The following is a 144,179-nucleotide window of genomic DNA, read 5'->3' as shown; positions in this document are numbered from 1 at the left end:
GTCAAGCTGTAATTATATAGAAGAGCTGCTGGGCATTAGTTCTGTCTTGTTGATGTAACTACCCAACCGACAAGAGGAGCTGTACCAATGCAGTAGAGGCAAGAGTAGGCAAGCATGACCTCGTATCTTTCTCAGTATAAGAGGCTCCAGCTCGGAAAGTAGCGTTCCAGCGGGAGTAGCAACAGTATCAAAAGAGAGATGGAAGAACCACTAACAACTTCGGTGATACCCAGAATTCTGAATGAGGTTATGTGTGGGGACTGCAGGACGCCTTCATTGCTGAGTCCACTGGTGTGTTTAACTTTTTCCTCTCTCGTATTTAGGGCACATATCGACCAGACCAATACTGGCTCAGTGAAGGATTCGGGTTGATACAGAACTTGTTGTGGTTAATATGTGCAGAGGATCTTGGGACACCGGTGAATTTTTCTCCAGTGGGCTTTAGTAGGAATCTTCAGTGGTACTGCCAAATGCAAGGCCCCACTACATGGATGCAGCTAGAGTATATGTTTTAGGAACGATAGTAGATACGCGGTTCACTATGGCGGCGATGTACGTTTGTTGAGACATGATTTCGTACAGTCAGTAAGTCCTTCATAAGCACTGACCGTTCTGTCGGTTCTTGGTAGAACATTTTGTACATTAAGAACATTATGAGCCTATGGATAATTCCAAACAATATTTAGATCTAATCATAAATATCAGTGATCACACCCAGTTATCAAGATGGAAACCTACAACTAGAGATATTGCAACCCTGAAAAGCCAGTGACAAATGAACATTCATTCTTTTTCCTCAACAATACATCGAATAATATCTATGCCCATGAGCGATGACCATTTCCAAAACGAATTCAACGCATTCAAGCAAATATCATCAAACAGTGGCTACTCTCCTGCCTTGGTGAACTTCACAATGCATAAAGGAAGAGAAAAGCCTCATCTCTTCTTTTCCCTGTTCTCAACTCACTACCTCAAGACAATATCATGATTGACATCTATAAAAGGTGAATGATTCTATATTTCGGAAAAGACTCTCTGAACGGGGCTAGACAGCTTAAATCCTTGACCTTTAAGACATAATTTCATGTTTACAACTCTATGGGTCTTCTTTTGAAAAATAGTAAAGGCAAACTCCCAGATTTTGAAAAGAGTGGAATGTACGAAATTACTTGCAAAAGTGACAAATTATTTATGCCTCAATCTGACAGGGCAATTCGCACCTGATTGAAGGAAGGCCATAGAAGTTGGAAACTTATGAAAGAAGACTACTTTCGTAGACTTTCTGCTTTATGGTTAAAGGTACAAGGGGCAACATCAAGTCCTACATCACATTCATAAAGGGAGGAAGACAGACTGCTTTGAAATAGTGAAAATTAATAATAGTCATATGTCACTTTTCTCAATCTTAGTACTAAAACATCAGATGCAGTTCCCTCTCTCGCCTTTTGTAACTGTAGACACTAATCATAACCCCTTACCGGCTATGTTGTAAATTATCCCTCTCATTCTCATGTCCAAGTTTTTCCTTTATACCATTTACTATAGTTTCAATGGTCTGATAAAAATCTTTGGCCTTGTATAATGTCAGTTGTTTCACTTATGTGCTTCATCTCACTTTCATATCTTCCCTCCTTGTAACACTGGACCTATTAAAGATAATATTATATTGTTCAGGCGCACGCTTGGGACATATCCCACAGGTTTATTTTCTTCTCAAAACTATTGTAATTTATTATATAGTTCTAATTTAACGAATTACCTATTATGTTGAAGTTCAATAATTTTTCATAAAATTTTCAGAAAACAGTTACTCCATTTTTAGACCGAAACTAAAGGTCTAGAATTATCGCTTTAGGAAACAAACTGAAATACTTCTTCATGCATTAGTTTAAAGTCATTGATCCTACAAAATTTGAAAGCCACACCTACTGCAGTTATTGCTGCACCTGATGATGGCATAACAGCCGAAAACCGATTTGTAAAATAATAAATATTGTAGAATAATGCACTAGCGTTGAGTGTGTTTCGGGGATAATAATTTGTATAATTTTATTACGTTTAATGCAAATTTCGTAGCTGATTTCCTTTATTTGTTCAAGAAGTGTGGTGAGAACGCCACCTACCCGACACTTTTTAGACTATCCAATGGTGCTTAACTTCTTATAACCTAAAGAAAGCAACTGTCTGCAGATCGGTGACTCCAGATCACAGTTAATTTTTTTTACTAATAACAGATGAAAGTAAAATAGGTACGGACGTGCTTTGGAGCTGTACGAGAGATGGGTGGCAGAGGACCCTTTCTCCTGGTGGTATGAGGTGTCATCAGAACAGCAATCGTTACTGATCCGATCAGATGCTGCTGCCAGCTGAGCTCATTCTTAGGTTGCAGCTGACTGTGCTGGCGTAGCGGAGACCCTCGTTCAGTAGCAAGAACATACATCAGACGAATTAGCAGCCTTATCATCATTGTCAGACTTTATCCTCTGAGATAAACAAAGTTTTACTCCTCTGTGGAATACCAGTGGTATCATGTAGTCGTTTAGGTGACAGGCGATAGCGTGAACCAATGCAAAATGGTGTTTGGTTGTCTTAACGCGAACTGGCAGGTCAGAGGCACTCTACTGGCATTATTCTGTAAACATTAAGAAAAAGAGTAAGACCCGCTACTGAGTAGCTTCTCGTTGTGTTTTTGTTAATTTCTGGATAATACGGATAGAGTATCCAGGTTTCCTCGATTGTGTCTATAATCGTTGTCAAGATAAAAGCTAACTGTTGCCATGACGAATACGGATAGGATAGCAAGGTTTCTTAGGTTTTTTATATCATAGTTTTCAGAGACTTAAGTCTACAAGCTTTATGCCAAGAGGACAGAACTTGTTTGACTGGATTACGCCATAATAACTTTACAGAGATGATGTTTACGCCTTAGACAGTCTAGCGTCACTTTCTGCACCACCACCCATAAACTTTTTGAATTCTTCCTCCGTGGCCTAACCTTGTATGGCACGGTACTGCATTCATTGTAAAGTGTATAGACGATGCCTACTGAAGCTGCTGCTACTTACGTAACCTTGCTAAATCACATCTACACTCTGAAATCCACCTTACGGTGCCTGGTGGAGGGTACTACTGGTACCACTTCCATATGCACCCATACCATCTGCTAATTGTTCATGGGAAAAATGACTGTCGTTATACCTCCAGACGAGCTCTAATTTCTCTGATTTACTCCTAGTAGTCATATGTCGAGAAGTGTGTGTTGAGGATCTCCGTAACGCTCTCACAGCGACGAAACGATTCACTAAAGAGGAGCACCGCCATCTCTATCGTCATCTAGCGTCTTCTGTATCTCTTCTATTAACTCACATCGTAAGGGTCACCGTCAAACAGTTACAGTAGTTCAATGTACGAGACAGGGTTTTCGTCTGCTAAGACGTAATCTTTTCTATATTTTATGTTTAAAAATTATACTTAATGTTTAAAAATTTTTGTTAAGTGAAGTTGGTGTCCATGACAATAGTCAGCAATAGTCAATAGCATGCCGAGATTATCATTTACAGATGGCTCTGAGCACTATGGGACTTAACATCTTAGGTCATCAGTCCCCTAGAACTTAGAACTACTTAAACCTAACTAACCTAAGGACATCACACAACACCCAGCCATCACGAGGCAGAGAAAACCCCTGAACCCGCCGGGAATCGAACCAGGGAACCCGGGCGTGGGTAGCGAGAACGCTACCGCATGACCACGAGATGCGGGCTATCATTTACAGATCTCAGTGTTTCTCTTATTCTTCTGAGTTGTTTGTAGACTGGTCCAGATCCTTGTGTAAGACTGTACTTGTCTTGCCCGTTGCTGTAACGCAGTATAGCAGTATAGAGGTATGAAACTTTACCATAATTTGACACGGTTAGTTAATAGATAAGACTTATCACAGATCATCGCCTTGATGGACTTCATAACTGTATTTGTCATCTTCTGTTTCAACATTCCAGTCTCTTTGCCTCACCCTCTGATGATGGATGGAACAGAGCAGCTGTAACGTCAATGATGCCGTAGCATGAACAGACACATTTTTAATAACGTCATGAAAAGGAATCTAGAAAAAGGCTGACAAGTCAACTGGAGTTGATTGTTTGTTAATACGGTATTTTATCTTGGAAGGCTACAGCAATAATTGTGATGTGTTTTACTGTTTAAGAAGTTTAATCTCGCGTTTTTGTAATATGAAACGCCCCTTAGAAAAATTATACACGACTGTGCTTAAACTGACACACAATATTTTTAGCGCAACGCAATCTGACTTTCAATAATCCCTACAAAAGAATGGCCCTGACTAACATTAACCTATATCTTTCACAAATCACTTACCTCACAAAAAATCTTCGTTACTCGAACTACTGCAATACAGCGAGCACCACTACTGCCAGCTAAATAAAAGATTCAAACTACGGAAGGCACTAACTACTGATAGGTATAGTTAGCAAATGAAAGATTTTAATAGAGAACAAACAGTGTATTTACCTTAATAGTCAAAATATATATGATAGTTCATGACATCCAGTCTTACAAATTACAAAACTCCGCCATCTCTCTCCCCACGTCCACCACTGCTGGCGGCTCACCTCCAACTGCGCAACGCTATGCGCTGTTAGCATCCGGCTGCCGCTGCCCGACACCACAATGGCAGACAACAATGCAAACTAGCCACAGACTGCACACAGCACAGCCAGTGATTTTTCATACAGAGCGCTATGTGGCGTTACCAATAAGAAAACCTAAACAGCCTACTTACAGTAAGTGTAAGAACATCCAGTCTGCAGCGCAGTAGCTGCTCACTGAACAGCCAGCTACAAAGCTCATTAATACATCAGCGTCTATTGGTGAATCGTCAGTAAGGTAGTAAGTTGCATACCTAGGATTTTGTCTGTTTTTATAGTCTACCTCTTCGGTTAGTCTTGCTAGGGTGGTTAGGATGTGTGCATGCTGTGTGCCGATGCAGGGATATTTAGACACTGTTCGCGAACAGCAGAATGGGCTTTTGGCTATGGTCTATCACCTTCAGGCTACTGTCTCGGGGTATAACGGTGGCAGAGAATCTGGTAATGCGTTCGCGTCGTTCGAGGCAGAAAGCCGATGTAGAGATTGGCCACCTGGCCCCGCCCATTCGCTCTTCACTCTGTGAGTTGACAGGTGGGCGATCATTCAGCAGGCTCCAACATCAGAAGCGTTATGGACCCCCGTGGGCAGGTAGCGCTCAGTGAGGGCTGGAAAGAATGCCAGAGTACTCAGTATGTCTGCCAGGGGAGCTTATCCGAGATGTGGAGGCAACCTTGCCTGCGGCTATCGAGCTCTCATGTGCAGTTTTCAGCAAGTTGTGGCTCACGTTGGCACCAATGAAGTGTGGTCTATCGCAGGGGTTCTGAGTTAATACAGTTAATACAGATGGTTTACGGCGGGGTGAAGACTGCTAGCCTCGCGGATGGAGTACGATCAGAGCACGCAGTCAGCAGAATTATTCCCAGAACTGATTGAGGCCCTTTGGTTTGGAGCCGTGCGAAGAGTCAAGCAAAGGCTTCGTCGACCCTGTGACTGTCATAGCTGCAGATTTCTAGAACTGTGTTATTCTGTGGAGATTGCAGGGCCCTCCTTCGTAGGTCAGGGGTGCTGTACAGAAAGGAAGCAGTTACCTGGGTGACTGAGTACTTGTACAGCGCACATGAGGGTCTTTTAGGCTAGGAGCTAGTTAGTTATACTCTGATGAGCACTCGCCAGACGATATTGAGGACGGAAGTCAGACGGCGTTCAGAGTCAAGACACTTCGACTGTCAAAATTTTATCAGTAACCCGTCGAAGCAGTCATAATAAAGTTCCCGAATCTACTGCCCTCCTGGAAATTTCTCACTCTCAAATTATTCTTGGCATTGAGATCAGGCTGAAACCCGAGGTGGAAATGTTTGAGATATTTAGAGAGTCATGGAAAGTGTATCGGAAACACAGATTAAAGATCATAGGAGGAGGAGCGTTCATTGCAGTTGACAATTTTCTCTATTGAGCTCGAAGTTGAGTGAATAACAGGTGTAGGTGAAACGAAGTTTATTATTGGATTATTGGATGCTTTTACCGGCCACCGATCCTACTGTGACAGTTCTACAGTTATTCAAAGAAAGTATACAGAGAGTAGCGCATAAGATCATGCAATAGTAGTTGGGAGGCGATTTTGACCTGCCGAATATGGACGGAGGTGTCTATGAATTAAGTGCTGGGGGGAGGGGGGGTTGGAATGGGAAGGTACAGACAGACAGACATGCCGAATACTTTTGAAAACGGTTCCTGAAATCTGTCTCGAGCACATAGCTACATAGCTGGGCAGCCCGTAGGCAACCGAGTATCTTAGACCTTGTAACTACAAATAGGCCAGACCGCATCGACAATGTCTGTATAAAAACGCGATTAGCGATCATGATGTCATTATAGCAACTATGGTTATGAAAGTTAATGAATCAGTCACGACAGTTAGGAGAGTGTTTCTACTACATACAGCAGATACGCAGTTTTTAGTATCTCAGTTAGACAATGAACTGACAACACCTAGTTCCAGTAACATGAATGCAGAGAATTATGGCCAAAGTTGAAGCAGATTGTAAATCGAGGTCTGGAGTGTGTAGTAGTAAGTGGATGAAGGATGGAAAATATCCACTCTGCTTTAATAAAGGAATTCCGAAGATGCTGAGGAAGGACAGGCTGTTACACTCTCGGTTCAAAAGAGAAAGCACAAATGTCGACAAGCGATCTATGCGGAGCATACAACTACCGCCGTCACACCTTTAAAGAGATCTGGCAGAGAATCCGAGAAAATTCTAATCCTAAGAAACATCGCTAAGCGGTTCTAAGGCGTCCATTCAGTTCACAGTCCTTTGTTGACCAGTCTGCGGGACAGTTGACGGTAGCAAAACGAAATAAAACGAAAGCTGAAATTTTAAATTTCACGTTCATGAAATCGTTCACCAAATGGCTTTGAGCGCTATGGGACTTAACGTCTGAGATCATCAGTCCCCTAGAACTTAGAACTACTTAAATGTAACTAACCTAAGGACATCACACACATCCATGCCCGAGGCAGGATTCGAACATGCGACAGTAGCGGTCGCGCGGTTCCAGACTGAAGCGCCTAGAACCGCTTGGCCACACCGGCCGGTAAATCGTTCACACAGGAGACTGTTGCAGACATACTGTCATTTGACCATCGGACAGGCCCCCATGTGGATGACATAGTAATAAAAACCCTGGCATAGAAAGACAAAAGATTTGAAAGGAAATAAACCACCAGGTCCGGATGGGATGTCAGTTCGGTTTTACAGGGAGTACTGTACGGGATTTGCCCCTTACTCAGCTTTTATTTTTCGTGAATCCCACGCCCAGCACAAAGCCCCAAGTGGACGGATAAAAGCGCAGGTAACTCCCGTATATAACAAGGATAAAAAACGGAACTGCAAAAACAATAGAAATGTAGACCTAATTTCAGTTTTTAGAACTCTAGGACATATTCTCAGTTCGAATATATTAAACTTTCTTAACAATGATAAGCGCCGGCCGCGGTGGTCTCGCGGTTAAGGCGCTCAGTCCGGAACCGTGTGACTGCTACGGTCGCAGGTTTGAATCCTGCCTCGGGCATGGATGTGTGTGATGTCCTTAGGTTAGTTAGGTTTAAGTAGTTCTAAATTCTAGGGGACTGATGACGACAGATGTTAAGTCCCATAGTGCTCAGAACCATTTTTTTTTTGATAAGCCTACGTCAACGATGCAGCATGGTTTTAGAAAGCATCACTCGTGCGAACCTCAGGTTGTCCTTTCCTCACAAGATATACTGCGAACTCAGGATGAAGGGCAACACGCAGAGTCTATGTTTCTAGAATTGCGGAAAGCATTTGACACGGTGCTCCGATGCAAGCTGTTAACGAAGGTATGAGCTTGTGGAATAATTTCATAGATATGTGAGTGTCTCGAAGACTTCTTAAGTAATAGGACTTTATTTTCTATTTGTTCTTAGAGTTCTTTTTCTTTATTCTCGGCGTCGAGTGTTTATCAGAGGAAAGGGTATCATCAGGAGTGTTCCAGGGAAGAGTGACAGGACCTATCTTGCCCTCTATATTTATATAAATGAAATGTGGGACAGGATGGATGACAATCTGCGGTTGTTTGCTGAAGATGCTGTGTGCGGCAAGGTGTCGAAGTCGAGTGACTGTAGGAAGGTACAAGACGACTTAGGAAAGTTTGTAGTTTGTGTGATGAATGGTAGCTAGCTCTAAACGTTGAAAAATGTACGTTAATGCGGATGAGTAGGAAGAACAAACCAGTAATGTTCGGATACTGTATTACTAGTTTCCTATTTGACACAGTTTGGGCGTAACGTTGAAATTGAACAAGCATGTGTGAACTTCGGTAGGGAAGGCAATTGGTCGAGTTCGGTTTGTTGGGAGAATTTTAGGAAATAATTTTTCACCAGCAAAGGAGGACGCACGTAGGACGCTGGTGCGACCTACTCCTGGGCACTGTTCGAGTGTTAGGGATTCGTGACAGGTCTGTTTGAAGGACGACGTAGAAGCAGTTCTGAGGCGGACTGCTAAATTTGTTAACCGTAATTTGGAAAAGCATGTAAATGTTATGGATTTGCTTTTGGAACTCAAATGGGAATCCCTGGAGGGAAAGCCACGTTCTTTTCCCGAAACACTGTTGAGAAAATTTAGAGAACCGGCATTTTAAGCTAGTGGTCACATGATTCTACTGCTACCAACATACAATGAGCGTGAGAACCACGTAGATAGGGTAAGAGAAAAGAAGGCTGATAAGGAGCATAGCATCGTACTTACCTGCCGATACCGGGCATGGGACTTTCAAACACAGCGCCTGATCTTATGGGAATACACATAATGGATGTGGGAGTACAGATGGTATGCTTTTGGTTGACGACATATGGAAGTTGGCGTCTGACCGTGAGGACTGCACAAATAGTCAAACGGTAAGGCAACCGCTCGCGGTAAGTGGGAAATCCGGATTCGACTCCCGGTCCGGAATGAACTTTCATTGCCGTCATTCCATTCTACGGCTGTTGGTAGTCATTATTCGCAATTGCGAATTCATCTGATGTGTTTGGTAACGGTTGTGGTCGCCGCAATGCATCGTCATCAGAATAACCCCTGCAATGCAATATCGTATATAGACAGGCGTTTTTCCCTCGCTGTATTTGCGAGTGGAACAGGTAAGGAAACGACTCGTAGTAGTACGGGGTACCCTCCACCACGCACCGTACGGTGGCTTGCGGATTATGTATGCAGATGTGTGCATTGGTATTAGTTAATTAGCATAAAATGGCGTTGTTTTCTAAAATAGCTCCCGTGTCGTGACGTGGTATAATGGCTCTTTACGACTTTGTGATGCAGTGTGTGTTAGAAGAAGATCTATGATGCGTCGAAAACTGACACATTCCCGGAAAACATAATTTTCATTTGAAAATAACTTTTTAAATTTTACTAATTTTGTTATGTGTTTTACAATGCAGACAGCTGTATTCTTGTGTTTTGTCTGAAGATACTTATAACAATAATATGCAAATATTCCATTGTGTCCAAATCATACTGATGAATGTGGAAAAGAAATCTATCCTTCTCCAAGGGCAAAGACCACTCATGTTTTCCCCAGGTCACAGACGTGTCACTATCTTCTTCCGCGTACCTTTAAGTAATTAGTGCACTGTAAATGTAGACAGCTCAACAATCGATTACTAAGTTCTGAGATGTAGCAACTCTTTTCAATTACGTGATTCGGTATTAATGCGTAGAGACACAAAATGTCGCTTCGCAATTGGTGAATTTTACTTAGGGATTTTTACTGGAAGTCGTCGGTGTACTGAAAGAGAGTGTTTTCATACTAACTAGGAAGACATTCTCTCTGCGGGATGTTGTCTCAAAAAAGTGGCTTAGCATTAACCTCTCTGCGAGACACTTCTCATTCAGCTATTTAACGACACATAGATACAAGTATCTATTTCAGTTTTCAGTGCCATTAACTCTCTAAGAATTCGTGAATACTATCCTTTATTTTTTTACTAGGATTGTAGCAAACTTCTTATGACGTAGTACTTCTGTTAGCCAGTCATTGTTATGGGTTTTGAGCAGTCCAAAGTCGTTATTTAAAAGAGGACTGTAGCATCGGCGTAGAATTCCTTCAGAAATTCAGCAACAACTGGTGGAATTGCGTAAACAGTTATTCAGGGATTTTATGTAACTGGAAATATATCATCGGACTTTCCAGGAAAAAGTAATCTACACAACTTCAAAGATTGCGATGGTAGTTGAACAAGAGAGCAGTAACACAATTAGCTTATCAGAACCTGCATTCAAGTTACTCACAATACGCAGGAGAATGGGAAAAAAGTGGAAAACCTGCCAGTTAGAATTAGGTTTGAAAAAAAATAACACTCTGTTATAGTATTTGTAGAGCTACAACAAGATTTTGAGCACGAGAGAGATATAAAACATTCGTAACTGTCAGAGAAATAGATCTGAGCTGTAGAGAAATACGTGTCATATGAAATAAGTACAAGAACTAAGCAAGAATAATAAGAAAGGACAAGGACTTAATTGCTTGGACTAAGAATGGCGTAAGGCAGAAATACAAGACTTCTCCTCTGTTGTTGAACCTTTACTTCGAATGAGCAATGGCGAAAAAAAGCTAAGATTCAGGAGAAGGATTAAAGTACAGGATGAAAAGACAGCAATGATGAGATTCATTGACGACCTTTCTGTGGTCAGTGAATTTGAGGAGGAAGTACAAGACCTGTTAGGTGTCAGGTATAATTTTGGTATCTGAATTTTTGGTAACTGAATCGATTGTGAGCGAACAGTAATGTTGTAAGCTGTATCGCGGAAGTTTAGTGAGTATGCTTGAGCTGCGCGACATCTCAGTGGAACAAACGATGTTTAGCTCTGATAGAGGGTGCTGTTGAAGTTCTGCTGTGTTAGAGATAAGCAAGTGAGGAAGCTATGGTAATATTATGATTCAAATTTTATGTCTCAATTTATCATTTTGTTCAATCGACGTGATTATGAAAGTGGAATGTCAGGTAAATACAATAGTGATATTACTTTTTTTTCACTATTGCTGCGGCATCGAGATGACTTTGCTATTGTACTGAAAGTTGATAGATTTGAGAGATAGGAAAATGTATTGTTTATATGTTGAGGAATTCATTAAATTTAAAATCTGCCTTGATCATTTTTTTCTCAATTTAAAAAAAAACAGAGCATTGTCATTTACGCGCATATCTCCTTTTCTTACCAATCTATCTGTTGCTGGTCTTCTGAATGAATCACCCAACCAAGTATGTTCGATAAACAGTTCGATTTGCAATTAACAGAGAACTCATTGCACCTCTCGAGGGTCTTTATGTAGATACGGTAATTTAGAGCTTTAGCATAGCGGCGCGCATGGCAGAACAGTACTGCAACTCGTTATCCAGATTTGTGCAGAACAGAGGTATAGGGAACTATTATTATTTTTTCTATTTATCTATTTATTCAATCAGGGCCAACGTATGTTATTCAGAGACAATTTCTGTTGTCAATTATTGCAAATCCAATTACTGTAGGTCTCACGTCCAGGTTAATTATTCAGGCAGTTTATGTTGTTCAAAATTCTTGCAGATTGCTATCTTTTACAGTATGAAATACTTCCCTTTTAATTACGACAATTAATTCCTTTTACAGTGGAGCTTTTTTTCAGTTACGACACTACAAATTTCATTACAACAGTTCACTTATTATCTCAGTCCACGCTTACAGTTAGAAACAGAGTACTTTAGTCAATAATTTTTATTTATTTTGAAATCTTTCATTTATTTCTGTTTCTTTAGATAACTTTCAGACCTGTTGTTGATCAGTTGTTACTTTCGTACAGTTTTTTTTCAATATCCTGTGGCTTGTATTTGTGGTAAATAGTAGTAATGTCGAAATTTGCAGCTGATTTAAAAATAAAATACATTTTCCCACGGACAGCTAGGCTATGTAGGCCATTTACAAAACTGAATTTCCTTAAAATCTTAATGTATAACAAAATTTGATAAACGTAACCCTACAACTTAGGTGCTATGTGCCCATTCATCTGTGAGGTAGAAGACGTTGTTAAAAAGAAATTATTTAATTTCTTTTTAAAAATTTTATTATGTGTCACCACTTGTAACTCACTGAGGAAGAGATAAAATTTGTTTTTGGTTGTGTAATTTGCTCTTTCCCATTCTACAGTATGGTTGCCGTTAGAGGGAATTATTTAGGTTCCTAGTGTTATATTTATGAAGGTTAATATTATTCTAAAATAACACTTGACTTTTAACATCAAACGTCATTGAAGAGAAAATGTACTTTTAGGGCGTTGCTATCGTGCACAACTTTTATACAGTTTTATAAATGAAGTTTAAGGATTGGTACCAGATATTATTCTGTCAGCACGTTTATCTCAAATTAATAATACGTTTCTGTTCGTGGTATTACCTCAGAAAAGTACCCAATGTCACATCAAATGATGAAAATTAAGAAATTAAGCTATTTTTAATGTTTTCATGCACAAAAGTCTCTAACAGAGTAAATGTTGCAGAAGTTGAGTGTCTCAGAAGATCTGTAACGTATGATTATTCATGCAAGATCTGATTTAAATATACCACTATGAACTTTGAACAGTCACGGGTGTATACTGCACCTTACCGTGTACAGAATTTATTTAACTGCGATTTGCAAACGAAGAGAAAACTTATATCATTTATTTATAACCAGTTAAAAATAATTCTATTCTAATTTAAGCTTCCTGGCAGATTAAAACTTTCTGTCGAACCTGGACTGAGACCTGTCAATTATACCTCCTGCAGGTTATGCTCTATCGACTGGTCTAAGCACGATTTCACGCCCACCAGTACTCCGCCTCTATTAACCAAACTTAACTCTGGATTCCTCTTACTGCTCGTCTTGGTGTTGCAGTTCTGTAGAGCTTGATTAAGGTGCTTACGTCATCAGTTACGAGAACAATTTCTGATTTATCTGAGTAAAATGAAAGATCATTTACATGCAGTACGAAGAAGATTGGTCCTGGAGTTAAATCCTATGGAACTCAAGTAGTAAATTGTCCCTATTCGCCGTCTGCTGTGGTCGAGCGGTTCTAGGTGCTTCATCCCGAAACCGCGCTGTTGATACCGTCACAGATTCGAAACCTGCCTCGGGCATGGATATCTGTGATGTCTTTATGTTAGGTAGGTTTAAGTAGTTCTACTTCTAGAGGACTGATGGCCTCAGATGTTAATTCCCATAGCACTTAGCGCCATTTGACCCATTTTTGTCCCTATTTAGATGAAGAACATTTTGAGAACTGCATGAGGTAACATGACTTTCTGCTTCTTATTAAATACTCATTACATTTTAAAAGCCGCAAACATTCAGTTTCACCGTTAGAATGTAGTGATTTTCGTAGTCAAATGTCTTAAAAAAATTACAAAAGTTCGTATAGGTGAAATTGAGTTATTTAGTGACTTTAAATCCGGAACAGTAAAATCGTAGTGGATAGCGTCACAGTCGACAGTGTAAGAGACCTAGAATCGTCTATTTGCAGACATACCTCACCATTTTAAAATATTACCACTCACAAAAATTTTAGAACGAAAGAATGCAACAATGATGGATTCAGTTCGTCTGGAAAGAAAACTTACAAACCAAATGCATTAAATACATATATAGCTGAAAATAAGAACTACATGAGATGAACACGCTCTCAGTATTTTGCTTGAAACATTATCAGACGCTGAGAATGTTTTATTTTAAGATAGTTAGTTACTTTGGTGATTTTAATGGAAGAAAGAGTGATATCGAACACAGTGAAGGTTTGTAGTGCTGATTTACGCATATGTTGCGATACTTTTTTCTTGTGAACTGACTGCACCGAGGTTTGCAGTTACATTTCGAAAACGACTGACATAAAAGTTTACCATGTTATCTGCCATAGGTTAACTCGTTGCCACTTTTAATTACAAGATTATCGTATTCCCTAACGTGTTTTCCGTTTCCCTGCAAGTTTTAATTTTAGTTTCAGAATTATTAATACTTGATATAATTCCAAGCTATTTTATTTTCTTATATCTATACTGATTAATGTCAATATCTTCTATCTTGGAAACGCTGCTATTCGATCAAGTAGCTCCTTAGTTGTCCTCATGAGGGTGAGTGCATCTACCAGTCCTCCCACCAGGGGAAAATCCGTGCCAGTGCCGGGAATCGAATCCCAGTCCGCCTCGTTGCAGACAGTTCCGCTGACCACTCAGATATAGAGGCAGACTTCCAATATTTCGAGCAAATTTTACAATAATCTCTGTCTGTTTCCATAGAGAGTTTAACTTCAGAAAGGAGTTCCTCTAACACCAGTAAATAACAGGAATACTGTAATGCGCGTTTGAGGCCCCATATATTCTCTCTGCCAACAGATCTGTTATCGCATCGTTCCCCTTGCTGTCACGGTGTAAGCTGTGCATCGTTTGTTCTCGTCTCGCGATACCATCATCAGGGAGACCTCCAGTGTGAGCTCGTGTGAGCTCTCCATGAAGTCCGGAGCAGGCCTCTCTGTCAGTAGTCAACCCTTAACTTACCAAGTCGGGGTCTCTAGCGAACCCGGAGCGTGACATTTAGTGATACTGCTGCAGCTGAAAGGATCAGTTTATTTTTTATTCTCTTAAATGCGAAAAAAAGAGAAGCAAGTTGAGGTCCTTGCGGGAGCACGCTTTCTGTACCACGTTACAAACAGTCACGTTCAGAAAATTGCAGAACACCTGGAACGACTAGATATAGGACGTTCTTAGTGGTTGGGTTGGGTTGTTTGGGGGAGGAGACCAGACAGCGAGGTCATTGGTCTCATCGGATTAGGGAAGGAAGTCGGCCATGCCCTTTCAAAGGAACCATTCCGGCATTTGCCTGGAGCGATTTAGGGAAATCGCGGAAAACCTAAATAAGGATGGCCGGACGCGGGATTGAACCGACGTCCTCCCGAATGAGAGTCCAGTGTTCTAGCCACTGCGCCCCCTCGCTCGGTGGACGTTCTTATTCACAGGGCTTGTACATTAGTATGTTCTGCAGAAAAGATTAGCATTTGAACCTTGTCGGCCCGCGATTTCAAGGTCAACATCGCTATCGTGGAGCAACACCACCTACCCTTGAGTATGAACGACCTGTCTCTAAGTCTTTTTTTCTGAACGTGAATGTGTTTTGGTAAGTTTTTCCGCCGCTTTTTTCATGATATGAGAGCCCACAAGCAAATCTTATATGGTGACATTTTTCGGATGCTCAGTGGGCATAAAAATGCCTTGAGCGAACGTGATCAAGACTTCATTCCAGAACAAGATATTCGTCAATCGGAAGGTAATCATGAGGTGATTTCAGAAGAAAGTAACATTACCAGCCAAATTTTGTGATGGAGGTGGCGGTGAAGGAGATGAGTCTATTGCTAATCAGGACGAAAAACGACATGTTCTCCCAGTGATATGCCGCTGTCACTAAAACATTATCGAAAGGTCTCCCGGGCAAAAGAGCGCAACTGATCTTGCACCCTTCAGTACGAAGTTTACAACGTGTTCTTTGATGTCCCAACTGTAGATTCTATAGACACCTTCTCCAGTGCTGAAGCGTCACATGTCGTTCAGTATCACATTGCAAATGCTGCTCTCAACGAATGAGAATTTGAACATGTGAAGAGTCAGTCAAAGTATTTCTTGCGTGCTACTGACACTGGACTTCGTCGCTGCCGAAAGGAATAATTCATTTCTAAAGTATGAACAAGAGAAGTAAACATTCATCATGAAGTTTTTGGTGCTGCTATGGCATGCAATCTTCAGTGAATCTGGTTTGACGTTAAGACAACACATCAACATTAAGTATTTCATTTAAGTGTAGTTTTAGACATCCAAGTAACCAAAACTGAGGTACCTTCTTCACAACTATATTGAGACATTAAGAAAACAAAATGGTGCTCCGAGAGGACCACAGCTTGGCTAACATCGTCGGCGATTTAGGATTGGTATGTTCAGGGTTAACTCGCAGTACGTCTTTGTTAAGCCAGTGCTGATAATGTATCAAAAACCACTAGACGACTCGCAGAGATCATGCTTCTAATGTACCCAGGACAGTTAAGATGCTCTTCTATCCGTACCTGCCCTGGATGTTACCTGCACCCGTACATCGGGTACCTCACTTTCAAATCCCCAGTTAACACCTTGATGTCCCCTTCACCCGGCATAGTAAGAACTGTTTAATATGCCTCAGAGCATCGAGTGAGTGTAAGTCCAAGATAGACGAACATAATGAGCGGTAGAAGAAATGAATTAGCTATCAATAACAAAATTAGGGACTACACAGTAGAGGACTTTGGAAGCAGAGTAACTCATTGGATGCAGCAAAACAGACAAGCACACACAAGAGAGTGAATTCCTCGTTAACTGAAGTATATTAGTTTCAAACATGGGCCTAAATTTGAGGAAATATTTTATACGACTTTCACATTTTTGTGTGGATGTGGAGCAGCGGCTTTATGAAAAATGGGAAAACAAGAAACTCGTTGCGTTCCAGATAAAGAGTTGCAGAATTATAAGGGACATTAAATGAATTGATCAAAGAATGAGGAACATCTTCAAATGGTTCAATTGGCTCTGAGCATTATGGGACTCAACTTCTGAGGTCATCAGTCCCCTAGAACTTAGAACTACTTAAACCTAACTAACCTAAGAACATAACACACATCCATGCCCGAGGCAGGATTCGAACCTCAGACCGTTGCGGTCGGGCGGTTCCCGATGGTAGCGCCTAGAACAGCTCGGCCACTCCGGCCGGCGGAAGATCTTCGCTCAATTGGAGAGTGAAGTGGTATGTAAGACACAGTTAGTGGATGAAGAAGGCACTGAATGCTAAAACTAGCAGTAATTCATCAGGGAATTATTTCCTTGATACTAGAGGGAGCTGTAGAGGAGAAATACTGTTGGGGTAGACGAAGATTGACTGGAATATATCGGAGAAATAATTGTGGCAGTGGTGCGTAATAGGTAATGTTGTATGGTGGTAGTTTTGATGGGCCGCATTAAACCAGTCAGAAGACTGATGATGAAATTGGTTTTTTTTTTTCTAAGGAACTGGAAGGGATCAGCTGCTGCACACTAGTTTACACAGTCTAAGTGCTTTCCCAGTAAAATTGTTAACGTTCTCATCCAATTCGTGAAGCGAATTACCAGAGTGCAAAAATACTACCGCCTTTCAGTTCGGCGGGCAGACATATCTGCAAGGCAGCAAATAACTGCCAGTTGAGCGATTGGCTGTGCAGTACCTGGGATTATCTCGAGGTGAGGGACCTTTCAAAGCGTGCGTGTGTGTAGGACGCATACTTCACACGCCCACCACCGCGGTCCCCCCTCCAGTGCGCTGCCACAGCCTTTGGTTTTGCAGCTGGCCCCTGCCGCGCGCCCTTAAGCTGGTTACCTATACGTGCACCCGAACGCTGCCGCAGGGGTCCTTTTGCAGAGGGACTTTTCAGGCGGTAATCGGACGTTTTGTCGATACTTGCTCGTGGCGGGACGTGACGTCCGATGCTTTTACTCGTTAACGGCTGTCGATACGTGCGGCCGTGGCTGGCAACAGCGGTCTGTTCGTGACTTATAGTCTAGGCGTGCATTATGGAGATTATCTGACTGGATATCGCAACACACGCATTTCATCCATCCATTTTTATTTTTGATTTTCTTTTAATGGAAAGCATATATTCTAGTGCATAGTTTTATTAGAATTACGATGTCATACGGTAATTCCTTTGAGGCTGCGTCATCTTTACTTTCATATTTACTTTCAGTTAGTTAATCGTTATTACTGCTTATGTTTTCGTTTCTTGTAAACAACTTCTTCTATAATATATGATGAAAGAAACCGTTTAAATTGATAGTTAAGACTGTCGTAGTGAAGAAACCATCCGAAAAGGGCAAAATAAGTGTCACATGTAAATAACTATGAACGTGTATCTAAAGGCTGGAAATATCGAAGTCATAAAATGCCCGTTTTAGACCAATTGAGGAAGAAAATTTTGTTCATGCATCGTCAGGGAGGAGATGTGTTTAGTCGGACAGCGAATTCGGATTGAAGAAGATTAGGACAGGAAACCACATCTGATATTTTGTAAGGAATCATACCAGCACTGGCTAAAAAGTTAATCCGAACGGGCTGGAGCTCGTCATGCAAATATGCTGTCATCTTCGTACCTAAGGCACTTTCTGTCGGCTGAACAGTCGGTAACTGCGTGAAAAGCCGAAGCTAGTTGCAGAACTAAGAAACAGTTAAATTACTACAGCACAAGTGGAAAAATGTCCCCTTCATTTAATACATGTATGTCTGTGCTTCCCACCGCGAAGACTTCTTTGACTTTATGTTGTCTTACTATTATACCTACTGGATAATTTCCTCCAAAGGTACTGTTATTGTGTGTGTGTGTATTTTATTTTATACTAAGAGCACATCTGCAGGAGATACTTCGCAGGCCACTGAATAAGATCCTCAGTTAGTTGAATAATAAATTAATCAGTCATAAACAGTAATGTTTTTAAGTGCATTTTTTAATTTACTTTCACTGCTGGGCTAGCATTGTGCTTCCATTCTCTGTTTATATCATGTATGCGTATGTGTGCGTGTGTATGTGTGTGTGTGTGTGTGTGTGTGTGTGTGTGTGTGTGTACATATATGTTACGGTCTGCAGTATGAAGAATTATTTGAACCAGCTCACCCCATGTCTGTCTTAATGTATTAGCCTATTTATCTCTGCTTCACTACTGCAGGCTACATCCATTTTAACAAGCTTTCTGTGGGCTTATTGTGATTCAAGCATTGGTGGTGTGGGCATATTTTTGACCATTGCCAATGTCACTGCCTGTAATGGTGAGATATAAGACAATGTAACGCTGCGATGACATGATTTCTGTTGTGCTAGCGCGATCTTAGTTTATAGTGACACTCATTAACGTCAAATTTCTGTCCAAAAGTGGTCTCAATTTACTGTAACATTTGTTAACGACCGATCCGTAGCTTAAGAAGAAGTTTGTCGACAACGGCGGAGCAACGTAGACGTGTGCCTAGCGTCCCACCATTCGAGTGTTGTGTGCGGGCTTGTTTACTTCCCTCGGGGGAGAGTCGCTTCCTACTAGCTCATTGATGGAACATGGTACAGTCCTGTAGGAATAACACTGTGGAGTTGAATATACACAACTCTAAACATGTAAAGTGGAAATCTTGTTGCGTGAACTGCATCCAGGTCCACGAGGAATCATAGGTATTCACACTTCGATGATGGCCAGTGTCATTAATGTTGAGATGAACAGCGAATGAGCCGGAAGGCACCGCCGGCAAATTCCAGTTCAGGCACTCAGATGGACATATCGGTGATGATACAGTTGAACATATAGACTTACGCATTATGACCCTCCAGGCTGCCGAGCTACTTTTTGAGTTACCCACCAATTCCGTTATCTCCGCTCTTAAGCTGTACAGCCACTAGCCGTGTTCCTGAGAAGTGGCAGACTATTGCAACACATTCCATACTCAGTGAAGTAGGACAAGTCGAACTGGAACTCACGAAACATGTTCCTTCCTACACAAAAATCGTCGGCTGTTGTGAATTTATCATGTGCAACACACAACTGCGCACATGCTCAGGATGTGGAAAGGAGGGTCATGTTCGCTCCAATTGTTTGCAGCAACGGGTCTCCCAGAATGTATCAAGCGAAGCAATACACAATACTCCTCCTTCGATTCTATCACGAGTGCTTCGTCTGACGAGAGGATAGCAATAATCTACCACTGAAGAGTGATGGAGACGTTTTTGATGAGGCAAATGTCGCCATCTAGCTGCAGAGAGTCGCCAGCAGGCACTAGCAGCAGATGCCGCAATAGGAACATAACGAATGGGTGGATGTTGAGCCACGAGTAGGAACAACGCGGGATTTCCTGTCAAAAGGGCAGACAAGTGGGACCTACAAACTCATTCTGACAAAGAGATGCAGCTTATGCTGCGCAAACAGAGAAAACACCGAATGATGCCGTCTGACGACTGCCTCTTGCCAAAAGGTACACACGATGGTAGTGTAAGTGACCTGTTTATGTGTTTGTATGTTGGCAGCACTATGTAGCGCGATAGTCTGCATTAATATCACAGCGCTGTGCGCCCTTGCTAATAGACTCTATGGCTGGACGGACCCGCTGTTAGATGTTAATAGTTAGCAGTGATGGAGGTTAAAAGCAGTATAAGCGTGAGTGGGCGGTCTGGACGTGAGTCTGTCATGGAGATTTAATATTGGTTGGACATGGATTGTAAACTTTGGGTTATGGAATTATTGACGACATTTTGGAACTGGATGTCACGGACGATCATAAAATTTTCGAAACTGGATGTCACATGGTTAAGGTAAAATTTGCTAAATACATTGTTTGCTCAGCAACAAAATTTGATAAATCCATTATTTCCTCAGCAACAAAATCTTTCCTTTGCTAACCACATGCCTGTTAGTATTTAGAGGATACAGTAGCTAGAATCTTTTGATTTAGGTGACTGTATACTTGGTGTATTTACTGTAGTTCATACAACAGAAATTTTCTGTGAGGCGAATTACGAATCATATGAGTTATTTTTAGGATTTCTTCTAATTCAGGACCATTCTTTTGAGTTAATTAAAAGTAACAATGCGTTATTTTTGTATATTGTGTGTCATTAATGAGTAGAATAAGTTTGAGCTGTATTAGCGGGCCACTGTGGCCGAAAGATTCTAGCCGATTCAGTCCGGAGCCACGCTGCTGCTACCGTCGCATGTTCGAATCCTGCTTCGGGCATGGATGTGTGTGATGTCCTTCGGTTAGTTATAAATCAACGGGACTGATGACCTTAGATATTAAGTCCCATATTGCTTAGAGCCATTAAAAAACAAAAAAAAACAAAGAAAGTAGTAATTGTCCGGGAAAATTCTGTAGTTCAGTGTTGAAATGATAAAGATTAGCAAAGTGACAGTACGTTAAGTTACTCTCAGCACTTTCAGAAGGTTCAGCTGCATTAAGCAAATTTAAGTAAAAACGTAGAAGTTTCACCTTCTCAGTTATTTCATTTGAAGTAAGAAGATAATTATATTAAGAAGTTTCAGTACTGATCTGCTACGGAGACTTCGACCGACAGTGCTGCCTCTTTGGGAACTGAGATTCTACTTCACTTGGAAATCCGCTCGGACGTGGATGGTGCAATGCAATACCGCCGCAGCCACGAGAAAACATTGCAAGGACCTCCTCGCTAGCAGGCGTAACGCACCGGCAGCCTCTCCCGTGCCTCGTGGGTGGACGACGTAGAGGATGGCTATTTGCCAGGCACAGAATTTTCCGAAGGGGGAAAGTTACAACATGCCCCGCTGCCAGCATTTCCCGCGGGCGGCCTGATAATAAACGGATGACAGGATGGGGGTGACATACCTCGACGCCACAATTCACAATGTCAACTGCCACTGCCTTGGAAGGCGAACGACAGTCATATCAATTCACGACTATCACAAAGAATGCCATCCGGTTGCGCTCGAAGCTGTCACTGTTACGCGATGCACTTTACGTGGCCGACACTGACGCGGCCGTATTACAAGCCATATGCGTTCTTGGTGTCTTACACATATGTGTACACGACAAGTATATTTCAGGCAGTGGCATCACAGTTCTTCGCAAAGAAAGTTCAGTAGCCACTGATGTACATTACCTACCGAATGCTAGTGGCATACCGCTTACTTTCCAGTGAATAGCCCACACCTCATCAATGTTTAACCACCGTCACGTACAGGCGAGAACTGACAAGTTCGCTGTCATTAGCCGAGAAATTGATGGTATCGGGGACGATTTTGATGTACGCAGTCACCCAAGGGCCAAATTTCCCACCACTCACCACGCCGAGCTGTCATTCGCGATCTCGGCTTGGTGTACACTTGGGACGTCGTCTGCGCTGATAGACCGGGTTTCACGCAGGTCACGGAACACTCGACTAGCACAATAGACGGGATGTATTCCGCACCTCCCGCTCTCTCAGGGATGCCGTCTAGGCAGCCGAGTTGCGGCCGGCAGTGTTTAGCGATTACATTTGTACCCTCATGCTTGGACGCTAACGGATGTGGCGGAGCCCCAGCTCTTGGAAACTTAACATCTTCAACATGGCCGCATTGGGATGTTAGGTGACACGTGGAGACGGTAACATCAGCTCTAATGGCTGCACTGTGGAAAACCGAGCCTCTGACGTACTCGTTTAGAAGGAAAACTTAATTACACAGCTCCACTACAACATCTTCGGGGAGTGTTCCGTTTTGCTTCCATCACCTTACTGCCAGATCATTGTCAACGGAGCGAAAGTGAAGACTGTGACGTTAATGCATCACAGTGTGGAAGGGACAATCATACATACATATCAAACAGTCAGAATCGGGAGGCCCTTCGTGTGACATTTAGCCATGGAGCGAAGGTGCTGGCACTTGACTGTGTTCCATGACATTATAAATGAGGATGGCGTATGCCACGTCACACAAAGAGACATAATCAGTGTATACTTTACCCACTATTTTCATTTGTATGTGGAGAAATGATCCGATTGCTGCTGTCGCTATTTGACACATGCGACGGTTCCGCCGCAGCTCCAAAAGGAACTGGTAGAACCAGTGACTGAAGAAGAAGTATTGAGCGTTGTAGGAAAAGGGTCAACGCATGAAATACTCGGACCGTGTGTGTCACCCCTGGAATTTTATAGGACTATTGGTACGCTACTCTACGACTATATGTCGAGAGCTCATTCCCTTGTGGACAGGGTCATCATCCTGATGCGTACTCGTAGGAGACCACGCATTTCAGGCTACCGACCACTAACTATGTTCAACTGTGGTACGAAAATTTCCACAGGGGTATCAGCGGTTCGGCTTCGGCTTACGACGTCTGGTGTGCTGTCAGTGGATCAGGCATCGGTAGCTGGGACGCGTAATATGCACCGCCCTGTCTCCCTACAGCGACATGGCTGCTCTCCCTGACGAGAGTGGTGTACCGGGAGCCCTGGCAGCCGTACAATTTAGTTAAGCATTTGACCGCATCAGTCATAAGTAGCTGACTGTTGTCCCTGACAATGTGCTCTACCCTGGTGCTTTCGTCCAGATAGATCTCCATCTCCTATGTGGCGCAAAATCGAATGTGCTTATCAACTGTAGATTGTCGTACACGTTGCAGTTTCGCCGCTCTGTTAGACAAGAACGCTGTTTACCGACGGTACTGTACGCCTTAGCCCTGGAAACGCTATTCTAAGGTCTGCGATACCGCCTCACTGGGTTAACTCACGGTAGCAACGTTTTTAGGTACACTCCTTACGCAGGTGATCTGACATTAACCCTTAATGACGAACACGATGTCCTTGTATATTGGAAGTGGGATAACACCTGCAGCCATGGCTTCATTTAGATTGTGCGATACAATCCGCTATCTATAAATCGAATTCACGGATGACATTTCACGCACGACAACTCTTTAACTACAGAAGCCTCTTTCAACGTATCCGTGCTGGATTTGTGGATCATCGTCTCAGGGCTTTGGATCTTCGTCTCTGTGCAGAATGTATCAACCCTTACAGGCAACATGATACCGGCCTGTAGTGCAGACGCTGAGAATGCCCAAATACGTAGCTCTGTGCCTCATGGCGGCATTCGGTTAATTTATCAGCCATGGGATCATATTCAAGGTGCTGTACTAATCTCTCACTCTTCCCAAGGAACGCTGCGGACTTGTCATTGTTCATGATCCAGCGCTGTAGGTCTGCAACTCAAGCTTTGGCGGCGATGGCCTGATCATTGTCATAGGCTTACTAATACTGGCTCTGACACCGTCTCCTCTTGACATTCGGATAGCGGTTGCCGAGATACCTGTGCCATTTTCCTGTTTTGGGAGGTTCTATGTGGAATGTCGTTACCTACGGGACGTCCGCCCTGTCTCTCACTGACCAACAGCCACTGACATCTATCACACATTGCTTCGCCGCCGGTCACTCAATTGTTGCGAAATGTCATATCCTAACGTGCACTGGAGATAATGGTGCACTTTCAACGTGGTAACGCTAGACGTAAGTTCGACTTGGTACGTGAGGGTGAACAGAAAACAAAATTTCTTGAGAGGGACTCCATAGGACGCATCGTACCGACGGACAAAACGAAATGCTGTCACGTGTATCAGAGTCCACGTGATTCATTTTTGTTTGGAGTTTGTGTCTCATGGACTTTTACAACTATATAAATGATCGCCATAGTGCTATTCCAAATAATCCTAAGTATAGCCAATTTGTTTCAAATATCTTGTGGAGCGTCTTCCACGATCCGTCCCGCAGTTGGATCATTCATGGCAGGAGATTAATTTGATATATCCACACCTAGTTACTTAAAAGATAACGTTACCTACAGGACTTAACGACTTAACGAGAAGTCATGCTATTAAGATGAGGAGCCGGCATTCGTGGAGTGTCAACATTGCATCTCCGGGTTTTAAGACTGTTTCCTTCCTTTTTCCCCACCTTCTTAGTATCTATACCATTTTCTTTTTAAATATTGGCGACAGCGACACTGACTTATTTTCCGACAATAAATAAATATGAATTATCCCATGGCCATTTAACCCTTCGATTTCTTCCAGTCTGACAACGTGACATCGCAGTCGGGACTTGTATAGCGTCCCTTGCGCACTTTTCCGTTCGTACCATTCCACTTAAACAAGAGAGGAAGTAGCGTGTTTGACAAATATCCTAATTTTGAAAAAAAAGTCACCAATGACCGCCCAAGACGTACGGCAAAATATATCACCATAGATTCGCCCACGACCTTGTCAAAGATGACTCAGAAGTGGAGAGAGGTTCGGGGCACTCTCTTGCCCTCGTGGTTAGAAACTGTCCCGAAAGGGGGGAATAATTCATCATACACATGAGGATGTAGAAGACGACGGAAAACACTGCACTGATGAGGCACAACGTGCATCCAAAGAACGTATGGCAACTGAAAAGAGTGTCAGGACAGTCTCTCCATTGGCAAAAGGTTCCGGACTAGATCCTATTTCAGGTCTTTACGACGGGACTCTCAAGAGGGAGGTGACTGTGGGATAAAGATTGAATAACCGGAGAAAGGATAGCATTCTACGAGTTGAAGCATCCAATGACAGAATTTTTAACGTGATACGAAACCTAGAAAATCTGAAAAAGGAAATGCCAATGCTTTCTCCAGATACAGTGGGAGTCAGTGAAGTGAAACGGATATAAGATAAGGATTTCTAGTCAGATGAGTACAGGTCAATAACAGCAGCAACAGAAAATGGTACAAGAGGAGTAGGATTAGTTACGAACAGGAAGGTAGGCTAGAGAGTAAGTTACTGTGAACATTTCAGCGAGAGGTCATTTCTCTTTAGACTGGGCAACAAACCAATGCCGACAATGATAGTTCAGGTATAAATGCCGACGTCGTAAGCAGAAGGCGAAAACAGAAAGAGCACTAGGATACTGATCTGCTAATTTGGCTTCCAAACGGAGAGGAAAATTTGAATACGGTTGTAGGGGAAGGAAAAGAGGTAGGAGCTGCGGGAGAATATGGACTAGGCAATAAGAATGAGAGAGGAGAACACTAATTGAGTTCTTCGATAAATTTCAGATGACAACAGCATATACTCTTCAAATGATTCAAATCGCTCTGAGCACTATAGGGCTTTACAGCTTAGATCGTCAGTCCTCTAGAAAATACTCTGTTCAAGAATCCCAAGAAGAAGAGCTATACTTGGAAAAGACCAGGAGATGCTGAAAGGTTCTATCTTGTGGTCAGAGGTTCCGAGATCAGATATTTGCTTCTAAGGCGTATTCAGGAGTAGATACAGACTCAAATCATAATTTTGTAATGATGGAGAGCAGACTATAGTGTAAGAGAACCGTACCGAAAAACCAATGTGGAAGAAAGTGGGATACTGAGGCACTGATGAACTAGGAATACAAATGCGAAGAAACCTTGGATAACAGAGGAAATAATACAACTGATCGACGAAGGGAGGGAGCGCGAGTTCAGGGAAAGGCAAGAGTAAAGCAGTATAAATCCCTTCTAAATGAAATAAATAGAAGTGCTGGGCAGCCAACGTGAAATGGCTGCAGGAAAAATGTGACGAAATCGATAAAGGAATGATCGGCTGAAGGACTGATTCAGAGTGCAGATCAGTGGCAACCCCACTTTCTTATCAAGACCCGGTCCCAGGTGCCGACGAAACCAGATTATTTTTTACATTACAGTTCCTAGCGGCCACTCCTTCTGGGCCAGTTTCATCCCTTAAGAGTAGTCCTAACAATCGGTTTGTTTAACCGTAACACTCCATATTGCGTATTTATGCAGGTTTCCCTTTCCTTGTTCCCTTAAACACCGTCGAATGTATTTCATTACTAGGCTTCTTACACAATACCTTTATACTCTCTAATCCAAACTTAACAGCTAAAATGAATCAATTATCCTTGATACTACCCCTCCTGCGTTCATCTGCTTCTGCTGCTTTTATGCTCGGGGTATCCAACCCACTGGAGTCTGAACGAAGGCTGGCTTTGAACCCAGTCTTGTGCTTCGTCTTCTACGTACCGAAACATGGACTACGCTCAACAGAACGAGTGCTGCCGCAGTGGTTGGTATGATATTAGTTGATGATGTCTCTTTCCGGTAGTGATTTTCCCGATAGTAAAATTACATACTTCACTGAGGTTTCCAGGGAGATTCGTTCCTTCTGCTAGTGCAGAAGCGTATTTACAGGCTGCATTAATTTCAGCCTTACAGTTTGATTTCATCTGGTTGGCTCCTCTGTCCAATACAAGTGAGGCAACGAAATATTCAGATGACCTTTTCCTGAAATCACGGTGAGCAGGTGGAAAGTAGAGACATATTTAGCACGCTGTTCCATTTAATAACAAACTACTTGCCTTTAATTCTAGCCTCTTTGGTGACGTAAGCTTCCCCAGCACGAAATGACTACCCACTACGACCATATTGTCAAAGGTAGATTACACCCCATGCGCCTACCACTCCGGCTCTATCACTTCTTTACTGTGTTCTTCTACCTCGTTTTTTCCCATTACCAATTCCACTGCGCAGGAACGCTGCCTCTCTCTTATTACCGTATTCGGAAAGCCTGTGATTTCCCCTGGGTAGCATTTTTGTAACTTCGCTTCCTCTATTGTCATTTGCAATTAGGAAAACTCGCTGCGTTTATACTCTTACAAAGTTCTTCAGTATTCCCACTTCACAGGATAGGCATGTACTATGTAGCACTGATAACGTGTTTGCTTCCGCTGATACTGGTACAGAATCTGAAATGTGAACTCTCACTGATACCGCGTCTAAGTTGAAATAAAAAAGTAAGCATTAGTGCTTCTGTTGCTCTGGCATACCACATTACTTCTCCAGTCAGTTGTAGTAACAGTTCTGCATTATTCAGTACATATTATCAATTTGTGGCAGTCACTCACGGCTTTGTTGCCTGTTGCCCTCTACTGAACCTCTTCTATGATGTAAAGTTTTTTTAATTATTATTACCGCTACCAGTCACAAACTTTGTCAGCTATTTAATACACGTTTATTTAGCGACATGTTTGGAGGGAATACATCTTCAGGCTAAATGGCATTACAAAACTATTTTTGTGGTGACATTTAGCCTGAAGATGAGGTATTCCCTCGAAATATGTCGCTAAATAAATAAGTAATACAATAGCTGACAAAGTTTGTGACTGGTAGCAGTTATTTAAAAAAACCTTTACATATTTCCTGAGACAGTCACGGTCGAAAAATAGTCAAAATGGCTCTACTACGATGTTCATCCTTCGAATGTCTTCCTCATCAGCAGTGGCAGATATTACTTGCATAATCCGACCTCAAGTTTACTGTTACTGCCTGCTGGTTTGGCATCGCCACCATTTCAAAGTATCCTGTAAAATGTTCTATGACTGAGCGCACGTACTTATTCCCTGCTGGTTTTTTATTGAATAGACGTAAAACAACATCAGTCCCCGAAAGTGGAATGGTGCTAATGTTTCAGGTAACCTCAGCAATGGTACTCTTGTTCGACACGAAATCCCCACCCATGGTCTTGTAGCATTCTATTCCTTACCATCCCTGGTACCACTATCCATAGTCCAAACTTGATTTCCCTTCGTAGCAACCCATCCTACATACAAAACTATGATTACTTAAAATGCTGATTACATTGTCCATCCGTTCTGCGTTCAGATTGCTATTCGTTATGCTCATTATCCCCAATATGTACGAGGTGCATTAAAGTTCTAAGGCCTCCGATTTTTTTTCTCCGGACTGGAAAGAGATAGAAACATGCGCATTGTTTTAAAATGAGGCCGCGTTCATTGTCAATACGTCCCAGAGATGGCAGCACCATACGGCAGACGGAATTTTACCGCCAGCACCGAGAATGAGAACTGTTTTAAATACTTAAAATGGCGACGTTTTCCTTACGTGAACAGCGTGCAATCATTCGTTTTCTGAATTTGCGTGGTGTGAAACCAATTGAAATTGATCGACAGTTGATGGAGGCATGTGGTGATGGAGTTATGGATGTGTCGAAAGTGTGTTCGTGGGTGCGACAGTTTAATGAAGGCAGAACATCGTGTGACAACAAACCGAAACAACCTCGGGCTCGCACAAGCCGGACTGACGACATGATTGAGAAAGTGGAGAGAATTGTTTTGGGAGATCGCCGAATGTCTGTTGAACAGATCGCCTCCAGATTTGGCATTTCTGTGGTTTCTGTACACACAATCCTGCATGACAACCTGAAAATGCGAAAAGTGTCATCCAGGTGGGTGCCACGAATGCTGACGGACGACCACATGGCTGCCCATGTGGCATGCTGCCAAGCAATGTTGATGCGCAACGACAGCATGAATGGGACTTTCTTTACGTCGGTTGTGACAATGGATGAGACGTGGATGCCATTTTTCAATCCAGAAACAAAGCGACAGTCTGCTCAATGGAAGCACACAGATTCACCGCCACCAAAAAAATTTCGAGTAACCGCCAGTGCTGAAAAAATAATGGTGTCCATTTTCTGGGACAGCGAAGGCGTAATCCTTACCCATTGCGTTCCAAAGGGCACTACGGTAACAGGTGCATCCTACGAAAATGTTTTGAAGTACAAATTCCTTCCTGCACTGCAACAAAAACGTCCGGGAAGGGCTGCGTGTGTGCTGTTTCACCAAGACAACGCACCCGCACATCGAGCTAACGTTACGCAACAGTTTCTTCGTGATAACAACTTTGAAGTGATTCCTCATGCTCCCTACTCACCTGACCTGGCTCCTAGTGACTTTTGGCTTCTTCCAACAATGAAAGACACTCTCCGTGGCCGCACATTCACCAGCCATGCTGTTTTGCCTCAGCGATTTTCCAGTGGTCAGAACAGGCTCCTAAAGAAGCCTTCGCCGCTGCCAAGGAAGCATGGCGTCAGCGTTGTGAAAAATGTGTACGTCTGCAGGGCGATTACGTCGAGAAATAACGCCAGTTTCATGGATTTCGGGTGAGTAGTTAATTAGAAAAAAAAATCGGAGGCCTTAGAACTTGAATGCATCTCGTAATACTGCTGCTTTTCTACTTAAGCCATTCTCATTTTCGTGCTTTTCCCCAGGTTTATGGTAACTTCGTAATGAAATTCGTGTAGTCTGACTGCCATTGCGTTAGCCTACTAGAAGTATCCTTTAACCTCAACAACCATTTTAATGCCGCATGATCTGTTGTTACTCTAAACATTTTACCTTACAGATAACATTTGAAATGTGTGATTCCATAATAAGGCTTAACGTTTCTTTCTACTTTGTAGAATAATTTCTTATCTGTAGAGTTGAGTTGTCTTGATGCGTAAGCTACCGGATTTCTATGCATTCTACCTCTTATGACAACACGCTGTCAAGAGCATGATTTGAGGCATCACATGAGGAAACAAATCCTGAGTTAAAATCTGGAAATACCAAAACGTGACTCAATATTAGGGTTCCTCTTAGCTCCTCAAAACCATAATCGCTCTCTTCTGACCACAGAAATTTATTACCCTTTTTTGACAACTGTGTTAACGATCTGGCAATATCCGTAAATATGAGTACTTTTACTAACTGGCGGTAATACTTAGCGACTCCTAAGAACGAGTGAACTCCTTTACAGTTCCTGGTGTAGGAAATTCACGTACAGCTCTAATTAATCTTGGGACTATCTTATCGGCATCTTTACTTGTGATATGACATAGGTATGCTGCCTCTTCCATCACAAAATTACACTTTTCTGTACTCAGTGTTAACTTCATTGCCTTTAACCTTAGGAATAATTCCCTTAATCGCTGTTTATTCGGTTCCATATCACTCCCAGAGATGGTTATGTCATCGAGATGCAGTAGGCGTTGTCGTGGTGTTAAACCTCAGAGTACTGCATCCAACAATATACGAAACTTGCAGCTGCATTTTTTTATCCGGGTGGCACTCTTCTGAATTGATAGTATCCCCTGGGTGCTGAAAATGCAGTTTTGTGTCGATTCTACAGCGTAAATTCTGTCTGGTGATAACCACTCTTCAAATCGATTATTGCAAAATATTTCCATTACCCTAAATGGTTCAAGGTTTCTGTGACGTTTGGCAAAGGGTAGAAATCCGTTATGGTTTTCGCACTTAGATGTCTGTAATCACAACAAAACCTGTATTTTCCACGTTCCATCCACTGAATTTTTGGCATAACGACTATTCATATAATGAAGGCTTTCACGCCCGGATGGTACTGTCGTTGATAATTCTTCCGAGTTATATGGCCTTGGTCCATGGACTGTCAGTCGGCAGGACTCAACAGGACCAGTCATACCTCTGAGGATGTTGATGTCCAACGTAGTATTGGACGAAACGTTAGGAATAGAAGTATTCCATGGACCACGGCCATATAACCCGGAAGAATTATCAACAATACAACGACTATTCCTGCCCCCCAAGCACTACTACTTTTTTTCAATTTATTCCATCGTTCAGTTGCTGAAAGACAAATTCCTCCAAAATTGGCTGAAAGTACCTATGTATTCTGCATGGTTTGCCTAGGTACATCCCTGTATTCTGCATGGTGTACAGTAGACTGGTGATTCATTTCCCAATCGCGTGTAGTGCTGTGTAACATGCGTACCTGATAAAGGCTCTTTTGGGAAAAAATACATCCTTAAATTGGAGAAGTAATTTTTCCATCCATTCCGTATTGCTTCCTTCCAGATGCTTTTCGTTTCTTCGTAATGCAGTTTCAATGGTGTTCGGTGGTTCTCTATGGCTAACACCTCTCGTGTTCCATTCTTCTTCCACTAGGATATCCATATTACCGGTGAACAACCCTTTTGTTAACCCCATGTCCTCTGAACTAAAATTATCTATAAAAACAAGTACTTCCTTTGCACCCTTTATTTCTTGTACACGTACAATACCTTTTTTAACCAAGCAACCCACCCGATCCCATACTTAATTCTCTTATAAGGGTTTTTACCACATACAAAATTCCTACCGGCAGCAGGGCGGGGTAGCCGAGCGAACTGAGGCACCTTGTCACGGTCCGTGCGGCTCCCCTCGTCGGAGGTTCGAGTCCTCCGTCGGGCATGGGTTTGTGTGTTGTCCTTAGCGTAAGTTAGTTTAACTTAGATTAAGTGGTGTGTAAGGTTAGGGACCGATGACCTCGGCAGTTTGGTCCCACAGGATCTTACCACAATTTTCCAAATTTTCCTACCGGCAAGCTAGAGTTAAAACTAATACAAAGTAATTTGCCACTAGCCATGTGTACACAATCGTGCAAATCAAGTCTTATTGTTGTCAATTGTGGTTTCCTTGGTTCGACGTTCGTGACAGACTGCTCTCGTGACATCGCTACACCCGCATATGCTTCACCTAGCTGAAAATTTTTTCTATAAAGTTCTTTAAAGTTGGCGAAGGTCGATGACGACACAATGATGATATAAGAAATCTAATCCTAGAATCATGTAGTATGCCTCACTCACGGATGGCATGATCTCTATAAATTGTTTAAGTTAAACTGTGTCCAGGCAGAAGTCTACATTAATCATTTCTAATGGAGTGACGACTTTATTCCTACATTACGTCCTCTGCATTGTGGTTGATCCCATTGCTTACGTCTCACCAAACCAATGCTGACTACCTGCACATACTCCCCTGCTTCCAATAATATCCTGCAGCCTTTCTTACTACTATTCCTCTTATCGCACAGTCCACCTCTGTATACGTTTTCGTTGCGTCAAATGTTGCTGGTGTGACCATAGATGGCACTTGGGTTGCTGGCGTTTAACACTTATTCTCTCCCGGTCCTTTACTTCTAAAACAGTTACTTCCTCTTACTTTACACACAATACCCTAAGTCTGGTGACGAAGCCTCCTTACGTATCCAATTCGTCCTAACCTGAAACATTTTATTTAGCTGCAAACACTGTCCCTGTACCCTGCAATCCAGTCGACAAATCAACCTCCTCACACTGTATGGCTAGCCGCACTGCTCTGCACAAATCCGTTGGGTCCCCTATCTATACACATCTAGACAATTCCCCATGTTACCCTCTTAAAAAGCGTCTAGCGCCCACTGCTCAATTTCTCACAAAATAATTTCATTGACTGCAACATCGTGTTCTAATTCGTAGGTACAGCCATTAATTTTCCTTATCTTACGTGCAAATTGTTACACGGCATCCGTATTTCTCCTAGTTATTACCCGTAATAGTTCCCTGTGGTGTAAGCCAGTATATCGTTCCGTATGTCTCCGAATTAACCCTACTTTAAATTCTTTAAATGTGTTGCTCCCTCAAGATCTTGTTTATCCCTACATAAGTTTTAGCTTCCTCCTAGTTTTGCAGCTCTCAATAATTCCTTATGAAAACAGCCTTGCAATTCAGCCAGGATGTCATGGTTTCCCACAAAGGCCTGCACATCTGGGGGTTGCCATACCAGAGAAAGGAGAAATTAAACTTTCGACTGACAAATCTACATTCCCTAGTGATGACTGCGATTCTACCTACAAGTTCTGTATTATCTCCTGTTAATTGTACTATCTTTCCTAACAATATGTTTACTGCTTCCAGATGTGACACACCTTCTGTCTCTGGTTCTGTCGAGGCTTTGTCCATGACGACACTTATTTTCAGAACTAACACTCACAAGACAAGAAAGCGAAATACATTGACTTAAATTTTACATGTAATCATGAACCATCTCGATTCCTGGCATCACCTAGCCATATGACCCTAACAGGTACAAGCATATCATTTTACTGGAACTGTTTCATATATGGAGCTCATTGGCTCTCAAGATAACGATATGTGCCTCTAACAGGAACTAACTAATAATGACTTTCATTACCTCTATAACTAGACAAATCCACTTCTTCTCTGCTCACGACGATATTTCCTTGCAAAATTCTCAAACAATTTCGCCATGACCAAAATACAATCAAAATTTTTTGGACTCGCCATACCATAGGCTGTAGGTTCGGGTGTTGCTCTAAGATGGTGACGTCAGTGGTCTGACACCAGCGGTAAATGACTCATGGACTGTCACCACGGGAGAGTGAAATGAGATGCTCAGTCAATAGCAGATTTCTTTAATTAAGTCCTTTATACTGCCCGTCAGCTGTGGTACGTTAGGAACAGCTTGGTGGAGACATCCACTTCTATCTCAAGCATAACAGTAGACGTGAATCTGCAGGTTTTGGCGGCGCAAAGACTGTTCCATTAAGTTTCGGCTATGCAGCTGCAAGAAATCTCCTTCTTTTAATATTTCGGCCGTATAACGTTCAGGCATCTTCAGAGTGAGCTGCAGGATGGCTCACTCTGATGATGGCTGAACGTTATACGGCCAAAATATTAAAAGAAGAAGGAGATTTCTTGCGACTGCACACCTGAAACTTAATGGAACATAACAATACACATCCAGCATTGCTTAAAGCACAAAGAGCGTGCTTACCGTGGCATACTCGAAAGCCACCATCAGCGACGTCTCGAGCTGCGACCGTGATGACAGCTCGGTGGAGCAGCGGGCAGCTGTGACCTTCCTCCAGCAGGTGGGTGGCCCTCTTGTAAGGTGGCAGCTGCTCTCATGGTTCAGGGCAGGCTACCCCACCTTCTAGTCGAACAAGGGACCTTTTACTGCATTCTGGGATCCCGCTCCTAGCGTCACAGGCTCGTGGTGTAGGTTAGCGATAAGGAGACAGAAATATCTTGCGTGGGGGCTTAATTAAATAAAATGCTAATAATTTTAATTTTAGTCGCTGTTTGTCCGGTTACGCAGTCTCGTAACCGGTTGGCCCTGAATAATATTAGTACGTAATCTGACTGCATAGAATAACAACAAAGAATGAAAGGAAATTTCCGTTAACACAATTAATTAAGTCCCCAGCAACTATAAAAGCTACCAAGCAAGAAAGCATAAGTGTAACTGTTCTGTGTGTGGAAGTGTGATTCAACGTACACATCTGGCACGCTTCTTCCTCAACACGACAAGATGTTTTAAACACCATTTATACTGAAGTAGTTTTAAAAAACCAGAAATATTATAATTGCATATAGAAATCAGAATTACAGTCTAATACAAGAACACGAGCCGATGCTTTGTTGACTGAACCTGTGACCATGAGGCATTGTTATTTAGGACTTTTAAAATAAAAAACTTTCTTCACCTTCATATATATTGACGAAACATACCCTCCGATCATTACAACGTCCCCAATCGAACAACATATGGTGTCTTGCCCAACAAAACAACTGCACACGACACGCTCACCATTAGTACTCTATCGACATCGTCTCAACAAGCACACATCACGCCTACCTCAGAACTACAACTGCCCTCAGCAACTTCTCAGCGGCAACTGCTAGTGGAGGCGGCTAAATAATACTCTTTGGCGCAATCTCTGGCGCTGTTACTCAGTATAGACACCTTTCATATGCCCCTCCTCCACGGGCTAGAATTTGATGGTAGTTTTGCCAACACTGGTGGTGAAAATACCACTAAATTCGTCCAAAAAATACAGACAAAAATAAAAGATAATATTAAATAAGTACATACCACATAATTAAATAAATTTTGGCTCTGCACTGACCCTTCAATAACCTAATATATAAAATACATTAAGGAATACAAATGCTTTCATACATGTGATTTTACACGATAGTTTACACAAGTATAATTCAATCAATGGCAACAGCAATCACGAATAGGTCCTTGTAAGAGTCTCATAACATTTCATAAACAGTAAATACACAAAAAATCTGTTTATACAAATATTCACATACAATCTTTTCAGTGGTTAAAAAAACAAGTAGCACTCCTCAGAGTAGTTGACAGTTCCAACAGTAGCACCCAGCAATGGTCAACAGGTGCAAATAGCAGACTCATAACATTTCATCAGCAGTATTTAAGCCATAAAATTTCATCAGCAGTATTTAAACAGCTCCAACAGTGGCACACAAAAATGGCGAGTAGGTGCAGACAACATCAAGTGACATTATCTCAGTAGAAGCAGTTCCATCAGTGGCACCCAGCAATGTTGAACAGGTGCAGACAGTAACAAGTGACATCATTTCAGTAGAAGCAGTTCCATCAGTGGCACCCAGCAATGTTGAGCAGGTGCAGACACCAACAAGTGACATCATCTCAGTAGAAGCAGTTCCATCAGTGGCACCCAGCAATGTTGAGCAGGTGCAGACAGCAACAAGTGACATCATTTCAGTAGAAGCACTTCCAACAGTGGCACCCAGCAATGTTGAGCAGGTGCAGACAGCAACAAGTGCCATCATTTCAATAGAAGCAGTTCCATCAGTGGCACCCAGCAATGTTGAACAGGTGCAGACACCAACAAGTTACATCATTCCAGTAGAAGCAGTCCATCAGTGGCACCCAGTAACGTTGAACAGGTGCAGACACCAACAAGTAATATTATTTCAGTAGAAACAGTTCCAACAGTGTCACCCAGTAATGTTGAACAAGTGCACGTAACAATCCATAATATTCACTATCACTAATCAGACAGTTCATCAGAGTTTATCAGCAAAAAATTAAACATTTCCAAGTGGCTCCCACCAATTTTGAACAAATGCAGGTAATGGTCCATAAATTTCACTATCACTAATCAGACAGTTCATCAGAGTTTATCAGCAGTAATTAAACATTTCCAAGTGGCACCCACCAATGTTAATACGTGTAAGCACGAACAACAGTTTGAATGCACACACAATTGCTTTTACAAAATTGTTATCAATGCTCTTAAACTAAACATACAAATTATAATAAACACACAAATGGTATCACATAATTGTCATATTAACTATTACAATACAGAAATAACAGTAAACCTAAAATATTTATAGGTGTCAGTGCAAGCCACTACAAACAAGTAAAATAATATTTAGGAGGTAGGTCGGTACCAATTATTTGGGATTGGCCAAGGAAAACACACAAATCACACTCACTCATCTTCCATCCACATTTAAGTACTATTGTGTAATTGAATAGTGTTAACTGTGTAAATGCAATTCTGTCAAAATTTGATGCTCAATATGTGTATCAAGTAGTAGTGTTACGGTGTATAACAGTCAATAATAGTAAGTCAACGCCATAGTCATCATGTCAAGGCCCATGTTTGCCAAGCCAACTTTTTCTGAACAACCGTCACTGTGCCACAATATGCAAATACTTCCTTTCTCCAAAAAAAAGTATGTACTGCTTATTGATTTAACAAAGTGTGTGTGTGTAGACGATCTCCTAGTGTTCTAGTCTGCCATCTTCATCCTCCTTGTTTAATATAAACCACAAAAATAAATGCTCCTCACTTACTTTACCTCTTATCCACAAAAACTCCACTAATCATCAGCATCACATAATCTCAATACCTCAATAATACCTCTTCAATACGTCAATACATACAAACCTTATCACCAATATCATTTACCTTACCTCTTGTTCACCGAAACCCCAATAATCATCAACATCACACAATCTCAATACCTCAATAATACCTCTTCAATACGTCAATACATATAAACCTTTTCACCAATATCATTTCACTTCCGTAACAATTCTTTCCTCTAGTCAGTCTTCTCGAACAAGTTCAGAAAAATCCTAGTGCAAACTTCAATTCATCATCCCACACAATCCAAAGACATAATGTCCACACACAACATCTGTGTAATCCATCTGACCAAAATCTTCTACTCATTATGAATTATAAAATACATTTTGGTTAGCTTGTCCATCATTAAATAAAAGAAATGCATACATGACCTCTAACAGCCTTTAGTCTGAATAACTTTCAGTAATTAAGGACGAGTACGGAGTGTGAATGATTGTAATATTTCACAGTGTGTACACCACTTCTAGGATCAGGGCAAAACAGAAGCAAACATGTGTAGTATTTCTTGTGTCAAGTGTCACTTGCTATTTGAATTGCTCACGAAGAATGCAGTGTAATAACTGTCAATGGTTTAAACCTAGTGTTGGTATGTCATGTCGTTAGCTTCCTTCCTAATAGCATAAATTTATTCAGCTTCTATAAAACCTCCAGCTGATGTGACTTCAATGAAGTTTCTTGTACCAATGTCGTTCGTAGAATTATAGCAGTTCATTTCCTTATCTTAAAATATAAGGCACTGAGCGTAAGCAAATCATGCATTAGCGAGTAAATACACCAGTAGAGAACAGAATGTTAAGAAGTGGATGTAGCACAATCCGTATAACGAGGCTCTGCCAAGCGAACAATCTGTAATTAATACCATAGTGTGACCAAAACTCCATGTTCGTACACCATATATCAGCACTTCAATATAGCAAATTGAAGAGTAGTTATGACAACAAAACAGAAATGTGTAAATATACAATCCATACGCAAACCAACAAATATATGTCTTACATAATAAACAGGTCATCAGCATCATATCAGCATAAGCAAATAAATGTTCATATGTAATCTTAATAAGTAAACATGAAGGCGCAAGCAGATAAATCACAAAGTATAACTTACATACATAACAATATCAGCACAACTAATAAGGTGACAATTATAATTTAAATAAATAAGCACAGCAGGCACATAATTAAAAAAAATGATATCAGTGAAAAAGCATAGCAGCCAAGCGATGCATAATATACATAAGTAACAACCCTGTTCATTAGTCAATCATTGTCAATATCAGTTAACACGAAGTATGAATCACATAATCGCGAGCAGCAAATTACGTCTAAAGTACGTACCTAAGTGGAAATATGTTTCCTGAAAAATAAACTCAATTAATAGTTACCTTTTTAGTTTATTACTTTCTTCTTCGAAATTTCATTCTTCCTGAATTATTTTCGATAGAAAGTCCTCTAAACGTCGGACACACACAAAACTTACCTGAAGTTTTTAAATATTTTATACAACTCTGTCCTGAAAAATACTGAACGTAAATATCATAGTTTATCAAGTCACTATAGCTTTATACTGAATTTATTCGGAGAAATTAGACTGTGTTTTTGTTTACGGATGTCAGTGAATTCGCACTGAGCGCTCGATCAGCTGTAGGAACGCGTGACGTAAGAAGTAATTGTTTGCGGTCAACGACAGCCTTGTGCGGCGCGCTGACTTGACTCTTGCTTTGAGTATGTGCCGCCGCCAGAACACGGCGCGGTATCCGTGTACTCTCCGTGTGTTTACGTATAACTGTTAGTTTCTCAAAAGTATGTCATTCCACAAAAATTTTAACGTTCGATATATGATGTATTCCCTTAGAGTGCCGTGATTTAAGAGTTTCTACTTCAACAGTGTTATCATGAATAATTTTGCGAACCCTATATGGACCATTATAGAGCAGACAAAATTTGCGACACAAGTCCTTTCCTTTGTGAGACAAACGATGAGACTTAATTAACACCTTTTGACCAACTGACAAGGTTTTTAAACGACCAGGACGTTTAGCTGATATTTCTCTTCTAGCAGCCGCAGATGCAATATTTTGTAGAGCCAGGTTGACAACTTCAGAATGCCGCAGTTTCCGTGAAGGCGGAACAGGAACGATTTCAGAAATGCGGTTTGTCGGTGCTTTATTTTTTTAATATCAATATGAATCATTAGGGAGTTCATTCAGAATGTTCTGAAAAATATGAAGATACTTATCCCACGTTCTGTGGTTTTGATGACAATAAAGTCGTCACAATTTATTGATTTCCTTCATCCATCTCGCTGAAGCGTTAGACTGAGGGTGAAAAAGTGAAATGAAAATTGGTTTAATCTTACGACGCCGTGGAGTACGAAGCCAAATATTAGAACGAAACTGTGATCCGGTATCTGATATAACCTTATCAACATGACCCACTTCTTTAAGAAAATGTTTGATGAAAGCCTTAGATACTGAACGAGCTGTTGCTTTGAGTAAAGGTGTAAAACACACATATTTTAATGTCAATTCCACTGCTACCAAAATGTACGCAAAACCATTAGTAGAACGAACCACTTGACCGAACAAATCGACTGCTGCCATGTCCTTTAATTTGGCTGGAATGATAGGAAACAACGGTGCTCTGTGAGAAATAGTTGGCGGCTTAGCCTTTTGACATAATTTGCATTTGGCAAGAACAGATCGAATACGTTTTTCCATATTACTGAAGTAGCAATTTTCTCGTAATTTATGAAAGCATTTTCTGGGACCAAAGTGTGCATAACTGAAATGTGTATACCAAATCAATTTATTAACCCATTCATCAGGAATGCAAACTAACCAAACAGAGTTGTCGACCAATTTTCGTTTAAAAAGAGTATCATTGCGAATTAAATAATACTGTGTAATCGCTACACTTTCCTTTGTCCTCCACTTCTCCTTAACGTCCTTCCAGACTGGATCCTTGTTTTGCTCCTTAGCGATGTCCTGGAGCGAAGACGAAATAAAATTTTGAACCGCAACACCTTGAATATACATCAAACAATAATTGTTTTCTTTGCAGACCTCCTCAGCACATTGTTTCAAACCCATAAGTGCACGTGATAAAGCATCAGCAATAATATTAGAAGAACCCTGGATGTAAACAATACTAAAATGAAATTCCTGTAGATACAGCGCCCATCGTGACAATCTTCCATGTGTGGTGTAAACCTTAGTATGTTTGCCATACAAAAATATGCGAAATTCTGTGAAAGCCCATACAACAGCCAAAGCCTCAAGTTCTGTAATCGAATAATTCTTTTTTGATTTAGAGAGAGTACGACTTCCAAATGCAATAGTTTTCTGTACTACAACGCCGTTTTCTTCTATCTCTTGAAATAAGTGTGCACCTAGGCCTTTGTATGATGGGCCCGTCGCCAAACAAAAATCTTTAGATAAATCCGGATGTGATAGAAGTGGAGCAGGAACTAAAGCATCATGAAGTTGTTCAAATTCTGATTGAACTTCCTCATCCCAACACCAATTATAATTCTTTCCAGATGGTTCACATAAACGAGGTGTGGCCAAAATGTCCAATCTAACAAAGCGTCTAAGAAAATTACAGACACCAAGGAAAGTACAAACATCACGTTTCGTAGTAGGAACAGCATAATTACGAATAGCGTCTAGTTTCTCTGGATAAGGAAGAATACCTTCTGTAGAAATAATATGAGCAAGAAATTTCACCTGAGAACGACCAAATTCAGATTTTTCCAAGTTCACTGTAATGCCAACTCTTGCTAAAATATGTAATAATGAATCCAATATTTCGTTATGCTCACTCCAAGAACGTTTAGCAATAAGAATATCGTACACATATGAAGTAATATTGTTACGAAGATAAACAGGTAAAATTTCGTTTAGACTACGAATGAATCCTGCTGAAGATACAGTAAGTATAAACGTTAAACTCCGAAACACTTTTGGGTAAAATGGCCATATCCGGTTATTCTGTACCGACTCTCTAGATATATTGATAGTTGAAGAATTGTTTTGATAGATACAAAGAATAATAAAAGAGTAGGCAGCGGTGCAGAAAGCTAAAAGGGAAATAGCACCACTACAGCTTGGGGCCCTGTACACGCTACGGCACATATTCACTTTGTGTAGCGAATCCCCTGAGGACTTAAATAGCCGCACATAATTTCCAGTTTGTGACTTAGTGCCCAATTTGGTGGACGTCCGTACATAAATTGATCTAACCATGAACATGGATGTATATCATTCTTAGAATTGCAAAAGATCTTAAATTTCCGAACAGTTAAAAAGTGTTTATAGACAAAGTTTTCGCCTCGTGGCGACAAAGCCCTACCGCGCCTGTCCCCGTCCCAATGTCGATTATTGTCAAGTTCGCGCGCCTGGCGCTCTCTTGTTGCTTCTCGTAAATGAAATAAATTATTTTCTTCAAAGCCCTCTGCTATCTGTGGTTCTAAATTTCTTCCGCTATCTTTTCCTACGATTTCGCTTTCAATTTGCTTGACTTGCTTTCGTAACGCCTCAAATTCCCTTTTAACGCGTTCTTTAAATTGTCCCTGATTTTCAACATGTTTATTTATGTTCTGGTACTCTTCGGTTTCTGCAACTGGCAATGGAGCTGTATCGTCTGAATCTCTGTCCCTATTCAAACTAAGACCCTTCAGTTTATCTGAAATCTCCTCAACTCTTTCCGATAAGTCACCTATTTGTTCTTTCTGTTTATTTACGTCTTCCGTAAGTGTCGCGACTCGGGTTTCAGTATTGACACATTTAGTAGTTCATTGTTCAAATTGTTGTCTTAGGTTATTTATTCTTTCATTTGGTACAGATTCCTCGATTCTTTCAAATATTTCTTCCTTATAGTGTGCACGTTGTAAATTTAACTCTGAAAATTTTTGTACTATCACGCGATCTCTTTCTTCCTGTTCTCTATCCTGTTCCTTTTGTGTGATTTCTATTGAAATTAATCTATTATTGTCAGCATTCAAAATCGGTTGTACTTCTTCTCTAATTTCTTTCTTTAATTCAGCTTTCATGTTTTTAAAACATGTCCCTATTCGTGAGTCTAACCTTGTTTCCATTGTTTCCATCTCGGTTTTAATTGTTGCTATTTGTGATCACAAATTTAATATTGCACTCATCAACTGCTCCATATTAACTGGTTCGAAATTCCTTTCGCCCCTAACATTTCCCGTAAAACTACCTTCCTTCGGCATCGCCGTAAAGCTATCTGTGTTCGATACTATTTCAGAATCTTCTATCGTAAATCTCATATTCTGAAAATTTTTTGATTGTGAAAAATTTTGAACTGGTTCCGGACTATTTTCCCGACTTATTAAATTGTTTTCTGTTTCATTATTCATCATACTATTCTCCTGTGTTGACGATTTCGCCATGTTAACATTTTCTCCATTCTCCCTATCCATCATTTTTGCCTTTTTCATCGGTCGCGTAATCATTTACAAAACATACAAAACTCGTCACTATACGAAAATTACACACAATATGACACTTTATCTCAAACAATACCATTCACCCGAAATGCTTCCCGACAAAAACGATTAACGAACAATTGAAATGTTCATAATTGCACAAAATTGTCAAACCTGTATATAAGATATCAAAAATTAAAATCTGCAAAAATACCATTAGAAGAAAGACAAGACAACTACAAATGTTCATTACCAAATCTACACAAGCAATACAGACTACAGTTACTAAACTACAAATTACCACAACAATACTACTGTTTGCTATTTTTACTATCAAAAGACTTCCAAGGAACGATCCGAAGCAGCGGTCGCCACGTGCATGAGGGCTTAATTAAATAAAATGCTAATAATTTTAATTTTAGCCGCTGTTTGTCCGGTTACGCAGCCGCCCTGAATAATATTAGTACGTAATCTGACTGCATAGAATAACAACAAAGAATGAAAGGAAATTTCCGTTAACACAATTAATTAATTAAGTCCTCAGCAACTGTAAAAGCTAAGAAGCAAGAAAGCATAAGTGAAACTGTTCTGTGTGTGGAAGTGTGAGTCAACGTACACATCTGGCACGGTTCTTCCTCAACACGACAAGATGTTTTAAACAAAATTTACACTGTAGTAATTAAAAAAAACTCAGAAACACTACAATTGCATATAGAAACCAGAATTACAGCCTAATAAAAAAACACGGGCAAGATGCTTTGTGGACTGAACCTGTGACCATGAGGCATTGTTATTTAGTACTTTTAAAATAAAAATTTTTCTTCACCTTCATATATATTGACGAAGGATACACTCTGATCTTACAACATCCCCAATCGAACAACATATGGTGTCTTGCCCAACAAAACAATTGCACACGACATGCTCACAACTAGTGCTCTATCAAAATCGTCTCAACAGGCACTGATCACGCCTACCTCAGAACTACAACTGCCCACAGCAACTTCTCAACAAACACTGCCAGTGGAGGCGGCTGAATAATACTCTTTGGCGCAATCTCTGGCGCTGTTACTCAGTGTAGCCACCTTTCAATCTTAACACACGAATGGCAGATTACTTATACACTATTGACTATGTTTGTCTAGTGTATTTGCAACATCGGCTGTTGCTACAACGCGCTCAGTTGCTTCTGCTTCACCATTTGTGTCAGCCGAATTTTGCTTTGCATCCTGCCTGTGGCTAGCTGAGTTGAAACTCACTTCCGCCGTGGCGTACTTTTGCCCTAATATGGTAGAAATGCTACAGTGAGAACCGTCATTTTGACCATGCCCTGTAGTGTCCATTGCGACTCTCCGTACACTATTGGGCCATGCGGCACTCCGCCTTCCTGACTGTTCCTTTTCTTTTCTCAAATACTGGCGGCCAACATATTGCTTCTGCACTCCTCTGAACTGTGGCCTAGGTCAACTCCTTCTTCCAGGAATAGCAAAGTGAAACAGCAAAATGCCTGGGTCATACCAAGACTTGTCACCCTCTTTACACAGCGGCTTCTGGCACTTGCTGTAGTTATTGTTGCAGTTACTCCCATATATATCTGAGCAGTCTAGGCTGGCAATGCAGACAAACCTGGCACTCTTCTGTAGCAACACATTTCGAAAGCTTCTATGCTCTTCTTGTCCAAACTATTTATCGTCCATGTTTCACTTCCATACATGGCTACACTCTATACAAATACTTTCAGAAATGACTTCCTGACACTTAAATCTATACTCAATGTTAACAAATTTCTCTTCTTCAGAAACGCTTTCCTTGCCATTGCCAGTCTACATTTTATATCCTCTACTTCGACCATCATCAGTTATTTTGCTCCCCAAATAGCAAAATTCCTTTACTACTTTAAGTGTCTCATTTCCTAATCTAATTCCCTCGGCAACTCCAGACTTAATTCGACTACATTCCGTTATCCTCGTTTTTCTTTTGTTGATGTTCATCTTATATCTTCCTTTCAAAACACTGTCCATTCCATTCAACTGCTCTTCCAAGGCCTTTGCTGTCTCTGACAGAATTACAATGTCATCGGCAAACCTCAGAGTATTCATTTCTTCTCCGTGGATTTTAATACCTACTCCGAAATTTTCATTTGTTTCCTTTATTGCTTGCTCAATATACAGATTGAATAACATCGGGGAGAGGCTACAACCCTGTCTTACTCCCTTCCCGACCACTGCTTCCCTTTGATGTAACTGCCATCTGGTTTCTGTACAAATTGTAAATAGCCTTTCGCTCCCTGTATTTTACCCCTGCCACCATTAGAATTTGAAAGAGAGTATTCCAGTCAACATTGTCAAAAGCTTTGTCTAAGTCTACAAATGCTAGAAAGGTAGGTTTGCCTTTCCTTAATCTTTCTTCTAAGATAAGTCGTAGGATCATTATTGCCTCACGTGTTCCAATGTTTCTACGGAATCCAAACTGATCTTCCCCGATGTCGGCTTCTACTAGTTTTTCCATTCGCGTTTAAAGAATTCGTGTTAGTATTTTGCAGCTGTGGCTTATTAAACTGATTGCTCGGTAATTTTCACATCTGTCAACACCTGCTTTCTTTGGGATTGGAATTATTATATTCTTCTTGAAGTCTGAGGGTATTTCGCCTGTTTCATACATCTTGCTCACCAGGTGGTAGAGTTTTGTCAGGACTGGCTCTCCCAAGGCCATCAGTAGTTCCAATGGAATGTTGTCTACTCCGGGGGCCTTGTTTCGACTCAGGTCTTTCAGTGCTCTGTCAAACTCTTCACGCAATATCATATCTCCCATTTCATCTTCATATACATCCTCTTCCATTTCCATAATATTGTCCTCAAGTACATCGCCCTTGTATAGACCCTCTATATACTCCTTCCACCTTTCTGCTTTCTCTTCTATGCTTAGAACTGGGTTTCCATCTGAGCTCTTGATGTTCATACAAGTGGTTCTCTTATCTCCAAAGGTCTCTTTAATTTTCCCGTAGGCAGTATCTATCTTACCCTTAGTGAGATAAGCCTCTACATCCTTACATTTGTCACCTAGCCATCCCTGATTAGCCATTTTGCACTTCCTGTCGATCTCATTTTTGAGACTTTTGTATTCCTTTTTACTGCATTTTTATATTTTCTCCTTTCATCAATTATATTCAATATTTCTTCTGTTACCCAAGGATCTCAACTAGCCCTCGTCTTTTTACCTACTTGATCCTCTGCTGCCTTCACTACTTCATCCCTGAAAGATATCCATTCTTCTTCTACTGTATTTCTTTCCCCCTTTCCTGTCAACTGTTCCCTTATGCTCTCCCTGAAACTCTGTACAACCTCTGGTTCCTTCAGTTTATCCAGGTCCCATCTCCTTAATTTCCCACATTTTTGCTGCTTCTTCAGTTTTAATCTACAGGTCATAACCAATAGATTGTGGTCAGAGTCCACATTTGCCCCTGGAAATGTCTTACAGTTTAAAACCTGGTTCCTAAATCTCTGTCTTACCATTATATAATCTATCTGATACCTTTTAGTATCTCCAGGGTTCTTCCATGTATACAACCTTCTTTCATGATGCTTAAACCATGTGTTAGCTATGATTAAGTTGTGCTCTGTGAAAAATTCTACCAGGCGGCATCCTCTTTCATTTCTTAGCCCCAATCCATGTTCACCTACTATGTTTCCTTCTCTCCCTTTTCCTACACTCGAATTCCAGTTACCCATGCCTATTAAATTTTCGTCTCTCTTCACTATGAAGTGCGAAAGTGCGAAGGGCTGCCACAGGTGTCGTTCCGTTGGGACCTAGGAGTTTCTGTCCCTCACAGGCTGACAGTGAATTTGTGGCCAAGGAAAAATACGAGAAAGGGCCTTTGGGCATGCAGCCAGGCAGCTGCCACATATCGTCGTTGCCCACGACAGTACAGGAGGATGCATATGTGGTGATAAGAAGCAAACTCTCACTGTCCCTCCCCCCCACCCCCCACACTCACACACAGTCTAAACTGTGGGCCATACAACACCCCCGCAGGTTAGAGGGGAAAACTTGCATAGTGGTATGAGGGATTTGAGGGAAACGATAATATGGGTGTGTAACGAAAAACATCTTTAGAAAGCGCACCAAAAATGTCACCTACTGTGGCTTCATTGCGTGGCTGGTAGCCCGCGAAAGTGGCGCCCATATAGTAGGACAACTTTTTTTCCCCTTTTGTTTCCAACAATGGCAAAATTGCAGCAGCGGGAAAAGTTTGATATTTCTTCAGTAGACAATACGATACAGGTCCTAAGTTCCACGTTTTGGACATAGAATGGCGGTAAAGAACTTGATTACGGCATGAGTTTTTGCAGAGCCATTGGAGGGAAGATGAAAAACAATGACAAACTATATGATGGCCACTGTAGGCTGCGAATCGGGTGATTGACCAGAAGTTTCAACAGCGCATAAAACTGTCACCTGAAAGAAGTACAGAACAGAACAGTCGAAACATTTGGTCTTGGAGTGCACAACAAAATACATTCAAGCTTTTGGACTCATATTTTCAGAGATGGACGGAGTCAGATGAAAGCTCACCTCTCTGGCAAATAAGTTACACCACTGCTTCGATGACTACCACCGCTGCATGCAGAAAGAATAAATTGCAGGAGCATCGCTACAGGAAGAAATAGGTGTGAGAACTGATTAACTCGTATGGAAGAGGCGAACCCTCTGTCTGTCGCCCTGCACTAGAAAACTGCTTGTCGTCATTCACTGTCATCCTCGTGCCTCATAATCACTGCATATCTGTCATATAATAACAATGGTAGTGAACTGTCATAATAAAATTACTACCCCTATCAGTGTAAGAAGTTCCCAAGATCTAGTTACTCTAATTAATGTAATCACTTAGGGACTACATGAATTGAAACTGTTAGCAATGAATGTTTAATCTCTTCATGATTTAATATGCGAATTGTAGAATAAACTATACATTTACTAACGTACTCACAGATGTTCCTTTCATTGTATATGAATCACACGTCCATAGGTAAGAGTAATAGAAATTTCGGTGAGTCCCAATCAAGATACCGTACTAGGACCCCGTAACAGACTGTATTTTATTAAGTTTCGTCGACTCTTAAGAAATGATCGGTCGCCACGACACCGGGCTGCTGCTACGGTCGCAGTTTCGAATCCTGCCTCGGGTATGAATGTGTGTGTTGTTCTTAGGTTAGTTAGGTTTACGTAGTTCTAAGTCTAGGTGACTGATGACGTCAGATGTTAGGTCCCACAGTGCTTAGAGCCATTTTTGTTTTGGCGCCACTACAGTATCGGTCAGCTCAGTCAGGTGGAAGACTAGACGACTCATGCCTCTCGCAGTTCCAAATTACGTTCACGTAGAGTTAAGTAGTAATTTTGAAGCAGTAGTAAAGCTAAAATAGAAGTTCCGAAAAGTTAGCTGAAAAAAATAATTACATAACAGTTTTAAAACAAAACCTGAAATAAAGGAAAAGCCCATTTTAGCGAGTTTATAATACCAATACAATAATCAGTTATGTTGGTTGTGACATTCGCCAAAGTCTACGAGGTGTTTTCCATTTTTGTTTGTGTCCTTGTGTGGAGTATGTTTTCCTGTGATATGTTTGTAGTGAGGAGTATGTTTTCCTGTGGTATGTCTGTATTCCTTTTCATTTCCAAGATTAGCGTTGAAGCCTCCCAATATTTTTTTCACTCTATGTGCAGGAATTTTCCTGATAGTTTCTTCCGTTGTCGTCCATAAGTCATCAGTTCCGTCAGGGTTTGTCCTGGTGTCGTTATAAGTCGGTTCGTGTGCGTTGATTACTGTGTACGATTCGTTGGCTGATTTCACTGTGATGGTGCTCATTCTTTCTTGGTGACGAAAAGTCGATTATGCTGGCCATGACAGACCCGTGTACTGCAAATCCAGTGCCAAAAAGCCGTAGGCTTTTCAGTTGTCTCGCTGGTTTTCCGTTGTATATTCTAAAGTTCCCCGTGTATAAGTGGTCTTAGTCTGTGAATCGTGTGTCTTGCAGTGCACAAATTTTTATTTGAAATTTTTCGACAGTGTCTGTGAGTTGTTTCTTCAATACTGTCTTCATCAGTGTGTTCACGTTGAGTGTGCCGATGTAGTGTTTGCGTTTTGTCTTGAGGGAGTTTTAGAAGCTCCGATACTTTTCATGATGTCCGTGATTCCCCAGAATCCGATGCTCATGACGATACCAGTCTATTGACTGGGACCCGGGTAGTGAGATATTTCTCGTTGTATCATCATGCTGTCTAGTAATTGGATATGTGGCATGCTGCCGAGTACAACCTGACTTTCCAGGTCAGCAGGTTGGTTGAGGCAGTCACTGACATGTGTAACAGACGCCTTTTGTAGCCACCCACTGTGTGAACAGACGTTACTAGTAGTTTTGGTCCGGTCCGAGTATTTCATTTCCCCTATCCACCACCTGAGGAACAGCTCATTTGCGCTTCTACTAACAGCCCCGATATATACGTGTGTGTGTGTAAACAGAGACGATCCTATCTCACAACCATGTGGTAAACTGAAATTACGTTACAACTGTCGATTATGTTGCCTTCTTAAGAGAGTGTTGTTGAGTTCTCTCTGTGAGAAAATCAGGAATCCAATCGTAAATTGATCCGATACTCCGTGAGTTCGTATTTATTTCACGAAACAGCGCTGTGGGACGGTGTTAAATGCCTTTTTGATGTCTGGGTACACGACTTAAACCTACAGCACTCTGGATCTAGTGGAGGGACAGAGCGACCTGAATTCACAAGCTCTTTGTTGGCGAAATCGATGTTGAATTTTCTGGAGGAGATTTTGCTTCTCCAGAAAAGGCATAATTCGTGATCCTATATCAAATTCTATGATTCTGGAACACACTGACTCCAGCACTATAGGCCTCTAATTATGTGTTCCTGTCGTATGTCCGTTCTTGAGAAATGGAATGACCTAAACTTCATTCCAGTCGCAGGGTCCCATTCGTAATCCCAGATACCTTCGATAAACTGCTGCCAGTAGGCGAGAATGTTTTTTAGCATGACCTCTGTCGAAAACTAAAGGTATCTCACCTGGTCCTGATGCAGTTCCACTACTAATACTGTGGTGGTTGCTATTCTATTCCCCGATAATTTATCTCATTATCAGACTCTTCGACATTAGTATGACTACTGAATGGAGGGAACGTATTACGATGTTAGATGGTAAAACAACGTCAAAACTCAGAATTCTCTATTTCAGCCCATCTATCTGTCCTCTTCCGCTGTAGTGCCAATATGGCCCCTGTGTGACTAATTAGATGATTTCGGTTAGTTTACGTATTTTAAGTAATACCGAAACCTCCTATGGCCTTTACTCATAACGATTTTACTGTCAGCGTCACTTAGTACTTCTCTCGCCAATCTCCTACAGTTTATGTTTGTCAACTAGGTTTTGACTTCAGTTGAATTTTGTCATGAAACTGTCTTTGCTTACGAAGCAGTTTTCTAACATGGTAATTAGTGTGATACGTAAGGATCCTAGAACACTCCTTTGGTGAAGGCTCAAAGCTGCTATTGTCTGAACCTGTCTTTCGGTTGACAATGACATTCTGCCGTTTGCTAGGAACAAAACTGGCCTGTTATTAAATACGCTCGTAGTCGTTCCTTATACGACAGTTTGACGATTTATCTAACGACATCTGAGGACAAGGAACATGGCTTCAGCCTGGGTGCCGATGGCTATAGTATTCTTGAACTTGTGGAGTGCATGTGTGTCTTGCAGAGCTTCTGTCTCCAGAAGTGATAAAACAGTCATGAATGAAACATAATTTGCAAACCCTACAACACACTGTTCCACAGACATAGGCCTATAATTTTGTGGGTCTGTTCTGCAATTCTTGAAAACAGCAATGATCAGTACTTTTTCCCTAATAATGTGAAGGCGTCACTTTTCCAGCGACTTAAGATGGGCAGTTGCTAGGAGACATGCAATTTCTTTCGCTTATCCTGTGTGGAATCGTTTAAGTAACCCGTCAGGTTCAGTGGACTTCCCTCTGATCAGCTAATTCTGTTGATTTTCAGTCCTGTAGTCGCGCATTTTGATATCGATCATTCTGACATTAGTACAACGATTTAAAATAAGACGATTTTACGATCTTCCTCAGAGAAACCACTTTAGGGAAAAAATGTACTATTTCGGTGTTCTCTAAGTCATCTTCCGTTAGGATACCTTTATGCTCACAGAATATCCGATCAGATGGCTCTGATCCGTTTGCTGATTTATCATAATATCAGAACTTCATAGGACTTCTGGTTGTATCTGGAAGTTTTAATTTCGAATTCTTTGAATGTCTTACGCTAATTTTGTTTATCTATGAGGATACGTCTACGTTTAAATCAGCAAATGAAGCTCTCTTTGCTCTAGTGGCTGTACAGTGTTGCTTTATTTTTGTTCATTCTTATGGCGAGAGCATAAATTCGTGACAACATTCATACACACTAACAGTGTAAAACTCTGTGTTCATTACGAAATAACATATAAATATTGTAATGCGTTGCTATTGACGCCACGCAAATGATACAGTGACGCAATGGAAGCCTGTTTTCATACAGAAAACTGTATCTGTGGCAATCATCGATGCTCCGAGTTAATTTCGTAATTGTCCTTCTTCTCTTTCTGGATGCTAAATAGAGCATAGTTCAGTTTCCTGTAATTTGTTGCAATTTTAAATAACAACCAATGTGTGAGGCAAAACTGCTTTCATTTCAGTCCTGATTACACAGATGTTCCTTTCCTGACAAGTGGTATGCTATGTGATCCGTACACGTGGCTGAAAATAACTTACAAGTTCGTGGCACCCTCCATCGGTAAAGCAGCAATGCAATATGGTGTCGACCCACCCTTGGCCTTGACGACAGCTTCCACTCTCGCAGACATACTTTCACGTTGTGGAATGTTTCTTGGGGAATGGTACCCCATACTTCACGGAGTGCTGCAGTGAGGAGAGATATTGATGTCGGTCGGTGAGGCCTGGCACGAAGTCGGCGTTCCAAAACATCCCAAAGGTGTTCTATACGACTCACGTCAGGAATCTGTGCAGGCCAGTGCATTACTGGGATGTTATTGTCGTGTAACCACTCCGCCACATGGCGCACATTACGAACAGGTAGGTGCTCGATCGTGCTGAAAGATGCAATGGCCATCCACGAGTTGCTCATCAGTAGTAGGAAGCAAGAAGGTGCTTAAAACATCAATGTAGTCCTGTGCTGTGGAAGTGACACGCAAAACAACAAGGGTAGCAAATCCCCTCCATGAAAAATACGACCACACCATAATATCACAGCCTACGAATTTTACTGTTGGCAGTACACACGCTGGCTCTAGATGTTCACCGGGCATTCGCCATACCCATTCCCTGCCATCGGATCGCCAGATTGTGTGCCGTGATTCGTCACTCCATACAACGTTTTCCCATTGTTCAATCGTCCAGTGTTTACGCTTCTTGCACCAAGTGAGGCGTCGTTTGGCATTTACCTGTGTGATGTGTGGCTTATGAGCAGCCGCTCGACCATGAAATCCCAGTTTTATCACTCCCGCCTAACTGTCATAGTACTTGCAGTGCATCCTGATGCAGTTTGGAATTCCTGTGTGATGTCTGCCTATAACACATTACGATCGTCTTAAACTGTCGGCAGTCCCTGTCAGTCAACAGACGAGACCGGCCTGTTTGCTGTGCTGTACGTGTCCCTTTACGTTTCCACTCCAGTATCACATCGGAAACAGTGGACCTAGGGATGTATAGGAGTATGAAAAACTCGCCTATAACGCATATGACACCTAATTACCTGACACGTTCGAAGTCCGTGAGTTCCGCGAAGCGCCCATTTTGCACTCTTACGATGTCTAATGACTACTGAGATCGCTGATATCGAGCACCTGGCAACAAGTGGCAGCACAATGCACCCAATATCATAAATGTCTGTATTTGCGTGTGTTCGCATACTGTTGATCGTACAGTGTATAATACTTGCCTTTCAAACTGACTTGCTGACGCCACGTTTGATGACGCGCCGACCAGCCGCCGTCAGTGCTTGATTGTTAAACATTCTATTGTTTTTACGCTGAACCTGCATATTTCATGTACTCTTGGCTGCTAAGTATTTTTACTCATGTCTGTGAATTTTATTTAACTTACGCATCAAGCGTCATCTAGGTTATTTCCACACTTCGGCCTTACTATTAGAGACTGATAAGATCTAACAAAGGGCAATAACTTAACAGGTAATGTTAAAAGCCTAATCTGATATTTAAATGGGTTCACCATGCAGCTCAGTCCCATAGAATCCTTAAAGTGTTTCCTTTCGATACCTATTTTAAATTCCATAACTAAATTAAAAGCTAATTAAAGCACGAGCGGCGGAACGCTTGAGAATCTTTCCAACACGGCTTTTAAACCACGGGGGTCCCTTCCATACCTCACAACATTTCTCGACACGCACCTGCGTAAGGCGTATATGTCATATTCTTGAAATTTGTCCGTTTATTTACTAAATATCTTCAGTCTTTGAGGCATTGCAGTACGGGATTTATTCCGTCTTAATACTAATTATATTCTGAACTCAGCCAAACAAAGAAATATTTGAGATTTTATAAGCACAAATAGAAATAACAACCCGAGACTAATAACTTATGAGAACTCGTGGGTGTGAAGACTATAATTTTACATGGGCCACGCTTGATTGCCTACGACCCGGCTGAGCAATGAGGGGTTGTCAGGTGTGGGTGTAGTCGCAGTACTTCATTGACATTGTAGTGTACGATAGCGGATGGGGAGTGACTTACATTGCTGCAGTATTATACCATAAAGACGTATACATACGTATGTGCCGCCGTGTGCTGTTTCCCAACTGTGTAACTTGCTATATTTCAATCTGTGTCGAGTAAAACATTCATTTAGCGAATTTTTCGGCGAATTTGCTGGTGAGATAATTGACAATAATGAGCACAATGAATTCCGATGTAAATTTCTGCTCATTTTCCTAATATGCATAGTTATTGATTTCAGTCGACATGCTGGTACATATTACAGATGCATACTCATTTCTGTTAAATGCATTCGGCGCGTCGTCACATTATTTCGGAATCAGCGTATAGCGATTATTTATTAGCCATTTTGTTGAACGTGAGCACTGGGGAGAATATAACTGTATTTTGATGCACGTGGAGGCTCTCAGATATGAGACGTCTAAGTCGTACACAACGCACTGCCTCACAAGCTGTACAAGACCTCTAACGAATGTTTGAGAAAAGTGTGAGTTACTAAACTTTGTATTTATCCATGTTCTTCTGCTAAGACACAGTACATAATATAGTTGTGCTGTATATCAGCCTATACGGTGTCAGATGCTTACTGACAGTGACTCTATTGTATGTGGTGGTCTAGTAGCAGGTGCACTGGTTCCTGCTACGCGTATCTCCCGAAAAGATCATTACCGTCAAATCAGGGAAAAATGAGCTGACACGGAAGTTTAACTATTATGGTACTTCCGCAGGCAATTCGAGACTAATATACGGGGTAGAGGAACTGACTCAGCTCCACAAAGTACCATCAGCCAAACACCACTGGTTGGCTTCCGCAATGTAGATATAGTGAATGCCGAAAACACATCGTCAGATGTGTAACCAACTGTTTCTCTCTTGCTAGACAATCGATCGATACAGCTAGTATTACGACTGTAGCTGTATTGCTTAATTTTGCTTAGGAGGGCTCCAGCTGTTGGAACTATGTATTTTTGTGGTGTACTTGACGCGCCCCCTTAGAAAACTTCTTGAATTACTGTGCTGATAAATCTCTTACATTATTTGATTTTCAAACTGTTGAACAAAACTGAACGTACTCAGACATTTCGCTCTTTACCTATTCTGATCAACACTAAACTGACACACAATATTTTTCGCGCATCGCAATCTGACTTTCAAAAATCCCTACAAGAGAATGGCCCTGACTAATATTAACCTATACGTTTCACAAATCACTTACCTCACAAAAATCTTCGTTACTCGAACTACTGAATACAGCGAGCGCCACTACTGCCAGCTAAATAAAAGATTCAAACTACTGAAGGCACTAACTACTGATAGGCATAGTTAGCAAATTAAAGATTTTGATAGAGAACAAACAATGTATTTACCATAAAGTGTTCAAAAGTTATAATATATATAGCCGTTCATGACATCCATTCCTACAAAAGTACTGTTTCTGATGGACACACGTCCAGATCATCCGCTCACAAAAATCCGCCATCTCACTTCCCCACATCCACCACTGCTGGCGGCTCACCTCCAACTGCGCAGCGCTACGTGCTGTTAACAGCTAACTGCCCAACACTACAATGGCAGACAACAATGCAAACTAGCCACAGACTGCACACAGCACAGACAGTGATTTTCATACAGAGCACGACGTGGCGTTACCAATATAAAAACCTATACAGCCTATTTACGTACTTAGAGAGGTGGTGCAACGGTACGGCACTGTACTTGTATTCTGAGGAATGGTGGTTCACATCCCTATCCGGCAATGCAGATAATTTTCTAAACAGCTTAAGGCAAATATTGTGATACTGAAGTGGCTGTGTTGTTTTGAAGGAAGTACGAGGCAATGCTTCTTCGTATGTGAGTGAGTGTCTGAAGGGACAGGCACTGCGACACATGCAGTCGTTGTGGAATACATTAAACGTACTCGCAGCTGCAAAAAAATAGCTCTGAGCACTGTGGGACTTAACATCTGAGGTCATCAGTCCGCTAGAACCTAGAACTACTTAAACCTTACTCACCTAAGGACATCACACACATCCATGCACGAAGCAGGATTCGAACCTGCGATCTTAGCAGTCACGCAGTTACGGACTGACCGCACGGCCAAAGCGGCCTGCCTCGCAGCTCCATATATGGACGACAATCAGCTGTATTATGGAATGACCACAATAAAAATTTGTTCTGGGCCGGATTACCCTCTTTCGTGAGCGATTACCATTAGGCTAACCGCGCATGACTCACAGCCAGACCGAAGGGCTCACATGTCTTCGACCATGTGTGTACAATCTGTATTCTTAAATCCATCATGTATATTACCGTTGAGGAGAGATTTTTTAATGAAAGTCGGCAGTGCACTGTCGGCGGATACCACTCGCCGTAAGTAGGATATCCGGGTTCTAGTTTCCTGGTCAGGCACAAATTTTCACAGTCATCATTATGATTATTATCCACATTTGTATACTCGAATATATTAATGTAAATAAATATTTGTACGATTATTTCTAAACGGACACGCCCGATTTCCCTCTCCAAACTACCTGAAACGATGAAACAATGAATGTGTTCCATCTCTAATGGGCCGCTAGTCGACGTGAAATTAACCTTAGTGTCGCTCCCCTCTTCTTTTTAGTGCTGTCATTTCCATCACGTAAATAATTACGTCAGAAGGAGAGACAAAAGGTAATCCTTTTCTTCCAACAAAAGCTGCGGGTCCAGTAGTGCCTCATGGGGCACAAATGTTGGACTCACCTTCGTTTGTGTGCTGTCAATGTACAAGCGGCTGACGCAGACACGCCCCCTCCCCCACAACAGCCCCTTCCCCTACACTTCCTGCCGTCCACTACCGTCTCATCCCTCTACCAACCATTTTATTTCTCCATTTGATGTAGCTACATAACACTAAACACTGTTTTTAGAATAACGTGGAACATTGGGATTTTGGGTTTGAAATTTACAGTCTTAGGATAACAAGCAGAATAAATTAAATTTCCTTTGATTGCTTCTTGTTGCAACAGTTCTTTTGGTATTCGCTTAACTAACAGCGACTGGCATAACATCATCCAGTGCGTGGCAGTATAATAAGTAGTACTTTCAATAATTCTCTCTTTTATGATCACAAATGGTTCAAATGGCTCTAAGCGCTGTAGGACTTAACATCTGAGGTCATCAGTCCCATAAACTTAGAACTACTTAAACCTATTCTAAGGTAACCACAACATCCATTCCCGAGGCAGGATTCGAACCTGCGGTAGTAAGAGCAGCACTGTTCCAGACTGAAGTGCCTAGAACCGCTCGGCCACAACGGTCGGCTTATGATCACATGTTAGTATGATAAACATTATTTTGGGTGCATCGTTTTTAGTTTTGACTTCGGTACTCTACAATTACATTTATGTAATAATTATATAAATGAAGCACCTGTGCGCTTACTCTGAATCTACACTACTGAATCTCTTATCCACAAGATAAATGTAGAAGCTGAATTTCCTTCGTCTTCTGTTTTTGTTCTTCTGATGTTTCGAACAATCTTGTTAGAGTTCTTTTTTATGTGTTATTTTGGCAAGATAACGCAACCATTCTGCGACGCTATTGTAAAGTTTCTTATGACAATATTATGTATTTTTTCTTAATATAGGCCTAGTATAATATCAAAATTGTTCTGCCATGCAATAATGCTTTCAACTTTTTCATTTCACTATATTTCTCATATAATGCTTTCATGGAGAGGTGCGACTGGAAGAAAGGAAAGAGAAGAAGGAAGATTGGGTTTAAGGTCCCGTCGACGTCGAGATCATTAGGGACGGAGCAAAAGCTCTGATGGTGACAAGATGGGGAAGGAAATATACCGTGCCCTTTCAAAGGAACCATCTCGGCATTTGCCTGAAGTGATTTAAGGAGGTCAGAGGAAACCTAAATCTGGATGTCCTGGCGCGGGTTTGAGCCACCATCATCCCGAATGCGAGGCGTGTGTGCCAACCACTGCGCCACCTCGCTCGGTGAGCAGACGAGTCGACGGCGTATTGTTGGCGGACGTTAGTTGCCGAACACTCTTCATATTCCGCCACTGATTTTCATTGGGTATTGCTCTGTACGCCCCTGAAATATTTACAACGATCATTTCTTGTATCCTGTAGAATTTTTCTTACAAGCCATTCGTTGGATGATTCGGTTACTTTTCCTCTAACAGTGATGTTGTACTGTGTACACCAAGCGGACACAGGCCCCTGCGATTGATTGAAGTTGATGGTGGTTTAAATATCTTACGCATTCCGCTTCTCTCTGAAATCGGCACGAAGAGTTGACTGATTCTGGCCACCATCTGGTGACGCCTAAACCAGTTACAAATTATTTTCCAATTTGTATCAAATCTCAGAGATTTCGGTTTTAAAATTTATGTACCTGGTAGTAACATGTTAGTATATTTTATAATCTACAATTTTTTCTGACAGTCAAACAAATGTATAGAACAAAATTAATGATTATTGTGTTGATTAACTAAATCATTATTTCGCTGTAGTATCACCCCTTATGACACTGTACTGTGAAATCTTTCTATCTCCAGACTTGTGTCTACTTAAGGGAAACCCAGTATGAAAATATTTATTGTCGGCTGTTGTACCTAGAGCACTGATGGCGTATCTCTATTTCTGTATCCGATTACAAACTAACACCACATATTGGCCAAGAGTACTACCCAGCCGAGGTGTCGTCCTCAATCAATGGGTTACGGAGGAGTCTTGGGTCAGCATACAACACTCCAGGCCGTTGTCGTTTTCTAAGACCTTGGAGCCGCTACTCTCCTCAAGTAGCTCCTCTCGGGGATTAATACTCGCTACTGAGCCCGTACGGGAGCGCATGTATCGGCCGCTGGACAGCACCCTCTTCCCGCAAGGGTAAAGCTATTCCATTAGCTGAAATTGGTTTTCGCGCTAGCTATACGACTGTCGGCTATGAGGTAGCCGTAATACTTTAATACTTTGTCTGTTAGTTGCAGGAGGAGTCAGTTACCTTGCGTGCCTTCACTGAAGAAGTAGGAATATCATCAGAAGGCACTAGTTGTCGGAAGTGTCATGAGAATGAAGAACAGAAAGAAGCTACCAACAAGCTTCAAAACAAGGAAACAGGAGCATTTTCATTTAGAGAAAGGTGCTACTCAAGCGCTCAAATAGAAAAATAAACTTCATTTATACTACCTATCCACATTCAACATATACAATAAAGCCAAACATTACCGTAATCTCTAATATCTACTGCGAATGATTTTATGTTGTACAAGGATGCCACCAAGCAGAAGACTTCTCTAGTGGAACGTATACAAAAAGAAATCATGAAGTTGGTAGCTGCTGGAGGAGGTATTCGATTACTGGAACCAAACCGTCAGGCACTAAGCTAGATAAAAATTTTGGTGGAATTTTTCAGAGAAGGTACCACCCACAGTCAACAGATTAAACGCCAAGTATTACTATAAAGTTCGCCTGGCAAAGGAAATAAAGAGAGTGGGAAGCAGATAAGGAAAGGAAGCAGATGCAAGTGCAAAGCCTGCAATCTAGCACTTCGTGTAACACTATGTTTTAAAAACGACCACGTGCAAGTCAGCTACCCATCAATTACATTTAACCACTTTTTTCATGGAATACGAAATGAATGTGCACTTGTGAAGTTAGGGGGTTATTCTGAAAGTCAGGAACGATCTGTTGTGAAACGGAAAATACAGTGAAGATATGACGAAGCTTTGCACCGATGCCCTGAGTAATGTGTCTAGTACGCGCGCCGATCGCACAATGACACTCTTTTCAGTTCTGAGTTCACAGTGAGAACGTAAAGATGGCTAGAAATCAGCGGCTCCCGCCAAGTGTGATGGTCTGGCGAAAGATTTAGATTGAAGCTATGCAATCCACATAAAATAACCGTCATGTGGTTCGTTGTACACGACAATTTTCGTTCGCACTCTGCAGGGGCAATGAAGATGCCCCTGCAGCGTTTTCGAAGGGAAGTGTTTGATCACCCACAATACAGCCCGAAATTGACGACCCCTGAGGTTCATCTCTGCTCAAATGAACCACTGGCTATGAAGAAAATGTTTTGACATAGACAACGAGCTGCAGTCCAGAGTAAAAAAACGTAGAAATGCACTGGCGGCTGTCTTCTATAATGAGGGAATTGAATAGTTGGTACAACTTACGACAGATGTCTAAGCCTGAGCGGTAACTGTGTAGAGAAGTAGGTGGAAAGTGTAGCTAACCGTTGCAAATAAAAGTTCTGATTTTCACAGTTTATTTCCATTTCGCGACCTATCGTCCCTTATTTTCCGAATAGTCCTCGAATTTTTTGGTTTTCTCACGTTCCTGGCAACGCTAAGGCATCAGTTCTGACCCGAATATATGGAGAAAGCGTATTTCCTAATCTGTAATGCACAGGGTTTAAAATGATCTTAGATATCCTTCTAAGTTGTTCAGCTGTTATGTAATTATTCTTTAAATTGCTAGTAAATCGGCAGTTCACCTCTACGCAGTCGAAGATCAGAGAGTGAGACGGCTTGCTATACACGCAGGACAGGACAGGTAGTTTAAATTGTGGAGAGGGGCCAAAATAAGCAGCTGTCAGTTACACTTGAACATGCAACTTTATTTATTTGACCAGACATTACAAGAGCCAAGAAAATAAAAAATAAAAAACACTGTATTAATATTAGGAACTTAATAACTGTGCCAATACGTCATACAATCTCATGCCATAAGGGCAAGACCACTTTAATTTAAAATCGGCTAAAAGACAATAACTTAAAATTCAAACCAAAATCAGAAATTTTAAAGGCAGAAGGCCTTATCTTAAATCAGTTCTTTAAATTAGGCTGAAGACCCAAACAATCTTACGCCTTAAGGGCAAAACAACCTTAATTTAAAAAACAGCTAGAAACCATACGAATACAAACAACAAGAACAAATAAGAAAAGGCCGTACACCCAACTGCACTGAGAAATTTCCGAGGGTCATCTTGGAATTAAATAATAACGCTCACTTAGGTGAGACAGGCAGTCGACACAGCCATTCTCGATCCGACGACAATCCAACTGACAAACAGTCAAGGGACCCACCGACAGGATAACTTCTGCTCCACCTAACCAGCACACAACAGGTAGTTCAATGGAACAACGTAGAAATTATCAGAGATCACAACCAATTATACACTGAGCTGTCAAACTACACACCGTGCTGGACAGTGACAACACGATGAGGAAAATACACTGCCTGAATATACGTCAATGGCCAGGGCAGGTAACCTGAATGTTAACGGCACAAGATTCCGCTGGTGCACTTCAATTCCAAATAACCAAGTACAGTTAAACCCCACCGCAGGGTGGCTAAAATTTGCCAACTTGAAAACACACGTTGTTGCTCGCGGGAATGTCCCAGCAGTCGACAACGAAATCCAAACGACACAATGGGAACAGTTGTGACTTGCTCATAGACTAAAGTCAAACTTAAATTTCGTCTCCAGGATCGGTGAGCCACGGACCTCGTAGCAATGGGAACAGCAGCAGACACTCCGACCGCGCGTAGACACCGCCAGCGGTCCCGGGCAAACTACGTGCCGTGGATATTTCCTCGCTGCTCTACACCAAACGACTAACTGGAAGAACACAGCACAGCCGGAAAATATAAGCGCCAGGCCAAAGATAGTACAAGCGGAAAATATCGATACACCGCTGCTGCCACTCGCGGAGAGAGAGGATAAGAGCATAATCGAGAAACGGCGGGAGACTAAACACAGAATAGTAACCAAGTTTTAATCCAACGCATAACAAGAGCCAGCCACGGCTCAGAGAGCATTGAGGAATGCGTTAGCAAAATTTAATGCACCCTGTAACTGTCTTCCACCAAGAGTAAATTCCAGCCACTACCGTGAATGGAACTCTACGTACTACCGCACAACAGTCAGACACGCCGACTATGCAGCTACAAATCCTGACCTCAGTCTCATAATAAGGTCAATAACACTATTACGGATGATGGTCGGCAAGTGGAGCAAACTGCCATCTTAATCATGTAGTAAGTGATTTCGGAATGTAGCGGAAATCTGTCTACTGTGTAGTCGACGAGCCTACTTTAGATATGTGAGACGAGACTTTGACAGACTTGTGCGCTAAGGGGGAAAATATTTATACCCAGTCTAGAACCTAGTGCCCGGTATCCATCACCTCCGTAATTTCTGAGTGTTTTCAACTTTGATAGATGATGACTTTACTCCAGATTGAAGAACGGGTCGAAACTAAGTAATAGGACGTGCGCTGTTTTTAAAATTTCTGCCGATCTAAACCTTGTGTCGGAATGGGTCTAGAACACAGCTCCTGGCCTTATACAGGCACAACTCAAACATGCAGTTCTGTCAGTATTTCTTCCACACTCGCAAAAAATCCCTCTAAATTACTGGCTCAATCGACTAGGATTTCTGGAAGACAGGATATCGCAGAAAAACGATTTAGCAGCAGCCTAACAGTTCGGGTGCTCTCCTTGTGGTGCATTCCGGAGAATTCGAACATTCTGTACAAAGTTCACTCCCAGGTGTACGAAATCTAGTTCAGTTTCTCTGTAAGAACTTTAGTTTCGCAGCCTTTTTACACTTGTTGTAACTATGAAGTAAGTTTTCTTCCACAGCTACTTCTGCTACTCTTTAGTTATAAGAGGAATTGAGAAATTCTTCTATGTAGAAACCCTTATCGATTGTGTCCTGCAGGCACAGACACTGTTTTATCTCAGAATATTGATTCCAATACAGTGGAAGCTATCCATGTTGGGGTGCTTGAGGCTATTTACGTTTTTGTAAAATTATAATGTTGCAATCTATTCCTTGACCACGCAGTAGGATTGTTTCTGATACGTTCGCTTGGGCCTAGACTCATGCATGTGTCTTCGTATCGAAGTACGGATGCTCTTGAGTAATGTGACGAAGGATCCAGAATCTCATACAGGGAAGTCACACGTCGCTGAGTGTCCGGGCTGGATTGCGGAAACCACACCTTAGGTAGTGCCGTCAATCCATACACAACTATTTATCATAACAGAGTAATGCTTCATACTTAGGGTTAAAGCTAGAGTGTGGCTACAAATGTGGTTGTATGTTAGTATTATTCTTTGTAATTCCATTTTTCATTTGACAAAGAATCATATTTCATTTTGTTTATGTGTGCTGTACCGTGAGAATTCTTAAAAAGTCGCAACGCATGCATACATTTTATCGTTTTGCAAAGTTTATGTGTAATGTTCGAATGTTATTTTAATCTAATGTTTAGACTGTAACTTCTGTTCTGGAACTTCCTGACTACACTATGACACTACAAAACTCTGAATATAATGGTACCAAACTTTCCAAATGCATTGCTCTAAATGTAACGTGAATTGTTATCCAGCAACTGTGGATGGAAATTTAGGTGCTGTGACTTGTTTTCAAGATAATTTATGACTCATTTCTATATTCGGTGTGATACGTGAAATTCGTATGATGAAACCAGTTCAGCGTAACTTAGTATCTTTTAGCGTATTCTGTGAATCTTTACTAGTGTGAATTGAAAACTGTAATTAACGGTATATTCTCTGCTTAAATAATTAGTGATTTGAACTGTGAAGTCTGGGATAGAGTGAATCAGAATGACTGACAGTTATAAAGTTAACATTTCAATGTAATTAAAGTTGAGCAAAGTAGTTGACAACATTCGCTTTGAAACAAGAGTGGGGATATAAAGTTTTTTTTGGATATTACATACCGTTTGTTATGAAGATAAGACAAAGGTTCAAAACATGTTTCAAATGGCTCTGAGCACTATGGGACCTAACATCTGACGCCATCAGTCACCTAGAACTTATAACAACTTAAATCTAACTAACCTAAGGACATCACACACATCCATGCCCGAGGCAGGATTCGAACCAGCGACCGTAGCAGTCGCGCGGTTGCGGACTACAGCGCCTAGAACCGCATGACAACCGCGGCCGGCTCAAAGGTTCCTTTTTTCTTTTTTCTTTTTTTTGGTTATCATTCTACTGACTGGTTTGATGCAGCCCGCCACGAATTCCTTTCCTGTGCTAACCTCTTCATCTCAGAGTAGCACTTGCAACCTACGTCCTCAATTATTTGCTTGACGTATTCCAATCTCTGTCTTCCTCTACCGTTTTTGCCCTCTACAGCTCCCTCTAGTACCATGGAAGTCATTCCCTCATGTCTTAGCAGATGTCCTATCATCCTGTCCCTTCTCCTTATCAGTGTTTTCCGCATATTCCTTTCCTCTCCGATTCTGCGTAGAACCTCCTCGTTCCTTACCTTATTAGTCCACTTTTTCCTGCAGCCATTTCGTCTTAGCTTCGCTGCACTTCCTGTTTATTTCATACCTCACCGACTTGTATTTCTGTATTCCTGATTTTCCCGGAACATGTTTGTACTTCCTCCTTTCGTCAATCAACTGAAGTATTTCTTCTGTTACCCATGGTTTCTTGGCAGCTACCTTCTTTGTACCTATGTTTTCCTTCCCCACTTCTGTGATGGCCCTTTTTAGAGATGTCCATTCCTCTTCAACTGTGTTGCCTACTGCGCTATTCCTTATTGCTGTATCTATAGCGTTAGAGAACATCAAACTTATCTCGTCATTCCTTAGAACTTCCGTATCCCACTTCTTAGCGTATTGATTCTTCCTGACTAATGTCTTGAACTTCAGCCTACTCTTCATCACTACTATATTGTGATCAGAGTCTATATCTGCTCCTGGGTACGCCTTATAATCCAGTATCTGATTTCGGAATCTCTGTCTGACCATGATGTAATCTAATTGAAATCTTCCAGTATCTCCTGGCCTACATACAATTAATTTGAATTTTGACATAAAAAGTTCCTGAATACTAACGTAGCCATCTTGAGATAACTACAAAGACGATTATTTTCACATCATGAATGTGGTCTCCACAGAACAACTGGTGATACGGGTAATCCACTCTAAGCCAGTTTCAGCAACAGCAGAAACACGCAAAAGTTATGGTACAAGTTAACTTACTTCGTATATACACACATGGGAAGACAGCGTCCGAAAACTCATTCTGCACACACTGCTATCGCAGCGCTATAAGTGAATAACTCGGCCAGCCAGTTCATGTGACGTCGTCGACAATTAACAACAAGCACTGTGATTACCAAAGAGATTAACTCCACCCATTCGGCCAGGTACAAAACTCGATCAGGCGATTAGAACAAGAATTACTGTCATTTCCCATTATGAAGACACCTCTCTACTTAGTTTATTTTCATATTTCAAGGTAGAAATTACATTGACGTAAGTAGGTGTACGTGCGTCGACAGGAATCGTCGGTACAAAATACCGGGTGATCAAAAATCAGTATAAATTTTGAAACTGAATAAATCACAGAATAATGTAGATAGAGTGGTACAAATTGACACACATGCTTGGAATGACGTGGGGTTTTATTAGAACCTAGAAAATACAAACGTTCAAAAAAATGTCCAACAGATGGCGCTTCATCTGATCAGAATAGCAATAATTAGCATAACAAAGTAAGGCAAAGCAAATGCTCAATATGTCCACCATCATTCCTCAACAATAGCTGTAGTCGAGGAATTATGTTGTGAACAGCACTGTAAAGCATATCCGGAGTTATGGTGAGGCATTGGCGCTGGATGTTGTCTTTCAGCATCCCTAGAGATGTCGATCGATCACGATACACTTGCGACTTCAGTTAAACCCAAAGCCTATAATCGCACGGACTGAGGTCTGGGGACCTGGGAGGCCAACCATGACGAAAGTGGTGGCTGAGCACACGATCATCACCAAACGACGCGCGCAAGAGATCTTTCACGCGTCTAGCAATACTTTTTTTGTTCTAATAAAACCCCATGTCATTCCAAGCATGTGTGTCAATTTTTACCTCTCTGTCTACATTATTCCGTGGTTTATGAAGTTTTCAAATTTATACTGACTTTTTGATCACCCTGTAAATCAGAACACGAGGTAAGTGAATTTCATAAGTCCTTCCGGTTAGGTAAAGTTTCTTCCCGGTTAATAGCTACCTCACCTCGGAATCCAGTACTTAGTATTATGTCGTACACCATACTACATTAAAGATAATATTGATTAATAATTTAATATTCATTGTGGATACAGTCTAGTAACAAAATGTGGCTGAGAACATACCTGTCTCTGGCATTCCAGTCTTGTTTCGGTTATACAGTGCCAGTGACAGAGTCTACTACTTCTCTGTAACTCCACCCGTTAGCCGTTGCCGTTTGAGAGATTGCACGATTGCCTTATTGTGTGCGTACGTCTGGCAACATACCGTGTAACACAAGGTAGCACGTACGCAGAGGAAACAGAAAGAAAAAATTGCGTTCTATGCGTAGCTCTAGCGAGACCCGCTTGAAACGATTTTTAGTTGTGACGATCGCTCCTATACTTAAAAACTGCTGCCCTGGACTGCAGCTGTTACATTGTCTTGAAATACAATGAGGCGATAACGTGGCTGAGAAATTGTTTGAAATTCACGCGGTCACGGCATGCACCAGTAAGTGCCTAGTTATCTGGCCCGAGAGGTTATCGAACGTAGAGACGTAGTACCTAATTTGTTTGATTTATTACTCTCGTTGAAGAAATTCTGTCTGGAAGCTGATAAGGCTGAGGGTAGGTGCGAGAACAGTGCCACGTCGACCAATCGATGGGGAAAGCTGTCGGCGAAAATAGCCGGAATTTTGAAACGTTAATCGCTGTGGTCATGAAATCTGAATTGAAATGAGAAGAAACGGGGGAGTTGCGTGCACAGCTCTGTAATCATCAGTGCTATTCACTATGGGCCGGCTTTTTAGCACAGATGTTTTGCTGTCATTTTTTACAGAGTCTGATCATACTACGTTCACGCCGGAGGTATGTCACTGTATGGAAGACAATACGCTGTCAGCATTCGTGACGGTTTCATGTAAAAAGGAAGTTCATGAGTGGACGGAGCGAACTTTCAGCACAAACGTCTGGAAGCCTGTCACACTGAAACAAAAAATACTCGCTCGCATCATGCAGCACTTTTTCCTCAGAGCATGTGTCATACGTAGAACAGTTTGGCCTACATTGCTGTGATTAGGCAAAGAAACAGAATGGAAAAGGAGGAAATGTTACAACGTAAAATATACTGTCGACTTAGAAGTCAGTAGAAATGCAGCATAGATGGACAACGGTATTGGAGGAACACCCATCCCTACCCTGAAATGATTTGGACACAGAATCTAAAAGAAATGTTATTTAGATTGGTACGGAAGAGAAGTCATTGAAACGTAACACAAACATGGTATTTTAGCCATTATGCAACCTGGGGCCGGCCGGTGTGGCCGAGAGGTTCTAGGTGCATCAGTCTGGCACCGTACTACCGCTACGATCGCAGGTTAGAATCCTGCCACGGGCATGAATGCGTGTGATGTCCTTAGGTTGGTTAGGTTTACGTAGTTCTAGGTTCTAGGGGATTGATGACCTGAGACGTCAAGTCCCATAGGGCTCAGAGCCATCTGAACCAATATTTTTTTTTTCTTTTTTTTTTTGCAACCTTGGACAGCCGTTGAATGCATAGTCAACATATGATGTAAATGGGCGTCAAAACGGTACAACATTTCCTTCTTCAGGAATTTCTATGTAAAGGGTGATATGTCTCTGACTTCCTGTAACTTGTGAGTCAATAGTTTGACACGGAATACTGACCGTAATGTCATCTGGTACATTTCACGCCGATACAGTATCGACATGGTCGACAGTCCTGGGACGTTCTGGTCTTGTATAAATTCGACAAAGAAAATCTGTCCTAAACACAAAGATAGTTTTGCGACCATAGTTCTTTACAATGCATGAGCCGTGGGAGGCTCTGTATCTTTACGGTCATGAGATCTTTGAACTGACGACAATTTAACGTGATCTAAGAGCCATTGTGTAACCAGGCATTTTTCACCGTTACACAAAGAAATCCTAGGGCCGATTCGGGAATTAACACCGGAGCTATGAATTTGTAATGTGACAACCAGCAGTGGATCAGAAACAGCGTAGTACCTCGCGGATACGTCTTACGTTAAAAATGAGGGCGATTGACATATAACCAGAGTACTGTATTACGTGATTTAAGTTTGTTTCACACCGCAAAGACGTGAGTAGTATTTCCACGTTATGTGGCGTTACACAACATTCGTCGTAAGAAACTAGCAGAAAGTCATTTCTGATGACTCTTTTAAAGAAGTGCTTATACATAAATCAGTGGACCTGTCCGAAACTTCAGCACTTTTTAAACATTAGCAGTATTTGGAATGAGTGTAATCGTGAGATAAGGGTAGTTATGGGAAGCGTTTCTCTAGGAACAGGTGATTGAGCTGCAGTCACCCTTTTCTACATCTACATCTACATCTACATGATTACTCTGCAATTCACATTTAAGTCCTTGCAGAGGGTGCATCGAACCACAATCATACTATCTCTCTACCATTCCATTCCCGAACGGAGAGCGGGAAAAACGAACACCTGAACCCTTCTGTTTGAGCTCTGATTCCCCTTATTTTATTTTGATGATCATTCCAACTTATGTAGGTTGGGCTCAACAAAATATTTTCGCTTTCGGAAGAGAAAATTGGTGACTAAAATTTCGTAAATAGATCTCGCCGCGACGAAAAACATCTTTGCTTTGATGACTTCCATCCCAATACTCGTCTCATGTGTGCCACACTCTCTCCCCTATTACGTGATAATACAATACGAGCTGCCCTTTTTTGCACCCTTTCGATGTCCTCCTTCAATCCCACCCGGCAAGAATCCCACACCGCGCAGCAATATTCTAACAGACGACGAACGAGTGTAGTGTAAGCTGTCTCTTTAGTGGACTTGTTGCAGTGTCCTGCCAATGAAATGCAACCTTTGCCCCGCCTTCCCCACAATACTATCTATGTGGTCTTTCCAACTGAAGTTGTTCGTAATTTTAACACCCAGGTACTTAGTTGAATTGACAGCCTTGAGAATTGTACTATTTATCGAGTAATCGAATTGCAACGGATTTCTTTTGGAACTGATGTGGATCACCTCACATTTTTCGTTATTTAGCGTCAACCGCCACCTGGCACACCATACAAGTGTTACTGATACTGGTCTTCGGATGACCTTACTACACGGTAAATTACAGCATCATCTGCGAACAACCCAAGTGAACTGCTCAGATTGTCACCCAGGTCATTTATATAGATCAGGAACACCAGAGGTCCCAGGACGTTTCCCTGGGGAACACCTGATATCACTTCAGTTTTACTCGATGATTTGCCGTCTATTACTACGAACTGTTACTTTCCTGACAGGAAATCACGAATCCAGTCCCACAACTGAGACGATACCACATAGGCCCTCAGCTTGATTAGAAGTCGCTTGTTAGGAGCGGTGTCAGAAGCTTTCCGGAAATCTAGAAATATGGATTCAACTTGAGATCCCCTGTCGATAGCGGCCATTACTTCGTGCGTATAAAAAGGTAGCTGCGTTGCATAAGAACGACGTTTTCTGAAACCATGCTGATTACGTATCAATAGATCGTTCCCTTCGAGGTGATTCATAACGCTTGAATACAGTATATGCTCCAAAATCCTACTGCAAACTGACGTCAATGATATAGGTCTGTATTTCGATGGATTACTCCTACTACCCTTCTTAAACACTGGTGCGACCTGCGCAATTTTCCAATCTGTAGGTACAGATCTACCGGGAGCTAGCGGTTGTATATGATTGCTATTGCATCAACGTAATCTGAAAGGAATCTAATCGGTATACAATCTAGACCTGAAGACTTGTCCGTATCAAGCGATTTGAGTTGCTTTGCAACCCCTAAGGTATCTACTTCTAAGAAACTCATGCTAGCAGCTGTTCGTGTTAGAAGTTCTGGAATATTCCATTTGTCTTCCCTGGTGAAGGAACTTCGGAAAACTGCGTTCAATAACTCCGCTTTAGCGGCTCAGTCGTCGGTAACAGTGCCATCGGTACTGCGCACCGAAGATAATGACTGCGTCTTGCCACTTGTGTAGATACGACCAGAATTTCTTCGCATTTTCTACCAAATTTCGAGACATTGTTTCGTTATGGAACCTATTAAAGGCATCTCGCATTGAAGTCCGTGCCAAATTTCGCGAGTCTGTAAATTTTAGCCAATCTTCGGGATTTCGCCTTCTTCTGAACTTCTCAAGCTTTTTCCGTTGCCTCTGCAACAGCGTTCGGACCTGTTTTGTGTACCATGGGGGATCAGTTCCATCTCTTACCAATTTGTGAGGTATGAATCTCTCAACTGCTGTTGCTACTATATCTTTGAAATTGAGCCACATCTCGTCTACATCTGCATAGTCAGTTCGGAAGGAATGGAGATTGTCTCTTAGGAGGGCTTCTAGTGACACTTTATTCGCTTTTTTAAACAAAATTATTTTGCGTATGTTTCTGGTGGATTTGGAAGAAACCGTATTGAGCCTAGCTATATCGACCTTGTGATTACTAATCCCTGTATCAGTCATGATGCTCTTTATTAGTTCTGGATTGTGTGTGGCTAAGAGGTCAAGTGTGTTTTCGCAACCATTTACAATTCGCGTGGGTTCGTGGACTAACTGCTCGAAATAATTTTCGGAGAAAGGATTTAGGACAATCTCGGAAGATGTTTTCTGCTTACAATCGGTTTTGAACAACTATTTTTGCCGACATACCGAGGGAAGGTTGAAGTCCCCACCACCCTACAGCGCAAGTCAAGGAGTCTGCAGCCAACACGGTCGCAAAAATGTCTGAGCCTCTGGTTCAGACCCTCCACCCGGCTCTGCACCAAAGGTCCGCAGTCGGTTCTGTCAACGATGCTGCAGATGGTGAGCTCTGCCTCCATCTCGTAAGCAGTTCCGGCAGCCTTCAACATAACATGTAGTCGCTGGAATCCAGAGAGAATTTCCTCATATCCAAAGCGACACACGTTATTAGTGCCGACGTGTACCACCACCTGCAGCTGGTTGCACCCTGTGCTCTTCATGGCATCTGGAAGGACCCTTTCCACATTAGGAATGACTCCATCCAGAATGCACACGGAGTGCACACTGGATTTCTTCCCTTCCCTAGCCGCCATATCCCTAAGGGGCCCCATTAGACAGGTACGTGCCGAGTAAAACTGTGAGGGACGGGAAAAACCCACCGTGATTCAACAACAAAGTTAGGAAACTACTGCGGAAGAAAAGAGAGCTTCACTCCAAGTTTAAACGCAGCCAAAACCTCTCAGACAAACTGAAACTAAGCAATGTCAAAGTTAGAGTAAGGAGGGCTATGCGTGAAGCGTTCAGTGAATTCGAAAGTAAAATTCTATGTACCGACTTGACAGAAAATCCTAGGAAGTTCTGGTCTGACGTTAAATCAGTAAGTGGCTCGAAACAGCATATCCAGACACTCCGGGATGATGATGGCTTTGAAACAGAGGATAACACGCGTAAAGCTGAAATACTAAACACTTTTTTCAAAAGCTGTTTCACAGTGAAGACCGCACTGCAGTTCCTTCTCTAAATCCTCGCACAAACGAAAAAATGGATGACATCGAAATAAATGTCCAAGGAATAGAAAAGGAACTGAAAACACTCAACAGTGGAAAGTCCACTGGACCTGACGGGATACCAATTCAATTCTACACAGAGTACGCAAAAGAACTTGCCCCCCTTCTAACAGCCGTGTACCACAAGTCTCTAGAGGAACGGAAGGTTCCAAATGATTGGAAAAGAGCACAGGTAGTCCCAGTCTTCAAAAAAGGTCGTCGAGCAGATGCGCAAAACTATAGACCTATATCTCTGACGTCGATATGTTGTAGAATATTAGAACATGTTTTTTGCGGGAGTGTCATGTCGTTTTTGGAAACCCAGAATCTACTCTGTAGGAATCAACATGGAGTCCGGAAACAGCGATCGTGAGAGACCCAACTCGCTTTATTTGTTCATGAGACTCAGAAATTATTAGATACAGGCTCCCAGGTAGATGCTATTTTCCTAGACTTCCAGAAGGCGTTCGATACAGTTCGGCACTGTCGCCTTATAAACAAAGTAAGAGCCTACGGAATATCAGACCAGCTGTGTGGCTGGATTGAAGAGTTTTTAGCAAACAGAACACAGCATGTTGTTAACGTCTACAGACGTTAATGTAACCTCTGGCGTGCCACAGGGGAGTGTTATGGGACCATTGCTTTTCACAATATGTATAAATGACCTAGTAGATAGTGTCGGAAGTTCCATGCAGCTTTTCGCGGATGATGCTGTAGTATACAGAAACGTTGCAGCATTAGAAAATTGTAGCGAAATGCAGGAAGATCTGCTGCGGATAGGCACTTGGTGTAGGGACTGGCAACTGACCCTTAACGTAGACAAAAGTAATGTATTTCGAATACATAGAAAGAAGGATCCTTTATTCTATGATTATATGATAGCGGAACAAACACAGGTAGCAGTTACTTCTGTTAAATATCTGGGAGTATGCGTGCGGAACGACTTGAAATGGAATGAGCATATAAAATTAATTGTTGGTAAGGCGGGTGCCAGGTTGAGATTCATTGGGAGAGTCCTTAGAAAATGTAGTCCATCAACAAAGGAGGTGGCTTACAAAACACTCGTTGACCTATACTTGAGTATTGCTCATCAGTGTGGGATCCATACCAGATCATGTTGATGGAGGAAATAGAGAAGTTAAAAAAAGAAGAGCGGCGCGTTTCGTCACAGGGTTATTTGGTAACCGTGATAGCGTTACGGACATGTTTAGCAAACTCAAGTGGCAGACTCTGCAAGAGAGGCGCTCTGCATCGCGGTGTAGCTTGCTCGCCAGGTTTCGAGAGGGTGCGTTTCTGGATGAGGTATCGAATATACTGCTTCCCCCTATTTATACCTCCCGTGGAGATCACGACTGTAAAATTAGAGAGATTCGAGCGCGCGCGGAGGCTTTCAGACAGTCGTTCTTACCGCGTACCATACGCGACTGGAACAGGAAAGGGAGGTAATGACAGTGGCACGTAAAGTGCCCTCCGCCACACACCATTGGGTGGCTTGCGGAGTATGAATGTAGATGTAGATTACGCGCCTATCATTGGAGCTCCCAACTACCAATAAGCCCACCCATTTGCGATTGCCTAGACCTTGAAGGCTGAGAATCATCCTCTGAAACAGGGCAGGCAGCTGCATCTGGCTCAGCCAGAGACAGTACCAGAAACCTGTTTCTCAAACGCACCGGGGAGGCTTTCTGATCAGCCTCTGGTGACGTCTTTCGCTGCCTGCCACGCCTTGGAACGACCTCCCAATCAACCGTAGGTGAGGGCTCAGTCCCACTGCGGGCAGCTACCAGGACAACCACACTGGCAGACAGATCCGGGGACAGAAGGGACGAGGTTGACATCCCCATGATACCCAAGTCCAGCTACCCACAGTGGTGCCCAATGGCAACAGCCTCAAGCTGCATGACCGAAGTCAGCGCCGCCTGCAGCTGTGAGCAAAAGGATGCCAACTCAGCACTCATCCGAACACAGAAATCACAGTCCCTGTCCATTCTAATCGATGTTGAACAACAGTTACTGAAACACGAGTCCATGCCTAGATAACGCAAGGGAAACACGCAAAGAATGTATGAACTAACCTTTACAAATGCCTAACGACTACGCTGCAATCTGCCTGAATTTACGATTACAGTAACTAAAACTCGAAATTCCACCTCCTATACGAAACTCCCACGCATTTTAAGTACGAGTCTACGAAGTAAACACAGAAAAGAAGCTATATACGTATCTTTCTGCACTGTCGATGTGCACCAACTGGAAGGTCAGCGATGCTTCTCACTGACAGATTCTTCTCCTTGGTATCGTAAACATGTTGGTACTCCCAGCTACACTGCCGAAGGGGGTGGAGACACCAATATTGATATAACGTTGATGACGCCAAATATCGCTGGCAATATCCAAAACTGGATGGTTAGAGACAGCGTCACCACAAGCGACCAAAACGTAAACACTTTCACTCTCTCTGGCAGGGGCCAGAAGGGGATGAAGATGTCGACAGACACGCCGAAGAACTGGTGAGGGCACTCACCAGAGCAGTGAAGCAGCTGTACCAACCAGGAGGAGAGCCATAGCGGCCTCTCCGTCACCTTGGTCTGCAGAACTAGGGCAGATGCTATGTCAGGAGGTCGAGGAGGTACTACCAGCGAAGTGTTGTCTGGGAAGAGAAACAGCGGTGGTTGCGGATATACAGACAAGCTAAGGAGCAGATCCAGCAGGAACTGAGAACAGTAAGGCTCCAAAAGTGGACCTGACCGCCATCAGGGATGGAAACCGGATGACGGGATCTTGGCAGGAAAGTTCTGAGGTCCTTTTCTGATCCCTACGCCCTGGCGACAACGAACAAGTGGATACAGAAGAGTGACGCCTAATTAGGCAAGCAAATCAGAGAGTATACGTGAATTACACTGCGGTGTATCCGTTCTCCTAGGATGAAGTGGCGACAAATATAAAATCTATAAACGGAGGTAAGGCCCCAGGACCAGAAGGCATTGTAGCGGAGTTGGTGCAATGCCTCTCTCTTCAACTGGTAGCTCTGCTCCTAAGGATGCTTCCCTCCATCAGGAAAGAGGCCAATGTAGTCATCATTAAGAAAAGCCACAACAAAGACCCAAAAGAAAAAAAATCGACTGGCGGATCCGTTGTTTGGACCTGTAGGGCAAACCGCTAGAGAGGTTATTGGCTGACAGACGGACAGCTCATGTAATATTGTGTGGGATGAGCGACAGGCCACTGGGCCGCCAGCCATGGCGAGCTGCGTCTGACGCAATTGCCCTGGTGGCCGAGGTCTTTGGGTCGTCTCCACATAACTACATAGTTGGCATCATGGTCTATATCAGTGGAGCCTTTGACAACCTGTGGTGCCCTTCGCTTTTCTCATGCTTGTGGGAGAAAGGTTGTCCAGGGCCGCTATATGGCTGTCTTGGGAGCTATTGTATGGGAAGGGAGGTCTGACTATCGTCCTCTAGCGGGAGTATTGGCAAAAGATCACGAAAGGCTGTCCACAGTGCTCGGTCCTGGGGCCACTCCTTTAGTATTTCCTGGACAGTCTGGAGAGCAGTGCAGATGTAATAGAGGCGATAGCCTACGTGGACGTCATCCTCCTGTTGGTAGGCGACTGTAGCCGCGAAGATCTAGAGTCAAAGGTTGATATGGCAATGACTATTTTGACACAGTGGTGTGAAACAACTGAAATGAAGATACCACCCAATAAATGACCTACCTGTTATTAAATGGAAAACTTTCCAGAAATTCAACGGTATGAATCGAGGACTCACCAGCTATTCGGTGCCATGAAGCCCAATACTTGGGTGTCGTTATAGATGAAAAATGGAGTTTTGCCCAGCACATCGATATGGTGACCCACAGGTCTTTAGAAGTAGTGAATAACTTAATTACGATTGGGCATAGGATGTTCTAACTACGCGCAGAACTAATCAAACTATATCACAGCACCATTCTAACCTCCATCATGTGTTACAAGTCAGGAGACTGGGTACGAAGGCTCACGACGGTCATGCCAGCCATTGCCGTAAGGAGGGTGCAGCGCACCATGCTTCTGCGTTCAATAGGGGCTTATCTAACATCTCCTGGAGGGAAGGGGAGGGGGGGGGGGGGGCGGAGGCACTGCTTGTGGTCATGCGGCTTTGTTCCTTGGACACAAACATAAGGGAACAAGCAGCTTGGTGCTTGGTCAAGAAAGCGAAAATCGAAAAAGGTGAACAAATTTTTGGGCCTATTGCAGGAGATAAATTCGCAATCAAAAGAAGGGATGAAAATTATGTGAGGAATATTGGGGTGATGAAGGCACAGGACTAAGGACCAGCTGCTGCCTAACATCAAAGAACGGTTACGACACACACATTTCAAACCAAGTAAAGGGTTGCTGTACTTATTTACGGGGCATGGACCATATCTGACATATCTTTGCCAATTCACGAGGAGGGCTACCCCATGGGTGACTGTGGCAGTGAAGAAGGCACTCCAGGCCATGTGATCTACGAGTGTCCATTTCGATGACAAAGCTACCAAAGTTAGGCAACAACTACAGATCAGAGACACATATCATCTGATCAGAGATCCAAACACCTACAGAGTCATTGACAGTCTTGTCAGCGGGGTATCATCAAAATCGTGCTAGAATACCGAAGGAGGAAGTCAATAGTTCCTCGTTCGTAGGAAATAAAATTATATTCCACGCACCTATCCCATTCCGCTGGTGCGCAGACTGGCCGATCACCATGACGGTTGGAAACCGCCATGTCCTGGAACAGGGGGAAGGTGTGAAACAAAGCCAGTTTTGACACAAGAACACCAATGATAACCAGTTGTAATAATCTAGTATTTAAGTAGGATTTAGTCATTTTTAAAATCTCTAATAGTCTTCTTCTTCTTTTGCCAGCGCCTTTGGCACACATTGCTGCACAGGGTAGGCACGGTTAATTCGGATTTGACATGGTTAAATTTAAGCGGTGGGCAGATACCCTTCCCGCCGCCACCCTATAACCCCCAGGATGGAATTAGCTGTCTGCGTCAAGTGTAAATAATGAAAGAGTACGAATCTGTTGCAAATGTCTGTGGGGCATGTAACTGAGGCGGTGCTTGGGAACCAGTCCGGTATTCACCTTATGGGATGTGGAAAACCGCCTAAAACCAGATCCAGCCTGGCCGGCACAGCAGCTCTCATCGTTAATTCGTCGTAATTCGATCTGTGTCCAACTCGCTTACCCGAGTCCAGGAAGCAGCGCATTAGTGCTCTCGGCTAACCTGGCATGTTTGCGAATCTCTAACAGTACCTGCAGCGATTTCAAGTAAACGCCAGCACAGTGCCAGGGGCATGCTCACTGAGGTTAACTGGGTGGGCATGGCCAAGATAAAGTAGATTTGTAGGTTCGCTGGTACTCCTGTAACAGCAGGAGTTTGGCTTGTTAGGGTAGTTAGCACACTATATTAGCAGATAGATCACAGTTCCCCATAGAGTAACTTACCTCCTGTACAAAGTAGAGAGTCTAACACATAACAATAACAGTAAAATGCTGCTAAGAAACTGCATTGTGTTGTAAATATTTAAGACTCAGTAATGTATAAGATGGCGGGTCTAAGATGTATTAATATTATTATGTTGAATGAAGTACATTAAAAAAATACATGTCTGTTATCCTACAACAAGGGTTGAGATAATATTAAGTAAGACACATTGAAGGGAGGCTACATATTTCGGCATTTTTTGTTTCATTCAAAATGGTATTAATGGCTCTGAGCGCTATGGGACTTATCTTCTGAGGTCATCAACCCCCTAGAACTTCGAACTACTTAAACCTAACTAACCTAAGGACATCACACACATCCATGCCCGAGGCAGGGTTCGGACCTGCGACCTGCGACCCTAGCGGTCGCGTGGTTCCAGGTTGAAGCGTCTAGAACCGCTCGGCCACACTGGCCCGCGCTATGTCAAGTAGTCCGCATCTCGAGGTCGTGCGGTAGCGTTCTCGCTTCCCGCGCCCTGGTTCCGGGGTTCGATTCCCGGTGGGATCAGGTATTTTTCTCTGCCTCGTGATGGCTGGGTGATGTGTGATGTCTTTTGGTTAGTTAGGTTAAAGTAGTTCTAAGTTCTAGGGGACTGATGCCCACAGATGTTAAGTCCCATAGTGCTCAGAGCCGTTGGAACCATTTTTTATGTCAAGTACCCAAAAAAGTAAGGAAACAACACCTAACTCCACTAGGATAAGAAGAAGCCATCACTTCCAGGATTCCAAGCCGGGTGTTATTTCCACCAATCCGTACAGAGGTTCCTCGAGCTGTCGTTACATTTAAGCTTGCGGAAGATGCCGGGAACTTGTCGACTAGGTTGCACGCGATGTCCGCTGCTCTTCCCGCAACTTGCCCTTACCAATCCTTAAGCGAGCCGGGAAGGCTTGCCTCCGACCGATTTAACCTAACGCGGCTTCTCGAGGCCAATATCGGACAGCAGGAGTCCCCCCAAAGCCAACAACTTGCTAACAGGTGCTCTCCAGTCAACTGACTGTACCAGTAGCCTCCAAAGGTATCTCACGTGCCTCGATCAAAGAACCTAGCGCGACATATGATCAGATCGATATCGGTAACCCAAGTAGTTAGTGGCGCCAACGGAGTACCGTGCCAGCCAAAATTAAAGCCACCCTGGCTCAATGCCCTATTGTTGATGAACGTTAATAATTAATGAGCGAATACAAACACTAAATAAAACAAGTAAATAAATGCAATTTACTGCTCATAACAATATTTGAGTGACACCAGCTGTTGTAATTTCCAACATTAGAACATAATGTTTTTTACATTTGCTTGTTGCTGAGAAGAAGTTCAATAAGAAATACGAATAGAAAATACAAAGAATAACTCAGTACTAAATGGATGCGATAGAAAGCGGTGTTTGCTTTTTACATACAATTGCACTATGACCACAGTAATCTCTAACTGTATTTTGTGATTATAATTGCACTTCGCAGTTTGTGTAAGCACTTGAAGCCATATTTCCGTATGCACTTTCAGCCGTATTAGCAATAGGCAGATCACATTTCTAGGCGACAGTGAGAAATATGTTTGTCGTTTAGCATATTATGTTTGTTTAGAAAAGTCAGCTTGTACGACGGGCAGAGGTACTGAACTACCGCAGTTGTCGCCGTTATTATCTGTGTACAAATTATCCAGTTAATAACTTCATTAAAACAATAAAATTGTAATTGTAGTAAAATAATGGGAAAAGTGTCTCTCATTCGTGTTGTAAATGCCAATGTCGTGTGACTAGGACCTCCCTTCGGGTAGACCGTTCGCCGAGTGCAAGTCTTTCGATCTGACGCGACTTCGGCGACTATTCGTGTTTAATATGCCGAACAGGCCACGAAGGCCCAACCGACCGACTGCTGTGATAATCTCTGCCCACAGTCGCCACTGAACGCAGAATGGAGGGGCATGTGGTCAACATACCGCTCTCCAGACCGGATATCGGGTTACGATCCCGGAGCCGCTACTTCTAAATGAAGTAGCTCAACAGTTTACATCACAAGGGCTGAGTGCACCCCTCATGCCAACAGCGCTTGGCAGACCGGATGACCATCCACCTAAGCTCTAGCCCAGCCCGACAGCGCTTAACTTCGGTGATCTGACGGGAACCGGTGTTACCACTGCTGCAAGCTGCTATGATGTGTTTCCTACCTTTTGTCCTTCCTTTTCTTGTTTACAGACTAGTAAAGGACACATAGCCCACTAATACGTAGCGGTGCATTTCGGAAGCTTATACTTATTTACGTTTCGAGCAATACGGCCTGTTTTTGTTATACTGTACCTTGCAATTAACCAGCAGAGACCGGTAAATAAAATAGTAAATCTTAATCTCGATATGGAACTTCCTGCCAGATTAAAACTGTGTGTGCCGGACCGAGACTCGATCTCGGAACCCTTGCCTTCCGCGGGCAAGTGCTCTACCAACTTTTTTTTTATATACACAAAGCAACTATACTTCAAGGTACCAGTTAAACATATACAAATGAGTGTCAGGTAAACAAATTATTAGAATAACATTAAATACAACAAGATATAACATCCTTTTTTGTTTCCTTTTTTTTTGTAATAATTTGTATTGAAGAAACAAAAAGTACATACATATTCACTATGCAAGAGTTCTTCATGGTACCATTCCATTTAAACATATACAAATGACTGTTGGTTAAGCAAAAATAATAAATAAATACATTAAAAAGAAAAACATTAAATACAACAAAGTATAACATATTCTGTCTTCTTCCTTTACTTTTTTTAATTTTTTTTTTTGTCGATGCATGGGAACGTGGATAAGGGTGTTGCATCATGTGACAGGTATGCATGGTACACCCCAGCTTTGAGGGGGGTAAAGGAAGACGCTGCGGAGATAACCGGCAAAAGTTTGTCGGTAAGATGGTTTTCGGGTGAGGGTGCTATGCGAGGTCACAATTTTGTACCAGAAGTCAAGGACTGTATGCGGACTATTTTGAAAGAGGTATTCTAAAGCCAGTCCTCGAAACCAGATGAGAGTATGGTGCTTAGCAAGAGGGTAGTGAAATGTCTGGGGCAACAACAGGAAATCCGGGGTTACCGTCATTGGCGGGGCACGGAGGTAAAGGCCCACGATTCGTTGGATGAGGAGACATACGTTTTGTTTCAGGGGGTACGTAAGACGGTGCTCGTCGGTGTCTTCGAGCTAACAATCAGGGCACAGTGGGGAGGTGGCCAGTCCTATGCGATAAAGTCGACTGTTAGTCGGGAATTTTCCATAAACTAAAACATACCAGAGTGTAGACACAGACGACGGTAAAAAGGGTGCATGCACACACCCCCAAACCGTGCGCCAGTTAATGTCAGGATGCCGTAGCACCATGGGGTTGCAAGGGTTGGACAGTATAAACAAACGATAATAATCTTAGGTACGGGGAGGACGGGCGACTGGAAGATCGGCCCGAACGTAGCTGAGTTCTATGAAACAATTGGCGACGTGGTACAATAATGGAGAAATAGGTGCCACATTGATCGGTGGATCGAGAGAAGCTGGTCGGAGGATATCTAAGAGACTGCGTGTTAAGGACGGAAGCGTTCCCTGCCAGTGCCGCAACAGAGTGTGGAAAAAGAGTGCAGAAGATCGTGCCCGCACGTTGATGAGTCTGAGGCCACCTTCTGCAGGAGGCAATGCTAAAGTGTTGTAGCGGACTTTGAAAAGTGCCCCTGCTGACACGAAATATCCAAAGGCTGAGTGGATGCGGCGGCCAAGGTGTAACGGCATTGGGATTATCTGGGCGACGTGTACCAGTTTAGGGGCTACATACATGTTGACCTAGGACACACGTTGGAGTTGATTTAAGTTACGGTGCACTTGACCACTGTGCGGAGTGTGGAGCTCGTTAATTCGATACCCAAGTAACGAAGGGTGGTACTGACAGGGAGTGGGTTCGGCACCGTAGCCGGGAGGCCGCGCCCAATGTGCATCATAGTCGATTTACGGACATTAAGAATGCTACCAGAAAGACGTCCATACTGGTGGATCCATTGGATGGCGTCATTGAGTTCCGTGGTGGAGCAGGTGAGAAAGAGGAGATCGTCCGCATAAGCCATACAGTGAAAAGTGTAATCACGCAAAGTGAGGCCCTGCAGTTTAGAGGTAAGTCCAGTGATGAGGGGCTCAAGTGCAATGGCATATAGTAAAGTAGACATAGGGCATCCTTGACGTACAGAGCGGCGTATAGGAATCGGTCCTAAAAGCCTCCCATCGACTTGTACCATCGAGACGGCGGGAAGTAGTAACCGGCGAATGGCATCGACAAAAAGTAATGGGAACCCCATACGTGTCGCCACCATGAGGAGGAATGGGTGTCGAACGCGATCAAAGGCACTCGTGAAATCGACGGGTACCAGTGCTGCACGAAGGCGACAAACCGACGCCAGTGTAATGAGGTCATGGCATTCTTCGAGGGCTGTTTGTAAGGTGGCCCCAAAACCACGTGCAGTCTGCATTCAGTAGTGTAAGGGGGCGATATGCAGAGACATGAGACCCTCCCTTCGGTTTAGGCACAGGTAGAAGAATGCCAGTGAATTCAGGTGGAATTGGGAAGGATGGAGTAAAGAGTTCCTGAATCATTTCCGTCCAGCGAGCAAGCATCAACGTGGTGAACGCCCGGTAAAACTCCACTGGGAGACCATCTGGTCCTGGTGATTTGTTCTTGGCCCCTCTGTTCATCGCATCTACTACCTCTTCTGCGGTGATTGCAGACATCATGGACGTTGACTCCGCTACGGTGAGGGTCCGGTCAGGGGAAGGACGGAGATCATCAGGAATGGGCCTCGCCATCTGTTCATCATCATAAAATTGGCGATAATGTTCAGCAAAGGCAGACACCACCGCCGCCTGTGTTGTGTGGCGAACACCATCGGAGGTCGTGATGTTGGAGACGAAAAGTCAACGTCGACGACTATGGTCGGATGCGGCATGGATTGTGGATGGGGTTTCGAAGTGGAGGAGGTCTTGTCGCCGGGAACGCACCACGACACCATGCAGTCGTGCACGTTGAAGAGAGAGGTGACGAGCTTTAGTACGTTGTCGTTCCCTATGGGTGTCAGGTGATGGAGGGAGCACATCGAGCTCACGGAGGACGGCGTAGTAAAAATTTGTGGTGTCTCGATGCCATGCTGCTGCTTCCTTGCCACATTGTATGAAGGCCTTTCTGATCGCAGGTTTGGCACATTTGAGCCACCAATGGAACGTGGATGTGTACTGCGGAAGGCGTCTTTCGCAAGACGCCCACGTAGTGGCAATACATTGTCGGTAGTGTGGATCATTAAGGAGGGAGGAATTAAGCTTCCAGTAACCTCTGCTGCGCCACACTGACTGAGGTGGCAGAGCCAGGGAGTAAATGACAGCGCAGTGGTCCGAAAATGCAAGGGGCCACCGTTCAGCTTGGGCGACGTCATTGCCAAGGTGGGCAGAGACATATAACCGGTCCAGTCTGCTCGCAGAATGTGCTGTACAATGGGTGAAACCGGGGGTATTGCCATGAATTTTCTCCCAAACGTCCACTAGATGAAAATCTTCGATTAAGGTGAGAAGCGCCGGGCATGGCAAATAACCAGGCATTTGGTCCTGCGGATGGAGGACAAAGTTGAAATCGCCTCCCATGATAAGGCGATCATAGCGGCCAGAAAACAGGGGCGCCACTTCATGTCCGAAGAAAGTGGACCGCTGCCGACGGTTCATGGAGCCAGACGGAGCGTAGATATTGATGACGCGCGTGTCGAAGATGGTAACAGCCATGCCTCTTCCACAGGGAAGGATTGTCGTGTCCTTGAGTGGGATTCCTTCGCGTATGCAGAAAGCCACTCCACGCCCTGATTGATCACATGTGGACGTGTATGAGTCGTAGCCGTAGACTAGTGGTAGTGTGGCAACTCGTACTTCCTGAAGAAGGGCGACGTCGACGTCAGAGGCCCGAAGCATGTCACATAGGAGTTGCAGCTTGGGTACAGTGCCGATGATGTTGATGTTCAGAGTGGCAAACCGATACGTTTGTTTCAGTGGTGGTCTACCATCACCAAGGGAAGTAAGAGGAGGGCACCGACAGGAAGTCCCGTCCCATCAGCTGCAGGGCCTCGCTTTTGATGTTAACAGGCAGCCTTGTCCGGCGGAGGCAACTCATCCGGAGGAGGGGGTGTATCTTCCTCAATCTCGTCGGCCCATGCTCCTGTGCCATGGGTCCGTCCAATGTCCATGGGAATTGCGTCGTGGTGACAGAGATCTGGAGTTGTCGGCGGGGAGACAGGCGTCTCAACCGGCGCACCGATCGTTACACTGTGCGTGGCGACCTCCATAGTTGTCCCATCCTGCGAAATGTCTTGATCATCGTGAAAGTTGTCCGCCGACCTGTGCATGGAAATGTCGGTAGGTTGGGTGTCGTCTTCGTCGTCGCGGGTGGCGACGCTTTGAGAGCCCGTGGGTGAACGGCGACGGCGTTTGCGCCTACGTGGCGAGCGTTGTTTGCGCACGTGTTCCTCAGTGTCGGACGACGGCAAGGAAGAGCGTCGACCTGGTTCAAATGCGTCGGTGGGTACAATGAAATTGTCAAGCAGGTGTTGTGAAGAAATACTGTTCTCCTCAGGGTCCGGTGCGGGAGCCTGTTCGGCGGCAAAGTTGTCAGGTGGGACGTCCGCACCGTCCATAGGTGACTGGGGCGGTGGGACGTGCCGATCGGAAGGACCGGGCGACGGACTGGACGAAACTGTAGACGTGGCAAGAGCCGCTGCGTAAGTGACCGGTAGGGCGGTCTTCGTGGGTGTGACGGACGCTTCCGACAACGGGAGCTGCGCGACACGTCGTTGAATGCATTCAGACCGTAGGTGACCTTTCCCGCAACCGGAACAGGTTCGAGGTTGGCCGTCGTACATTATAATGGCACGGCAGCCTCCGATACGTAGATAAGAAGGCACGTGTTTCTGCAACTCGATTCGGACCTGTCTAACACCGTTTAAAACGGGATAGGTCTGAATTGTACCCATCGTTCGGCAACATGTTCCAGAACGTTGCCATAGGGACGGAGCGCCTCGATGATGACGTCTGCAGGTAGTTCCAACGGCAGTTCGAAGATCCTTATCGTCCGTGTGCCGAGACCTGCGTGATCGACGGTAATGGGTCCGACGTTGCCGTCGGAATGGCAGAAGTGCAGTCCACGTTTTGCCTCTTGAAGCACCTTGTCGCACGCCGCATCGTTGATCATTTTGACGTAGACGGTACTGCTAACTATCGACAAGTGGATACCAATTAGATCCGTTGGTGGTATCTTAACTTCATCGCGAATAAATCGTTCTTTCTCCAGGGCCTTGGGTCGGGCAAAGTCGGAACAAAAGTTGAAACGTAATGTCTTCTTCCGATAGTTGTGCGCCATGGTGGTCTAGAAGGGAAAATGGCACTTACAGCGGCCGAAGTAAACACAAACACACCGTGCGCGCCTCTCCCGCAGCGCTCTGGCGCGTGACCGCCTCGCAGCACTGCCGGCGGCAGACTGTGCCAACTCACCTACCCAAGCACGACGACGCCCCACAGCTTTAATTCCGTTAGTACCTCGCCTCCTAATGTCAATATGAACAAACAACTGTCTAACGCAGTGTCCAAATAACTTCCTGCCACTAGCGAGACTCGAACCCTGGACTAACGTGCCAAAGTCGCGCACGTAGGCTCGAGTGACATTGACACGAATACTCGACTTGGGTTAGGATTATCAAGTGTGATAGACTGATAGGCTCCACCACTGCACGTGCGACGAGGTACGTCATCTGGTGACTGTCACATGCTCAACGCTTGTCATCCACTTTGGCGTATTTCGCGACATTTGCAGCCCCATGTGTTACAAAATGTCTCATAGGCTTCTATCCCCTTTGGTCTAAACTGCTTGCCTTGCACGTTACTTGTCTCAGCGTCATCTAAGTCGCTTCAGGAGGTTTTAAACATTAATAAGAATGACCCTGTAAACTTGCACAGGATGGAGTGACGTAGAGAGCATCAAACCAGCCTGTGTAATGAAGATCACCAGCACGACGGCAAAGAGCATCCTCCGCCATACAGCGTGCAAATGTCGCCGCTGGCGTTCTTGTAGACCGGGTCACCTTGCTGTAAGGGCTGGCGTCATATTGGGCGCCACCGTATCGCCGCTGATGTTTAAAACAGAAACAGGTCACAGCCTCGTCAGGAAGCCGTCGCTGTGTGACATTTGTATTGCGGGGCCTCCTCGCGTTCGCGGACGCTCTCAAAGGCCGCCGCTGAGACGCTCGTTATTTCCCCCGCGACGCCGGCAGCCCGGCCTCGCCTCACCTCACCTCACCCCGCAGCTCAGCTCAGCCTGCTGTGCGCGGCTGAGCCCGGCTCAGCTCGCTTCCCCGTGTGTTATGCAGGCACAGACAGAGGCCGCCGTCTCCGCCAGGCGCCTCGCCGGGCCTCGAGGAGGTGGCAGGTGACACCCATCACGCGCAGCGTCGACACACGCGGCCCTCAGACAATGGCGCGCCTCGCACGGCGATTGCTTTCGTAGCCCACCACATCTGAAAGGCGGCGGCGTCGTGCACAGTTGCTCTGAGATTCACGACATCGCCTCCGCTGTCTCTTGCACAGGCAAAAATTATTTAGTATTTTATCCTGCATCAGCAACTGTATTTCTATTTGTTGAAGAAATCGGCAACCGGTTGCACAAAGAAATTTCATTCCTTTTCCAGTTTCAGGCCACTAGTGCCCTGCTTCAGAAGGCTGTACCGAAAAATTTACCACAAATCAGTAGAAGTTAGGTACGTATATTGAAATTTAAGAACAAAAAGTTTAAAATAGTACATACTCATACCTCTCACATCATTTACGTGTTAGGTACAGTCAGCCTATTCCTGTGGTCCTAAAAAATACGCGAACAATATGTAAAACAGTAATGAATCCATTTCACTGTAATACCAGAATACGACAGTGCTCACGCTTCCTTTCCTCTGCCTACATCTACCTCTGCACGATTACTCTGCAATTCACAGGTATGTGCTTGGTGGAGGCTTCATCGAACCACTATCGATATGATGTCTTCTCTGGTTATCACCAGAGTCAAGGGGACTCTTCGCCTGAGGATAACAAGTAGGAGACTTGTTGAAACGTTGGCGCAGGACGACGTATTGACTGGGCTGATACCCCGAAAAGACTTCACTATCGAAATACGTCACGCATGCACCTTCAACATAATTCTCTATCCTCCGTCAAAAACGAATACTTCAATCTTTCCGCGCGAACTCTGATTTCTATTATTTTATTATGACATCATTCGTCCCACCGTAGGTGGAGCCAACAAAATATTTTCACAATCCCAGGAGAAAATTGGTGATTGAAATATCCTGCCGCAATGAACAACGCATATTTTTAATATCGCCGATACCCATTCGCGTATTGTACCCGAAGAACTTTTGCGATAATACAAAAAGAACTGCCCTTCTTGGCACTTCTTTGACATCCTACCTCTACATGATTACTCTGCAATTCACAGTTTGTTCTTGGCGGAGGCTTCATCGAACCACCACCAACATAATGGAGTCTTCTCTGGTTATCAGCAGAGTCAAGGCGACTCTTCGCCTGAAGATAACAAGTAGAAAACTTGTTGAAATGTTGGCGCATTGGGACGCTTTGACTCAGATGATAACCCGAGAAGACTTCACTATCGAGATTCGCCACGCATACACCTTCAACATAAGTCTCTATCGTTCCTCTCTCCTACAGCTCGCGTCAAAATGAACACTTCAATCTTTACGCGCGAACTCTGATTTCTCTTATTTTATTATGATGATTGTTCTTCCCTCTGTAGATGGGGCCAACAAAATATTTTCACAATCCCAGGAGAAAATTGGCGATTGAAATATCCTGCCGCTATGAAAAAGGCATATTTCAATGTCGCCGAACCCAATTCGCGTATTATACCCGCAGCACTCTCTCCCCATTTTTTCGATAATACAAAAAGAGCTGCCCTCCTTTGCACTTCTTCGATGTCCTCCGTTAATCCTACCTGAAGCGCAACTCACTCCGCACAGAAGCACTCCAAAAGAGGGCGGACAATTGTAACGTTAAGTACCTTTAGTAGACGTGCTTTATTTTCAGCCTGTTGTGTCAATCAATTGCTGTCTTTGGTTTGATTTCCCCACAATATTATCCATGTGATTATTCCAATTTAAGTTATTCGTAACTGTAATTTTAAGTATTTAATTGAATTTACAGCCTTTAGTGTGTTTTATCCCGTAACCGATATTTAACGGATTTCTTTTAGTACTCATGCAGATGATTCCCCACGTTTCCTTATTTCTGGTCAGATTTACACAGATGTCTTGTCTAAGTCATTTTTCAGTTAGTTTCGATCGTATAGTGACTTTAGAAGACGCTAAATGACAGCATAATCAGTAAACAGTATAAGAGAACTGCTCAGATTGTCTCCTAAATCGTTTATTTAGATCAGGATCAGTAGAAAGCCTATAACAGTTCCCTGGAGAACGGAAAGCTGTAGGTACTTTCTGATAATATTAACCACTGAGTGAAAATTACTTCTCCACGTGTTCCAGTTATAGCTTCCAGCCCCATGACGAGCTTCACACTTTTGTTTTCGCCACCAGACTCCCCGATAATACGATACTTAACTCTCTACAGCTGTTGCCGAGATTAGTTCATAAATATTGCATCCATTACGATTTTTATTACGCATACTATTTATTAAGGTACTAACGCAGATTTACGTTTTAATTCATGCCATATGGCAACTAAAGATACGTAAGTTTTTGTTTTATCATTGAGGCCAACCTCAAGTTATGCATGTCATTAGCAGATTAGCTCCTGTTCTGGATATCTGCACATGTTCTTTAGTTTCCTTATACTATTGTTATACCTCGACTACGAACCAAAAATAAGTATTTACGAGCTCTTTTTGCATTAATGGATTCATTATTGTTTTATGTATTATTCGTGCATTCTCTACGATCGTAACAATATACTGAATACATCTTACTTTTGAAGCTCGGAAATAATGGGATTCTTATATGTATCTTTAAAGTTTACACGTTTCGTTCCTAAATTTTAATATTCTTGTGTAACTTGTACTTATTTGTGGTATATATTCCTCTGCAACCTTCTGAAGAAGGGGACTAGGTCCCTGAAACAGGTAAGGAAATAACCTTTTTTTGTGGAACTGGTTCCTGATTTTTTTCCTGCAAAACGAAACAGTTTTGTTCCTTACCAAAGGATCTGGAGTGTAATTTCTCAGTCGCTCGAAACCGAAACAGATTGAGAAGCGGGTATGAAATATTGACATTGGAATTCGAGAAGTAAAGCTAAAAGTATAAGTGTCATTCGGAAAGTAAAGAACGATTAGGCTTTGTGAGTCTTCCAGAACCCCACAGGTGTGTCATAAGTCTTCTTAATGAGTTATTATGACGCTAACGGTTAGCAGAAACGGCCGTTCCCTGTTTAAATGTGCGATTTTACCATGCGTAACAATGGTGAGATCAATGGTGAGATCCGTAGAGAAATGCGGTTTCCGAATGCTACCTAGAGATTATGAGAATGACATGGATAAAAGCTTCATTTTCGAAAACGGCGCATCGTTTATAACGGTATACGAGCAAATATTCTTGATGACGTAAAAGCAGGCCGATCTCATTTGTGATTCAATAAAATCTTCTCGGTTTACAAGCTGCCCCACTTAATGTAAAACACTCGAGCTCTCGATATCTGTCTCCGCCATCGTCGTTAGGAGTTTAAATTTCCGACTGTGCGAACTGGCATGGTGTTTTGCTTCTACAGGCGTAACTCGGTCCCGCGGCGCACGGAGCTGCAAGCAGACGCACAATTTGTCTTCCGCATATGCGTCCCTCTGGCGCTCTCTAGAAGGTTACAGAGACTGCCATTGCAACTACATAAGCAGAACGTCATAACAGCCCCGGGAGTCAGTGATCTGAACTCCTGACGACGACGGCGGACGCTGTACAGTACATTAACCAGAAAACGAACTTCGACATAGGTTTTCACTTCAGCGTGTGGATTTTCCATCTGTGGTCATTAAGTGTGTTGTTGTTTACATTCCGTGCAAACGTGGCTTCATCAGTGAATAGTATAACAGAAAACAAATGTGAATTGTCATTTAAGCAGCGCTAAATTCAAGCCGTGTGGCGTTGTGGCCAATGTGAAGATAGTGGACACGCTGTATGTGAAATAGGTTACAAATAATGTTGGCCATACACGTTTACGTAGGGTATTGATACTAGCAGAAAGTAGCCGTGTTTCGGTACTAGGACTACGCCGCTCCATTTCACCAATGCGTTGCTGTTTTTGCAAATGTTGTTGCACTATATGTTCAGAAGAAACATGGGAAGAATACCTGTTTCACTGAATGTGCTGGAAACTCTACTAAACACTGTACGACAAGGAATTTGAGTTGTCGAAAGGTAACGAAAGTATTCTTCGACGGCACCAGCAGCAACACCACAGTGGAAGACCTAAAGATACATCATATATCTATATTCTTCATTATACAAGAGAGATGGCGGAGTTTTGAAATTTGTAAGAATTGATGTCATGAACTGATATATATACATTGACTATCAAGGGAAATACATTGTTTGTTCTCTATTAAAATCTTTTAATTGCTGACTCTGCTAATCAGTACTTAGTGCCTTCAGTAATTTGAATCTTTTATTTAGCTGGCAGTCGTGGCGCTCGCTGTATTGCTGTAGCTTGAATAACGAAGATTTTTGTGAGGTAAGTTATTTGTGAAACGTATAGGTTGTTTCGTAGGGATTTTTGGAAGTAAGATTGCGTTGCGCCAAAAATATTGTGTTTCAGTTTAAGCACAGTCTTGTATAATTTTTCTATGTCGACCCTTAGCCGAGGATACCTCACTGGAATCTTCTGATTTTTTCATGTAGTTTGTGTAATTAGTGTAGATTTTATTTATTGCTAGCGCGTAATTGTGGAGAGAATCTCCTTTGTAGTTGCAGTCTTTCATTGTTGTACAGTAAAACAGGTGTGGCACACATGTAAATTTGCACCAAGTATTTCGCAGCTGCGATTGCAATTAACTACTTATTATTTTCAGTGCTATGTTAATGTGTTTTCTTATTTTGCTCTTCAAATTGTGCTTTTCTGTGTTGTCGTGTGAAATATTGTGACTATAATGGCGTATGAAAAACGTAATACTAGGCTCCAAAGTAAACTGAGAAATGACAGTGAAGACGAAAGCAGTGTGTTAGCGCCACCATGTAATGAATTAACTAATGTTCAAAGTAGTAATTTGGCAATTGTACATAGGGAAATGGAGCGGGGTGCAAACAATGGTGTAGACAGTGAAACAATTAGTGAACAGGGAAGCATTATCGATCGATCGGTCAGCAAAAGCTCGCCTCTGGATTCCCAAATGACAGGACACATTCTTGCAAATACTGTAGATTCAGGTTTTGCGTCCTCACCGTTTTCTCAAATAAGTCAAGACACATTTTCTGTTTTTCAAACTGCGAATATTGCCGGTTCAAATGTATTGCCGAATAGCACTAAGGAACATGTTTCAGACACCAGTGCTATGTTATTACAATTAATGCAACAAATGGGACAAAAGCTTCAAAAGTTAGACACAATGGAACAAAATCAGAGACAAACACAGCAAAAGCTTCAAAAGTTAGACACAATGGAACAAAATCTTCGAAAGTTAGACACAATAGAACAACAGCAGAGACAAATACAGCAACAGTTGGACACAATGGAACATTATCTTCAGAACTCCGCCATCTCTCTCCCCACGTCCACCACTGCTGGCGGCTCACCTCCAACTGCGCAACGCTACGCGCTGTTAGCATCCAGCTGCCGCCGCTGCCCAACACTACAATGGCGAGTATTACAACAATGCCAACCAGCCACAGACTGCACACGGCACAGCCAGTGTCCTTCATACAGAGCGATACGTGGTGGCGGCGTTACCAATAAAAAAACCTAAACAACCTTCTTACAGTGCAAATACGGCGCGATTCAGATATCGATACTTCAAGGGAAATATATAACTAACATTATTGATATCCATGTTATAATAAAACCGGCAATGCTGCCAGCTGTGGTCTTTGAGCAGACTCTGGCACCAAGTGGACCTGAGGGCCAGAAATCTGATCAATTCCGTGGTTAACTCGCATTGATTCGGGGTACGACGTTTAGGAGATTTTTTCAGTAAATCACGTCAGTATCAGTCAGCTCGCTGGAACCTCGTTCTTATAATGTCGATGATAGCTTTTGGTGGGCTGTGTTTACATGTACAATCACGCTCTGATCATTGGCGTATGCACCAACAGTCTACTCCTTTAGGGAATAATCCATGTAAAGCTTTAGTGTGTACAGACAGTCTATTTTCTTACTCCACATTATGTAAATGGTGCTATCTCAACAGACAAAAAAGGAATGAGTATGATGTTTCATGTTCTCTAGAAAATACAGTATCTGTGCTATAGCATTTGTAGTAACCGAGAGCGAGGAGAATACAGATTGACTGGGACAGGCAAGCTAGAGAAAGGGCAAAAGCTGTTGGAAACAGTATAGATGAAGAGTTGCCTGGGAGCTGAAAAATCTATTCCTACGTTCCGGGAGTTCATTAGACTGTTGCCTCTCCACAAACGTGCATTTCTGCCGTATGATGATCACAGTCACGTGAGCTACTAGATATCAATGTTTTAAATTATCTACCATTGTTCTCAGTTAAAAATTTGTTGGTAGCTTTATTATAATGTATCAGATTTGAAAGGTCTTCTTCCACGATGGTAAAAATGTAGATTAAGTTATGGTTCCAAAAAAATTACGAATGTGTAGAAACCATTTTTACATAAAATGTTGAACGTACCCACCATGCTTGCCCTCAATCTCATTACCGATATTTGTGCGTGTGAAAAAAATTCTTACATTTTATATACAAGGTGTATGGGTTTGGTACACTAATTGATCTGTTGCTGACAGGTAACAATATTTCACAGTAGCTTTGTTTCAGGTACAGAGAGTCTACGCTATGATGCAACTGGCACACCCGTGCGGCGTCGCGCATGCGCACGCAAGCTGCGTCACACACACATACACGAGCCCAGACTGGACAGTGAATTCCTGCGAGGACGCCCCTCCGCTGGGACGTCGTCGGTTAAACAGCGGCCACAGTGGGTGGGCGTGTCCGGGCCTAACTTCGTTAAATCCGACAAACCGTGGCGGGCGCTCGGAGCAAATTAATTGGCTATAACGGTGCCCAGTCGCCGTTACATTACGCCGGGGAGCGCCTCTTATTATTGTTTTAAGTGGCGGCAAGCACTTCTTTTTCCGAGTCCCGGTAGAGCGTGGGCTGTGAATTTCCTGCGCTGCTGTCCGGGTGCTGTGAGGGCGAATTCGCGTGCATTCGACCATAAGAACTGATCGTGTGACATACTGAGTTCTGTGATTCCCTTTTGTGTTGTTGTTACACACAAACAGTACCTCAATATCTTTCGCCTATATTGTACAGCTTTGTAGTTCTATTGCCACGAAGTATTTCTCTTACGAGTGGAAGAAATCCCTCTTCAGTTTTCGTGTGCCGATACAATCATGTTCTTAATCTGATAAATTAGCAGTTAGCAGAGTTTGGCCAAACTAATTTGAAACAGCGAGGGAGAAACGTATAATGGTTGTTGTCCTCAAAATTGAAGGAGAGAAGTTTGGAATTTTAAGACTGCCGTCTCTAAAGCGTTTTTATGGCACATACCACATTAGCGGCTTGAACCAAATATTGGGAAGACGAAGTATTACGATTTTTAACTGGTTGGCTTAGTTAATTTATCCTGCGACCGTGGGTTTGAAATAAATCAAATGCGCCAATCTTGCTCGCAATGGTGAATCGTATGTCGTACTTAATATAGCAAGCAGGCTCTGTGTAATTACTACAGTTAGTAGTTACCTCGGGGACAGCCATAAATGCGGCTAAGTTAATCACGTTCAAGCCGGCTAATTGTGACCATGGAACAAAACTCACCAACGCTTCCAAAGGATGGACTGTTAAGAATACATACGTGGCCTTACTTTCAGAAAAGAAGAAAATACAATGCGATATGTCTATGTGATGGTAATTAGTACTAGCAAATATTTTACACATAGATGACGCTCCAGATAGACGATTGGGAAGGGGGGGTTGAAGAGATAAGGAAGTAATACGAAAAGAACGAAAGAAAAAAAATCCCTTGCACAGCTTTCAGCTAAGAATAATCGGTATTTCAGATTTGCATATCACGTGTTTTTCCGTTATGTGTCTCCCCTTGTTATAAAAGAAAATCTGATGTACGAACAAACTATTACAACCATTAATGTAAAACCACTCACAAAAATGCTAGTATTGAATCCCTTCAAGTCTCTGAATTGCTGTTGTGAAAATATATAGGTAAACAGCAATATAAAGAGGATATGAGTTTTGCATCAGCAAACAATAAAATTTTCTTCGTTTTGCTTCTAATAAGAGTAGAAAGACTCAGAATCAACACAAAGCTTGTTAAGTGGATCTTACGTGGCTGCTTTGTAGGACGTAATATTTGTAAATGAAAAAAAAACACCAAAATATTATGTCCCCTGAATTAAGTGAAACAGGTTATACGGCTGTAATCTGACAACGCCATTTTCGGATAATATCTGTTTTTCTTTAATAACATAACGTCCGGGAACACTTTCAATTATTAATTGCACAAGAACTAACATTGTACAGATGTCTTACATACTGCATGTTGAACAGAAACTCTTAATTTTTTTCTACCCTTCTTTTTTTTTTATTTATTTATTTATTTTTTTTTTTTTACAAACATTCGATATGCCAACCATGAGTGACAAAGCAGACGTCAATACGGTAATCGAATTCTTGTCATACCCGTCCCGCGATGGCATCGTCGACAGTGGCAGTCGCTTTCCGTATTCTCTCCTGGTCTCTGCTAGAACAATTGGTAACGTGGTAGATACACCAGATCTTTATTGTAGCCCCACAGAAAAAGTCACACGGAGTGAGATCTAGTGATCGGGGAGCTCATGTTTGCGATCAGTGCCGACTATCGGCAAATTACCAAACTACGCTATGGCGGTATACATGAAAAAAAAAAACGTTCACGGTTTCTCTTCAAAATGACATATATCATATCTGTACAATGGTTGGTTCTTGTGCAATACATAACTGAAAGTGTTCACGGACTTTATGTACACCCTGTAGCTATAGTCATGAAAGAGGATACGGTACTATTGAATACCTTTTCAAGCACTTATTCTATATGCATAGTTAGATGGGTAACTGTCATCTTCGACAGTATAACTGCAGCATAAATGAAAATATTTAAGCTGTATATCAATAAAAGAGAAATGCGTAGACTAAGAAATATAAACACTAAATATCGAAAACAGGTGTGTGTGTGTGTGTGTGTGTGTGTGTGTGTGTGTGTGTGTGTTTGTATGTGTGTGTGTGTGTGTGTGTGTGTGTGTGTGTGTGTGTTTGTGTGTGAATGGACGTGCGTGCGAGAATGTATTTCTAGCAAGTTTTCTGCAAACGGCACGTTTAGATATGTGTGTACTGTAATCTTTCACTCTCTGTCTACATTATCTTCCATAGTTACTTTTGTAGCTTAAATTCGTAGGTTCGTATGTAATAGTACCCCCGCTGTCAATTTAGTTTGAATCTCTACGCATGCGATACGTTCCAAAACACAGCCCATGAAAATGGTATTTTCCGGTTCTCAGGGTCTACTGGTGATCAAAAGGTGGGGTCAAGTGTATCGTGCATCCCTTCGGCTAGGGACCTTTTTGTGTACCTAACGGAAGCGTCGTCTTGTGTCACTATACTACAATATAGAATAAAAGTATAAATATGAGACCCACATCTCTATTTAGGCAAATGGAGCATATAGATTGGTTCTTATTCCATTTGATGTGGTCTACAGTCAGCTTGCCGGAGCTTATGGAAGCACCAATAGGTTATGGGCGGTCCTAGTAAAACCTCAAAATGGGTCAAATGACTCTGAGCTCTAAGCGACTTTACATCTGAGGTCATCAGTCTAGAATTTAGAACTACTTAAACCTAACTGACCTAAGGACATCACACACATCCATGCCAGAGGCAGGATTCGAACCTGAAACTGTAGCGGTCGCGCGATTCCAGACTGAAGTGCGTAGAACCGCTCGGCCACAGCGGCCGACGGAAAACCTAAAGCAAATTTTTTTTTTCTGTATTTTCACTGTCATCAGCGGACCAAAGACAGCCGAGGCTTCCAAGACGGCTACGCACAGCAAATGGTTCATGTTTTTGCGATGTATTCCTACTCTCGATGCGAACAATCTAGTAATTTTATTCATATCTTTATCCTTTTCCTAGACACAGACATTCAAAGTTCCGGTGGCGATATATAATCCGGTATGAGAGGAAATAAAAATTATAAATAAGAGCAAAAATTGCTCAATTTTTAACGGTATATTCTATATGCATGTATGTCGAAGAGACGTCTCCCCATTTTCAAAAATATTTTTCCGTTAACGAGAAACATCCCAAAAACTTATTGTTGAGCACAAAAACCCAGCTGTGGTTCCAAGACGGCTATACACAGCCAATTTCTTCAAATCCTTATCTGTTTCCGAGACACAAAGGCTTCAAGCAACCCTACTTGTACATGTATAATACGGTGTGAGAAGAAAACTTTATAAAGTGACAAAGCACGGATAAATATGCTATAGGTGTCTCCGCTCGTTGTAGTACTGTAGTACTGTACCGCATGCAGAATTTTTCTCCAAGTAAAACCCGGTGTGAGGTGTAGAATTAGTTTCACGTTATTCCAATTTAAAACATGTAAACTACCTAATTTTCCCTGGCCGATATGGGTTAATGCTCCATGTCCCTGAAAAGTGGGGTACCAGCTGCCTCATTCTACCTTCTTCAGCACCATTATAATTTTTGTCAAAAATTTGGGTGCCCAACGTATTCGCGCTTTCTCGTGCTGAGGAAGAATAAGAGAGCGATAGCTGTAAGAGACGAAAAAGTTATAAATATCTAGACGGTAGAGAGTTGTTGTGTTATAGAAAGAGCGAAGGAGGCAATGGCAGTCTGAGAGATACAGAGGGGCACAGGGGGAGTTTAACATAGATCACAGTGACAAAACAGTGCTAGGAAAAGAGTGAAGAAGACAGTGCCATGTGGAGATGGGTGAGAGCCAGTGATACTGAGAGACAGCGTAAATGACAGTGACAGCAGGATGAGAGACAGTGACAATGAGAAGGAAAGAATGAGATATTAACAGCAAGAGAGAGAGAAAGAGGTAAATAATGACAGTGAGAGTTGACTGTAGTAGTGGGACAGAACGAAGAGGTCTGTGGCGGCGACACAGTTCAGTTGGACTGCATCAGTGAGTGAGATATGGCATCCAGGGAGTACGTAGATGAGAGAAACTTAGTTATGGACTAGCAGGTGTGAGTGAGTTACTGTTAGGGCAGTTCATGGGAGTTTTAGGTGAGTTTCATGTTTGAAAAAATGCTCGAATACGTTGGCTTGCTAAAATTTTGAGGAAATTTTTTAAAGATGCTGAGGAAGGTACACTAAGGCCGCTGCCCCCCCCCCCCCCCCCGCCCCTTTACAGTCAGGTTCTTTGAAATAAACAGGAACATATTTTCATTTCCTGTGCTCCGAGAGAAGCAGTGTTCTGTTAGTTGCTTCGTATCTTTGTTACTTTCACCAATGTACATCGTCTCGTCTGCTGAGTGTGATTCCTTATGCCTGTACAGGGGATTTCAAAGTCTTGACATCAGTCGTACATGGGTGATAGTTCGCACGAGGAAGTACAATTTTTGGTAGACGCAAAATGGTCGATGGCATTTGCCAGCTACGCTATGGGTCGTTTTGTATTCACCGACCCTGGGACACCGAGATTTCATCTAACTAACAGCTTCTGTAACCAGGTTATCTGCATTATACCTGCCCTAGTTAACGGAGAGAGTGATTTGCAACCAGAGAACCTTAAGAAGGTCAATAAACAGAGAAAGATATTTGAGAAACTAACATGAGGCTTTGTTTCAACCTTACCCTTTTTTCGTCGAAAATTGGAATAGATTATAGGTAAGACACCGCAGGGTGCCTACGCCCTGCTGCCTCTCAGGGACATCCTCAATACAAAAGGGCGCCTAGCGTCGCCGAAAATGACAGTGAAGATTTGCTCGTTAGCAAACGTTCTTCCCCATGACGTGATCTATCAACCCTAAACGTTTGACGGAAAGACATTAAACATCCTTTATACACAGACCTTCATCTATTTATTACTTAGAACAGTTGCAAATTTTTATTTACGTGTAGCATGATTTCCTCTCATTCATACGCTCTTCTTCACCTCGGCCGTGCTCTCTCTACCTCTCTTTCTCTTTCTCTCTCTCTCTCTCTCTCTCTCTCTCTCTCTCTCTCTCTCTCACACACACACACACACACACACACACACACACACACACACACACACACACACAAACATACACTGTCTAGCCTTCTTGTTTTCTAGAATGTTCCTTTCCGGTTTATTTACTGTTGAACTAAAATATTTTTTGTTGTTTCGCAACACACCTAGAAAGTTCTACGTTCACGTTCTCCATTGTAATTTTTCTAAACTGGTTTACCAGTACAAAATTCTCAAAAAGGACGAACGTATGAAGAGCGTACGTAGGTATGAAAAAGTTTTCAGATGGTAGGAATGATGGGTTAGAACTGTTACACTGAGAGGATAACTAATGAAGTACAATATTTACGTTAACAATAGATAAAGTAATAGTGGTACTGATATAATATAATAGAATGAAACACCAAATCTTTGGAAATAGCAGAAGATTAATTGCAAGAATACTTATATCTACAAAGATCGTAAACGTAAAATGCACAAAGCAAGACTGATATCATAAGCATATTCCTGTTAATCTTTTTGTAGGTTAGCAGCTGCCCACATGTATTTCCGTCTTTGGCCTTCCTCATGACAGTGATATAGGAGCTTCAGCTGGTATTCTCAATGTAAAAAGTGCTTGCGTTGGGGAAATCAGTGTATTATACCAGTGATAGGTTACTCCAACGAAAGAACGTTATTGCTGCTAAAAGTTGTCTTCCAGGAAGAAGTTCATGAACGTACTTAGTCGGAGCTTAGTGTTGTATTACACTTAAACTCTGAACTTTGGACGATTACAGAAAAATAAACTAGGGTCATCCACAGTTGGTTCCAAAGAAGGATGTCAGGAAATAAGAGGATATCTAACGTATGACATCTATAGGTAATAGAAGGAACAGCGGAGGTGATGAGCCTATAAAAGAATTCCACCAGGAGTCTGAAAATACTAGTGGGGAATTTGTTTCTCGGGCTTCACAATGCACCTAAGGGACTGTTACATATCATATTAGATGAGGTACAAATTTATGCTCATTGTAAAAATGAATCGTAGTCCATACTTAACGAGCAGTTTGACTTCAGAGAAAAATATTTCTTTTATTTTGTTAACCGGTACAGTTAACAGCGCTATCTTCAGACATTTACTGTCTATTGTCGCCAAACAAGTTACAATGTTTGTAAATGAATTTTGGAAATAAGTTACAAGTCAAGTTCCAAACATAAACGTACACTATATAACTGTGTGGTGGTAGTGCAAAACAGGAACAGCAAGCTACACAAGAGTTTATAATAATATACAAGACCAATAAAATAAAATAAAGTTAGCACTTGATAAAGAAAAGGCTACTACAGGAGGTACAAAACATGAAGAGCGATACCCAAACCAATTTAAAGGACGGATTATCAATGTAACTCCAGAATACATGAGGAACTAAAGCAATATCCATGAAATAAACAGAAATGAATAATTGCAGGGAAATGGAGGAGTGTGAGGGAATGTGCAGTACATTCCGTCTTTGAGAGTGTAGTCGTACTGCATTTTGAAAAGTAAAAAGTTAATCAATATACAAATATAAAAGGTGAAAAAAGGTAAAACTTTACTACAAAACTCAAAACTGTGCCTATGTACCATTTTGCGTTAAATAAATGAACCAAGTAGAATAAAAACAGGACTTGATTAGAAAACTTCAAGAGATTACATGGGAAGTAATAAAAGTACCAGTTAAAAGATAAACTTAACAATTTGGCTATGAATTACATAGACAATTTCAATAAAATAAAAGGAAGTCATTGACCATAGGAAAATGGGGCAGTTTTTGTGAAGGAACATTGTGGGAAGTGATGAGAATCAGAGAGGGTTATGTGATGTTTAATACAGTAGAATGTTGAGTTTTTGGTCTTTGTTTGTTAAGCGAAGGACATGGGACTCTGGCTGGTAGTTGTGACCCTCACTCATCGCATGCTATGCAAATGTGAAGTCAGAATTCTGCAACCTCCAGCTGGGTTTATGTTAAGCCAGCCTAGTTTCTATGTCTCTCCCTGACTGACCAATGTAAATGTTGTGATATTCAGGACAGGTAATTTTATGTATCCTACTGTAGGCTAATAACTGGATCTTGTCTGCTTTTGAAAATATAATGAGCTGTAACGTACCTAACATAGTAGGAAACCGTATACTAACAGGATTTCAGTGTTTTTGCTACAACCTGTAATACCTCTCCTAGACATGGAAACGTGCACCACTTCTTGCAGAAAGTGGAAGGGACAGTAGATGGGGCATAAAGGAGGGATGTAATTCTTTAGTTCCTTTTCCTATGAGAGATGTGGTCAATCAGGATAGGAATGAAGCCTTTGGTTGACACAATAAATTTTATTATATCTAGCTCTACTTTAAAATCATCTGTCGACATGGGGACAGGTATGAGATGGTTTATCATTGAGTGGACAGCTGTGAGCTATGGGGTGTTGTGAGCAAGAAGGTATTACTGCGTCTGTAGTTTTTCTATAAATTTTGAAACAATGTGTCTGTGTACGAACGTGAGATCTAAGACATTTACGGATTTGTTACCAGTTTCCATCGTGAACTGGATATTTTTATGTTGACTGCTTAGCTTTTGCCAAAATGTGTTGGGCTGTCTTGTAGTGCCAGTCCACATACACAACACATCATCTACATATCTAAACCAATATTTAATATTTGCACTCAGAAGTGCTTTTTTCACAAAATGTTCATCAAAATGGACCACGAATATTTCAGCCAACAGTGGACTAAGAGAAGAACCCACAGCTAAGCTAAGTAATTATTTACAAAGACTTCCTTGAAAATGGAAGCAGTTTTTCGCTAAGGATGTCTGAGTGACCAGTCTCAAGTTCTTCAATTCCCCAGGATTGACATTTGACCTGTACATCAAATCTGTCGGTATATAAATGCATTCTGCTGGTATGTTCGAAAACAAACTTCAGACATCAGAAGATACTAATTTATCATTTTGTGAAACAGATAGATCTTTTATCCTATTTACAAGGTACACATAGAAAAATAATGCTTTGGTTTGAATCTGGTCTTGCTCTTAATTAAGTTGCTCATTTTACTAGTTACTTTGTATGATGGAGCAGTGAGTGATAATACAATTTGACGGATAGGAACGCCTATTTTATGAGTTTAATGTAGTTTAGGAAGCATATAAATTCTAGGAGACACTGCGTTGAAATTGGGTAAAGATTCACTTCAAAATCTGACAATATTCATTAGCATGAATTAATAGCATTTAGCATCATGTTTGAATTAATTAGTAGGGCCTTTAGGAAGGACTTAACACTATACACATAATCAAGTTTGTTCAAAAGTACAATGCTGTGGCCATTATCAGATTATAAGGATATGACATGTTGTTGTCGTTATTTCTGTTTAAGATCTCGATGGTGTGGAAATCGGTAGCCTTGAGTGTGTTACACTCATTCCTTGGTGAAATAGCAACTAAATATTTTGCAGTGATGTCCCTCATTAGAGGATATTCAATATCCACTTTGGTTGTTTTTCTGATGGTGGATGGGAAAGCGCAAATTTAAAACCTTTGTCAAGCATTTTTTGATCATTAGGCGATCAAGCTAAGTTCGATAATTTAATTACACGTTCAAGAAACTTTCGTTTATAATTTGATGTTAGGGGTGCACTCACTTTACTAGCAATACATAATTTCTTGTTCTCTCGCAAAATTATATCATGAATAAGAACACTCACACTTTGACAAACTTTGCTATCGAAAACATAATTCTTCTTTATTCATTAAGCTTCTTTTATTTCATTCAAGTTGTTTATGTAACTCATATAGACTGTAGTTACAATTGTTATGTTTTCTTTTAAGTGATACTTGCATTACATCCAATGTTTAATACCTCTTGAAGTTCTCTAATTAAGTACTGTTTTAATTTTACTTGATTCATTTATTTAATGCAAACAGATATATAGGCACCGTTTTGAGTTTGGTGTTAATGTTTTATCTGTTATCCCCTGTTATATTTGTATATTATTCGATATTTTAATTTTTAAAATGCAGTACCACCACACTCTCAGAACTGTATGTTCCCTCTCACTTTTCCATTTTCCTGCAATTATTCATTTCTGTTTATCTTATGGATATTGCTTATATTCTTACTAATTCTGTAGTTACATTGATAATTCATTCTTTAAATTGGGTTGGGTACCACTCTCCATATTTTATACATCCTGAAGTAGCCATTCTTATTTTGCTAATTTAATTTTTTTTATTTGTCTAGTTTATTGATATAAAGCATTATGTAGCTTGCTGTTCCAGTTTTGTGTTAAAATTTTCCCTTTTTGCTCCCTTTATATTTATTTACTGTTCATTTCTACTTTTTATGTTGCATTACCAGCAGCCAGTTATTTGCTATACATTCCTACTTCAAACTGAATGCGTAACTTCTTTTTCAATGTCGTTTACAAGCATTGCAACTTCTTTGGCGACAATGGTCAGCAAATGTCTGACGATGGCCGAAATCCGTTTAACATAATGAGAGTAATACTGTAGAGAAACTTTGATGGTTTTGAGAGAGCAACCAGCGACAAATTATTTTAAGTTTCTTTATTCAGAAGGTACCATTACAACGCATTAAAATCCATCATCAGATGGCCTTAATGCATACATTAGAACATGTAGTGCGTTTTTTTATTGATTATTGTCGTGAAATGTCGATCTTCAGTATTTGTTTTCATACTTTTTGTCCAACAAATGGTGTTCGTAGTTTTCGTTGCACACACAAATTCGTATCGTGGAGCACTTTATATTTGACTAACATTTGTAGAAATGTATTCTGTGACATATCTAAAGTGCTCAATGATACAAATTTATGTGTGCAACGATAAGAATTTGGTGGAAATGTATTCTGTGACAAATCTGAAGTGCTCAATGACACAAATTTATGTGTGCAACAATAGGAATGTGGTGAAAACTACGAACATCATTTAGGGCTGAAAAGTATGAAAACAGAGATTCAAGACTGACATTTCACGACAACTAATCAATAAAAAAAACCAGCACATGTTCTAATGAAAGCATGAAAGCCGTCAGGCTATGAATTGTAATGATTCTAAACTGGTAATGGTACCTTTTGAATAAAGGAACTTCTGACTGGTTGTTGTCTCAATACCATCAACATTTGGTTTCAAATAACAGCCAAGGTCTCCAACCAAGTCATCATATGACAAAATTGCATTAATACTGTAAAACAAAAGCAAACTAGCACTTTTCATTCATTATAATGTTGTTCAACGGAAAACCTCCGGAAGACTTAGTTAACACGAAAAATATTTCTATGATCTTTTTGAAGTCTTACTATGGAGCGCTACAGCTCTTATGTTCCTTTTCCTTTTTTGTGGAATGTTTTCATGATTGTAAAATCATATGTGCAGTTTATTTAATGCTCTCGTTGCTTATGTTCTTTACTTTTTATTCATAAATATGTTAATAAGTTCAGTTTCTCTTTTGACAGTTATTATACAGTGCCTTCCTTTGTGTAATGTGAGGCTTTCGCTCTAGGCTAACTAAAGAATGCTATTTTTCTTATGCGTGATTTTATTGCTCTCTTATTTCAACTAATAATAGCTGTAACTTTATGCCTATTGATGTTTTATGGACTTTTTGTCACTGTAAACAAGTACATTCGCTGTGCCTTTTGGTTTTTGACTACTTATGCATTTATTTGCCATTTATAACCACTGAAATCGGTCATGACGTATTATATCGTGATAATGTAATCTACATTTCTGTACATCTGACACTGTGTACCCCTATTTTATGGAATTACGTGGAATATTTATGGCTGTAAAGTGTTTTCTGATTGTTAACTGTTTGTTGAACTTCAGGTTCTAAGGCTCGTTGTCTTACGTCTTTGACTACTTTGACAGGTCACCGAGATTTTGTGCCATAGTTCTTTTGATGTAACATTTTTTTCATACTTTAGTATTTCTATACCTGTTTTGTTGTTGTATACTTCGTCACTGTCATCTGGAGGATCTGACACATATTACGAGAGTCGTCTTACTTGCAGCCAGTATTTTGTAGCAACTAGTGGCTGTCGCAACTTAGAAGCCGCCTTCTGTTGAAACGAGCACATCGATACAACCACGCTACTTACATGATAAATAACGTCGTCACTAATGCAGTATTTGAGAGTCGTCTTACTTGCAGCCAGTATTTTGTAGCAACTAGTCGCTGTCGCAACTTAGAAGTAGTCGTCTGTTGAAACGAGCACATCGATACAACCATGCCACTTAGATGATAAATAACGTCGTCACTAACGCAGTATTTTCGCTGGCACTTCCATCTAGGAACAATACGTAATACCTAGTATGAATTTCTGCATGTCAGAACGTATTTCACATCCAGCCGCTGTCGCTGCTCTCGAATTCTTTTCTGCTGGATGGTGCGTATGGATATGAGTACGTCGTCTCCATGTGAACTATTAGCGTCGTCTTACCACGATCTTCGCTGCCGCACAGTCTACGAGTTTGCCGTTAGTCCCCACAAATGGCTATTAGTGCTCTGACAACAGGCTATATTGGTCATCTATTTACATATGTTTATCATAGATTGACGAAATGCTGTTTATAGCAGTTATTTAACATAATGTAATGCAGATATTTTTCCATTTGTTATTAGCTTTGGTTAACCTTTCCGTATCTACCTTATCCTAACAACTGTTTTACGTACTGTATACCTGCCGGGCAGTCGCCGACGTAATTCTGTACGCAGTGGATGGAGCATGGCGTATTTGAGCGAGAGCTAAGTTGCGCTCCTTGGGAGTTGACGTTCACGGAATTATAACATCCGCCCCATTTATCATGGAATACATTAAATTTTGTCAGTTTTTTTCATTATAAATTTCTTCCCGGGTCATCCCTTGTAAATTATTCTTAAAAACAGTTCTACTGGGTCATTTGATTTCCATTGTGAGTATGTATACTGTAAAGCCCTATGTCCTTTATCCCAAGTAACTGAACTTCATGTACAGTCACACTAGTACAATCGAAATTCGAAGCACAATTCGACGTTTCTCGCACTTACCATCATTATGTAGGTGTAAACAATTGCATGCGGGATTTTATCTGTAAATAAGACTTACCAATCATTAGTGATCCGATGGTTATCCCCGCTATTCAAACCAACTCTACAATGAAATAGTTTCGAACACCTAAGTCATAGATAAGAAAACCGGACAAGAAGATTCATGCACACTTACTCACAAACGAGCTCACGCGTGGGCGCGCTTTCGCACGCACGCGCATACCAGAACTACATTAATAGTATCAGCATGCTCATGTCAGCCCTTTCACATAAGATCTAAAGTAATAGGATTCAACGTAAATCAGAAAGGGTGGTGAAAAATTGGTATGTCGTTATCATAGAAATTAATAATTACTGTAGATAGTTTCAGATTTAAAACAGCTTCAGACTTGATAGCTAAAAGGTCGGATAAAAAGAATGAGAGTTATTATATTATGGGGACAATACATAGTTATTGCAGTCTACAGTGGTCATCCACGCTGGAACTGAATGCGAACTAGTTCTCAGTTGACTTTAGTCAGTTTCAAAGACCTTCTATAAGTTCAGATGAAATAGTAATTTACATGTTTTCTGTCCTTGAGGTATGACCCCCATCGCAGCTTCATTTCTGCTGCATTTGCTGCCGTGCTGATTGTGAGGTGATTCTAGCATGTATCTACCTTGCTGTCTTGGAGATTTTTCGAACCTTATTTCATCTCTCTTAGGTTCTACACACTAACTTGAATACTCCTTTGATCACCTCTTTCCCTAAATATTTTAAAAATTCCAAAAGAGTGTTAAAGACGACATTAGCGTTTCGTGATCGCACGTCTTTGAAATATATGTTATACACCGAGTACAGACAACTCATACCGTTGTAGAAAGCCTCAGGTCAACATGAAATTAGAAGACTGCTTTACTGAGGGCAAGATTCACATTTGTCATCTACAGTCAAACGCAGTCCTGGCCAAACGGTTGTCATCCCGTCGACTTTCACGGTTCTAATGATCCCTTTCTATTCAGACGGAGTTCAAAGGAAATCTCTTAAGATGACATTAGCGAATGGTGCTACAAATAGAAACTGTAGTGAGGATATCTTTGGAAGGAGGACACAGGATGTACTTTGAGTGGAGAGCCATTGGTAGATGTAGAAGTAGCTTGAGGGGCGCCACAAGGAAGTGTGTTGGTCTTTCGTCGTTAATATGGTGTACTAAAGACTTGGCAGACGATGTTACATTACAGAAAAATGGCGACAGGAAATGTCACACGTTTGTTTGGACCAGAAATGTGGGAAAACCTGAACCGACAGATGCTTGAACGTGAATTATGGTCATCCATCAGAAGCCTAATTACAAAGATCCAAGAAGGAATACAAGTTTAAGAATCTAGGAATATACTGCAGCCTCTTACGTAACTAATCAGTGCGAACCTAAATACGCAGAACAATGGGATTCACCCTCTCTAATGCTATTCACAGTGGTTCGCAGAATTCGGAAGCAGATGTAGATGATTCTTATATACCGCTTAGGATGTTCTCTCTCCATACTCCAACATCAGTGACATAGCGTGAGTCACCACTCCAGTGCCAGTGCGATGGTCGTCTTCCTTTGACAGGTGGCGTTGGTGTGCTCTGTCCCAATATTTTAACTGGAGAACATCCAATATCTAATAGCAAGCCCAAGTACCCCACTGCACCATTTCACCCATATCTGTGCAACTAAATGTGTTTCTCATTCTCTGCTGCCATAAATACAACCTGCTCTCACTACAACTATGAAATTCCTCACGAGATGCAAACTTCGTGAGAGCCACGGGAACGTAAATTCCACATTATCCTGGGCCATTTTTTTTCTTTTCAGCCGCCTCTTTGTGCCGTCCTTCGCTCAACAACAATCGTTCTCAGCAGGCTATTCTTGTTTCTTCATGGCCCCATGAACAATCATGACAGCAATATCGAGGTCACAATGTCTATGTCTGTAAATTGCCGGAAGAACTCTGCTGCTTGTAAAACAAATAAATAAATAAATAAATAAAAATAAAATTGGCAAAGTTGCTTTATAACATGAATGTTTTCACCTTTGTAGCTGTAAAAGTCGTAAATATCCTTCGTTTTATTTGATTGTATAGCTACAGAACTATAAACATCTCCGACAAAAGAGGAGATTCCATGATGGATGAAGAAAATAATATTGTTAAAAGGACATCATGCTGCATTTTTTTCTTTCCTCTCTAGAGTACCACGAAGAGGCTACCTATCGAGGTATTGGCGTTTTTCGACGATCTCACGCGACTGTATTCCCCAGTACTGTGCAACCTACGTTGTTTTCGGTAGTACTGTAACTTACTTTTTGTCATTCACATAGTCTTAACTTGTGCACCTCATATGCAGAGGGGTAAACACTAGAAGCCCCCAACAGAGGTCTGCACTTGTCAGGTTTGCATTTGGTAGATAGTTGCTACCTTCTCCTACTGTATTTACTAAGTAAAAAAGTACTGAAATTACTGCATCGTAAGGAACGTGAATTACGAACACCAAAGAAATAAGAAGAGTTTTTCTCACATTCTGACATGTATTTCTAATAAATTCAGTGAAATAATTCAAATTTACTACAGCATTGCACGAATGGTAGTGGCGTCATTGTTTCAAGACCTTGGAGATATGCTCTGCGAGAAAAAAAAAGACACGACGTGAAAGTTCCTGGCAGATTAAAACTGTATGCCTGACCGAGAGAGGATATCTGGACCTTTGCATTTCGCCGGCAACAGTTCTACCGAATTTTTTTGTTGTTGATCTTATTTTGTTCAACATTGTTCATTGAATTCGTCCTGAGCGAACTTCCGATGACACCCGTTCAGGTTCTTCGTTGATACCTTCAAGCAGGTTTTTGTTTTTTCGTTGATATTATTTTGTTCAACATTGTTCGTTAAATTCATTCTGGGCGAACGTCCGATAACTCCCGTTCAGGTTCTTCAGGTTCTTCGTTGATCCCTACACGCAGGTTTTTTTACTTTTTTATTTTTTTTTTTTTTATTCAAAGGGTAGCTAGCCCTCTGACCGAAGATGATGAGCTAGCGTTTCGGCACCGACTGAGCTACCCAAGCACGTCTCAAAACATGTCCTCTCAGCTGTAATTCTTACAGTACCTCGTCTCCTGCATTCCAAACCTCACAGAAGCTCTCCTGCGAACCTTGAACAACTAGCTCTCCAGGAAGAAACAAAATTGCGGAGGCATGGCTTATCCACAGCCTGGAGGACGTTTTAAAAATGAAAATGCAGCAGAGTGGGCGCTGATATGAAACTCCAGGAGCACTGGCCCACGAAAGGCAGAGGTCCCGAGTTCGAATCTCGGTCCAGCACATAGTATCAATCTGCCAGGAAGCTTAAGATCAGCACACATCTCACTGCAGAATCAAACTTTCATTCTGGATACACCACCTGAAGCGTAGAGTTAAACAGTTTTGAAACTGATACATGTACGTCGGTGCGGCTTAATGACAAGTTGATATCAGGAACAGTCTTCTTTCTGAATGAAATTAACGTCGACAGATTATCTATCACTTGCTTCTGACGTAGTCTCAGGTCTTGTTTTTCTATGGTCATAACTCATCTAGTGAAAATTACTTCGTGTAACATGTCATATAAAGATGTCTTACGCCAAGGGTAAGTGATTGTTCGGTTCTGAAAACTGAGCTTATTACCTGAAATCACAATTAGCCTATTCTTGCTAGAAGCACAAAGAATTATTTCGCCGGTAGCAAATATAGGTTTAGAATATTAATTAGCTTGTAAGGTGAAAAGTAAAAGTTTATAGGTCTGGAGTTACTATTACATCTTTTTTATCAGCGTACTACGTCATCTTTCTAGCCAACCAGCCAAAAACATTGTGTGTATCAAAATATTCCAATGGAGCGTAACTTAGTGATAAAGCGTCTGTTTCCGATTTTCATAATCCATTCGGAAGTACGATTTCTTGTTTCTACAGTGCTCTTTTTACGTTCCTGAACTCTACGCCATTCCTCAGAAGGACTCGGAATTAAATTGCAGTTATATCGACGCCATATTTTTGTAGCGGCATAAATCATTTTGGTACGAGGCACGCGAAACTCCCTTCTCGGCGACGGCGTTGTTGCCCTGTTTTAGCTCATACTCTAAGATTATTTGGCGTGACTGTATATTAATCGGAACATATTTCATGTTCTCGCGTGCACCGCGTACAAAACAGCCAATATGTATGCGAAACTAGGCGGTCCTCCGTTTAACCCTTATTTCTTTTTCAAAACAAAGAGAGAGAGAGAGAGAGAGAGAGAGAGAGAGAGAGAGAGAGAGAGAGAGATAGAAAGGTAAGCAGCGCCGTTACGGCCTTCCCACGCAGTTGCGTCAGACATACGCCTGCGCGGACTAAGCTGCGGTCACGCGCTCTAGGCGTACGGCCGGAGTCTGGTTTTTGCTGTTTGACCCGTGCCGCTCCCAAGCCACGCAATCATGCAAATTGTTGGACTTGTACGTCGTGGCGCACTGCGCGAGCTGCGTCCCTAACTATTCCGATTTTCATACCGAAATAGATGGCATACCTACGCCGACGCGGCGGCCGCATTCAGGTGAGTTTGCGCTGGGATTCGCTAGGCAAGCCGTCCTCGTCTGCAAACTCCGCTGCGTTGCTGCGACACTCAGTTTGAATTCCGATGTGCACGATCGTCAGCGCCGGACTGGTAAAGTGACTTCGGACGTTACGGCAAACGCAAGTGTCAACTGTTAATTGCGTACCTCGTGGCACCAAATCGTCAAATTAGGGGTTGTAGCTGAACACTGCAGAATTTCGCACGGCGATGTAGAGAAATCTACTGTGGTGAAGGTTCACTGAAGCTAAAAGGAGCTTCTGTGATTTTAAGTGACCCCAGTTGATGGAATGCTGACATCACAGTTACAGAATCCAAAATGAGATTTTCACTCTGCAGCGGAGTGTGCGCTGATATGAAACTTCCTGGCAGATTAAAAGTGTATACCGGACCAGGACTCGAACTCGAGACCTTTGCCTATCGCGGGCAAGTGCTCTACCAACTCTATTTTTTTTTTTGCATTTTTTTCGTTACTGATCGTTGTGTTTGGTCGTTGCGGACGTCGCAAGACATTCTGTTCAAGTTCGGTGGTTGATCCTTCCACTCAGTTTTTTTTTTATTACAAAGGCCAACCGGCTCACTGGCCTAACACGCTAAGCTACCGTGCCGGCAACCAACTGAGCTACCCAAGCACGACTCACGCCCCTCCTCACAGCTTTACTCCTGCCAGTACCTCGCCTCCTACCTTCCAAACTTTACAGAAGCTCTCCTGAAATCTCATTCTGGTAACATCCCCCAGGCTGTGGCTAAGCCATGTCTCCGCAATAGTTTTTCTTTCACGAGTGCTAGTTCTGCAAGGTTGGCAGGAGAGCTTCTGTAACGTTAGGAAGGTAGGAGGCGAGTTACTGGAAGAAGTAGAGCTGTGAGGACGGGGCGTGAGTCGTGCTTGGGTAGTTCAGTTGGTAGAGCACTTGCGCTCGAAAGGCGTAGCTCCCGAGTTCGAGTCTCGGTCCGGCACACAGTTTTAATCTGCCAGTAAGTTTCACAGTTGCAGAATGTCTGCGTAAACCGGTTAAGCTGGCTACTGATGCAGCGTATACATAGGCCATGATAAGCCTTCAGCACCAAACAAGACTTGGAGATGGCGCACTAAAGCGCCGAAATTATTTGCTACACAATAAATAAGATCATAAAGACGGCTGTAGGCGTTCCACTTTCCTACAGTAGTCTACAATCTTGGTTCACTAGCTTCTCAACTACTGCTATTTCATGTCGTGCCACGCTTGTAAATGCAGTCTCGTTTCTCTACGTGTACACATCATTTCCGTAATTTTTGAGAACATTCGTAGTAGAGAAACAGCGTCCTGGCTTAAAGTACTTTAAAATGGACACAAACAGCCTTGATGGCAAAAATGATTATTCCGATGGTAACCCATTTCGGTAGTTTTCGACCGTCTTCAGACCCTCATATCATGATGTTAGGAGGTGACGCTCAGTGGAGCGGATGTTGTATCTTCCAGAAATTGTCGTTCGTGGGGTTACAATAATCGCTCCAAACACCGCTACCGCCTACTATCACGGTATAAGGATCTGAGCTTGGTCAAAAACTGTCCAAAACAGGGTACTATCGAATCAAATGTCTTTGCAGTCGAGACTGTTTATGTCCATTTTTAACAAACCCTTCTGGTACTTGTATTTTCTCCGAGAATTTCAAAGTATAGTGCAGCAGCTTTGACCTAAGATTGCTATACATTTATAAGTGCTGCAATGGTAGGTTTCCATTTCTTTAACCTGTCTTCTAAGATGAGTTTGTTGGGTCAGTACTAACTAAAGTTTTGCTCTATTTCACCGCATCAAAAACTGGTTTTGCCTCCAAGTTTGACCTGTGCCAGTTTTTGCATTTTTTTCTGTAAACTAATTCTTCTGTAAATTAATTTTTTTCACCACTTATTAAACTAATTTTTCGGTATTGTCTACTCCTGTCAGGACAAGCCTTTATTGCAATGGATATTATTACATTATCTTTGAAGACTAAGGATATTAAACCTGTCTCATTTATATGGCACGCCCGGTAGAATATGAGAATTAATGGTACTACCTTCAGCCGTGCGTCTGAACCTCTTTATTCGACAGCAATCGGTTTTGGTGACACAGAGCACTGCTATCAGCCCTCTATATAAATTAAGTGCGATAACAGCATTTTTCATCGAGGAAACAGAAACGTAGTCTTATAGTATACCAAATACTCATGATGATAAAAAGTACGATAAATGAAATCACATAATTAGTCAAATGAAGAAAACCATGTGTTAATAGTAATTTCTTCTGCTCTGTAATAAAACTAACTGTAAACCCCTACCGGCTACAAAACGGACATGTTGGTTAATAATAGTGTAATGTCGCCTATAGAGTATTTAGCAAGTTACACATCAACAGTTTGTAATAAAAATAACTGTAATTTGCATACGGCTGGAAAACAAATTTTTTGCTCATTGTGCGTTGCTAAGCGTGCACAGTGAGTAGTTCAGTCAAGGTATCTGACCCTGAGCAATGCAAACTTCAAATCATATGTTAATCAAAAAGTGCACTGATCGCCTACGAGGTTCCGCAAGTTCTGTCTAGCATAGGTAAATCGTAAAGAATGGCACATAAGTAACACTAGGATTAAAAATACAACCGCAGCAACAACAAAGTACGTAAAAAGCACTTGTTAGGTGTCCTCTAACCTATAAAAGTTGCAAGAAGGTAAAGCAACGTTTGCAGTGAACGTGCCAATGTCGTCCTCCAGTAATATCCGATTCCACGTTTATAAATTCCGACATCAAGTGACGTGATACTGAACTGAATAGTCGTGCAAGAAATCAAAAACAAGTGAGAGGATCGCTCTCTGACGTGGCAGAAAATTTTTTAACAAGTGGGTTTATTTGTCTGTTTTCATTATTCTATCTCTCATATTTGTTAGCAATTTTTGAGCAGAATATGATGATAAAGTAATGGTTTTGTATCGTACTTGTTTTCGTGGTACTCTGTCATTAATTGAAGCATAATCCATCGGCAGGAAACCTTGCAGTTATGCATCTAGTTGCGGTTTGAAACGGTAGAGTTCGTACTGCATAAGTCGCACCTGCGCAGAATTCGTTTATCGAGCCTGTACGACTTAAGTGCTGATGAAAATTACATACTGTAACCCCCCCCCCCCCCCCCCCCCCAAGACAGAAAACTCCAATTAGCAAACTTTGCGGAAACTTTAAGTAGAAAATTGAATCATCTTCACAGTGACGGCAACTATTGATGATAAAATCTACACTGGTAATATTTTGATTAACACCTACATCATTGAAATACTGAGAATAGCTCACAAAAAGGGGAGATAAAAGGAAAGGATTATCATTGATTCCTTATAAAACATCTATAGAATAAATGGAAAGTCATACAAACGAAGGTCAAATCCAAGCAGGTATTTCAGTGAAAGATAACATTTAACGTCGAAGAGACTTGTAGCCGCATCGAAAAGGAAATTCAGTGCGACTACAATGCCTCTCGGATATGGAAATGTTCAGTTAGTTAGTTGCTCTTGAGTCGATCTAGAGTGCTTTTGCGATAGTTGTCTGGATGCAAACGCTATTAGATTGTTTCAGTTTTGGAAGTGTGATAATTCGTGAGATAGACATTGGAGAATTGCTCAGTCATTCGACTGAAGAAAATTAATCTTTACCGTTCTTAAAGCGAAGGTATAGTAAGACGATTGTTAGACTTCAATTCAGTGATATCGGTTTATCGGACTTAGCCTGCGTACTGATGAACAGTTACAAACCTTGAGAGCAATGGATCTACAACAGAAAAACAACTCGTAGTCTTGAGTAGGACACAATAAAATGAAGACACGGACAAAGACAATTACGCTGATTAGTCAATAGTTGTCATCAGCGCCACGGTTACTGAACTAAAGTTAATCTTGAATGACATATTGTTGTGCGTGTGTTGTATGGGCAAACAATTAATTACAGAAATAAAAATAAAATCTGAGTCAAAAGGTAAATCTTACGTGTCGCCTAACGGACAATACAATGTGTATTAATGCAAGTTGATAGACTCTTTAAACATTTTCAGTGACTAAGGGAGTACATGAATAATGGACAGTGAAGAGCTATTTGTTTAAACCAGTATTACAGCGTATTAAAAAAAGTTTACTCCACCATAAGTTATCTCTGGAGTTACGTCGGACCGTTGTTAATAACTTGACGCAGCAGCGGTATAGCAACGGAACATCAGACAGCAAAATTTCATCCTCTCTGTGTATAATGTGACAAACGACCATAATGATGAAATCAAGAATCAAGATTTTATTTCAGCACGGAACTAACCGTGCATAAAATAAAAATAAACGATTGCAGTTTACGAGTCCGCACAGGCTGAGAAGACTTTGCGGACAGATAACAGAATATTTCTAAACCACGTGAGAAGTTGTGTTCTTACGAGAGTTACAGGTGCCGTTCCACGTCATACCGACGGGGACGAACATCGTTACGAGTCGCGTCTCCTCCCGGCGAGTGAAAAAGGAGGGAAGGGGCGTCACAATATCAAATATTTCTTAGTACGTAAAAGCTGTGTATTTCAGCTTATGAGTATGACTGAACAAGGGTACAACAAAACGAACCAGGAGGATTTTGACGAAGCTTTACTGAAACATCGGAATATTGAAATTATATTTAATGAAGCATGTAGACAGCACAGCGTAACAGAGCCTAGACTGTTTAAATAAAACATTAGATTTGAAAGGCTTAATGGTAAGACCGCAGAGATGGAAGTTGAATTAGTGCAGCATATAATTACTTTAGAATCTAGTTTCTTCAGAGTAACTATTACTAAATTAAGGAAACTTGTCTGTCAGATTGCTGAGAAATATCATCTACCGAACAGCTTCAGTAAAGAAAAAAATATACAAAAACCGGTGAAAATGGGATTACTGGTTTATAAGAGATCAATCCATTTCGACCTCTTAAGCTCCCAAAGCAATATCGATGGCGCGATAGAAGGGGTTTGATAAATAGTAAGGTAATGAATTTTTTTAATAAATTTGAGAACATACTAGATGAACAGAAGTTTCCTGCTGACCAGGTGTCTAGGTGAATGAAACTGCATTGTCCACAGTTCACAAAACATCTAAAGCAATTGCCCCAAATGGCAAACAGCAAGTGGGAGCAATCTCAAGCCGAGAAAGGAATCTTACAACGGCATGTGTATGTTCAGCGAAAGCACCAGGCTGTTTCGTAACTCCGATGTTAATACTCAAGCGCAGCGGAATTAATGATGTCTCAAAAAGGGGAGCGCTACCAAACACAGCATTCGGATGGACAGATAGTTGTATACCATCAGAACTGAAATAGAAAAAAAAAAGACGTAAAACAAGTTTTCTTTTTATTGGATGGACGTAGCACATACACCAAAAATTTACAGGCAATTCAGCTGGCTGGTCACTATGGTATAATCATGTTGTCACTGCCTAGTCATACGACTCATCGTCTACAGCTGTTGGACATATCGTTCTGTGAAACTCTAACAAACAGGTACAGTGTAGCGGTACCTTTGTGCTACTTTCAAATCTTAGCAGTGTCATAAAATAAACTAACATTTGCAGAACTCCTGTGTAATGCATTTCTCAGATCAGTTTGTATGGACATAGCAGTAAACGACTATAACGCAACTGGCTTGTGATCATGTGACAGAAATATCGTTAGAGAAGGGCACTGTCAGCAACCGCTGCATTTATGGTTGATATATCAGACTAAGAAGCGCTTGGTGGGACTGGAGGAACAACGAGAAACTCCGGAAGGTCGCCTAACATTGCAACACTACTTAGTGATCAGCCTCGACCTTCTAGAATGTCTCCATAATGTGGACTCGAAAACTACATTGTACATATGCGCAACTAGCAGTGAACAAAGTTTTATTTGAATGCTTTGTATCCAGCTCGTGAATAACAGCAGTTACCCGTAAAAGTAGGACACAACATAAACCAACATTGGAATTGACATCAGGTCCATACAGGAAGAAAACAGTAGCCAAGGAAAGGCAGATGAAAAAAAAAGGAAACGTATAAAAGGGGAACAGATAGATGAAATCTTTAAAAAGAATTAAAAGAAACAGAGAACACAGTGAATTGATTTATTCAGCTGTATAAGGAAGACGTATGTTCTTGGAGTCTTTCGCAGTGGCATGACTGGATAAAATCTTCTCGGCTTTTAAGCCGAGTCTATTCAATTAAATTCTCGAGCTTTCAATGGCTACATCCGCTGTTGTCTTCAGGCGAAAAACTACTGATTTTTTTATTGTAATTTTGAAACCTTTACAGAAAGAGAGGCCTGCAGCGGCCTGTCTGTGCCGCTCTTTGGCGGCAGAAAATACACACATAAAAAAGGAAGACCTATAAACTAACATACATGTAGGATAAAAAGAGGAGAGATACATATTAAAATAAATGAAGGCGTTCACGGACACACTGTTTGTATAAAAAACGTTCAGCACTGTACACAATGGAGATACAGAGCTTCACGTGTGAACGGAAGACCACTGAAGGTCAGAATATGAGTAACTGACAGGAAGACAAACACTAGCACAGTGACGACGATCTCCAGCGCTCTAAAAACATACTGTGCATATGAGAAAGCCAGGAGAGCTGCGAGAGGGAAGTGGTGAGGGTTGGAGGGAGGGGGAGGATGATGCCAGTGGGAGAGATGAAGGGAGGGGGAAGGGAGAGGGTACGGGGGAATCCCGGGGGGGAGGGAGGGAGGAGTTGGCAGGAAGTGAGGAGGGAGAGAAGGGAAAGATGGTGCCCTCAAGGAAAAACACAGGAGGAGGAAGGGGGGTAGATGGAGGGGACGAGGCATTGTCAGGGATGGAGAGTTGGTGGAAGCCACCTTACGCAATGGTATCGAGTGTGGTAAATGGATAGTGGGTGGGATGCTGGTGTACATGCATGGCAGCGGATGGTGGTGGGAAAGCATTGGGAGAGACAAGTGGGTGAGGGGGATCAAGTTTAAGGGAGGTGTAAAGGATCCATATCCATTCAAGGAAGAGGAGGAGGAAAGGAATTAAGGAATTAAGTCGTAGAAGATCGGCGTGGGGGAAGGGAGGCGGATTCAAAAGGCGAGGTGGAGCGCATTATGTTCTAGGATTTGAACGAACTTGTGGAGGATAGGAGAGGTGGAGAGCCAGGCAGGAAGGGCATAACACAATGGGGATTTGTAGGTGTTGAGGAATGTGAATGGGTCCAGACCCCATGTGCAACCAGAAAGGAACTGGTGGAGGCGGAGTCAGGAGTGTGCCTTGGCATGTATCATCTGGAGATGGAGGGGTCCAGGAGAGGCGACGGTCAAGGGTGACGCCAATGTACTGGAGGGTGGGAGTAAGGTTAATAGGAGGACCATAGATGGTGAGATAGAAATCAAGGAAGAGGAAGGAAGGGATGGTTTGGCCTACAATGATCGCCTGGGTTTTGGAAGGATTGACCCTGAGCAGCCACTCCAAGTGGTGACCGGTCAAGGTGGGATTGGAGAAGGTGGTGGGAGCGTTTCAAGGCGGGGGCGAGGGCAAGGAATGTGGTGTCATCGGGCGTATTGGAGAAGGTGTAAGGGGGGTGAAGTGGTGGCATGTCCGCCTTGTAAAGAAGGTAGAGAAGAGGGGAGAGGACGGAACCTTGGGGCACACTGGCGGAGGGGTGGAAGGAGTAGGAATTTCGTGTTATGGATGGTGACATAGGAATGCGGTGAGAAAGGAAGGAGGGGATCAGACGGACGTATCTAATAGGAAGGGAGAAGGTTTGGAGCTTGAAGAGGAGACAATGCCATACACGGCTCGCTCAAGGTCGAGAGAGAGGAAGATGGCAGAGCGACATGAATTTAGCAGTTCGGAGGTGAGTGACGTGAAGGAGAAGGTAATCGGTAGAGAAGGACGGCCGAAAGCCATATTGGGTATAGGGAAGGAGGCGATGCTGGTGCGGCGCTAGTGACTGCGGCTGGTGTGGATGTATCTGAGGACCTTGCTGAAGACCGAGGTAAGGCTGATGGGACGGTAGGAGGCCGGGATTGAATTTCTTTTTCTTTACTGTATTTCAATTCCCCATCGGGGAAGGCTGACGGCACCATACGCACTGCTCTTCAGCCGAAAGACATAGAACATACAATAGAAGACATTTAAAAATAACATAAAGGAGCTGAGGACCCGGGACTGACACTGTTACCCGCTTACATACCTATGATTAAGGCCACCGGTACCAATCAGAGAGTGTCGAAACGACGCGTGCGCGGGAGGCGAGCTGGGCAGCTCATAGAAGCTCCGGCCCGCAGCGGGACCGAGTGACGTCAGGTGACGCCAGGGGCCGGCGCCTCGTTTGAAACTGCCGGTCCCGCCTCCCTACAAGCGTTAAGCATCCGCCGCTCCTTCCTTTTGGCACCCAAAGCCCTCCCCCATGCCCTACTCAGCGTGTACCCTGGTCTCTGTTGACATTGTTGTTTTTCATTCTAATCTCAGACGCCTCTTTTATAACTGAGTCCCAGCATCTGATGCATCAGCCAAGACTCTTGTGTTAAGGACCCAAACTGTTGACGTCATCGGTCCCTACACTCACACATTACCTAAACCAACTTAAGCTAAGAACAACACACGGCAGGAGGGACCGTGTAATCCGTGACATGGCGCCTCTAACGGCTACTCTTTGTATTCCCAAACTGTATTTTGTGCCCGTTTTGGGGGCATTTCTCACCTATGGCAGACTTGTCGCCTTTCCCTTGCTTAATACGTCTCTTATGCTCGGTACAACGCCCCGCGACCGTGCGAATTATCTGGCCTATATACTTTCTGTCACACTCGCGAAGGGCGCCATACACACAGGGCACACGAAAAGCTATTTCGTCTTTAACAGGGTGAAACACATCTCGTATCTTGGGGTCGGATCGGAACACTGGTCATAATCGATGACTCTGTAGAAGACATCATAACTTGCTGTTCTTTGCCCCACAGCGCGGCAGGAAAGCCGCCGGCTTGGCTTCTTCTGCCGATTCACAAGGCGTCCTTCTTCAGTGGTACCTGAACGCGATTGCAATTTCTCGTTTGCTGTAGCTATTCTCCATGAACACGTGCCTCAACCGCTGCGATTCAAACTGTAAGTAGTCGTCAGAAATAACTTGGTCACTGTGTGTTAACCGCTTTCTTGTGAACAGGGTGGTGCAAGCTACCAGTGTTTAAATATCGACCAGTATGGGTCGTTTTTCTGTACACTGAATGGCCAAACCGGCTTCCTCCCTATTATAACCCTAGCTCTGCTGTTGTAATTTAGTATGCCTTTGTCCAAATAACATAAAAACTGAACAAGTAGTCCTGTTACGAGAAAAGCTACTTATGAGTCTCTTACTAAAATATAGTTTAGTTTCCAAATAAAGTACTGTATGGGAGGATGGTCCTGTTAATAGGAAAAGCTAATCAATAGTCACCCTTTCTACAGGATTTGACCGTGAGATGTGTCTAACGGATAAGTAAATCAGACTATTCAGTACATTTCCTAAGATTTTACCCAGCGGTTAAATCGAAACGCAGTATGAATAATACTATACTGAAGCTACGAAAACTCAGTTTCTAGTTCATTTAGTGATTTAAAACATGTGCTAATGGTCGACAGCCTATCCAGGCAATGAAACAGTGAAGTATTGGAAACACAGAAGTATTAATTTTTACCTACATTCTTCATACTGTTTAATTTGGGTCTTCAAATTACACATTAATCTACGTAAACAATATTGATGCAGACAATGGAATTTCCTTTTGACTACTACGACCTTACACACTACTTTTCTAAATGACAAAAAGCCCAGTAGATAATTAAGCTAAAAAATTTTACCAGGAGGATCCATAGAAACGCATTTTCTATAATAAAAACATTAAATACTAAAATACTTAGATCACAAAGTCCACAATTTTTAAACTTATCATTTCAATTCAAGAGAACCTCTTTCTCACTAGAATTTATTTTCAAAAGCTATTATTCTCTGATAAAACTCTAAATAGTCATTTACCAGAGTCTAGTAACTTGGCTGTATTGTGATTCAAACTGTAACTAAGGAAACTTTTACTGTAACACTTTGCAATAGTTAAGAAAACACAGATACAATTAAAATTGTGCCTGTTTATATTAACTCCGCACTTCATATATCTGTAAACTAGGATACTCGGATTCATCAAACACTAGGATGAAACCCTACATAGGTGTATGATTAGGATGAAATAACAGGGTCAACCACTTTCTTTAAAGTTCAAGACTGATCACTGAAACACAGTTTAAATTAATGGTTCACGCTGTACTAAAGCAAATTTACTATAAAAAATCTTACTTGATGGCTGTAGGCTTGGATGTGGCGAACAATTATGGCGGCTACACTACCCACAGTACGGTCTACAAGTCTCTTCTTGATGGGCTTTATTCGTTTTCATGACGTCGCTCCGTTATACGAGGGTCGGTCAAAAAGTAATGCCTCCCATTTTTTTCTACTTAAAAAAATTAAGTTAAGTGAAAAATTTAAATTTGGCGCCATTCCTCAAACCTTCTTCTGCAATCCACTGCAGTAGTAACTTTCTGTGTCAACAGGTGGCAGCACAGCAGAAGTTTGTAAGATGGCCGACATCGATGTTCGTTTGAGACAGCGTTGTGTGATTGAATTCTTGAATGCAGAAGGTGAAACGCCCATTCGCATTCATGAAAGACTGAAGAAGGTGTATGGTGTTGTGACAGTGGATGTCAGCACTGTTAGACGATGGGTTCGTCGTTGTAATGAAGCTGAAGGGCAAACACCGTTGACTGACGAAAAGCGGAGCGGCAGGCCGGTGAGTGCAGTGACTCCACACAACATTCAGCAAGTTGATGACATCATTCGTGGTGACCGTCGGGTGACTGTAGATGAAGTGTGTCGCATTATTTCTCTTAGTAAAGGCAGTGTGATCACGATTATTAAACAATTGGGGTACTCAAAAGTTTGTGCACGGTGGGTTCCAAGAATGTTAACCGATCAGAATAAAGAGGCAAGGAAAACAATAGCCTCCCAACACTTGCAGCGCTTCCGTTTGGAGGGAGATGAGTTTCTGAAAAAAATTGTGACCGGGAACGAAACATGGGTGCATTTTTTTGAACCCGAATCAAAGAGGCAGTCAATGGAGTGGCGTCACACAAGCTCGCCGAGAAAGAAAAAATTCAAAACTGTGCGATCGGCAGGGAAAGTTATGGCAACAGTTTTCTGGGATACAGAGGGTGTGATTCTGGTTGATTTTTTGGAGCAGGGATGCACAATAAATTCTGTTCAATACGTCACAACCCTCAAAAAACTTAAAGCACGTCTTCAGCGAGTTCGCCCAACAAAATCAATGGCAGATGTTCTTCTTTTGCATGACAATGCAAGACCACACACCAGTCGTCACACCTCTGACGAGATTGTCAAAATTGGATGGGAAGTTTTGCCTCATCCCCCATACAGCCCTGACCTGGCACCATCAGACTTCCATCTGTTCGGGCCACTAAAAGAAGCTCATCGTGGGATTCATTTTGAAGATGAGGAGGCCGTCAAAACATCCGTGCGTCAGTGGCTTAGGAAGCAGAGCTGTGATTTTTACCGTGCTGGGATACATGCCCTTGTTCAAAGATGGACCAAAGCTGTAGAGATGGGCGGAGATTACATTGTAAAATGACAAAATGATCCTCAATGTTGTGTTTTTCAACTTATGTAATTGCATTTAAATTTCCTGACAATTAAACGTAGAAAAAAAAATAGGAGGCATTACTTTTTGACTGACCCTAGTACATACAGTAGCCCACCAACTAGCAGCTACGCCATAAGCCGTTTGCAGTCTCCATGCGAGCATTTTGTGCGTATTTGCAGGCAAAGCTTCTCCTGCTCCACAAAGGGGTTGCGTCAATCACTGCTGCCTACAGACTGTGTGACTTACTTCCCGCGCTTACTCTAGGTAGCGCGCCAATTCGACCTTGCCACCTTTTCCACTCCACAGAGCAACTTTCATTTTAAACAAAACCACACTGGCTTTTACATAACACCTATTTCTTATATTATTGCTAAGCGTGGCCATTTATTATATTGCCAAATTTACATCAACATGAACAATTTACACACACAAAGTGTTTTTAAATACGAGAGGTCAACCGAAAATTATTTAACATGATAAGCAATTTAAATAATATTTTACCTGGATTACTCACATACAGTGCAAAGAACTTCGATCTGCAGTATAGTAAACTTTACTTTACACAGGCCTATACCGAAAATATAGTACCAATATGCGAAAATTGTAAAGCAAAAAAATTAAAAAAATTTAAATGAACCATAAACAGATATTGTTATGTGCCTTCAGTTCAGTTAAAAGATATAAGAACCTTAGCTTACCATCCTTCTGCTTCCGGATGGTAAATTTAAACTTGGGTATTAGTAAATCATTCAGCTACATTTTGGTCCTTTATTACTGTACCGCTAGCGGTTTTGTGGCGTTAAAGCCACCTCTTCAAGTGACACATGATTAAAACAGAGCAGAGTAAGACAAGTACGTGACGGCGGCACCTGTACGAGGTTCCGTATAGATCGGAGAAGCGATCACTATGATACGTTTTGTTTTGGATCCATCCACTATTTTGGAATTTAGCAGTTTTTAATCCATGACATACCGTCTTTTAGCGGTGTTTTGTTTTGGCGAAGAGCTGAATTTGAGAAAAAAGATTCCGAGCTTTTCGGCTCTAATGGTTTAATCATGTGTCACCTAAATTCGTGGCTTTAACGTCACGAAACCGGTAGTGGTACAGTAACAAAAGACCAAAATACAGCTGAAGCGGTTATTAATACCCAAGATGAATACCCCAGCTGTAGTTGCCTCAACTACAAGATTGTCTGCAGGTAAATTTGGTGTTGGGATGCACTCCGTAAATGTGATCTGCGAACTGCCGCAGTATATTTTCACCGTGAGGCCATATCAGGAAGGTATCACCGACGTACTTAGGGAAGAGAGACGGACGCAACAACGCAGAGTTCAGAGCCAGCTCCTCAAAGTGTTCCATGAAGAAATTCGCGACTAAAACAGTGGCGAGCCCGCTGCTGCGCCATTCGTCATTTCATAAAATTCGTCGCGGTACGAGAAGTACGTTATCATTAGAACATGACGGAGCAACTTGGCGATTTAAGGTAGAAACTGCTGGGCCAAAAGATCGAGCGTATCTTGTACTGGCACCCTCGTAAAAAGTGATACCACGTCCAGACTAATACTTACATGGTTTCGACCTATTTTTGTTTTCTTGAGCATTTCATGTAATGTCTGCGAGCTTGCAACGTGGTGTTCACAATGACCCAGTTTTGGCATTAATAATCCAGCATCATATTTTTGCACTGTATAGGTTGGCCAGCTGATTGCTCTACCAATGGTCCTGAGAGGAATATGTTCCTTATGTGTCCTCAACTGTGCATAAAGCACATAGCCAAAGTTATTTCTGACAACGTCCACTTACAGTCTGAATTACAGCACTTGAGGCACGTGTCCAGGGAGAAGGGCTACAGCAAAAGAGAAATTGCAAGCGCTTTCAAGTGTCACCGAAGAAGGACGCCTTGTGAATGGGCAGAAGAAGCCAAGTCGGCGGCTTTCCCGCCATATTGTGGGGCAACGAGCAACAAGTTAGAATGTCCTTGGCAGAGATGTCGATTGTGACTAGTGTTCCGACCCACCCTCAAGATGCGAGATGTGTTGAGCCCTTTTAAGGACGACATAGCTCCTCGTGTTCCCTGTATGAAAGGTGTCCGTTGCGAGTGCGGCAGCATCTATATAGGCCACACCATTCGTACAGTTTGGGAGCGTTGTAACGAACACAAGAGACATATTAAGCAAAGGGAGCTCGACAAGTTGGTCATAGCTGAGCATTGCCTCTAAAACGGACAAAAAATTGATTTTGAGAACACAAGACTCTTGGCTGATGCGTCAACATACTTGAACTCATTTATAAAAAAGGCGACTGATATTGGAATGAACAGCGACAACAGACCAGGGCTACACGCTGAGTAGCACGTGGGGGGGTGACTTTGGATGCCGCAAGGAAGCAACGGCGGCTGCTTAACCCTTACAGGGAGGCGGGATAGGCAGTTTCAAACGTGGCGCCACCCCAACGCGCCACCTGACGTCACACTGTCCAGCAATGGGCCAGAGATTCTATGTTATGCCCAGCTCGCCTACCGTGAACGCGTCGTTTCGGCCGTATCTGACCGGCACCAGAGGCCTTGACCGCAGGTGTATAAGCGTGGAATAGTGTCAGTCCAGGCAGTCAGCCATCGTAAGGTTGAGAATTTTATCGGAATTACCGCGGCTTGAAAAGCGAGATGATTGTATCCAATGGGAAGACGTGATTCGGTATCGAAATGTAAGGGTAGGGTACGTGACCTATGCGCTGGCATTAAAAGTTGCTGTTGTTGTGGTCTTCGGCCCTGACACTGGTTCGATGCAGCTCTCCATGCTACTCTATCCTGCGCAGACGTCTTCATCTCCCAGTACCTACTGCAGCCTACATCCTTCTGAATCTGCTTAGTGTATTCATCTCTTGGTCTCCCTCTACGATTTCTACCCTGCACACTGCCCTATAGTACTAAATTGGTGATCCCTCGATGTCTCACAACATGTCCTACCTCTTCTCCCCAATTCTGTTCAATACCTCCTCATTAGTTATGTGATCTACCCATCTAATCTTCAGCATTCTTCTGTAGCACCACATTTCGAGAGCTTCTATTCTTTTCTTGTCTAAACTATTTATCGTCCACGTTTCACTTCCATACATGGCTACACTCCATACAAATACTTTCAGAAACGACTTCCTGACACTTAAATCTATACTAGATGTTAACAAATTTCTCTTCTTCAGAAACGCTTTCCTTGCCATTGTCCGTCTACATTTTATATCCTCTCTACTTCGACCATCATCAGTTATTTTGCTCCCCAAATAGCAAAACTCCTTTACTGCTTTAAGTGTCTCATTTCCTAATCTAATTCCCTTAGCATCACCCGACTCAATTCGACTACATTCCATTATAATCGGTATTGTGTTGTTGATGTTCATCTTATACCCTCCTTTCAAGACACTGTCCATTCCGTTCAACTGCTCTTCCAAGTGCTTTGCTGTCTGTAACAGAATTACAATGTCATCGGCAAACCTCCAAGTTTTTATTTCTTCTCCATGGATATCAATATCTATTCCGAACATATCTTTTGTTAGCTTTATTGCTTGCTCAATAAACAGATTGAATAACATCGGGGATAGGCTACAACCCTGTCTCATTCCCTTCCCAACTTCTGCTTCCCTTTCATGTCCCTCGACTCTTATAACTGCCGTCTGGTTTCTGTACAAATCGTAAATAGCCCTTCGCTCCCTGTATTTTACCCCAGCCACCTTCAGAATTTGAAAAAGAGTATTCCAATCAACTTTGTCAAAAGCTTTCTCTAAGTCTACAAATGCTAGAAACGTAGGATTGCCTATCCTTAATCTTTCATATAAGACAAGTCGTAGGGTCAGTATTACCCCACGTGTTCCAACATTTCTACGGAACCCAAACTGATTTACCCCGGGGTAAGCTTCTATGAGTTTTTCCATTCGTCTGTAAAGAATTCACGGTCGTATTTTGCAGATGTGACTCACTAAACTGATAGTTCGGTAATTTCTACATCTGTTAACACCTACTTTCTTTGGAATTGGAGTTATTATATTCTTCTTGAAGTCTGAGGGTATTTCGCCTGTCTCATACATCTTGTTTACCAGATGGTATCGTTTTGTCAGGACTAGCTCTCCCAAGGCTGTCAGTAGTTCTAATGGAATGTTGTCTACTCCGGGGGCCTTGCTTCGACTTGCACGAAGAGTTTGAAAGAGCATTGAAAGTAATATTAAGAATAATGTCTTGTGGCATCTGTCGTCAAAGATCTGATTTTCCGTATTGCCATTAAAACAATTTAACTAATTAAGAATTTATATTTTGTTTCGCAAGTGTAATTTCATTACGTGTAACGTAACGTTGCGTTTATAGTCCATAATTAGTTACTGTGATGTGCTATCACCGATTTCTCATTATAAGTATGACTTTGGCAATAGTGGGTAAGGTTGAAGAAACCAGAAAGCTTAATCGTTCCTAAGATACAGATATGAAAATGGTTGATAACTCATTTTCAAGAAAGACTTTTGTATTTATGGGAAATCTGGTTGGTAGTTTACTAAAATAAACATTCTGTGGATGCAAAGGAAAATGTTTAACTACCCTACCAAATACAATAATTCTCACGACTTGAGCAACCTTACCGGCTCTTTGATGAGAGGTAAAGTGAAGGCAGCACAAGCTCTCCATCAAAACCCTTACGACACTATAAGTCAGAAATGACCAATACAGCCCTCCATGCGTTACGCATGGTGATCAACAAACTTTAATCGCTCTCTAAAGACGGGTATTTTTCACTAAACCACATACCACTAGTAGCCAGATATTACGCAAGGCACAATATGCTAGCCCTAGTAAGTAAAAGAAAGAACTTCACCGTGCCCACAGCCCACAATAATACAGCTAACCTAGCATTAGACGGATAGTACAGGAAATGGATACAACTTAACTTCTGAGGTCATCAGTCCCCTAGAACTCATACGTAAACCTAACTAACCAAAGGACATCAGACACAGCCATGTCAGAGGCAGAATTCGAACCTGTGACCGTAGCGGTCGCGCGGTTCCAGACTGTGGAACCTAGAACCGCTCGGCCACCGCGGCCGCTACGTTGGCAGTGATACTTGTATTAGACAGTATATGAGCAATACACAAACATGTTTCTATTCCTTTCATCCTTCACATGCGCTAAAATATAAATGTCCGCGGACACAAACATAACAGCACGTTACCAGAAGCGGGGTCAGTTGAATGGAGAGGCCAGAGCGACGATATTCCGCATTCCTCTGACAGTATCATAAGGAATGTAGCTGCCGCTGAGGTCTTGGAGAAGCTTTTATTGGCTAGTAACTAAAACATCCTTGGTTCAGGGTTCCAACCCAAGTACTACTTAAATTTAGAATAAAACTCCACAGTAATGGTTTCCAAAGACTTTCTGCATAAAAAGTCACCATCGCTCTGACAACAACCTTGTCAGTCAGTGCGGAGTAGCAAATAGAGGTTTATCCCTTTGGTTGGGTAACTTTCCCTAAATGGCGCAGGAATCAGCAGTGACGAACTGCTTGACGATGCCGAAGACAAGGGAAAATACTATGCCAAATTATTCTCGATTATTCCGGATTATTTCCCCATTCGGCTCTCCGGCACGGGACTGCCAAGGGGGCAGTGACCATGAGAAAAAGATGGAATAATCGACGAAGGGATAACAATGTACGCGTCGGAGCATGGAATATCGGAAGTTTTAATGCAGTAGGAAAGCTAGAAATTAAGAAACGTGAAATGAAAGGCTCGGTGTACAGTAAATATGGTGAGGATCAGTGAAATGAAATTTGCCGGCCGGTGAGTCCGAGCGGCTCTAGGCGCTTCAGTCTGGGATCGCGCGACCGCTACGGTCGCAGATTCGAATCCTCCGTCGGGCATGGATGTGTGTGATTTCCTTAGGTTAGTTAGCTTTAAGTATTTCTAAGTTCTAGGGTACTGATGACCCCAGATGTTAAGTCCCATAGTGCTCAGAGCCGTTTGAACGATATGAAGTGAAATTTAAAGATGGTAAAGATTTCTGATCAGACGAATAAAATGTAATATCAACGTCAGCAGGTACAGGATGAAATTCCTAGTGAAGAAACCGTGAAGAAACCGCCAAGCTACACCCAAGGAAAAGCCGACACTTTTGAAGCTATCGTTAAATGAAACCGAAACAATTCTTTGAAATTCAACTTCCGACGAGTGTAAAGGTTCCTTTCACGAACCAGAGGTAGGTTAGCGCCTTGCTTGAGGCGATTGGCGTTAGGAGAATTAATATGAGCCACAACTTTGACAAACTTTGGAACAACATTATGATCACGAGGCTTCGGCAATAACGACGACGCAAATAGCAGTCTTGCGACGTTTATAACCCTCCACAAACAAGTTGGTTTTGAAACGTGCATGATGTTTTTTTACAGATATATACAGGATACTTTTCTTGTCTGGCCTCACGGTAGTGAGAATTTGAATGAATTCTTAGAACACTTGAATTCAGTCCACCCAAAAATTTCTCATACAGAGGAGATGAGAAAGGTTTGCTGTCTTTCCTTCCTTGAAGTGTTTGTGAGGTGGAAGGTTGGTGGGAAATGGGGTATATCGTCTATGGGAAGCCTGGTCACACTGACTTGTAACGCCGCCTCAAGGTGAAGGGGTACTTCATCTTGATTCACAGGACACATGTCATCTCGGACCCTGACAGTTTGTCAGCTGATTTAGGCCATCTAGATGCCACTTTTCGTGAGAATGATTATAGCGACAGTCAGATCACATTTGCGATGAACTTTCTAATTTCTGTGCGCAGGGTATGTGATGATAATCCCGAGGTGGCGTCAAAGACTACGACCTTAGGCAGGGAGCATATCCAGAAGGATTGGTCGAATTATGCGAAAAATTACATGAAACGCCTTTTTCGACCACGATCTGATACCAGCGTCCTTCTAGTTTCCGTAAAGGATGATCTGGGCTTGCATAAGCCAAGTGTCTGTCGCATTCCTTGAATATATAGTATATAATGTATTGGTCAGACCATCAGAGCTGTGGAGGACCGATGTACTGAGCACAACCATCAATCATTCTTACAACTACCGATCAAATTCGCTTTTGCTGAACTTTGTCTTAGCACCAGTCATTATTCGGATTGTAACACCATGGAGATAACGGAATTCAGTTCGGGATATTAGGGTAGTGTTATTAGGGAAGCTGTTAAAATTAAATTAGTAAGTAACCTTATAAACAGATATAAGTTCAGCGTGGAATCCACTTCTCTCACTTATCAGAAAACATAGGGACAGATGATTTTAACTCACTCTTTGATTATTAACATTAGCATATATAACCTCTAACGTCGTTCAGCCGGCCGCTGTGACCGAGCGGTTCTAGTCGCTTTAGTCCGGAGCCGCGCTGCTGCTACGGTCGCAGGTTCGAATCCTCCCTCGGGCATGGATGTGTGTGATGTCCTTAGGTTAGATAGGTTTAAGTAGTTCTAAGTGTACGGGACTGATGACCTCAGATGTAAAGTCCCATAGTGCTTAGAGCCATTTGAACCATTTTTAAGGTCTTTGATCTTTGGTATCTGAAGGCGCTAGTGTTTGCATTGTGTGTGAATGTTATCATTCCGAAGTTTCTGTGAACATCTAGGTTTCAAATTTCCTTGCACGGTGCTTAGTTGCTGCAGTTATGCCTTGAAAATGTGTGCTTCTGTCTAAATATCGATGCTTGGCGTTGACGCTACCCGGCTGCAATCTCATAAGTTATTTAAACGATGTATACGCCGTGAGAAACTCAAATCTCACAGTGATGAGACGTGTTTGAAATTAGCTGAGGATATGGACACTGGGATAAGGCACGCCTGAGTAATTACTTCAGTTGAAGAGCAGTAGACATCGTCTGCAGTCTGTGTGTTATTGCCTATGCTATTGGTAAAATCTGTGAGAAATGAGGTAGTCACAACTTCGAAAGAGTGTTAAGGAAATTAACACGGTGTATCATAACTAACGCTCGCTCTGCGGATCACTTGAAGGAGGCGTTTATAGTTAAGTCAAGTCGTTCGTTATGTGTCGCGCGTGAAGTTGATCCCCAAACATTTGAGCATATCCAGAAATGGAAATGGGACCACATTCCATGCTGCCAACGATCATAACGCTCATATAGGCTGATACAATCGAGCTCTTCTCGTACATCATCCGCCAGTCGAACAAAGAACAGGTCATCCGTGATGCACGATATATGAAAGGGTGCCTCCTCGTTGGAATCCCAGTCAGCCGGCTCCAAAAACGTGTAACAGTGGCTCAAGGCGATATCGTAAAGAAGCATCGGCAGAGGACGTCCCTGGCCGACCGACAGTATGGTGCTAAATGGATCAAATGGTTCTGAGCACTATGAGACTTAAGAGCTGAGCTCTTCAGTCCCTAGAACTTAGAACTACTTAAACCTAACTAACCTAAGGACATAACACACATACATGCCTGAGGCAGGATTCGAACCTGCGACCGTGGGGGTCGCGCGGTTCCCGACCGAAGCGCCTAAAACCGCTCGGTCACGACGTCAGACCAAAACGTAATACTTTATGATTGTGTGATTATCTGCTATTTTGTCAAAAACTGACGTTCCGAGCTCGTGCCGTGTACAAAATATACGTTGACTCTCACATAGAAGATTACAGAAAGGAGCCACTTTTTACATTGGTACTTATTCACTTTAACAGCTCTGACCTTTTCATCTTCAGGCAGCTATTTCACGTTTTGCATTAGATTTCGCCTTTTGTTTCCCAAACTGACAAAATTTCCTTGGGATGGTGGCGCCCACCGACCAAAACAAGATGTGAGGCAACATCTTTAAACTGCAACTGTACCTCACAACTATGGTAAGCCATGTAAACAAATTATTGAAGGGAAGATATTTCGGTTTCTGACGATGAAGAATCTGGGTTATTATGTTCCAGTGCAGGCTCCTTATAATATTGTTCATCGCAAGTAACCGAAACACTTTCCGTTCAATGTTTTGATTGTACCCCAAGGAAATTTCGTCATATCTAAAACAAAAGGCGAAATGAAATGTAAAACGTGTACTAGACGTCTGAAGATGAAACCCTCGGTTAGAAACCGGTAGCGGCACTGTTTCATTTACTACTTTAAGTGTCTCATTTCCTAATCTAATTCCCTCAGCAGGACCCGACTTAATTCGACCACATTCCATTATCCTCGTTTTGCTTTTGTTGATGTTCATCTTATATCCCACTTTCAAGACACTATCCATTCCATTCAACTGCTCATCCAAGTCCTCTGCTGTCTCTGACAGAATTACGATGTCATCGGCGAACCTCGAAGTTTTTATTTCTTCTCCATGGATTTTAATACCTACCCCGAATTTTTCTTTTGTTTTCTTTACTGCTTGCTCAATATACAGATTAAATAACATCGGGGAGAGGCTACAACCCTGTCTCACTCCCTTTCCAACCACCGCTTCCCTTTCATGCCGCTCGACTCTTATAACTGCCATCTGGTTTCTGTACAAATTGTAAATAGCCTTTCGCTCCCTGTATTTTACCCCTGCCACCTTTAGAATTTGAAAGAGAGTATACCAGTCAACATTGTGGAAAGCTTTCTCTAAGTCCACGAATGCTGGAAACGTAGGTTTGCCTTTCCTTAATCTTTCTTCAAAGATAAGTAGTAAGGTCAGTATTGCCTCACGTGTTCCAACATTTCTACGGAATCCAAACTGATCTTCCCTGAGGTCGGATTCTACTAGTTTTTCCATTCGTCTGTAAAGAATTCGTGTTAGTATTTTGCAGTTGTGGCTTATTAAACTGATTGTTCGGTAATTTTCATTTCTGTCAACGCCTGCTTTCTTTGGGATTGGAATTATTATATTCTTCTTGAAGTCAGCGGGTATTTCGCCTGTTTCATACATCTTGTTCACCAGATGGTAGAGTTTTGTCAGGACTGGCTCTCCCAAAGCCGGCAGTCGTTTCAATGGAATGTTGTCTACTCCGGGGGCCTTGTTTCGCCTCAGGTCTTTCACTGCTCTGTCAAACTCTTCACGCAGTATCGTATCTCCCATTTCATCTTCATCCACATCCTCTTCCATTTCGATAATATTGTCCTCAAGTACATCGCCCTGGTATAGACCCTCTATATACTCCTTCCACCTTTCTGCTTTCCCTTCTTTGCTTAGAAGTGGGTTTCCTTCTGAGCTCTTGATGTTCGTACAAGTGGTTCTCTTATCTCCAAAGGTCTCTTTAATTTTTCTGTAGGTAGCATCTATCTTACCCCTAGTGAGATAAGCCTCTACATCCTTGCATTTGTCCTCTAGCCATCCCTGCTTAGCCATTTTGCACTTCCTGTCGATCTCACCTTTGAGACGTTTGTGTTCCTTTTTGCCTGCTTCATTTACTGCATATTTAAATTTTCTTCTTTCATCAATTAAATTCAATATTTCTTCTGTTACCCAAGGATTTCTACTAGCCCTCGTCTTGTTACCTACTTGAGTATCTGCTGCCTTCACTACATCATCCCTCAATGCTACCCATTCTTCTACTGTGTTTCTTTCCCCAATTCCTGTCAATTGTTCCCTTACGCTCTCCCTGAAAGTCTGTACAACCTCTGGTTCTTTCAGTTTATCCAGGTCATATCTCCTTAAGTTCCCTCCTTCTACACTAAGGTAAGTTTAAAATGGGATGGGGAGGGGAGGGGGATGGGTGGTATCGAATTATCGGCCCTGCTAGCTCGGGGTCCAGCCGTTGCTTCTCGGCTATTTTTAAGAGACACAAGTTACTGATCTGGTCTCTATAAACTCTGTTTTGGTGTTGTAGAGGGGGGAGTGACATACAGAAGCCATAGGTAGGAAACTTGTCTAGGCGAACTTCCTGCAGGAGGGCAACATAGAGGTCAGACGCTCTCAACATTACGCGAAACAGTTGACAGTCGTACTGGCTGACGCTGAAAGAAGATATGAGACGTAACATTTAAATAAATGAACTTCTTGACTAAGGAACTACGTCTGTACTGAGCCCTGCCCAAGTATCGACCTTGTCACTGGGGATCGAGCCATAGCTTTTAAGCTGTTTTTCAGAGGCACAGACCAAGCAGCTGCTCTATCTATACAGGTGGAGTGGCGTGAGCTGAGTTGGAGAGTGGAGGTGCGGACAGAGCCGTGAGTACAAGCTTGGCGTGGCTGTCTGCATATAATTGTGCTCACCAGTGAGAGGGAGCATCGAGCTTTGCAGTACAGTACCGCCGGGTATTCATACACTCCTGGAAATTGAAATAAGAACACCGTGAATTCATTGTCCCAGGAAGGGGAAGTTTATTGACACATTCCTGGGGTCAGATACATCACATGATCACACTGACAGAACCACAGGCACATAGACACAGGCAACAGAGCATGCACAATGTCGGCACTAGTACAGTGTATATCCACCTTTCGCAGCAATGCAGGCTGCTATTCTCCCATGGAGACGATCGTAGAGATGCTGGATGTAGTCCTGTGGAACGGCTTGCCATGCCATTTCCACCTGGCGCCTCAGTTGGACCAGCGTTCATGCTGGACGTGCAGACCGCGTGAGACGACGCTTCATCCAGTCCCAAACATGCTCAATGGGGGACAGATCCGGAGATATTGCTGGCCAGGCTAGTTGACTTACACCTTCTACAGCACGTTGGGTGGCAGAGGATACATGCGGACGTGCATTGTCCTGTTGGAACAGCAAGTTCCCTTGCCGGTCTAGGAATGGTAGAACTATGGATTCGATGACGGTTTGGATGTACCGTGCATTATTCAGTGTCCCCTCGGCGATCACCAGAGGTGTACGGCCAGTGTAGGAGATCGCTCCCCACACCATGATGCCGGGTGTTGGCCCTGTGTGCCTCGGTCGTATGCAGTCCTGACTGTGGCGCTCACCTGCACGGCGCCAAACACGCATACGACCATCATTGGCACCAAGGCAGAGGCGACTCTCATCGCTGAAGACGACACGTCTCCATTCGTCCCTCCATTCACGCCTGTCGCGACACCACTGGAGGCGGGCTGCACGATGTTGGGGCGTGAGCGAAAGACAGCGTAACGGTGTGCGGGACCGTAGCCCAGCTTCATGGAGGCGCTTGCGAATGGTCCTCGCCGATACCCCAGGAGCAACAGTGTCCCTAATTTGCTGGGAAGTGGCGGTGCGGTCCCCTACGGCACTGCGTAGGATCCTACGGTCTTGGCGTGCATCCGTGCGTCGCTGCGGTCCGGTCCCAGGTCGACGGGCACGTGCACCTTCCGCCGACCACTGGCGACTACATCGATGTACTGTGGAGACCTCACGCCCCACGTGTTGAGCAATTCGGCGGTACGTCCACCCGGCCTCCCGCATGCCCACTATACGCCCTCGCTCAAAGTCCGTCAACTGCACATACGGTTCACGTCCACGTTGTCGCGGCATGCTACCAGTGTTAAAGACTGCGATGGAGCTCCGTATGCCACGGCAAACTGGCTGACACTGCCGGCGGCCGTGCACAAATGCTGCGCAGTTAGCGCCATTCGACGGCCAACACCGCGGTTCCTGGTGTGTCCGCTGTGCCGTGCTTGTGATCATTGCTTGTACAGCCCTCTCGCAGTGTCCGGAGCAAGTATGGTCGGTCTGACACACCGGTGTCAATGTGTTCCTTTTTCCATTTCCAGGAGTGTATGTGCAACAAGGATAGCGGTTGATTCTGCGGCTGATGGCCATGTGGACAGAGACAGGACGAAAGTTAAATTACACTATTGGCCATTAAAATTGCTACACTACGAAGATGACGTGCTACAAACGCGAACTTTAACCGACCGGAAGACGATGCTGTGATATGCAAATGATTAGCTTTTCAGAGCATTCACACAATGTTGGCGCCGGTGGGGACACCTGCAACGTGCTGGGATGAGGAAAGTTTCAACCGATTTCTCATACACAAACAGCAGTTGACCGGCGTTACCTGGTAAAACGTTGTTGTGCCTCGTGTAAGGAGGAGAAATGCGTACCATCTCGTTTCCGACTTTGATAAAGGTCGAAATGTAGCCTATCGCAGTTGTGGTTTATCGTATCGCGACATTGCTGCTCGCCTTGGTCGAGATCCAATGACTGTTAGCTGAATAAGGATTCGGTGGGTTCAGGAGAGTAATACGGATCTCCGTGCTGGATGCCAACGGCCTCGTATCACTAGCAGTCGAGATGACAGGCATCTTATCCGCATGGCTGTAGCGGATCGTGCAGCCACGTCTCGATCCCTGAGTCAACAGATGGGGACGTTTGCAAGACGATAACCATCTGCACGAACAGTTCGACGACGTTTTCAGCAGCATGGAGACCATGGCTGCGGTTACCGTCGACGCTGCATCACAACAGGAGTGCCTGCGATGGTGTACTCAACGACGAACCTGGGTGCACGAATGGCAAAAAGTAATTTTCTCGGATGAATCCAGGTTCTGTTTACAGCATCATGATGGTCGCATCCGTGTTTGGCGACATCGCAGAGAACGCACATCGGAAGCGTGTATTCTTCATCGCCATACTGGCCTAGCACCCGGCGTGATGGTAGGGGGTGCCATTGGTTACACGTCTCGGTCACCTCTTGTTCGCAGTGACGCCACGTTGAACAGTGGACGTTATATTTCAGATGTGTTACGAACCGTGGCTCTACCCTTCATTCGATCCCTGCGAAACACTACATTTCAGCAGGATAATGCACGACCGCATGTTGCAGGTCCTGTACTGGCCCTTCTGGATACAGAAATGTTCGACTTCTGCCCTGGCCAGTACATTATCCAGATCTCTCACCAATTAAAAACGTCTGGTCAATGGTGGCCGAGCAATTGGCTCGTGACAATTCGCCAGTGAACTGTGCAATCGTGTTGTAGCTGCATGGGCAGCTGTACCTGTACACGCCATCCAAGCGCTGGTTGACTCAATGCCCAGGCGTATCAAGGCCGTTATTACGGCCAGAGGTGGTTGTTCTGGTTACTGATTTCTCAGCATCTATGCTCCCATATCGCGTGAAAATGTAATCACATGTCAGGTCTATTAAGATATATTGGTCCAATGAATACCTGTTTTTCATCTGCATTTCTTCTTTGTGTAGCAATTTTAATGGCTAGTAGTGTAATTAGTTGCTGTTCGACTACCCTGTAACACATCACGTGAACAGACAAGATATCAGCGACAATAGAAGAAGGTCCAGATGATGTTCGGCTACGTGCTAAGACAGACGGTACGTGAATGTGATTGTGCTCGCGGGCGCTAATTAAAGTGTGTTACAGTTCTGTTCTATAGAGACTGAGTGTCAAGGAAATCGGAATCTTACCCTGCTGTAGCCGACGGTAGGAAATGAAATCTACTAATATACAACTACACAATTGATGACAAACAGCTGGAGACAGCGTGTGTTGTAAAATATCTAGGGGTAACAATACAGAGCGACCTTAAGTGCAATGACCATATTGAACAGACAGTGGAAAAAGCAGACCAAAGACTCAGATTCATTCGGGGAATCTTAAGGAAGTGTACCTTATCCACGAAAGACGTGGCTTATAACGCGCTTGTTCGCCCGATTCTTGAGTATTCTTCAACTATCTTGGATCCATATCAGGTAGGACTGATAGAGGACATAGAGAGTTACCAACGAAGAGCGGCGCGTTTCGTCATGGGATCGTTTAGTTGGCGAGAGAGTGTTGCGGACATGCTTAACAAACTCCACTGGCAGACGTTACAAGAGAGACGTTGTGCATCACGGGGAGATTTACTATTGAACTATCGGGACAGCACTTTTCAGGAGGAGTCGGACAACATATTACTTCCCCCCAAATATCTCGCGTATTGACCGCGAGCAGAAAATTCGAGAATTTTGAGCCAATACAGAGGCTTCCCGACGCACTATTCGCGTGTGGAACAGGGTTGGAGGGATCATGTAGTGGTACCGAAAGTATTCTCCGCCACACACCATTAGGTGGCTTGCGGAGCGTGATGTATATGTTGCTGTATTTTCATAAACTATGTTTATTCATATAAAGTCTGAGAGAATGAGTGACGTCGTCTGAAGTTTCGAGAAACAGATCGGTCAAAGGTACGGGTAGTGCTTCGCAAGTAAATTGCCTTGAGTTATCAGGCTTAAGTTAAATCTTAAGTGCAGTTTTATACGGTTTTTAAGTCGGTTGAGCTCTTGTGAATGACAACAAAATATTTATAAATCTTCGGCCTTGTATAAGCCCAGTAGGAAAGTCAACAGCATACGAAGTTTCAATTTTATGGAGTAATTTTTACTAACTGGGGTTCTTGAGCAAATTTAAAAGATAATTTAATAGTACAGACGCTATTTCGAGAATTAATATTTTTGCTGAGAACTGAGCAATACGATAGTACATGTTTCAACGCTGCCGCAATATTTGATCCTTGTTCGGACTACCGATGTCAAACAATTGTTTTTAAAGTTTTGCGTGACATGCAGTAAACCTCCAGTACATTTCACTTCCCCAAATCTGTGTTGCGTCATTGTTCATACACATTATGACACATGATAGGGCTAAGATACAGTGCCCACTCCACAACATCGTTAATAGAGAAGACAAGAAGCATGTTGGAATTAGGAAAGGATATGGAAGGAAGAAAAGTTCGAAGGTATCCCTGTAGCAATTATTTTAAACTAGGAAAGGCACGGTAACGTAAATCTCGATGCCCGTAAGACGTTTAGCCCTGCTCGTCTCATATGAGTGCCCAGTGCCTCACCAAGGGACTTAGAGAAGAAAGAAGAATAAAAGAAGATACAGAAAGCCAGAAGAAATTTTCAGTTCGATAGACAGAAACACAAAACTTAAAGTGTATTAGCATTCAATAATAAAGTGATAACAAGGACACATGGCTACAGATCATAGCGGAAATGAGTTGATTGGCCTAAACACGACTGGAAGAAAGAACGAAATAATCATGACGTCAGAAAGAGGTTCCAAACCTAGATGTATGATTGTCAAATATGATTTCACCCGTTTCGGTGAATTGTACCAGGGTAATATGTCAACATGTTTTTCAGTAGCGGCTTTAGTTTTACTCTTTTATGTATCAACTGAAGACAGAATATTTTCATCCGCTTGACATCGTTTCTATATCTGTAACAAAGTACCTCTTTTGTGAAAATTCGTCCTATTCATGGTGAAAAAGTAGCATGTTTCTTTTCGATTGTCCTTGCGACACACTTTAATGGATAAAGAAATGATTCTGTAGAGCATGTACAGAGAAGGATAGATTTTCGTGACCCTATACGTCCTCCATCAATGTCATGAGTGATGGAGTGAGCAGGAACCGGTTATAAATCAAGTGGTTGACAGTAACGTCTGCCGAGAATATAGTTCCCACAGAATTTACGAAAGCACCTCTTGTGATTGCCTCAAGTACTCCGAATCCTACGAATCTGTAAACTCATGAAGGCACTGTAAATATTAAAAAGGTTGTTCACCCTCCTCAGTGTATGTAAAGAGCACGCTCTTGTCTCAGCTATACACTCCTGCTGGAGATCCTATGTCCGGATCTTGGAATACATCGAAAACTATAGACAATACGTGTTTTGCGTTATTATCGGAATGCTGAATGTTGAGAGACGGTGTTGCACCATTTGTCTAAGAGTTTTTTTACGTATAAGACATTTTATACGTAAAATAACCTTTAAATTACACAGACGTTGAAGTATTGGGCCAAGATATATATATATATATATATGACCTTAAGAGTGAACTATGTCCGGATCTTGGAATACATCGAAAACCATAGACAATACGTGTTTTGCGTTATTATCGGAATGCTGAATGTTGAGAGACGGTGTTGCACCATTTGTCTAGGAGTTTTTTACGTATAAGACATTTTATACGTAAAATAACCTTTAAATTACACAGACGTTGAAGTATTGGGCCAAGATATATATATATATATATGACCTTAAGAGTGAACTGATGTTGTATTCACCAAAACACCTCTCCTGAGAACTGTTAAGCCTCATGCTAAAGATACACAATTTTTCCATCTTAGAAATACCGAAAGCCGTAATGTAAAGCAGTGAAACCGGCATCCATGAATTCAAGACATCTTGTTACATGTGGAGAGACGATGGAGGGGTAAGACCAATGAACCTGCGTGTGTGGGTGTGGCAGGGTGTGGAGAGGGGGGGGGGGAGGGGGCGAGGTTAGTCCACCTATTTTTTAAAGTACGTTAGAAGTGTGACATCTGAAAAGTGGACACTGTATGACAAATGATGAATATATTGCTCTTCTGAGTATCCCTTCCCTACAAGTAAGCTGATTTGCTTCGGAGAAGATTAGAACGAAAAACTCGTGGAGCTGATTGGTAATGACGAGTTCCGTGTCAACAGAGGTATTTTTGATATTATGCTTACGAATACAAAACAGAAGAAAGAGGAGATGTAACGTCAGATTTCTAACCACTTAAAAACGTTCAAAATGTTATGAATATCTGCGTAAGAGAAGAAATTCAAATTACAGATATAAAAAATCCACCAATGTCAGTTAGCGGTAATAAAAGCGGAACGCCAAGGAAATCTCTGTAGAGCTTAACTCAACGAGACTGAAGAGTGTTTCAGAACACGATTAAGTGAAGAAGGTGATAGGTCCCAGCAGTAGACGAGCAGAATCTAATCAAGAGCAACTATATAGAAATAGCAACAGCGTTTTAACAACCAGCGCACAAGATTACATAAAGCGTTGCGTTTCGGCATGAAAAAATAATTTCTAAGTGAAAAACAGGTCTTCACCAATGTGTCACTCACTGCATAAGATATTCATGCATATCAAGATTTTAAACTGCGCAGAAACTCTAACACGAATGATATCTTTTCCCACTGTACACCTAACATCGTGCGACTGCAACAGAAGTATGGCATGACTGAAAACTGAAACTTCTCAGTGAAGTGAACCATACATAGCGAGAAAACCCAAGTATTAACAAATTAAACTAACGAAAATGAACGAGAAACTTACTAATTATTAAAGTTAATTACTACCGACAGTTCAGAAGGCTAGGAAGTATGTTTAGTCAGGTGCATAACTTTATGGTTTGTGTGATACGATTTCTGGATTTTAGGATTTTATGTGGCATGAGACGGAAAAGTAGGAGTAAACTGCCAAATTCATAGACGATAATAATGGGAGATTATGCATTACTGACAGTTTTTTACTCGAACGTAGCAGCTTTCTTTCCCTTTGTTGTGGTCATAATTTTGTCACATGATATGGGTTACCTGCGAGATGGGTATTAGACGGTACCGAGAGAGATGATGTCTAAAAAAAGCTGATAATAAACTGTTTTTAGGCAGTGCAGATGCATCTCAGCAACCTTTACAGTACAGTCCCTTAACGAGAAAGTACGGTGTAAGATAGTCGTTGTAATATAACCAGCATCGGCCGTATTTTGAGCGAACACCATTTTCTTTCCCCAGTAACTGTGATGAAAATGTGATTTGGGCATGTTGTTTTGAAATCGTTCTCTTGTTTCCTACCATTATTAATACCAGCATTTTCATAACAAACCGGAAAAGTCATTAAGATTAACTGGTAGCTCCTTATTTGTTATTGCAGCTAAGATACATCTAGTGAATGTCCCATGCATTCATCTGCAGAGATTTTAAACTCTACGTCACAATGAACTAATTCGTAGACGAAAGTTTGTTTCCACAAGGATTGTGCTTTTATTGCCTACTGTCCTTCTGTATCTTTGGGACGTTCTCCTAAAACATGTATTCAGTAGCAAGTTTCGATAAATATCAGAGCAATGTTTAGCCATCTCAATTTGTTAACGTACAAAAGGTTGCTGGAGCACTGCAGGATCTTCGGTAGGAGCCATGTTTTCGTGAAGCTTGTTCGAGGGTATTAAGAAACAGCACCTACGACAGAGCACACAACGGTTAAGTTGCCTAGAACGCTCATCAGATGAAAGGTCTCTACGTTAAAAATACGAATGGGGGTCGTCCAGAGACATACAGGATTGATGTCTACCTTTCTCTGTTTGCGATTTTAACCTGAAATATACTGATTCACTACTGATCAAAATATGCCTCGCCGTTCACTACACATTGCCTTACTGAGTTTTTATGTATATGGGAACTGCTGACTTCACTCGGGGATGCTAAAGATTTCGTGTTGTTATATTTCATATGGTTTTCAGTGTTGAGGCCCTTTTCTGCAACCCCCCGAGTATATTGGATATTGTAAATGCTTCTAGCTCTCAGGATGCATATAAGGGTCTTGAAGCATTCAAGTATTAGGACAGCGTCGTAAGGCAACCCGTGAAATTAAGTTAGCAGATACACTTATAAAAAGGTACGGAGGGGTTTGTTAGAATGTCGCGCAAGATCTTGGTCTTTCTCTACTGGTTTGCTGTAGAGGGAATGTGAGCACCACTCCTACGGCTGTCGTCGATGCTTTTTCGGCGGTAACTGTCTCCCGTTTGCAGTAACGTTACAGTTAAATATGTATAGTATATCTTTCTGCGCGGCTTCTTGTATGGTCCTCGCTCAACTGACTAGGGCAGTTCCCTTCCCTGAAGCCGTCCATCTGATTGGCTACAGCTTGTTCTACATTATCCTACATTTTAACATATTTAAATAATCAAAGCTTCACCACATTTAATTTCTAAATAAAGTAACAATAATATACACTACATAATAAATCTCAAATTCTTCTACACAAAACCAGAAAAATTTACTTCTTAGCTCTGAATGTCTGGGCTAGTAGGCTTGCACAAATGTGCTTTCTGATGAAGAAATGAAGAACAAAAGTAATTCCTACGCACTAAACTTTACAACAAATACTCTCTTACCTAATGATTCAATAAGGTGTCATGCTGTCATCGTTCAATGTGTTTTGTGTGGAGGAAATGATGATCTCATACTTAACTGAAAATACTGATAATTTAAATTAACCAAATCTTATAACAAATGAATTTGAAGAGTTAATATTTACATTTGTCATTTTAATGATGCGTTTCTATATGAAATGTCGGTCCTTAAAATCGACCCAAGCGTTCAGAGTCTAGTATTCAGGTCTTTATCACGAAAATTGTTAATTTCACTTTAACAGTAAATCCTAAACTATAACAGATGTGATCAGTATTCATGATTTATTGGGATCACCATGAAATATTAGAGAGGGTGATAGATGTAAATCATTGTGGCTTCATTCCCTCAGTTACTACAGAATTAAATAGTTTTCATAAATGTTCCCCTTTATGGCTGAACTTAGATCCGCCATATTTAACACTGCTGTGTCTCCCTGGCCACAAACAGCTTCTACGGGGGTTTCCCTATGACGCAGGTTCTCGTCTGTCTCACTCGCACGCCACAGCGCTTATATCTCATTCAGCACAACGGACGCCTGAGAATTTCCGCATCTCGTGGCGTATCTGCGCTCTTTGTGGCGCACAGTTCTGGACGACAGGATACGTATCACGATTCCTGAAGGCTGATTCTTTTGGCGATGTACTTAAATGAGAGCGCAATGCTAGTTATGTCACACACCTTGTAATGCTACTTGAATTACGTAACCATTACGCCACCTCACCTGAACCTCTCGATACCAGCAATACTACTGTGTTTCTATAAAGTAGTTGACATATTTTTGAGACAACATTGAGATTTGATTTCATCAATGTAAAGGTACTTTGATACTTCGCTTTGTTTGTATTGCAATGGTATTATTCTTATGTGTATTCTTTCTTTTGTCACTATGAACATTGACGTTTTTGTAACTCTGATTTTTGGGCGCGTAAGCGAATATTAGTTAGAGCGTCGGACCTTGAACAAAGTCAAGTCTTGGACGTCATGTTGGAAAGACGCATACTGTAGTCAGCTTATAAAATGTGAGCTTTAACAGTGAGGAAGATGTTTTCAAGTATGTTTTGTATTGTGAAGTGATGTTTTGTGTGTTACGTGACATTGCAGCAAAAGTAATAAAAAGGAAGTGTAACTTAAATTCGGAGAGCTGATTATTTTTTACATCATCATTGTGCTGTCTTTCAAAAGTTCAATCTCAAAGAAAGGTTTTTGAAACACATCTACAAAACTTTTGAATATCGCAGAATAAAACCTAGGCATCTTTGCATCCGAGCTTGGAATCATCACCACCTAGATTTTCAACGATTGAGCCATGATTTTACAACGAGACCAGGGTGGGAAACACCTAGTTTATTCATTACTACATGAATTGACTTTATTAACTGTGCTCTAATGACACCTGCCACATAATAACTATGTTGTTGCCCGAAAATTCAGTATTCATCAGCGTGAGCAACACCACATTCATTATTAAATTTTGACCTTTGTTGTGGTAGGGTTGTTAGAACCTCCACTTCATAACATGTTGGCATACCATATATCTTATGAAGTAGCACCCAAATTTAGAAGAGAAAATTCATAATACAATAACATCATTATCCTAAGCGCCAGATAAACAGTGTGGTGTTGATGCAGCATGGATTAAATTTAAAGAAACTGATATCTACCATAAATTATTAATTGCAGCATATTAATTAAATCCCAAATAAAACTATATATTTATCAAAATCGACTGTCTACTGAAATGCCGCAGAAATATCAGCGCCACTGCGCTCACTTTCACAAAACGTTATCGTCACAACGAACACTCCAGCGGCGCTCCACAGATTACGATTCGAGTACCCTGCCAAAATCCTGTCAGGCTCTGCATTCCAGCACCATCTGTGGGAAAAAATCTGTTGAAATTTGAATCAGGTATAGATACCAGAACACATTCAAAAACCACCCAGGATGTACAGTGAACACTTCCACCAGTGGAATCGATACAAACAGATCTAACATTAACAGTAAACAATTGATTTACAGCGTTTGCAAGATGCTCGTAAATCTTCAATGATTCTGACACTTTATTCAAGTCCCACTAGAGACATGCATCTCGTGACAGATTCGACGTCATCGGCAAGTTAATATTTTCTTCTAAATTAAATAATTCTCTTAGATTCAAAACTAACAACAAATATGAACAAATCTCACCCTTACTTTAATTCCGTGCAGTGAAACTGCGTACACAAATCGGTACTCCATACAACAATAAATAATTACCCAAAAATATTTTTTAAAAATAGTTACACATACATCTGCCTTCCCAGGTAAGCATTATTAATTTTCATTTTACAATTTTCTTCATGAAATCTTCTTCCAACCAAATTGGCTTGACCATAACTTTTGTTGTTGTGGTCTTCAGTCCTGCGACTGGTTTGATGCAGCTCTCCATGCTACTCTATCCTGTGCTAGCTGCCTCATCTCCCAGTACCAACTGCAACCTACATACTTCTGAATCTGCTTAATGTATTTATCTCTTGGTCTCTACAATTTTTACCCTCCACCCTGCCCTCCAATACTAAATTCGAAAGCTTCTATTCTCTTCTTGTCCAAACTATTTATCGTCCATGTTTCACTTCCATACATGGCTACGCTCCATACAAATACTTTCAGAATTGAATTCCTGACACTTAAATCTATACTCGATGTTAACAAATTTCTCTTCTTCAGAAACGCTTTCCTTCCCATTGCCAGTCTACATTTTATATCCTCTCTACTTGGCCCATCATCAGTTATTTTGCTCCCCAAATAGCAAAACTCCGTTACTGCTTTAAGTGTCTCATTTCCTAATCTAATTGCCTCAGCATCACCCAACTATAACTTGTAATTTGGAAATTACAGATAATATAAAACCATCCAGAAACTTGAGTCTTACACTTACATACACATAAATAAATCCCTTATATACCCACAAAAACCTTATTTATTTGCATACGTGCACTGATTTTTGACTTGATACCGTTCACCAAGTAAGTGAGTTCTTCGACCTCCTCTCACCCAGATGTGCGTCTCAAATATCTCTTTATAACTGCACAAGCCTTGTGCCAAAAAGATATTTATGCGACAAAACAACTAACAAGCCAAAATAAAATATGAAATAATACATTGCAAATCACCCCTACAAATAATCTTATAAACTAAACACAAATACACTTACCTCTTAACCTACTTTTCCCTTCTCTATGTACAGTCTCAGTTATGTCACTTTTCTTAATCCTATAAGTTTACCTGAAACCAGGGATGCGAGTCGGTAGGAATTAGGGTATGGGCATTCTGCACGACAAATAGCCCACGGTACAGCTCAAAGAACTTCGCTGGACTGTTTTTTCGTACGTACTAGGACTTGTCTCCTATTTTGTATTTAATTGGTTTGTACCGCCCATCATGCCGTTTCTTCCTTTTCGCAGCCAACTTCTCCATACTGCTCCCTCTCAGCGGTCGACTCAGCCTGCATGTGCGGAAACTCCACAATTTCCGTTAGCAGAATTTTCGGTTTGACTCCCGTCATCACTTCCAAGAGCGAATATCCAGTTGCGTTACTTTTCAAGCTGTTTAGAACGTCCTCAAATGAACGTACGTATTACAACTAGTTTGTGTGTCTATGGCTCGCGTAAGTCCGACACAGTCGTCCAACTTCTCGCCTATGCCACTGGCAAGGGTTACTCGCTCGGTGGTACACGGATATTTTAATGTGTTTTATACCCTGGTCGTTCTTAAATTTGTTAACAACGTTTGCTGTAAACTGAGATCCGTTCAGATCCGTTTCTGGTTTGATTACGTTTTTGAACAAATCCTTCTCTAATTTGGCTATCAGCGTCTTGCTGTTAGCTTTCCGTATCGGGTAAAGTTTAATAAATTTTAAAAAGAGGTCCGCAACAACAAATATGTAGTTCATACCGCCACGTCGTGTGGGCAGTGGGCCAAAATTGTCAACAGCCAGTAACTCTCCTACTGTGGTCGGTATTCTCCTTGGCATTTCCCCTTGTTGAGTTTTAGTGCAGTATTTTACTCGCTGACATCGATGACAGGTAGCCAGCTGTGCGCGTATTCGTCTGGCGAGGTTATTA

Source organism: Schistocerca gregaria, chromosome 8 (assembly GCF_023897955.1).
Source record: "Schistocerca gregaria isolate iqSchGreg1 chromosome 8, iqSchGreg1.2, whole genome shotgun sequence".
NCBI lineage: Eukaryota > Metazoa > Arthropoda > Insecta > Orthoptera > Acrididae > Schistocerca > Schistocerca gregaria.
Note: the sequence above shows the minus strand (reverse complement) of the source record.